The sequence below is a fragment of the Euleptes europaea genome, chromosome 20, assembly GCF_029931775.1.
Source record: "Euleptes europaea isolate rEulEur1 chromosome 20, rEulEur1.hap1, whole genome shotgun sequence".
Classification (NCBI taxonomy): domain Eukaryota; kingdom Metazoa; phylum Chordata; class Lepidosauria; order Squamata; family Sphaerodactylidae; genus Euleptes; species Euleptes europaea.
Genome location: NC_079331.1, coordinates 3,519,128 through 3,621,205, shown reverse-complemented (window position 1 = coordinate 3,621,205; position 102,078 = coordinate 3,519,128). Strand labels below are relative to the sequence as shown.

Here is a 102,078-nt window from a genome sequence, read left to right as displayed (position 1 = left end):
TTCAGTCCCTCAACTGCTCACATTTATTCGGACAAGTCTCAAGGGCAGCTTTATCTCCATGTAGGGTAAGTCTCCCCTCTTCCCCTGTTAAAAATCAGTTGAGGATTCCTCTGCAAATTCAAACGTGAGTTCATTCATTGCATCGATGCGTTCTCTCGCACACATGCGTTTTGGGGCTAACTAAACGTTTCTCAGCTCTTCCACGTTTCCCACGTGCAATCCCCGGAGGACCTTTGACTGATGCAAAATGCGTAAGACTGGTGGCTGATTCATACGTGACTGCAACAGGTTTCGGGGAACCCAAAGATTCCCCCCCCCCTGCGCCGAAGGCTAGTCTGCGGTGAGAGACCTGGAGTAACCCCCCTCTTTCCCCCTTTTGTATGCCTTCGGATCCCTTCTGCCTCGACCACCTTCTCCCTCCCTCCTTCATAACAGGTAAATCTGCTAAGTTACCCAAAGTCACCTGGAAATAAAAGAAAAACAGCCCAGAGTTTTTCCCTCTTCTATTCCCCTCATTTTTGGGATAAAAAGAAGCCCCAAACGGTTGCATAGAGAATCGTCACTTTTTAAATACAAACTAGAGAATCTGCTTTTGGGAGGGGGAGGAGCGTGGAAGGGACCGAGGAGGCGGGGCCTAGCTTGCGGGCCCGGGCCCCGCCCCCTGCAACGCTTTCTCCCCGGCAGCCAATCGTGGCGAGGGGGCGTTCCCACCCATTCAGGATTCCTCGCCTGAGCTTTGAGGGTATGTAACAGCTGCTTTCAATCGCGCCTCTGAAATACTGGACCCCTTTTCTTGGAGGGGGGGCAGGGAGAAAGAGCAAGGGGGCGAAGCCCTCCCCCCACGACAGATTCTGGGGGGCGATCCGGGGGTCGAGCCGCGGGAAGGGGGGCAGGAAGGAACCCCCCCATTAGAGCGGGAAAGGACCCAGGCGGGGGGGGGGGAGAAGCAGCCTCCCCCAGTTGGAGGAAAGGGGGTGGGGGGTAAGGCAGGTAGGGGTCCCCCCCCCGGTGTGGATGTGCTGTTGTTTATTACGCTGGGCTCCGGAGCAGCCCGGAGAAGAGGCGGGCGGTGGGAGGGGCCGCGTCGCGCCAACCCCCCGCCTCTTTGCCTTCTCCCCCCCCCCGTTCCTCCGGCACTTCTTTCCTTTGCTAAACAAAGCTCTTGGACGGGGGGGGGGGATATCGTCGGTGTTGCAAAGCGTCGAGCCGGGAGCGTGTCTGTGTTTGCACCGGGGGGGGGGGGGGTCAGGCTCGGCCGCGCGGCTTCGGAGGCGTCGCTTCTCCCTCCAACTTGTTGGGCGTGAATCGGAGGCGGAGAGCCGGGGCAGCGTCGGGGGGAGGAGGAAGAGGCGGGAAGGACGGGATGACCCTCCTCCCGCGGCCTGGGGGGAGCCAGTGACCGGGGGAGGGGGGAGAGACAGAAAAAAGAAAGAAACCCCCATAGCCGCATTCTCCTCCCCCCCCCACCCGCCTTGAACGCGGAGTGAACACGCGGCGGGCCGGCGTTCCGTTTCCGAGCGTTCCGTTTCCGGGCGTTCCTTTTCCCGCGAACGTTCCATTTCTGAACGTTCGGAGAGGCTCCGCTCGCCTTTGATCTCCTCTCGGCTCGCTCCGTTTCCCGGCTAGATCTGCCTCTCTCTCTCCCCCCCCAATATATATATATATTGCAAACATGGAGTTACGTTTCTAGTCTCCGCCCCACTCCCTTATGCGGTCGGGGGGAGGAGGAAAGGAAGGGGAGGGCCCGAAGGACGCGCCCCCCCCCGCTTGTGCTCCCCCCGCCGGGCTCGGCCTTAGTTTCAATCCTCCCCCCCCCCCCAATTCAGATCCGGGGGTGATGATCGTAAGTGCCGAGGCTGAGCTTCTTCGACCGAGCCGATGCTCGAGGGGAGAGATGTCCGATCGGCACCCAGCAGGGATTCCTCTGCCCCCCCCCGAATGCAATCGACTAGACGGGGGTCGCTTTTTCAATGGGAGGGGTGGAGAGAAGAGGCTGGGAGCGTGGTCTGGAAGAACCAGGGGGCTTGGGGGGCAGGGATTGTGACCGCGCCCCCCTTCCTGCGGACTAGCTTCTTGCAAAGTTTAATTTTATTTATTGGGCGGGCGGCCTCTCCAAACGTGGCTCGGCCCCTACTGCTTGGATCTGGCCAAAGGAATACGCAACGTCCCCCCCCCCGGCCCAAAAAAATAGGGCTATGTTTCCTCCTCCTCTTCCTTATAGGGTTGGGCTTTCCGAGCGCCCCTCCCCTCCGAAGGCGGTCCGCCGCTTCTTTACGTCGGTCAAGAATGTGCCTGTGAATTCCATATGGGGGGGGCGTCTCCTCCTTGCAGCTGATTGGGGCAGCTTGGCCCCGCCTCCTTCAGTTGTGCGGGGTGGGGGGGCGGAAATGCTTCTCCGGTCCGCCACGCGCGGAAAGGGGTTGGCCCTACCCGCAGGGAGGTGGTTGTTGTTATGCACCGTCCCGGAAGTGAATCGGTGCCGCTGGCTGCAGGGAGGAGCTGGGTCGTCTTCCGACCGGTTTGGAAAGAGGGGAGGCGAATTCGGGGAAGGTCGGGCTGGGGGAATTGACCCTCCATGTGCAAAGAGAGTGTATCTGAGAATTCCGGGTGAACACATGAAGCTGCCTTCTGCATGCCAAGCAGATGCTCTACCACTGAGCCTCAGCCCCTCCCCTTACATGAAGCTGCCTTCTACTGAATCAGACCCTTGGTCCATCGAAGACAGTATTACTCAGACCAGCAGCAGTGCTGGGGCTGCTCCCCCATGAAGCATCTGGGTTCTGATCTCTCTGGATCCATTTCTTGTGTTCTTATACAGCAGAGTGGTGTAGTGGTTAAGAGTGTCACATGAACCCATGAAGCTGCCTTCTACTGAATCAGAACCTCGGTCCATCAAAATCAGTATTGTCCACTCAGACCGGCAGCGGCTCTCCAGGGTCTCAGGCAGAGGTCTTTCACATCACCTACTTGCCCAGTCCCTTTAACTGGAGATGCCAGGGATTGAACCTGGGACCTTCTGCATGCCAAGCACATGCTCTACACACTGAGCCACAGCCCCTCCCGGGCTGTGTCAAGCTAGTATGTGAGAGACCCGGGTTCAAATGCCCTCTTGCGCCATGGAAGTTTACTTGGCGACCCTGGGCCAGTCACGCTATCTCAGCCTAACCGGCCTGAGGTAGCAGTTGCATGAAAATCTGGCCGGTCCCTAGTTCAAATTCCCCACCCTGCTAGGTGACCTTAGGCCAGGCACACACTCTCAGCCTCACGTACACCGCAGGATTGTTGTAAGGATAAAATGGCAAAGGGGAGGCCACAAACACTGCTCTGGTCTCCTTCAACACACGAAGCTGCCTTATATTGAATTAATAATGGGTTGGCCCATCAAGATCAGTATTGTGGCTCAGTGGTGGAGCCTCTGCTTGGCATGCAGAAGGTCCCAAGTTCAATCCCCGGCATCTCCAGTTAAAGGGACCAGGCAAGGAGGTGATGGGAAAGACCCCTGCCCAAGACCCTGGAGAGCCGCTGCTGGTCTGAGTAGACAATACTGACTTTGCTGGACCTTCAAGGGTCTGGTTCAGTATAAGGCAGCTTCATGTGTTCATGTATTGACTGGCAGCAGCTCTCCAGGGTCTCAGGCAGATGTCTTTCACATCACCTACCACCTGATTCTTTTAACTGGAGATGCCCGGGATTGAACCTGGGGCCTTCTGCATGCCAAGCAGAGGCTCTACTACTGGGCCACAGCCGTTTGGAGGGAGGGTGGGATAAAACTGTCCTTTTCCTTTGCGGACTCTTGTCACGCTAAGGCCTGGCAATTTCGGAAGCTCCTGTGCTTTAATTTTGTATCCCCGTAAGTGCTCAAGTTTACTTAGAAGGGCTGAGAGGATATATTATGTAGACTGAAGGGGTTCCACCTGAATGGTGCTTACAGTATATTTGGGAATCAGTGCGCCGTCGTATTGGGGTTTTTAGAGTTTTATTGTTTGGTTTTATTAATGGTTATATGTAGTGAATGTTTTTATGTTTTTAAATGATGTTACCTGTCCTAAGCCAGTTTGCTGGGGAGGGCGGGTTATAAGTCTGAAAAATGAAATAAAAATAAATATTGGGCTGGGCATGTCTAGCAGCTAGTGGAGGGATCTCTTCCCTTTACTGTCAGGCACATCCGTGTTTTTTCTTGCATTGGTACCGGCCCATAATGAAGAGGTCCATTCGCAGACTGAAGTGAAGGAGTGGGGAGGCCGTGGGTCGGTGGAAGAGCACCTGCTTGGCATACGGAAGGTCCCAGGATCAATCCTTGGCATCTCCAGTTTCAAAGGATCTGGCAGTAGGTGATGTGAAAGAGACCTTAGAGAGGAGGCAATATTGGGCCCAGGGTCTGATTCAGTATAAGGCAGCTTCGTGTGTGTTCGTGTGAGCTGTTTAGTGGCACGTACTGGTTCCACCTTTGAGTCTGTCTCACATGCAAACACAGCCCTCCGGTTCCTGAGGTACGTCTTCTCCCACTCATGACACCAGGAATCTGATACTCCCATCTGCAAAATTTCTGATTGGGAAATCATTGGTTCCAGGCAGCTGCGTTCAGAATTCCTGCCCTCTGGGCACCATTTCTGGCCAGGTTGGTCTGCCATGGAACCCTTGCTCCTAGTAGGCATTCTGAAGTATGTTTGCAGGGCGGGGCACATGCCTTCCCCCCCCAGGTCTCACCTCTCCTCAATGGAGTAATAATTCTCACCTTACTTAGCATCTGTATGGCGCTTTGCATACCAAGCGCTTCCCCTATATAATCTCAGCATATATCATCTATGTATGTTTTTATCATGGCACCAGCTCTGTTTGGTATGCCAGTATGAATATTCCCATATTGTGTGTATGTGTGTGTGTGTGAGGGGGTGACATCTATTGGGCCTGTGGCTAGGGTTGCCAACCTTCAGGTACTAGCTGGAGGTCTCCTGCTATTACAACCGATCTCCAGCAGATAGAGATCAGTTCCCCTGGATAAAATGGCCACTTTGGCCATTGGACTCTAGGGCATTGAAGTCCCTCCCCAAACCCTGCCATCCTCAGGCTCCACCCCCAAAATCTCCCACTGGTGGCGAAGAGAGACCTGGCAACCCTACATGTGGCAGAATGGAGATTTGAACTGGTATTGTCCTGGATGTGTCGATATATGATTTTATTATGTTGGTTTTAATTTGTTATCCATCTTTGCGTAAGCAGAAAAATGCGGGATATAAATTTTGTTAAGTAAAACGTGTAACATTTGTAGCTTTCGTGTTTCCTCTGAGAATGCGTTTGCAGGTGTGTTTCTTAGCTTTGCAACATCCCTGGTTTCAGTGCTTAAACGTGCTGACATTAAATTCGCAGCACACGGGTGTCAGTGAATCAAGGACCCTTGTCTGAGTAAAAGGCAAAGTTGTTGTGAGAACTTTGTTGTTTCAGAGTGGAAGTTTCCTAGTTTGTCCAGAGGCAAACGTTAAGCAAACCCAGCCCCCTGCACAGAAACTGTGATTGTGTGGCCAGCAGAATTGGCATTTGAGCTTCTGTTCACTGCAGTGTCTTACTATAAAAAGCCATTCCATAATTTATCTGCCTGTTTTTTTAATAGAACACTTTTTATCAGGAGAAAACTTTGTGTTTTTCTGGGACACGCTGCATTCCCTTTCAGTGGTCAAGTTTAACTGGGCGAAATGTACCAGTCTGGTTGGCACCCTGCTGGTGCTGGAACAGCCGCTTGGTTATCTGGTGCAGTTAAGATTTATTGCACGCAGGTTAAGATTTATTTCGTCTCCGTGTCCAAATCCACTCTGGAGGCTCTGCTTGGAAAGAAGAGTCTTCTTCCTGTGCAGGGGGAAACTGACTAAGGTAATGGAAAGCGAGCAGCCACGTTTCTTCTTTGTCAGAGGCTGGAGTCGAAGCAGGATCTGTGCTTTGACGTAGACTTTGGAGGTGCAAGTGTCTGAGAGGAAGCGATTGCAATTTGAAAACTTGAGCTGTCGGCGGAAAGAAGGCGACCTTTTGCTGTCCCGTAACCAGCAGGAAAAATTAAACCCTTTTTTCTAAGGCGATGCGGGAAAGGTGAGCGCTCTCTTGCAAAACCATCGATTTGGGGGGGGTTAATTTTTTTTTTTGTGCATCGTTTTTGTGGTTTTGGAAACCTGTTGGCCCCCCTCCCTTTGCATAATGACGTCGGCACGTATGGCCTCGGTTCACTTTACACCCAACTTCCGGGAGAGAGGAGACGTGGGGAGGGGGGAGGCTGGAAGCGCGATCTGCAATTGCAGCGTTAAACTACAGGAGGTTAGTTAAGCCCCCCCCCCTCGCTCCGGCCGCCTCTCGTGGTGCATTGCACGTTGCGCTTGGGTGCATTACTCAGGTGCAACGCGCAGGGTCGCACGGGACCCGCCACCCATTCTGCATAGGAGGAGAAGCGCCTTTAATTTTTTTAAATTATTATTTATTTATTTTGCACGGTCGATGTAAACATTGCACAAAAGGGCTCCCCGGAGAGGGGGCGGGGCCTCTCTGGGCTGGAGGTGGGCGGGAGAGGAGTTCTTGGTGGGCGCGGCCGGCGCTTGAGCGGCAGCGGCTAGCTTCCAAACGCTGGCCGGTTCCTGCGTCCCTCCAGCCAATGGGAGCAGGGCGAGGGCGGGGCCTGGCGCGACTACACGGACCTTTTTTTTTTTTTTACCTTGAGGTTTTCTCGTCCCCTCCCTCCTACCCTCCTTCGCATCTCCTTCCTGGGAGCCGCGGGCCAATCAGCGCGGCGGGAGGGGGCCAGCGCCGCGCGCCGATTGGCCGGGGCGGTGACGGGCGGAGGGGGCGCCCAATGGGCGCGCGGGAGGCCTCCCCGGGGCAGGGGAGGGGGGCGGGATTTCCCAGGGAACAGAGAAGCGGGCAGTGCTCGGCGGCGGCGGCGGCCGTCCTGAGGCGGTTTAAGTCTCCTTTTCCCCCCCATCCCCCTCTGAGACCGCCTTCGGGCGAGGGGACGCCAGCCGGGGCCCCCTCACGCGACGACAGGCCGGCGGAGGGGGCGAAAGGGCGGCGGCCGACGGGAGGCCCGGGCCCTTCTTTCCCTCAGAGGGGAGGGGAGAAGGCGGCGGGACCCGCCGACACCATCGGAGCCGGCGGCGGCGGCGACCCGAGGTGAGGGGGGAAGGCGAGCGATTGAGAGAGGCTGAGGGGGAAAGTGAGCGCGCGCGCGCGCTGACAGAACTGGGGGGGCGCGCGCGCAGGAGGGGGCGGGGTCTCCTCCCGCCAGTCGGTCCGCTCTGAGGAGAGGGGGGGGGGAGAAGGCGGCCGCTTCCCGCGCTGCCAATCGCGGCCGCTCGCGCGCCAGGCCCCGCCCCCTTCCCGCCGGCTCTCCTCTCCCCCCTCCCGCTCCACGGCGCGTTCTGGCTCCGCCCCCTTCCCTTGGAAGAGGCGGAGGCGGGGCGAGTAGAATCCCCTCGCGCGCTCTCGGTGGGCGGGGCGTGCCGTGGCCCCGCCCACCCCCACTGGCTCGTCCCCTTCTCTCCTCCCGAGCTTTTCGTACGGTAACGCTGGCTCCGCCCCCCTTCGGCTTGCCTTGCGTGGAGGCGGAGGCTCCTCCCCTTTGGGGGCGGGGGAAAGGATGCTGGAGGGGGGGTTTCTGGTCTTTCCTCGCTCTTTCCCCCCCTGCACTTTATTGTACGTGCAGGCAGGTCTCTTTTCTCTCCCCACCCCAGCTTTTATATCCCCCACCTAACTATGCCTTTTATGTTCTTCTCCCTCCTAAATCCTGCCTTTCCCCCCCTCTTTATTTTTTGACTGCTTTTTACGCTCATCCTTTCCTTCCCCCCATAACCCCCACAATATATTACGTTCCTCCCTTCCTCCCCCATAGACCCTCCATGTATTACGTTCATCCCGCCCCCCCTTAAAGCCCCCCATATATTGCATTCCTCCCTTCCTCCCCCCATAACCCCCACATATTGCATTCATCCCTTCCTCCCCCCATAACCCCCATACATTGCATTCCTCCCTCCGCCATAACCCCGCATATATTGCATTCCTCCCTCCCCCCCATAACCCCCCATATATTGCATTCCTCCCTTCCTCCCCCCATAACCCCCCATATATTGCATTCCTCCCTTCCTCCCCCATAAGCCCCCATATATTGCGTTCATCCCTTCCTCCCCCATAAAGCCCCTATATATTACGTTCACCCCTTCCTCCCCCATAAAACCCCTATATATTACATTCATCCCTTCCTCCTCCATAACCCCCTATATGTTGCATTCATCCCTTCCTCCCCCATAAAGCCCCCCATATATTACATTCCTCCTTCCCTCCCTCCCCCATAACCCCCATATATTACGTACATCCCTTCCTCCCCCCATAACCCCCATATATTGCATTCATCCCTTCCCCATAACCCCCACATATTACATTCATCCCTTCCTCCCCCATAACCCCCCATATATTGCATCCATTCCTTCCTCCCCCCCATAACGCCCCCATATATTTCATTGTAAGACAGCGATCCCAGCTCCCCCCGCAGCCGTTAGTACACGCTTGTAGCGTGATTCTATGCACGTGGTTTACACAGGGGAAAGTTGATGTTGCTCTTTTAAAGTAAGCCTGCAAGCCCTTGTTGAACTTCTGGGGGGGATTCAGAACTTGGTGGGGGGAGCATGCAGAAGGGCTGGTTTGCAGCCTCGAGCAGGCTTAAGATGCGAAGCCCGGTCCTCCCTGCTCCATTTTGGGTTGAGGGGGGGGGGGAATTACCGGATCAGCCTGCTAGGGGTGCGGTGTCCCATTTAAGTGCGCAGAAGAGAGAATCCTCTCCGTCTGTGGGGCACCGGCTTCTAGTCACAGCCTCTCTTAGTCCCACTAGTCGATGTACTGCTGTTCCCCTGATCGTTTTTTTCCCAAGGACAATTTTCCGTCTCTCTCTCTCTGCCCCCCCAGGGCGCTTCATTTTCTCACTCTCATTATCCCTCCCCGTGATCCCTTTTAGCCTGTTCTCCTTCAAGCGTTCATACACCTACTGCTCCTTCATTTCAAAGGTTGGAAGGCGGTGGAAGCTTGAGTGGCTGCAAGACTATATATATATTTTGCCAGAGTGGCCACAGAGCGCCTGGTTGGTCGGAAAGCCGGACTGGCCCAGGGACGTCCTCCTTTTTTTGTGTGTGCCACGTGCCTGAGACGAGACAGACATCTGGGGAAGCCGTGGCTGCCTCGGCACTGTGCCTGGCGACAGTAAAAAAAACAGAAAACCCTGGAGAGGTCATCCGAGGGGATGAAACCGGTCGATGGTTGCCGGTCACAGGAGAGACCTTGTCGGCCCCTTGCAGAATCTCTGCTTGCGCTTCAGCCGATTGCTTCTCGCCCTCTCTTAAACACCTTCCCCTTGTGCTGGTCCATGCCTTCTGTCCTCAGATGCCCCGCCTGAGTAAAGAGGGGCAAAAATCAGGAGGGATGCTCCGCCAGCCAGCGCGGTGTGCAGAAATGAGCTTCACCGTACCCCTGCTAAATTCCCTCCCCTCCTCGCCCACCGTCCAACGATTGAGTGCAACAGTTCTTCAGATGGGCTGTTAAATGCAATTATGACATTTGGAAAGCTGGTGGGTATTCTCCCTGGTTTCCTTTTTCTGTCTTAGGAGGGCAGAGTTTTAATCCATCCTATAGGCAGAAAGAGACGAGTTTAGTCTGAGTGAGTGCCTTTTGTTACTGACCGGACTGTTTTCTCTGAATAAATGTGCAAACTAGTCAGATTTCTCTCCCCCGCCCAGCCCCTTTTCTCCATTGCTTGTAAAACTTGCCCTAAATATTTTGAATGCTCCTAACTGCATTTATATGAAACGTGTATTAGGTGACACCTAGAAAAAATATTTAGGTGTTGAGTTGTTCGCTATTGTGGCTGCAAACAAATCTTGCGATCCACAAAGCAAAAAAGTACATTTTAGAGGTTATAGGAAGCCCTTCAAGGTTCTTTTTTAATTTCATTCATGCTGCATCTATACATAAAACTCAAGTGCCTGAAGTCAGTGAGATTTACTTCCTTGCATGCATCTTTAGGATTGCAAACTTTGAGAGGCATGCTGGGCAAAACATTCTCGAATTACACCTTAAGAGAAATTTTATGTGTCTGCCTACTGTGAAGAAGTGTTATGCATCGTACAACTGATTTCCCACATTTGTGATGTTCTCGTTGTTATTGTTACCCCCTTTTCTGTACTTTGAGGGAGCTGACGCACAATCAATGAAGTACAGTAGCAGTAAAATCCACTCTTATGAATTGTAAAATGTTACAGATAGAATTTATTAGGGAGCAGTTTCTGTTAAATTAACACTGGCCTGTATGGCATTTGCTGTTATAGCATATGTGTAGTGGTTTGGAACGGTGGACTCTGATCTGGAGAACCGGGTTTTATTCCCCACTCGTCCACATGAGCAGCGGACTCTAATCTGGTGAGCCTGGTTGTTCTCCCCACTCCTGCATGTGAAGCCAGCTGGGAGACCTTGGGCTAGTCACAGCTCTCTTAGAGCTCTCTCAGCCCCACATACCTCACAGGGTGGCTGCTGTGGGGAGAGGGAAGGGAAGGTGATTTTAAGCCGGTTTGATTCTTCCTTAAGTGGTAGAGAAAGTGGGCATATAAAAACCAACTCTTCTTCAGGTTGTCATTCTGTTGATAGCAAATACAGCTTATAGTCATAGGAAACAGGGAATTAAATTCTGACGGCAATATATTACTGTACCTGAATGGTCAATTCCATGCCTTTAAAATGTGGTGGGCTTATGAAATCACGGTTTGTTGCTTTGAACAAGTTTGTCTTTTTTAGCATGGTGCATTAGTACAAAGTAGCTTCTGCTTTGCCATTGCTTCGTCATTGGTCCTTAGCTAGGTAAGTTTTCCAGAAATGTTAAAGCCGCAGAGAAAACGAACACCATCTTTATTTCCCCTGCGCTTTTTCCCATTGTAAAAACTGGAAATCTTAGTGGAAATAGCAAATATTGAAACATTGGCCTTCTCATATAAACCTAAACTTAACTTTGCTGTGTTAGGGAGCACACAGTGGCTCACTCATAACATGGCACCTAAAATTGTATTCATTGGTGCATTCATATCATTTTATGAATGCCTCAGTTTGCTTCAAACAAAATTGCCGCTATACCCAGAACTGGGGAGAGAGTGTTCCTAGGCACATACATGCATATTAGTTTTTGCCATTTGAGACTCCACTAACCTCAGCAACATGTCCCTATCTGGTGATGCAATCCTCCCTGCTGCTGGATGTCTGGGTCAGGGAGGAGAGAGGTGAAAAGATTAACCCTAGGGGGCCAGGTCAAGAGGATCCTAGATCCCAGCGTGTTGATTTCTAGTGGGTCCAGCAGACTAGATCAAAGTCACCGGAGGAAGGCAAGCATCAGTTCATAAAGAAAGAAGGCCCTGTAGGATATTTTTCAACATCTTCAGTTTTTCTTTAGGCAAATGTGGGGGGGGGGATCCTGGGGGATGGGGTGTCCCTAGTTTTTCCATTGTATTCCCCTCTAGGCCTTTATATCTCTGTTGGTCCTCTGAACCAACATACAGTTGTAAATAGAATTTGTAATTGTTTATCCTGTAGAAAGTTGTATGTTCTGTAGTGATTCTGATGGTATTTGCGTGGGGAAGGGCTCAACAAGGGAATCTCCTCCACTCAGAAAGCCTTATCCTGTTCAAGTGTGGCTCCAGGCCTCTTTGCATCTGGGCCTGATTTGAAACGGGGGTGGGGGTGGGGGCTTGCATCTGCTCCCCACTGCTCCGCTGCCTTCTCTGCTAATCTTTTCTCCCCCCCCCCCTTCCATAACAACAAAAATCTTATCTTTGGGTGGTGGAGGTGGAGAGGGGAAGTGTAATTAGCAGTTGGGGGAGCCTCATTAAGCACACGGCAGGCCAGATCATTCGCGCAGTTCCAATTTCCATCTTTCCTTGTTATCGCTTCCTGCCGAGGTTGGTGGGAATCCTTGTTTTTTCTCGATTTCCCTGTTCAGTTTGGAAGACTTGAGAAAAATTTCACTTCCCATCAACCCTGGCAGGAAACGATGGCAGGAGGCATAGTGTTTGCAAGTTTAATGAGCACCCCCTCACTCACACATGGTTGCCAATTATTCCTTGTCATAAAGGTAAGGTTTGTTGCTTGGAAGATAAACGTTCACCCACGGGTACAGGTGCGTCTGTGTGTAGTGTATGAGCATCCCTTAACGAATATGAGAAGTTTGCATAAAAAACAGAAGAATAAAAACAAGGAAAAAACCACTGAAGCTTCCTGGCCTGAGGGATTAGAAAGGTGATCAGTAGCAATTCTGATCTCAGTTTTAAAGAGTTCTCTTCTGCTAGATGGCACACAAATGGGGGCAAAACATGCTGCTGTTTTTTGCAGAATAAGAAGGGCTGTGATCATTGAGAGTTATCTGGGTCTTTGTGTGTTAAGTGCCGTCAAGTCGCTTCCAACTCATGGCGACCCTATGAATCCGAGTCCTCCAAAATGTCCTATCCTTGACAGCCTTGCTCAGATCTTGCAAATTGAGGGCTGTGGCTTCCTTTATTGAGTCAGTCCATCTCTTGTTGGGTTTTCCTCTTTTCCTGCTGCCCTCAACTTTTCCTATCATGATTGTCTTTTCCAGTGACTAAGAAATAGAGCACATGGTAAATCTTTGTGGCTCTTTAGATCAACCTCTCTCTCTGGAACTGACTGGGGGCACTCACCGGCTGAAGCACTGCACATGTTCAATATAAACAAGTAAGAATTTCACCGATGTCCACTTGTGCTTCTGGAAGATTAGGAGTGCAATCCTACGCAAGTTTACTCAGAAGTAAACCACCCTGAGTTCAGTGGGGGTTACTCGCCAAGTAAGTGCGCATATGACTACAGCCTGGGCTGCAGACCTCTGCACATTTACCTGTGAGTAAGCCCCGTGGCGCAGAGTGGTAAGCTGCAGTATTGCAGTCCAAGCTCTGTTCATGACCTGAGTTTGATCTTGTCGGAAGTCGGTTTCAGGTTGCCGGCTCAAGGTTGACTCAGTCTTCCATCCTTCCGAGGTCGGTAAAATGAGTACCCAACTTGCTGGGGGTAAAGTGTAGATTACTGGGGAAGGCACTGGCAAACCACCCCGTAAACATGGTCTGCCTAGGAAACGTTGGGATGTGACATCACCCCATGGGTCAGGAATGACACGGTGCTTGCACAGGGGGCTACCTTTACCTTTAAGCCCAACTAAACTCAGTAGACTTTGGTTCTCAGCAACTATGTATAGGATTATACTGTCAGGGAAGTGGCGGGGGGATGGTTATTGCTGCTCCTGCATAAATTCTAGGCTTTAGATCCTCCTTCCACTCTGTGCCTCCTGCTGCTACAAAAAGGCAGAGTTGTGAAGGTCTCTCTCCCTCTTTTTCCCCAGACCCAGTGTGCACAGAGGCTTGAAATAGCCGCTGCACGCCCAGCCCTTTCACAGAAAGGGGCCTTAAACATGCACAGTTGGACTCACAGAATGAACAACTTCCCTGCTCTGCTGGTGTCTTGGCGAGCAGCTGTGTGGAAGGCGATGTGCATCTCTTGCATTCTGCGTGTCTGCGGATTCAGTCCTCAGGAAAGAGATTCCTGGTTGTCATTGGCAACCTGCCACCCATTTTGGTGGAATCTTGATTATTTATTATTATTGAGAAAAATTTATATGCACTGCCTCTCACTAGAAACCTGCTTCAGGGGGCATACAATGTAAAACAATTAAAAAAAATAAAAGTAACATAAAAGAGTTACCACTGTAAACAGCAAAATACAACATTAAACACCCTGAAATGATATCCACAAGACAGTCTTTAGGCTGGAAGCCAACCATACGGCTACAAGTAGTTGGAATCCCTCCATTAAAGACTTGCACAAAAAGAAAGAAATATCTGGGTCTGGCCCCTGAAGGACAGTAAAGTAGACACCAAGCAAGCCTCAGCAGAGTGGGTATTCCAGAGGCAAGGGGGGCGCCACTAAAAAAGCCCTGCATGCAGGGGATACAAAAGGAAGGCCGGGCCAGGGAAGAAGATCTTAAACAATGGGATGGGCAGTATGGAAGGAGGCAGTCCTTTGTGCGCCCTGTCCTCAAACTGTTAAAAGACTTAACTGTAAGAATCAGCACCTTGAGCTGTGTCCTGGAAACAGATGGGCAGCCGGTGCAGATGTTCCAGCACAGGGGTAGTACGATCCTGGCCACCGCAGTTTGGGCCCATCAGAGGTTCCAAGCGGTATTCAAAGGCGGACTTGGGCAAGCAGTTTACACCTTCACTGTTTCCCCCATTCGACCCTCACAACAAGCCTGTGAGGAGGAGGAGGAGAAGAAGAAGAGTTGGTTTTTATATGCCGACTTCCTCTACCACTTAAGGGAAAATCAAACTGGCTTACAATTGCCTTCCCTTCCCCTCCCCACAACAGGCAACCTTGACTTGCCCAAGGTCACCCAGCTGGCTTCGTGTGTAGGAGCGGGGAAACAAATCCAGTTCACCAGATTAGCGACTGCTGCTCATGTGGCAGAGTGGGGAATCAAACCCAGTTCTCCAGATCAGAGCCCGCCACTCCAAACCACCACTCTTAACCACTACACCACGCTGAGGTGTAGGTTAGGTTGAGAAAGTATGACTGGCCCATGGTCACCCTGCAAACTTCCGTGGCCGAGCGGAGGATTCCAGCCTGGGTCTCCCAGACCCTAGTCTGATTCTCTAATCGCTGTATCACGCTGGCTTTCTGTAGCAGTACAAGGGAGTGCATTGCACTAACATAACTTGGATGTGATCAGAACACGTGGCCGGATTATGTGTCTTGAGGCAGCACGGCTGTAGCAGGCAAATCGGCCAAAATTGATCAAAGGGGCCGTGGAGGGAAACCTGAGCGGTATCCAGCAGTATCTCTTATTATATCTCTTGAACGCCTGGCGGTTTTGCCTTTGACTGGTCTGTGGCAACCCTTTCGTTCCACAGTGGCCTGTCTCTGGGCTAGTCTGAAAACATCAGGAACTTTTGCTTCCTGTTACTTTAAAAAATTTTTAAAAAAATTGGATCACAAAGCATTCCTTATGGGCCCCTTAGAATATGTTCAGCTTTGGAATGAAGAGGATCGTGTTGAAACTGGCACTTGAAACAGCCTGGCTTCCAGGACTTATGAATAGTTTTCTGTCTCGATTGCTGTTGTGATTTGATCCGGCCTTTGGAAAGCGTTTGTGACTCTTAAAGCCAGTGCAGAAAATGCACAGCTCTGGAATACGTGTTGCTTTACTTTGTCAGACTGGGATGTGTTCTTAGGCTATGCTTTCCCCCTCTTCTATTTCTTTCCAATTCCTGTGCGCTGTTCTTTCTGAACGCTGATCTGAAATCCAGTAGGAAAAAATAGACAAGAGTGGATTCCCTCTCCCTTCCCACACACACATCCCCTGGGGACTCAGATGCCATCAGGAATGGAAAAATCTGCTCTTGGATAGCGTGAAATTTGATTTGTGTGGCGTCCTAATCTTGGATACGCCAGATTCTTCCTTGTGTCCCTTCTCCTCACAAAGGGTTGTGATGAGTTGTGTTGACAGTGGCATGGACCACGTTGTTCTGTTTCGTAATTTTGCGCCTTGTCTCTGGTCCTCACATTTTACGCTGGAAGTATGTAGTAAGGGGAGGGGCTGTGGCTCAGTGGTAGTGCATCTGCTTGGCATGCAGAAGGTCCCAGGTTCAATCCCTGGTATCTCCAGTAAAAGTGACTGGGCAAGTAGTTGATGTGAAAGACCTCTGCCTGAGACCCTGGAGAGCCGCTGCCGGTCAGAGTAGACAATACTGACTTTGATGGACCGAGGGTCTGGTTCAGTATAAGGCAGCTTCATGTGTTCATGTGAGTCCCTGTATGCTGAATCTACTTCTGTCCTTTTGGAACGTCCTCTGGTGTAGGATGTGTGTGTTAAGTGCCGTCAAGTCGTTTCCGACTCATGGCGACCCTATGAATGAAAGTCCTCCAAAATGTCCTATCTCTGACAGCCTTGCTCAGATCTTGCAAATTGAAGGCTGTGGCTTCCTTTATTGAGTCAATCCATCTCTTGTTGGGTCTTCCTCTTTTCCTGCTGCCCTCAACTTTTCCTATCATGACGGTCTTTTCCAGTGACTCTTGTAGTCTCATGACGTGACCAAAATACGACAGCCTCAGTTTAGTCATTTTAAGAAAAAGAGCTGGGGTCCAGTTGCCAGATCAAATCTTACTTCAGCTATGAACTTGCTAGGAGGCTTTGCGGAACCGCCTTTCTCTTTCTCTCCGCCCACCCCCAACTTTGTGCCATGTTTTGCATAACAGTATCTATATTGGCCTACCTTAGAGGACTGTTGAATGTATTGAAAGTACTGTTAAATTGCTGTGCCTTAAGAAACTGTGCAGTCCTAAGGAGAGTTACTCCAATCTACCAGAGTAACTCTGCATAGGATTGCAGCACAAGTAATGCTAGTCTAGCCACGTGTGTGTTTCTCCATAGATCTTCTGCAGGAAGTAACGGAAGACTGATTCTAGACTGGGAGGTTCTTAAACGTCTCTAGCCTAACTGTAATTGTTAATTTTGGGCGTGCAGAGATTGTATTTAAAGTGGGAGAAACCGGCCCCGGTATTCCATTGTGCTGAGAAGGCTAGACGTGGGTTTAGAATAGAAAGTCGGGTCATCTTTGTGATCTGGTTACATGGCTGTTATTTAGAGAGGAGCCATAAAAACACACTTGAAAGTTTTTTTGGGGGGGTGGCTGCCAACGTGGGGAATGAGGAGGCTACTTCTTTGGTTTGAACGCAAGATCAGCCCCAAAGCTCTGACGTCTATCATTCCCCTGTATGCATCACTGGGGGACAGTTTAAGCTTGTAAAGATACTGCTGACAGCGCTTCACATGCTTCAGGTTCTTCATTTACGTTGCGATCAGTCATCACGATATAAAAGACTGCGCCAGTACATTACAAAATATAAATTCCATTTTCAGGGTCCTCTGTTCATTTATAAAACCCAGATTGAACAAAAAGCGTCTTCCTTGCTGGTTTATAACTCAGCAGTCGGATCGGGGTCGTCAGTATAATGAAACAGCAACTGCAAAGGGGTAAAGTCACAAATTTCAACTCCCAGCTGATTGCCAGAACAATCCTAAGCAGACTTACCCCCTTCAAAGTCCATTGACTTTTAACAGAAATGTGTAACTCTGCTTAGGACTGCACAAAGGCCCAGATGTACCCCAAATATCCAACGGTGCTGGCTCCAGGATTCTGCCCCCCCAAAAAAACAGGTGTCCCCAGGGGGGGCATCTTTAATATCCCTGCATTCCACCGCCTCTGATTTTTCTTCAGTGCCCTATGGAAAGTGTAAATGGTCACACCGTCAAGGTTACACCCCTTCGCCATTCTAGGTGTATCTGAAGAAGGGAGCAGTGTCTCACGAAAGTTCATACCCTGCCAGGAATCTTGTTAGACTTTAAGGTGCTACCGGACTCTTTTTCGCCCTTTTGCCAGTTACCAGGCCTAATCACAACTGCCTAGAGGCAGCATTGCTTATTCGTTGGTCACACAGAGGCACTCCTGCCTCTCTCTTCCCCTTGCCTTTTAAGAGTGCCTGGCTATAAGTCAACCTAGAGAATTTTACCAGAGAGAAACTGTGCCTTTTAGTAATGAGACAGAGCAATGCACCCAATACATGTGCTGTATGAGAATCTTTCTTCACTAGCATAATGAGAGATCGTGTAGTTGACATCTCAAGTACTTCCGTATACACGCAATGTGTGTGTGAGTTAAGTGCAGTCAAGTTGCTTCCGACTCATGGCGACCCTATGAATCAGTGTCCTTCAGAATGTCTTATTTTTGACAGCCTTGCTCAGATCTTCAAATTGAGTGCTGTGGCTTCCTTTATTGAGTCAGTCCATCTCTTGCTGGGTCTTCCTCTTTTCCTGCTGCCCTCAACTTTTACTAGCATGACTGTCTTTTCCAGTGACTCGCAATACTAGAATGCATTTGAGACACCTGTGTAGGTGAAATGGTCATAGGTACCTGCTGCTGCATGCAGAAATTGTTACCTGGAACATGTTCTTTGGTGACTGTGCTTTGGTAATAGCTTCACTGGCCACCAAGATCAAGTTAATTCATGCCATTGTATTCCCTATTACTATGTATGGGTGTTAAAGGTGGACATTGAAGAAAGCTGATAGGAAGAAAGTAGATCCCTTTGAAATGTGGTGTTGGAGGAGAGTGTTATGGATACCATGGACTGCAAAAAAAAAAACAAATCAGTGGGTTATAGATCAAATCAAGCCTGAACTGACCCTAGAAAAAGCTAAAATGGCTAAACTGAGGCTATCGTATTTTGGTCACATTATGAGAAGACCAGAGTCCCTGGAAAAGACAATCATGCTAGGAAAAGCTGAGGGCAGCAGGAAAAGAGGAAGACCCAACAAGAGATGGATTGACTCGATAAAGGAAGTCACAGCCCCCAATTTGCAAGATCTGAGCAAGGCTGTCAAAGATGGGACATTTTGGAGGACTTTCATTCATAGGGTCGCCATGAGTCAGAAGCGACTTGACGGCACTTAACACACACACACAATAGCTTCACCAAAGACTTTGCAGGAACGAACGATCATGATAAATTCATGCTAAAGCTCAAACACGTTGGGTTGGTCTGCCTGTAAATCTTATTCTGAGCCCCCTTTAAACTGTTTCCTGGGGAGTTCAAGTGGGATAACTGGAGTCTTGATTTGTTATCTGATGCCTTAACCGTAGGCTCGCCACTTTGACCGCTGAGATAAGAGGGTCGTGATTGATCGCCTGTGCCTGTCCGTTGCTTTTTCCAGCAGGTTTTGTAGGGCTTTCCTGAGCATGAGTTCAGAATGAAGCGGCGATTGGATGAACAGGAGTCACCGGTCTATGCGTCGCAGCAGAGACGTATCGCCAGCAACCCGGAGCCTTTCCAACACCAGCATCGCGTGCTCGCTCCAGCGCCTCCTGTATATGAGTCTGTTTCGGAGACCATGCAGTCCGCTACTGGAATCCAGTACTCTGTAACTCCCAGCTACCAGGTATTCATTGTCGTCTTCTTATTTATTATTATTACGTTCTCCAGGAAGTGTAATTGACCTGTTTGCTTTGAGGGATAAAAAAAACCCACAACACATTTCCAGGTTCAATCCCTGACAAATCCAGTTAGAGGTACTAGGTGAGTAGGTGATGTGAAAGACCTCTGTCTGAGACCCTGGAGAGTCATGGAGAGGGCCCGTGGCTCAGTGGTAGAGCTTCTGCTTGGCATGCAGAAGGTCCCAGGTTCAATCCCCGGCATCTCCAGTAAAAGGGACCAGGCAAGTCATTGATGGAAAAGACCTCCGCCTGAGACCCTGGAGAGCCGCTGCCAGTCTGAATAGACAATACTGACTTCGATGGACCGAGGGTCTGATTCAGTATAAAGCAGCTTCATGTGTTCATGTATTCCGTTCTGTGAGAATCTGCTTCCTTTTATCACGCTTGAGCTCACCCTTGGATGTCGGTACCTTCTTGGCTAAGCATTTATGAAACCAGCATTCACTTGGGAAAATAGCAGGGAGTATGCCTGAAGTTAAATAACCTGTCAGCCAACTGGGTTCTCAACTGACTGTTGCCTTTGCCTACCCCAAGTTGTTTTGGCAGGTACCGGATTAGTTTTTCTGTTTTGGCGCACAATGCATACGAGAGCTCGTTTGAGCCACGGCTGCCTTGCCGAGCCCTGTCGCTATAGGATTTAGCTTCATCTTTCAGGGAAACCAGCATGGCGTAGTGGTTAAGAACGGTGGTTTGGAGCAGTGGAGTCTGATCTGGAGAACCGGGTTTGATTCCTCACTCCTCCACATGAGCGGTGGAGGCTAATCTGGTGAACTGGATTTGTTTCCCCGCTCCTACACACGAAGCCAGCTGGGTGACCTTGGGCAAGTCACAGCTCTATTAGAGCTCTCAGCCCCACCTATCTCACAGGGTGTCTGTTGTGGGGAGGGGAAGGGAAGGTGATTATAAGCCAGTTTGAGTCTCCCTTCAGTGGTAGAGAAAGTCGGCATATCAAAACCAACTCTTCTTCGGGTCATGACAGATTTGGGGTAAAAAGTCATCTCTTTTTGGGGTAAAAAGTCATCCAGTCCTACACATGAAGCCAGCTGGATGATCTTAGGGATTGAACCTGGGGACCTTCTGCATGCCAAGCAGATGCTCTACCACTGAGCTACAGCCCCTCCCAGATGCACAGGTGTCCATTTTGATAAAAGTATTTCGGTGCAGGCGAGACTTCCGTTTTCTCCAAACCGCTCGGTCATAAAGCTGCCGCAGTTGTTCTGGCTAACACCCCTTGACCGCAGAACAGAGACGTTATGGTGATGTTTTGCTCTCGTTCCCAGGTGTCAACGGTGCCACAGAGCTCTAGCAGTCATGGGCCCGCGCTAGCCACTGTCCACAGCGGGCATCATCACGCTGCCCCAGTCCAGCCCCATGGAAGCCAGGTGGTGCAGGGTCATGCCCATCCAACACCTCCAGCAGCGCCAGTGCAGGGGCAGCAGCAGTTCCAAAGGCTTAAGGTAAGGTCCCCAAGTTTTATTAATTTTTTTGTTGAATAGCAGAGTTGTAAGAGGTCCTCCGGGGTCATCTAGTCCAACCCCCTGCCAATTCAGGAACTACATCTACAATACCTCCTGACAAATCAGTTTCTAGTCAGTGCTTAAAAACCTCCCACAACGAAGAATCCACCACCTCACGCGGGAGACCGTCCCAGTGTCAAGCACACCTCACCATCGAGAAGTTCTTCCTCAGATTTAGACAAAACCTTCTTTGCTGTAGTTTATGTCTTTTAATCCGGGTCCTGTCATTCAATACAACCACAAACATATCTGCCCCATTCTCCACCCGGCATCCTTTTAGGTATTGGAAGGTGGCAATTGTATCACCTCGCATCTTGGACACAGAGATTCCCAGCTCCTTCAACCTCTCCTCGCAGGAGGAGGGGAAAAAAAGGATTGTTGGACTTCAGGAAGAAACTGGGCAAAGATGGAATAAAGAGAATGTCTCTTCCCAGCCGTCGATTGCAATCCAGCTGGCAGTGTTGTGAACTGTATTCCTCACGGGGTGTCTGCTGTGGGGAGGGAAAGGGAAGGAGATAGTAAACTGGTTTGGCCTATTCCTTAAGTGGTAGAGAAAGTCGGCATATAAAAAACCAACTTCTTCTCTTCATCCCTCTGTTGCAAGACTAGATCCCCGCTAATGCTGCAATGTAGTTTAGTTTTTAGAGGACTGTGATCTCCTTTTCTGTATAGCCTGCCAGGTATTGCATTTATGCCACTTGCATATTGTTTTCTTTCGGCTTGTTTCTTTGACCCGTAGCCCCTTTCTGCTACAAGGTCCATTTGTTTCTGCTTAGTGAAAATACCATAGCTGTTGCTGTTGGAACTGGGTATTACCTTGAAGAATGGCCTGAGGTGTGTGTGAGAAAAATTACCAGCCCCAAGCAACTTGAAGCCTCTCATCCCATGAAATCCTTGCTTACTGTGTGTTAATACTTGTACGCTGGATAAGAAGAGGATAGCTCCCCCCACCATTAACCTTTTCCCCATAGTGGAGAAAGAAAGCAAATTGCTCCTTGTGTTTCCATTAACAGCTGTAGCAAACCATCTCTTACACAGAACTACGTTTATGGCACCAAAATGTTTGTTTGAGAAGAGGGGAAATGTTCCCTCTTGAGTGGGTGTGAATCCGGAGAAGCCCTTGAGATCCTCTCGTAAGCGGGGGCTGCTCCGTTCTCTGTGGAACGATTTTGTGATGATATCTAGCAATGAAAACATCCGAGGTTCCCTAAGCACCAGAGTAGCTGAGCTGAGATCGGCTGTAGGAAGACCATGAGGGCCGACGTGGGCATATTTCACGCTCTCCGGAGGACTGATGTTGTGAAATGGGGAGTTATACGAGCGAGGCCTTCTGTAAGATAACATTTCTTTAAATACACATGTGCAGCTTTTCGGCACCAAGGTGCCCTGAAAGCAACCTACAAAAATCCTGGCAAGAACACAGTATCCTCAAGAGCGATATTTTAATGCCACTGTTTATAGAAGCGGGGTTATAGTGTCTCCATGGAGACAGATGCCAATATCCATCATTTCCACGGCTGGCTAAATCGGAGGCAACCCCTATTGCCTGGGCATCTAGGAACTCGAGCAATGAATTGTGCGGTGTTGGTTCTTTAGGAACAGGAAGGAGTTTTTGTGAACGCCTGTCTTTCTATTTTAAGATGCAGTGATGTCATTGCAGTTGCCTTCCCCCCCCTCCCGCCCCCGGATACAAACCGAAATGGCAGCTTGGAAGCGGCTTTCTCAGCGTGCCGTTCTTTTGGCACAGGATCACGCCTGGAACGTTCCCCCACCCCCCGCTTTAGACTTAGAAATGAACAAAAGTTTCCATCTGTGAACACAGGAAAAAATCTTGCAGATCTGACTGTCAGGCGAAGAAAGCTATGGCTGAAACGGAAAATTCAAAAGCCGTTCCCCCCCCCCCACCTCAGCTGCAACAGACCATAAATTACCTTGTCTTGATGGCAAGGGGCACGATCCAGTACGTTGTCCATGCGCACAGCAACTTGCTTGCTGAAGTTGTGTGTTTGTGGGTTAAGTTCAGTTTTCATTGCTACCTGCAGGCCATTCAGAAGCAAAACAAAAAACAACCTTTTATCAAACTAATGACCTACCTAAAATCTCAGCATACACCATTCATCTTTAAATAACTAATGGTTTAAGGGTTAGAATCCAAGTAGATTATACAGAAAACATTAACTTGGCCCGGATTTTAATTACAGAGAACAAAAACTTAGCCACAAATACAGTAGTTCTTCGGTTTTGCGATGTGGAGACACACTCCCTTTGTGGCTATTCAGCCCTGCTGGAGAGAGCCGCACGGGTATGAGCCAGCATGGTGTCAGCGTGGTTAAGAGCGGTGGTTTGGTGGACTCAGATTTGGAGAACCGGGTTTGATTCCCTGCTCCTTCGCATGAGCGGCAAAGGCTAATCTGGTGAACTGGATTTGTTTCCCCGCTCCTACACACGAAGCCGGCAGGGTGACCTTGGGCAAGTTACAGCTCTGTTAGAGCTCTCTCAGCCCCACCTATCTCACAGGATATCTGTTGTGGGGAGGGGAAGGGAAGGTGATTGTAATCCAGTTTGAGTCTCCCTTCAGTGGTAGAGAAAGTCGGCATATAAAAACCAACTCTTCTTCTATGAGAGCACTTTGCTCAGACAAAACACTCAGCGTGTGTTTTTAAAAACATAATGTTTGCTTACTACGTTTTCTTCCTGCTTTTCTGCCCTCAGTTGGCCCCCGAGGCGGCTCTCAGAGATTGTAATATTAATGCTGATGAAGCATTAATACAAAATGTTCCCCACAGGGAGGTGATTCTCAGGCAAACTCGATTCAGATACTGCAGTGGGGTTCCTCTGACGGCTTCGTTGTTGGCTACCGGTGTATGTGTGAGAGGGTCCCCTCGGCAGGGATTGAGGCACAATGTTTAGGAAACACCAGTCTAGTTAAAGAGAGAAAATTAAGGTCCTTCGCTCTTCCCCTCCATATTTCTCTGCAGCTGCTCCAGTAACCCAAGCGAGCTGCTGTGTTGCCTAACCGCGCTTCTCCCTTTTTTTCCCTCTCCCATAATACTAGAACATAGGGTCATCTGCTAAAGCTGGAGGGTGAGAGATTCAAAACAGATAAAAGGGAGTATTTTTTCACACAATGCATAGTTAAATTGTGGAACTCCCTGCCCCAGGATGTGGTGATGGCTGCCAGCTTGGAGGGCTTTAAGAGGGGAGTGGACATATTCATGGAGGAGAGGGGAATTCATGGCTATTAGTTAGAATAGATGCAAGTCATGCTGCATACCTATTCTCTCTAGTATCAGAGGAGCATGCCTATTATTTTGGGTGCTGTGGAACCCAGGCAGGATGGTGCTGCTGCACTTGTCTTGTTTGTGGCTTCCTAGAGGCCCCTGGCTGGCCACTGTGTGAACAGACTGCTGGACTTTATGGGCCTGGGTCTGATCCAGCAGGGCCTTTCTTATGTTCTTATGTAAGAGGATCTGTATACGCACTTTAAGATTGCCATTAGGGGGTAACAGATTGATCTTTTTTTTTTTTTTGACAACTGGTACAACCCGCTTGCTCATTCACCGTGCCAACCTCGTTCCCAAGCATGCATTTGAGCGCAAGAGCGGGCCTAAAAAATATGGCAGGAAAGAGAGGTGTGTCTTAACTCACTTCTTTTGGCTCCAGGTGGAGGATGCCCTCTCCTACCTTGACCAGGTGAAACTGCAGTTTGGTAGCCAGCCTCAAGTCTACAACGACTTCTTGGATATCATGAAGGAGTTCAAATCTCAAAGGTAACAACCTGTCATCTGCTTTCCATGGGTGGGGTTTGATAGCAACATTGTTTTCAAGGTTTCTGCTGACACCACGCGCAGTCTGGAATCGCTCCTGACATTTTTGTTGCCGTCTTCCAACCCAGACCACCCAGGACAAATTTGGCTGCTTGTAAGCTGTTTGCAGGCTGGTTGATCATTGGAGTTTGGAAGAGCTTCTTGACTGTGCCCTGAAACCCTCTGGGATGGTTTTTTGGTTTTTTTGCTTGCTTCTCCTGTGATCGATCCCCTTTTTACCCTAAATTCTGCCTGTTCCTTGGTGTTTTTCTTTGCTTTCTGGACCTGAGAGCCAGCATGGTGTAGTGGTTAAGAGTGGTGGTTTGGAGCAGTGGACTCTGATCTGGAGGACCAGGTTTGATTCCCTCACTCCTCCACATGAGCGGCAGAGGCTAATCTGGTGAACTGGATTGGTTTCCCTCTCCTACACATGAAGCCAGCTGGGTGACCTTGTGCTAGTCACACTCTCTCAGCCTCACCTCCCTCACAGGGTGTCTGTTGTGGGGAGGGGAAGGGAAGGTGATTGTAAGCCAGTTTGAATCTCCCTTAAGAAGTAGAGAAAGTTGGCATATAAAAGCCAACTCTTCTCCTTCATCTCTTCTTCCTCCTCCTCCTTTCAAAGGATCAGGTGAAGGTCGATCTATTTTTAAAGCATGGTGGAGGAGTTAAGAAAGCGAGCCAGTTCGCCTTCTCCCTTTCTGTCTGCCTTGTTCTATGAGAGGACCAGATCACCAGCTGTTGGTGACTAGGTCACGTTCTTGGTCTGGTCAATTTCACCTTCGTTCAAACTGGGCATATAAAAACCAACTCTTCTTCTTCTTAACTCACCTTTTTGAACCTTGGTCTGTTTCCCCCACTCAGGTCTAGCAGCATGAACCACCTAAGCAAGCCCCCCCCCCCTTGGGCCCTTCCCCACTAAAGTCCAAGAATCCAGCTGTATACTTGGGAAGATTTCTGCAAATCGTGCTTTCGTTGTCAGAGCTGTCCCATTCTTACAAGGCATTGGAAGGCAGAAAAAAGGAACAAGCGCTTATTGGGGGCCAGAGCGGGAAGGGCAGCAACGAAGAATATTGAGAAAGCCCCACCATGAGAACCAGATACACATATTTTGTAAAACTGATTCCTGAGCTGAGAGCCAGCGTAGTGTAGAGGTTAGGAGCGGCGATCTCCAATCTGGAGAACCGGGTTCGATTCCCTGCTCCTCCGCATGGAGCCTGCTGGGGGACCTTGGACTAGTCACAGCGTTGTTAGAGCTCTCTCAGCCCCACCTACCTCACAGGATATCTGTTGTGGGGAGGGGAAGGGAAAAGTGTTTGTAAGCCGGTTTGGTTCTGCCTTAAGTGGTAGAGAAAGTCGGCACATAAAAACCAACTTCTTCTCCTCCTCCTCTTCCTCCTCCTCCTCTCCGCCCCACTGGCCCTCACAGGGTGTCTGTTGTGGGGAGGGGAAGGGAAGGTGATTGCAAGCTGCCTTGAGATTCCTTAAAGGTAGAGAGAAAGCGGGGTATAAAAACCAACTCTTCTTCTTGTTGTGGATTTTGTGCTTTGTATGACAGTTAAGGAAACAATTTTGAGGCTTTTATTTTGCCCCAGTGACCTGTTATAGAATGATGCTGGGACCTGTTTTTCGCTGGGGGAACCATAGGTGAGACGTTTGTGCGATACGCTTCCAAAGGAGTGCCGTGACGCACACGTGGAGCGATAGCAGCCGGCGCGTGAATGACACCTGATCGTCCCCTCCATTCTCTTTCCCCGCTGCGCAGCATCGACACTCCAGGCGTGATCAGCCGTGTGTCTCAGCTGTTCAAGGGCCACCCAGACCTGATCATGGGCTTCAACACCTTCCTGCCTCCCGGCTACAAGATCGAAGTGCAGACCAACGACATGGTGAATGTGACCACCCCAGGGCAGGTTCACCAGATCCCCACTCACGGCCTCCAGCCCCAGCCGCCGCCTCAGCCACCGCATCCCTCCCAGCCTTCAGCGCAGTCGGCCCCGACTCCCGCCCAGCCGACCCCGCAGCCTCCCCCTGCCAAGATCAGTAAGGTCAGTATGAGAGACGGGCCCTTTTGCGAAGAGGTGGGAAAGCATATGACTCAGACTTTTTCTAGGCGGCCCTTTCAGCAAGTAGGACCTGGATGCCCTTCAGGGAGACAGATGCCCGTTCATGCGTGGTGCGCAGTCCCACCAGCAAGTTTTCCTGCGAAAGCCCTGTAGAGAGAAACGGGGTCATGTAGGAGCATGAACCCATGTGAATTTTTATCCTCATCCATCAGAGGGGCTTCTTCTGCAGCCTGTTGGCCAGCGTGGCGTAGTGGTTGAGAGCGGCGGACTCTAATCTGGAGAACCGGGTTTGATTGTAGTCATGATTCTAGTCATGTTGCATACCTATTCTCTCCGTGATCAGAGGAGCATGCCGAATATATTAGGTGCTGTGGAAGACAGGCAGGATGGTGCTGCTGCAGTCATCTTGTTTGGGGGCTTCCAAGAGGCTCCTGGTTGGCCCCTGTGTGAACAGACTGCTGGACTTGAGGGGCCTTGGTTTGATCCAGGATGGCTTTTCTTATGTTCTTATTCCCCGCTCCTCCACATGAGTGGCGGACTCTAATCTGGTGAATTGGGTTTGATTCCCCACTCCTCCACATGAAGCCTGCTGGGTGACCTTGGGCCAGTCACAGCTCTCTCTGAACTGTCTCAGCCTCACCTGCCTCACAAGGTGTCTGTTGTGGGGAAGGGAAGTCGATTACAAGCCACTTTGAGACTCCTTAAAGGTAGAGAAAAAGCAGGATATAAAAACCAACCCTTCTTCTTTTTGCTTTTTGACATATTGAAATAGGTGGGGTGGGGGTGCTTTGAACACATGTAGCTGCCTCATACCGAATCAGACCCCTGGTCCATCAAAGTCAGTATTGTCTTCTCAGACCGGCAGCGGCTCTCCAGGGTCTCAGGCAGGGGTCTTTCACATCACCTACTTGCCTAGCCCCTTTAACTGGAGATGCCGGGGATTGAACCTGGGACCTTCTGCATGCCAAGCAGACGCTCTACCACTGAGCCACAGCCCCTCCCTCTTTTCTTGTGGCCCACCCCTCTCACCCGGTGTCCCTCCTTCCTCTTTCCCAGCCGTCCCAGCTGCAAGCTCATACGCCAACCAGCCAGCAGACTCCTCCGCTTCCCTACGCCTCGCCTCGCTCCCCACCGGTGCAGCCCCACACGCCTGTGACAATCTCCATCGGGACCACGCCGTCCCTCCAGAATAACCAGCCCGTTGAGTTCAATCACGCCATCAACTACGTCAACAAGATCAAGAATCGGTTCCAAGGGCAGCCGGACATTTACAAGGCTTTCCTGGAGATCCTCCACACTTACCAGGTCGGTGAGCCGCTGTGCCGTCCTGAAAAATGTTTCAGCTCCTCTCATGTGTTTAGTGGGACTCTGATGTGGAGGGGAATGGTGTCTTGGAAGGCGTCAAGAGTGAGGGGTGATGGAAAGGGGAAAGGAAACAGCAAATAGTAAATAAACAGCTGGTTCCATGTCAGACCAGAGAGCCAGCATGGCTTAGTAAATAAGAGTGTTGGTTTGGAGCGATGGACTGTGATCTGGAAAACCGGGTTTGATTCCCCTGCTCCTCCACAGGAGCCACGGGGGCTAATCTGGTGAACAGGATTTGTCTCCCCACTCCTACACATGGAGCTAGCTGGGTGACCTTGGGCTAGTCACAGGTCTCTTAGAGGTCTCTCGGCCCACCCTACCTCACAGGGTGTCTGTGGTGGGGAGGGGAAGGGAAGGCGATTGTAAGCCGGTTTGAGTCTCCCTTAAGTGGTAGAGAAATTCATCATATAGAAACCAACTCTTCTTCTTCTCATGAGTGAAATCTTTATCTTCTCTCTGTGGGAAAAAGTTTGGAATAGATGTGTGAAAATGGGAAGGGACATCTAGCAGGGTGACTTCCTCAGGGGCCCGGTCCTTTGAGAGAATCCTTCAAGGGGCAGGAACAGAAATTTTCCAGTGTATTTATGTCTTGCCTCTGGCCTGGAACTCGTCAGATCTTGGAAGCTATGCAGGGTTGTCCCTGGTTAGTACGTGGATGGGAGACCGCCAGCGATGTCCAAGGTTGCTACACAGACACGGGCCATGGCAAAACACCTCTGTTCATCTCTTGCGTTAAAAATCCTGCGGGTCGCCATAAGTCAGCTCTGACTTGACGGCAAAAAAAATATCTCTCTCTCTCCCCCTCTATCTTTCTGTTTCTATCTTTCTGTCTACCCATCTGTCTAATCTACCGAATCTATCCTATCTGTCTAATCTATTTTATCTAATCTATCTATTTGATCTATCTATCCCTTTGATACTTGTCCACCCGAGTACTCGCTATAGCTTTTCTTGCAAGAGCAAGGGAAAAAACGGAAACCGAGCCAGGATGCCAGTTAAGAGCTCTGGTGTGCTTTTGTCTTCTCCCCCCGCTTGGACTTCCTCTCCTTTCTCGTGGCAGAAAGAGCAGCGGAATGCCAAGGAAGCAGGCGGCAACTACACGCCGGCTCTGACCGAGCAGGAGGTGTATGCCCAGGTGGCCCGCCTATTCAAGAACCAGGAGGATCTGCTTTCGGAATTTGGGCAGTTCTTGCCGGACGCAAACAGCTCCGTGGTGAGTTATACTCCTCGTGCGTGACGAGGGCCCCTCTGGCGGGCTGCTCCCTCGCCCCGGCATCATCCCTGGTGGTGCAAGTTAATTTGTATAACATCGCAATAGGGGGTTGTTTATTTGTTTAGGATATTTCTATGCCGCCTCTTCAGAGTCCCACTCGAGGCTGCTGACCGTTAAAGGGTTGTGATCTCAACATCATTCCTTTCTCTATGTTTTAAGCCTGCCTCTTCGGCATATATCAGATTTCTTTAGTCCTGTTTGAGATGCCAGAATCTGTTAACGCATTTGCGTGTGCTTCTTTTTTTAAAAAAAATAAGTTGCTGAGCAAAACCACTGCAGAGAAAGTGGAGTCTGTGAGGAATGACCACGGGGGCACGGTGAAGAAGCCCCAACTCAACAGCAAGCAGCAGAGACCTAACCAGAACGGCTGCCAGATCCGGCGGCATGCCACCCCTGGAACGACCCCTCCAGTAAAGGTGAGAACCCAGCGTCCTTGGTGGGCCAGTATGGGGAGGGGGGCACTTTCTTTTGGAAGGGGTTGTGACCACAGTGGCAGCGTGTGTGTTCAGAGTACAGCCGAGGAAGATTTCCAGCAACACTCGGAAGCTCTCACAAGGGGCTGAGAAGGGAAAGAACTTGGGTGAGCTCCTAGCCCTTTTCTTTTTTTAAAAAGCTTGGATAGGACACACACAAGAGCCCCGTGGCACAGAGTGGTAAGCTGCAGTACTGCAGTCCAAGCTCTGCTCACGACCTGAGTTTGAGCCCGACGGAAGTCGGTTTCAGATAGCTGGCTCAAGGTTGACTCAGCCTTCCATCCTTCTGAGGTCGGTAAAATGAGGACCCAGCTTGCTGGGGGTAAAGGAAAGATGACTCGGTTAAGGCACTGGCAAACCACCCCGTAAACAAAGTCTGCCTAGTAAACGTCGGGATGTGATGTCACCCCATGGGTCAGGAATGACCCAGTGCTTGCACAGGGGACCTTAACCTTTTACTTTAGGACACACACAAATAAATGTATTAGGGAAGGTGGTCTGGGACTCCCCTTAACTCACGCTCTGGCCACAATCCCTCCCATCAGAAGAAGCGTTAACTATGCAGCTTCGTAGGAAGACCGAAGAGGTTGGTGGCAGGAAACGCTGATGCTAAATAACCTCTTTCGAATCAGACGGTTTCAAATTTCCACCTGTACTGAGCAGCGTTTCTAAAAGGAATGCAGCGTACAACCCATCTCCACTAAACAAGTTATGTTACGCGTTGTGTGTCTTTTCTAGGCGATGATGTAAGCAAGGGAAAGGATCGGGTGTTTTTTCTAACAATTTGGCCTTATCTGCATATACCTTCAGAAGGGCTTAAAAATCCAAGCGGATATCAGGGGGGTAGATATTGGCAGTAACAGTCTCTTGCCGCTTTGTTTTGAAACACTCTCTTTCCGTTTGCTGTCTTTTCTTCGTTCAGAAAAAACCAAAGCTGCTTAATTTGAAGGACCAGTCCTTGGCAGACGCCAGCAAGCATGGTGTGGGGACCGAGTCTTTGTTCTTCGACAAGGTGAGGGTGACAGATTCAAAACAGATAAAAGGAAGTGTTTCTTCACACAAATCATAGTTAAATGGCGGAACTCCCTGCCCCAGGATGTGGCGATGGCTGCCAACTTGGAAGGCTTTAAGAGGGGAGTGGACTTGTTCATGGAGGAGAGGGCTATTCATGGCTACTAGTTAAAATGGATGCTAGTCATGAGGCATACCTATTCTCTCCATGATCAGAGGAGCATGCCAATTATCTTAGGTGCTATGGAACATAGGCAGGATGGTGCTGCTGCAGCCATCTTGTTTGTGGGCTTCCTGGAGGCCCCTGGTTGGCATATAAAAACCAACTCCTCCTTCTTCTTCTACCACTGGTCCATCACTGGCTCTCTGATGTTTATACAGTGCAAGAAAGGTGGTAGAATTCCATTTTCCCCCCTTGCTTCCTCTCTAACCACCTTTTCTTCCCCGACTTGTTTTCGCGTAGGTGCGCAAGGCTCTCCGCAGCACAGAAGCGTACGAGAATTTTCTCCGTTGTCTGGTCATTTTTAATCAGGAGGTGATATCCCGAGCCGAGCTGGTACAGCTGGTTTCTCCGTTTTTGGGGTAAGCGGGGGGAATAAATGAACAGATCCATTTACGAGCTCGAGAGGCGGTAGCATTATTCTTTACTCGGGCTCTCTCTCCCCCCTTTTCAGGAAGTTCCCAGAGCTGTTCACTTGGTTTAAGAACTTCCTGGGCTACAAAGAATCTGCACACCTGGAGCCCTTTCCGAAGGAACGGGCGACGGAAGGGATAGCTATGGAGATAGACTACGCCTCTTGCAAGAGGCTGGGCTCCAGCTACCGAGCCTTGCCAAAAAGCTACCAACAGCCCAAGTGTACCGGTCGGACTCCGTTGTGTAAGGAGGTAAGGCCCCCTTCAGTGTCAGAGCAATTGGAGTGAGGGTCATGGGGGCCCTCCAGAGGACCGGCGCTCTTGGAGCGCAGGTAGGCAGGAGGAAAGCTTGAAGAAAACTGACGGCCCTCTGGGTATCTGTCTGACGGGTGGATAAGTATCCTGTCTAACAGTGAAGCCTAATTTCTATCACGTAGAGTTTGAGCAGGCTCGGCCCCACCTACCTCACAAGGCAACTGTTGTGGGGAGATGAAGGGATTGTGATTGTAAGTCGCTTTGAGACTTAGAATCGTAGAATTGGAAGGGACCACCAGGGTCATCGTGTCCAACCCCCTGCACAATGCAGGAAATTCACAAGTACCTCTCCCCCCCACACCCCCAGTGACCCCTACTCCATGCCCAGAAGATGCCCGAGATGCCCTCCCTCTCATCATCTGCCTAAGGTAATAGAATCAGCATTGCTGACAGATGGCTGGCCATCCAGCCTCTTCCTAAAAACCTCCAGGGAAGGAGAGCTCACCACCTCCCGAGGAAGCCTGTTCCACTGAGGAACCGCTCTAACTGTTAGAAAATTCTTCCTAATGTCTAGACGGAAACTCTTTTTATTTAATTTCAACCCGTTGGTTCTGGTCCGACCTTCTGGGGCAACAGAAAACAACTCGGTACCATCCTCCATATGACAGCCCTTCAAGTACTTGAAGATGGTTATCATACCCCCTCTCAGTCTTCTCCTCCTAAAGTAGAGAAAAGTGGGGTATAAAAACTGACTTTTTCTTTTTCCAAAAAACTACTCTCATAGAAGATAGAGAAATGATCATCTGTTTAGATTTTTTTTTAAGATTACAAATTACATGCTGAAACAACGGCTGATTGTTTATAAATGCTGCTCTCCTCTCCGCCAAAGGTTCTGAATGACACCTGGGTCTCCTTCCCTTCATGGTCTGAGGATTCCACCTTTGTGAGCTCCAAGAAGACCCAGTACGAAGAGCACATCTACCGATGTGAGGACGAACGATTCGAGGTATCTGAAGGACGAGCGCCGCTTGGGATACTCTGGGTTGATGGAACTGGCGGCTGCTTTTAGTTGTAACTTGTAAGCTTTTAGTTGTAACTTGTAAGCCCCAGATAACACGGGCTTTCTGTTTCAGCTGGACGTCGTTTTGGAGACCAACCTGGCGACCATCAGAGTCCTCGAGACGATACAGAAGAAACTCTCCCGCTTATCGGCGGAGGAGCAGGCCAAATTCCGGCTGGACAATACATTGGGGGGCTCTTCGGAGGTTATTCACCGCAAGGCGTTGCAGAGGATATATGCCGATAAGGCAGCCGATATTATCGACGGGCTTAGGAAGAATCCAGCTGTTGCAGTCCCTATCGTGTTGAAAAGGTAACCTATAGGCATTTGGGAGGATGCCTTCTTCCTTCCCCCTTGGGGATCCCCTCCCCCCCAGCAGTTCTTCAGATAACCTGTGGTAGGACTGTGGCTTTCCTGCTTGCTTCTTTCAAAGCTGTGCCCTCACGGCCGCAGTCCTCCAAAGCCCCCGTTTTGTCTGCCTTTATTTCTTAAGGTTAAAAATGAAAGAGGAGGAATGGCGAGAAGCCCAGAGGGGTTTCAACAAAGTGTGGCGGGAACAGAACGAAAAGTACTACCTGAAATCCCTCGACCACCAAGGGATCAACTTCAAGCAGAACGACACCAAGGTCTTAAGATCGAAGAGCCTGCTCAGCGAGATCGAAAGTATTTACGACGAGGTGGGTTTGGCGGGGGAGGGGGGACCTCTCTTTCTGATTTGGTATTTCCAACTTTATTTCATCCTATACAGCGCAAAGTTCTCATTAAGCTCAGATGTGGATCTGAGAGAAAACGTGCACGAGGGGTAGCTTTGTACGATGCTAAGTGCCCAGTAGTTTTTATTTTACGGTCATTTGACTAAAATAAATAGAACACATCTAATCAAAAGTAACATAAATTTGTAATAAAAACAATATCAGTCAGACAAAGAGTCCACAAAATAAAATATATCAATAAAATCCCACATCTAAAGAGGCAAATAAGCTAGCTTCTAAAATATTTACCTATCAAATTTTACCTATTTGTAAATTGCATCCTTTCGGGCCTTATATATAGCAACACAAAATTTGGGCACACATCTTGAAGTTTGTGGGTTACTATCTTCCAGTAGTCGTTGGATACAAGTTTTATCAGGTAGCCCTATATTATTTCTTAAAATTTCTTGGATAGTCTTAGATCTTAACTCATGATAGAGAGGGCAGAATAAAAAGACATGTTCGCGGGTCACAATTTCTTCACTGCTGCACAGGCAGACTATCTCGGAAAGAGAGTTTTTTTTTAATATCTGCCTTCTAGGACGGTCGATGGCAAAGCTCCACATCTGGCTAACGTGAAAGCCTTTCTAAATTTGTTCACCTCCAGTGTCATCAGATATGGGGCTGCTGTCATCAGGTGTCTGAACTTCTGTGTGGCTATGAAACCAGGCAACCTTGCGAGGTCATGCCGTCGCTGAGTGCCTAGTTAAGTGCCATCAAGGCTCTTATGGCAACCCTGTAGAATCATAGAGTTGGAAGGGGCCAGACAGGCCATCTAGTCCCAACTCCCTGCTTAAAGCATCAATGATTCAGTGTCCAAAATGTCCTATCTTTGACAGCCTTGCTGAGGTCTTGCAAACTGAGGGCTGTGGCTTCCTTTATTGAGTCCATCCATCTCATGTTGGGTCTTCCTCTTTTCCTGCTGCCTTCAACTTTTCCTAGCATGATTGTCTTTTCCAGTGACTCACGTCTTCTCATCATGTGACCAAATTTTGACAGCCCCCGTTAAGTCATTTTAACTTCTAGCGTGTTCTGGCTTGATTCGAGCTGGAACGTGCGATACAAAGTTATGCAAACATTTGCACACCTCTCATGTGCAGAACGTTGGCGCTCGCAGCGTGCCGCTTTCTGTGTTCGCAGAGTCTTCTCCCCGCCCCCAACAGGGAGAAGGAAAATTTGGGAGAGAGCCAGCATGTGGTTTGGAGCGGTGGACTCTGATCTGGAGAGCCGGGTTTGATTCCCCACTCCTCCACATGAGCGGCGGAGGCTAATCTGGTGAACTAGAATTGCTTTCCCCACTCCTCCACATGAAGCCAGCTGGGTGACCTTGGGCCAGTCACAGTTCTCTTAGAGCTCTCTCAGCTCCACCTACCTCACAGGGTGTCTGTTGTGGGGAGGGGAAAGGAAGTGATTGTAAGCCAGTTTGATTCTTCCATAAGAGATAGAGAAAGTCGGCATATAAAAAACAACTCTTCTTCTCATGCTGTCAACCCTTTTGATTGCAGAGGCAGGAGCAGACGTCTGAAGACAACACCGGCCCTCACCTGTCACTGGCCTACGAGGACAAGCAGATCCTGGACGATGCCGCCTCTCTGATCATCCACCACGTCAAGCGGCAGACGGGCATCCAGAAGGAGGACAAGTACAAGATTAAGCAGATCATGTACCACTTCATCCCTGACCTGCTCTTTGCTCAGCGGGGCGAGCTGTCCGATGTGGAGGAGGAGGAAGAGGAGGAGATGGACGTGGACGAGGGCTCCGGGGCCGTGAAGAAGCACAACGGCGTCGGGGGCAGCCCCCCCAAGGCCAAGTTGCTCTTCAGTAGCATGGCCGCCCAGAAGCTGCGCGGGATGGATGACGTCTACAACCTCTTCTGCGTCAACAACAACTGGTACATCTTCCTGCGGCTCCACCAGATCCTGTGCTTGCGGCTGCTGCGGATATACTCCCAGGCCGAGCGGCAGATCGAAGAGGAGAACCGGGAAAGGGAGTGGGAGCGGGAAGTGCTGGGAGTCAAGCGAGACAAGAGCGACAGCCCGGCCATCCACTTGCGGTTGAAGGAACCCAGTAAGTGCACGTTCGGCCTGGCGGGGGGGGGGGGACAATGGGGCAGTGGGGGTGTAGGGGTTAGAGTATCTTAGGATCTGGGAGACCCAGGTTTGAATCCCCACTCTTCCATGGGAGCTGGCTGGGCGACTCGGGCCGGTCACACACTCTCAGCCTAGCCTACCTCATAGGGTTGTTGTGAAGCGAAAAGGTTGTTGTGAGAGCGCCTCCTATCGGATATAATGACTAACTTTTCTGCAAGCATGACTAGGTTTGCTTGGCTGGCAATTAAAATCAGGCAGAGTTTGCTTAAGAACCTACAGTAGCCAAGGAAATAGAGAATGAATACTGTTTGATCCTACAGATTGAATGCATGTTTAGCTATTTATTTTTCTTTCTAGTTTTAGCCTCTGTAATTTTAGGATATTATCAAGCATTCTAATTTTATCCACATTTAGTATTTGTTCGGATATTAATTCGTCACGCACCTTGATAATCTTGCCATTTTTAACCATTTAACCATTTTAATAGCAAATCTATTTTGTATTTGTTTTTATTCTATACTATCCAACTGTGCCAATTTGCTTTATTTGATGGTCTATGACTGCAAATAAATTATTGAAATTGAGGAGAAGGAAAACTTTGGGTCTCCGGTAGGAAGAAAGGCGGAGCATAATGGAAGTAAATAAGTAAAGTAAATAAAGAGAAGGTTGAGGGGAGACATGATAGCCATGTTTAAATATTTGAAGGGATGTCATGTTGATGAGGGAACTAGCTTGTTCTCTGTTGCTCCGGAGACTAGGACATGGAGTAGTGGATTTAAGCTAAGAGAAAAGCGATTCCATCTAAACATTAGGAAGAACTTTCTGACAGTGAGGGCTGTTCAATGGTGGAATGCACTGCCTCAGAGGGTGGTGGAGTCCCCGTCTTTGGAGGTCTTTAAGCAGAGGCTGGATGGCTATCTGTCGGGAGTGCTTTGATTGTGGGATCCTGAATGGCGGGGGGGAGGTAGTTGTTAATTTCCTGCATTGTTCAGGGGGTTGGACTAGATGACCCTAGTGGTCCCTTCCAACTCTATGATTCTGTGTGTAATAGTGTGCGAACAGCTGTGGAAGTGGTGATGCTTCTCCTTAAACCTCAACCACTGAAATGTGTATATTCCCTGTTTCCAAATACTTGTGTGTTGGACAGAACACAGAAGATTTGCAGGGTGACACAAGGGCCCGTGGTTTGAAATGGGTGAGTCACGGTCTCTCAAACATCCGTTCCTCACCTGGCTTGTACTTCCTTATCCTGTGCGGACAGGAAACATTTGGACTTTTGGCCAGAGATTTCCAGGTCTGTGGCTCTCTGGTGTTAAGAGTTGCAAAACTGCAGAGGGAATTCCTAGGCTGCATGGCACCTAGTAACTGAATACAGCCAGGACGAATAGCGACAGAGAGAAAGGGCTCAGCTAGCTTCTCTGCATGGAACCTGTGCAGTAGAGATGCAGTTAACAGGTCAGCCGTAGGTGACATTTCCTTTCCACAAATTGTACCGATCAGCATTCAGTAAAAGCTCAGAACAACTCAGCAATTGACATCCCTCAAAACAACAATGGTTTTCTTCTGCCAGCTCACCCTCCCAACATCTCATTTCTGACCTTATTTATTTTATAACCTGCCTCCTTCCCAGATTGATGCGACTTCCTCCTTCCTTTGTGAAGACTCCACAGCCGTTAAAGTTGTATCATCTACATATATATTGTAACTTGCATGTATTTATTCATCATTTACCATGGATGCCTATTCCAGCTTATGTTTACCATCTTCATTACTTTGTATTTTATCCTTTTGCATTATTATTTTCTGTGTGATTTGTTGGTCTTGGCTTCTTACTGCTGGGGGGAGAGAAAGTTCTCTAAGATGAAAAAGTTCTCACATTCGACGTTGCATTTCATGGCCCGCTTTTTCGTTCCTCGTCCTAGTGGATATCGATGTGGAAGACTACTACCCTGCTTTCCTGGAGATGGTGCGGAACCTGCTGGACGGTAACATGGACTCTTCTCAGTATGAGGATTCTCTTCGGGAGATGTTCACCATCCATGCCTACATTGCCTTCACCATGGACAAGCTGATTCAAAGCATTGTTCGACAGGTGAGCAAACCATTGTGCATTTGGGGGGGTACGGGGAGCCCCGGAGACAGCTGCTCGTGAACGCACTTGGACACGTGAAGCTGCCTTGTACTGAATCAGACCATTGTGGAGAGCCAGTGGGGTGTAGTGGTTAAGAATGGTGGTTTGGAGCGGTGGAGTCTGATCTGGAGGATCAGGTTTGATTCCCCACTCCTCCACATGAGCGGTGGACGCTAATCTGGTGAACCGAGTTGGTTTTCCCATTCCTTCACCTGAAGCCAGCTGGGTGACCTTGGGCTAGTCACAGCTCTTTTAGAGCTCTCTCAGCCTCACCTACCTCACAAGGTGTCTGTTGTGGGGAGGGGAATGGAAGGGGATTGTAAGCCGGTTTGAGTCTCCTTTAAGTGGTAGAGAAAGTCGGCATAAAAAACCCAACTCTTCTTCTTGTGGGGAGGGGGAAGGGAAGAAGATTGTAAGCTGATTTGATTCTCCCTTAAGTGGTAGAGAAAGTCCATCGGTGTTAGTATCAGAGGTGGGATTTGCCACCTGTAATCATTTCTCGCTTCGACTGGGCTGGACTGAAGCGGGTTTTGCACTCAGTCTTTTGGATTTAAAAACCACCCTAATGCCTGTCCCTCTTCCCCGCCCATCGACAGCTTCAGCACATAGTGAGCGACGAGATCTGCGTGCAGGTGACGGAGCTCTACCTGTCGGAGAACGCCAACGGAGCCACGGGGGGCCTTTTGTCCTCGCAGTCCTCTCGTTCCCTGGTGGAGATGGCCTACCAGCGCAAAGCTGAGCACCTCATGCAAGACGAGAACTGTTTCAAGGTAATGGGCCGTGTGCTCTGGTGGAGCTAAAGAGGGCATTCCCCGCGGGCTTGGAGGGGAGAAATGACGTAGGGCGTCCCGTAGAAAGGGAGAATGTTGTCGTCTCTCGATTCTGCCCAGGTACACCAACGTTTTTCCCTGACCCGAGCCAGAAGGCTTCCAAGCGTTATGTTCGAGGGCCAGGTTTGGGCTGCATACTGCATAACTGGCACGGGGTACACCATCTGGGGTTGCTTGAACGGCTTGTTTCTGTTGTGCAGCTGATGTTCATCCAGAGCAGAGGCCAGGTTCAGCTAACCATCGAGCTGCTGGACACAGAAGAAGAGAACTCAGATGACCCCGTCGAAGCCGAGGTAAGGATAGCTTCCTCTGTCAGCCTGTTCGGTAGAGAGGTTTTTAAATGTTCAGATATCGAACCTGTGTGCTTCAGCGAAGATGTTTCAGGCATAGCAGAAAGAGGTCTGGGTAGTAATCCTAAAAGACATGTGTCTCCTGGTCTCAATTCAGCGTGGTGTAGCGGTTAAGAGTGGTGGTTTGGAGCGGTGGACTCTGATCTGAAGAACCGGGTTTGATTCCCCGCTCCTCCACGTGAGCGACGGAGGCTGAACTGGTGAACTAGGTTGGTTTCCCCACTCCTACACACAAAGCCAGCTGGGGGACCTTGGGCTAGTCACAGCTCTCTTAGAGCTGTCTCGGCCCCACCTACCTCACAGGGTGTCTGTTGTGGGGAAGGGAAGGCGATTGTAAGCCGGTTTGATTCTTCCTTAAGTGGTAGAGAAAGTTAGCATATAAAAACCAACTCTTCTTCTCCTCTATTTATTTGTGTGTACCATTTCAGCGTTGGACTGACTACGTCGATCGGTATGTCAATTCCGATTCTACCTCGCCTGAACTGCGGGAACAACTGGCCCAGAAACCAGTATTTCTGCCCAGGTGAGCGAACGAGCTAAGACGGCACCTTTCCTCTTTGCCAAAACTGCTGATTGTCGGATCGAGGCCTACCTTTCCTTCTGGAGGTGACGAACGTGTTTGTTCTCGCGGCAGCACCGCCATGGGAACTGGAGGCACAAGGTGCGGCAGTCCCATGATACTGTAGCTTAAAGGCCTAAAGAGTTCCCAGCTGACGCCTGCTGTCATGTAATTTGAGGTGTCCACAGAAAGGGGAAAGATCACAGGTTTCTGGGGGCCAACAGCAGCATGTGGTTGAGCACTTCTGTGCTCATGTGAAGCCAGTCAAATGAACACATGAAGCTTCCTTATAGTGAATCAGACCCTTGGTCCATCAAAGTCTCCAGGGACTCAGGCGGAGGTCTCTCCCATCACCTGCTTCCCTGGTCCCTTTAACTGGAGATGCAAGGGATTGAACCTGGGACCTTCTGCATCCCAAGCAGGTGCTCTACCACTGAGCCACAGCCCCTCCCCTATAGAAAGTAGACTTTGCTACTGTCACACGTGAACACATGAAGCTGCCTTATACTGAATCAGACCCTTGGTCCATCAAAGTCAGTATTGTCTACTCAGACTGGCAGCGGCTCTCCAGGGTCTCAGGCAGAGGTCTTTCACATCGCCTACTTGCCTAGTCCCTTTAACTGGAGATGCCGGAGATCGAACCTGGGACCTTCTGCATGCCAAGCAGATGCTCTACCACTGAGCCACCACCCCTCCTCAATTCTTTTCAACCCAGTAACTCTGGGCTGGTCTAGTGTTTTTGTTGCCCTGACCTGGAGTGCCCAGACTGGGCCTATCTCATCAGGTCTCAGAAGCTAAGCAGGGTCGGTCCTGGTTAGTCCTTGGATCAGGAGACCACCGAGGAAGTCGAGGGCAATGGCAAACAACCTCTCGCCTTGGGAATCCTCCAGGGTTGCCATAAGTCGGCTGTGACTTGACGGCACTTTCCACCACCGCATGGAATAAATCCCACCACCTAGCCAGGAATTACCATGACCTGGGTGGCCCGGGCTTGGCTGATCTCATCAGATCTCGAAAGCTAAGCAGGGGTGGGCTCGATTAATGCTTGGATGGGAGACCACCAAGGAAGTCCAGGGTCGCTACTCAGAAGCAGGCAATGGCAAAACCTTGCCTTGAAAACCCTACAGGGCCACCGCACATCAGCTGCGACTTGACGGCACTGTACACACACACAGCCTTGTTAAACCACTGGCAACCAAAATGGGAAGGCTTTTGCCCAGAACTGATCTGCACCTGAAGATTACCACCTCTGTCACCGCGTCTGTCCCAGTTTGTTTGTGGAAGGAACAGAGACCTCAACAGAGGTTGAGGGGGGGACATGATTGCTCTCTTGACGTATTTGAAGGGCTGTCACTTAAGAGGAGGGCAGGGAGCCGTTCCTGTTGGCAGCAGAGGGCAGGACTCGCAACAATGGGTTTAAATTGCGGGCGGAAAGGTACCGGCTGGATATTAGGAGGGGAAAGTTTTACAGTAAGAGTTGCTCGACAGTGGAATCAGCTTCCTAAGGAGGTGGTGTGCTCCCCCTCACAGGCAGTCTTTAAGCAGAGGCTGGACAAGCACTTGTCAGGGGTGCTCTAGGCTGATCCTGCATTGGGTAGGGGGTTGGAATAGATGGCCTGGATGACCCCTTCCAACTCTATGATTCTATGACCCCTTCCACCCAGGGTTTAGCACAAGCAGGAGGGGGGAAGAGACGCCTGGTCAAGCCAGCATTGGCCCTTTTCATCACACACACACTCCGTATGGAGCAAGCATTCAGTTAGCCAGTCCCTTTGACCCCGTCTAGCCCTTTTGTTGGCCTGACCGGACCTGGATAGCCCAGACGGCCAGCTTTCGGAAACTAAGCAGGGTCAGCTCTGGTTAGTACTTGGCTGGGAGACCACCAAGGAAGCTCAGGGCCGCTGCGCAGAGGCAGGTGTTAAATTAGTTAGTCCCTGCAGGCCTTCGTTTCACCCTCCACTTTGGGGCTGGGCTTCTGGAACGAGCAAAGGAGAGGGATGGATACTGGTGGGCCAGTTAACGTGCAGAGGGACCCCTTTGCGCTTTGCCATCAGTCAGTGCAAGCCACGTGGGCAGGGGCGGAGGAGAAGGCGCTAATCCTAGCAGGGGTTCTCTGCTTTCCAGGAACCTGAGGCGGATCCGCAAGTGCCAGCGAGGCCGGGAGCAGCAGGAGAAGGAAGGGAACAGTAAGAAGCCCTTGGACAATGTGGAGAGCTTAGACAAGCTGGAGTGTAAATTTAAGCTCAACTCCTATAAGATGGTGTATGTGATCAAATCGGAGGATTACATGTACCGGAGGACCGCCCTGCTGCGCGCTCATCAGGTAGGACCGAGCGGTGGGGACGGGAAGAGCCCGCCGGCCTCTCGCCACCCCCCGAGAAAAAAACTGCGCCCAGCCAGTATGTTTGTGCCGGCTGGGAAGGAGGAGAGGATCTCCACTCCCCTGGAGTTCTTTCCTTTCCTTTATCCCTTAGAAGCTCCTTGATCCATTGATCTTGAGCAGCGTAATTTTAGATCTAATGTTTGAGGGATATAAGGACTGAAATAAATCTTGCCACTGACAATGCAGCCTTGGGATCCCTGTCACTTAATAAAAAAGCCACTATGTCAGACACAGAGGCATTAGATTTATATGTTAAAAGGGGAGAGATACAACGTGATCTAAGTTCCTCATAAAAGCAGCATCCCAAAAGGGCACGAGCTAATGAATCAATAGAGCCAGAAAAGCAAGGACAGGTCCTGTCTGGGTATGGTATATCCAAAAATCTGCCTTTCATGACCATAGAGGGGTTTGCATTCAGTCTAGCTAAACAGAAGCCTCTAGAAAGATGAGGAGTTGTCAAATAATAAGTATAAGCGGGGAAACCACGTGGTTGGGGTCTTCCAAAAAACAGATGAACAAACACGGCGGGCACGAAAATCAAGCTCTTCCCCTGGAGTTGCACTTTCTATTGCTGCGGCCCAGTCACGGAGAACACCCCATGTTAATCAGGGCAAGAATGGAGGCTGTTCAAACTCCCTGCTATCGGTGTAGGCAGCAAAAGGCGGAGAAAAATCTGGGTGGAAGAGACAAGTCAAGATCAAGAGCCCCGTGGCAAAGAGTGGTAAGCTGCAGTACTGCAGTCCAAGCTCTGCTCACAACCTGAGTTCGATCCCGACGGAAGTCGGTTTCAGGTAGCCGGCTCAAGTTCGACTCAGCCTTCCCTCCTTCCGAGGTCGGTCAAATGAGGACCTAGCTTGCTGGGGGTAAAGGGAAGACAACTGGGGAAGGCACTGGCAAACCATCTCGCAAACATAGTCTGCCTAGTAATCATCGGGATGTGACATCACCCCATGGGTCAGGAATAACCTGGTGCTTGCACGAGGGACTTTTACCATGTTGCAGATTGTTTTGCTTAATTACTATTACACAGCTGGTATCGCTGTTAGAGAATAAAGGGCAGCCAAAACACTATTTCAAAATACTTTTATCTTAAAAAAGCATTTCCCCTGAATGAGAGAGACTGGCTCGTATGATAGTTTCAGAGGCTAGCCTTGTTAAGTCTGCAGTGGAAGAGCTAGGCTGGAGTCCAGGCGCTCTTTAAGAGACCCGTGAGATTTGTGGGGGTATAAGCTTTCGAGAGTCAAATCTCTCTTCGTCACATACTCATGTAAGATGGTTTCAGAGGGCAGTTGTACTGATCTGCAGTAGAAGAGCTAGATTTCAGTCCAGTAGCACCTTAGAGAGATCAACAAGATTTTGGGGGATATAAGCTTTCAAGAGCAGGGAGCTTTGACTCTCGAAAGCTTATACCCCCCAGATCTTGGCAGCTAAGATGCTAGTAGACATGGATCTGGCTCGTAAGAGGTTTTTCCCCCCTCAACTGTTCCCTGAAATTCCTTCTCCGCCACTGGAAAAAATTGAAAAGGCACACCCCCCCCCAAGAGGGAGACTGAAAGCACCGCAAAACACACAAACACCTACCAGCCACAGCAAACTCACACGCAAGAATTTACTCTCCAGTTTTCTAATATTATTCTCCCCTGTCCACCCACTCCCCCTGCTTTCACAGTTCCCTCCACCCTGGAAGAGAGGTGAGCTGCTTCCTGGTTCCTCGAGGGGTGCTCCGTCGATCCAAGCACACACAGTCCAAGCAATACATAGCCATCTTCAGCCTGCCCTGGCCCCGTAAAACGCATCCCCTTTGCATGCCTCAGTCTGTGCCGTCCGGTGCCAGATGTGAACGGATCATCCCAAGCGTTACGGTGCAAATTGAGCTTTTGCTCTACCTCAGATGTGGCGCTCTGCAGTTCGGCTGGGTCCCGCGTTTCTCTGCACGCGTGCTTAGTTCTGTTCTCCTTTTATAATGCTGCTGACCATAGCCTCCGTCTGCCCTTTCTCTCCCCCCCTCCCCGCCCTTTCCCCTCCACAGTCCCACGAAAGGGTGAGCAAGAGACTGCACCAGAGGTTCCAGGCCTGGGTGGACGCGTGGACCAAGGAGCACGTGACCCGGGAAATGGCCGCCGAAACCAGCAAGTGGCTGATGGGCGAAGGGCTGGAAGGCCTGGTCCCATGCACCACCACCTGCGACGCGGAAGACCTGCACTTTGTCAGCATCAACAAGTACCGCGTCAAATACGGCACAACATTCAAGACGCCCTAAAAACTCCCCCGGGGGTGGGCAGAGGAGGAGAGGAAAGTTAAGTTTGGCGACGGCGGGGCGGGAGTGGGGGAGACACGCGTTCTGTCCGCACGTGTGTGTGCCAAGGAAAAAGCAAGGACGATGCCTCCCCCCCCGTTCTCCCTCTCCCTCCCGAACCTTTGCGTATCTTCATAACGGCCACTTCTCGACTAGTGCATAGCTGGTACACCCTGTTGCCCTGGCGGGTGGCGGGGGTTGGCTTTCCAAACGTCTTTCACCTTGAGAAGCTGGAACTGTTTGCCAAGGAGCCAAAACTTCCGCTTGCACAATGACTGGGGGTGGGGTGGGGAGGGGGTCTGAATCGCCGTAGAGGAAATTCCGCCTCGCTTGTTCACACCAGCAGCAATCCTCCCGACGGCACGTCCGCCGGGGACGGCAGGTGCTACACAGAGCCCTAGAAGAGGGTTCAACCACACCTCCCCAAAAAAAGAAATAACAAAGGCTTCGGTGGCCAAAGCACCCTTGCTCGGGATCCCAGGAACTGCCCCACGGGACATGCCCATGCTGCCACAGACCTTTCCGGAATCCTCCGTCGGGTCTCCGGGCTCTGCAGTCCGGCCATTGGAAACATCGGCTCACGGATAGACACACCCACAACCCCCTTCCGATATGGCTCTTCTCTCGTCCTCGCTGTTTCCTTCCTCGTGACCCGGACTCTTTGACTTCTATAAACCAATTAAGATTGGTCTGTCCTTTCTAGTGCCAGTGGAGATATTGTTTTATTTGGGGTTGGGGTTTTTGTTTGTTTGTTTTTTTACTTTTTTTTTTGTACCTGCTTGTTTGTTTTATTAGTCTCTCTTAGTGCCACGCACCGCCTGTTCACACACCCACGAACACGCAAACAGTTATTTACACACACACACCTGTGCTTTCACGTTAGCAGCGGCCGATTTTAAAAATGGTTTTCCTCCACCATCCCTTTTTTGTAAATAAATGTACATATTTGTCAATTTTTTTGGTTTTTTTTTTTTAATTAAAGAAAGTCTGCTCAAACGCGCTAGTTATCACCACGGACTAGCTTCTCGCGTGTACCTTAGTAACCAGTCGGCTTCGGGTTTTAGCACCTACGGACGAGATCGACGACATTTTATTACACTTTCTACCAAAGGGAGTTATCATTGTAGTGCTTTGTGTGGAAAATTTGTGTGTTTTTCTTTTCCTCTCTCTCTCCTTTTGTACAAAAAAAAATACAAAAAATTAATAACAACACATCTTGGGTTCTTACTAGAGAAAGACACGCGGCTTGCCAGTTCCCTCGCTGTGTTCTGAGAGGTGTGTTGAAATTTATGGACGGTTGGGGTTGGGGCGGGGACGCCCGATCCATCTACGTTCTCATTTTCAAACGTAAGGCGAGGAGACCTCCCCAAGCGTGTGTGCGTGTAAGAAAGCGCGTCTGTGCCGTGATTTAACATGACTGTATTTTCAAGCAGCCTGTTCAATATATAAATATATGTTATACGATTCTGATTTCCTTTTGGGGGGGTCGGGTGGGGGGTTTGGGGTGGCTTCTTTTACCCGCCTTGTCTTCCAGCTCAGAAAAACAAAAATCTGCACTTTTGGGAAGTGTCGAGGAGCTTCCCAGCTGGGTTTCGCTGTGCCCCCCCCCCCCCACGCCCCACATACGTGTGTGACTTCTCAGTATCGGAGAAAATAAGTACCAAACCAGTATTTGACAGAGCTGCTTTATATATAGGAGTGTGTACGTGCCAGGAGGTGGGTGAGATACAGAGCAGAAAAATAAAGAAAGTGGAGGGTTTTGTTTTGGGTTGGGGTTTTTTTTTTTTTTTTTGTGAATTCAGTAGTGAAATATGCCAGCGTGAATATCTATTTTTTTAAAAAAAGAAGGCTCGGCGACAGCAAATAGCTAAGAAAAATAATTGAGCGAGACAGAGTTCCTTTCAAAGGAATCTGCGATTTTTGTAAAGTGGCAACCGACTCATTGTCTCTTCCTCGTCCAAAAGGAAGCATCGTTGACTCGGACAAAGCAAAGAGGCCTGAGAGAGAAAGAGAAATGGGACGCCTTTCTGGGGTTTCTTTTTGCTGTCGTTCCCCCACCACCACCACACACACACACAAACCCTGACTCGTTAATTTAAATCTATCCCAGGGTTTTCCAGGCAGGTAGATTTGCCCCTCTTCAACCCAGAACAGCATTATCGTGGTCCAAGACTGTGAGATAGATGGGAGGAAAAGGTCCCTGAGGGAGGAATCCAAGCAAAAATGTGTGGGACGGCCCCGTATCCGGAGACAGGGTATTCGCAGAGGACAGGTGAAAACAGCGAGCAGGAGCCCATCTGGGGGGAGCTCTTAACGGTATGCCAGCAATAAGCTTAACTCTCCCACACCTCCTTCCCCTCATCTTGTTCAAGAGGGGTTGGGAAGGGAAGGGAAACGTCACTTTGTCCTCTTTCGTTTTGCCGGGTTTTCGTGCACTCCCCATAGGCATCCTCTTGGACACGTCTCTCTCCCCACCCCCAAATACGTTAAAAAATTGGTTCGGAGTCTGTGCCGGCTCAGAAACCGGGCAACGGCGATCAGTAGTGCTTTCTGCACCAGGCAGGAAAGGCAGGGTGGTATTCCTGCAACCCAAAGGATCCAGGAATAAGGGAAATCGTGCCCAGCTGGTAAAGCAAATGAGGCCGCCGTCTCCTCTTCTTTCCTAACAACGTTTTCTCTCCTTTTCTCCTTTCCCTTCCCTCCCCTTCTCCTCCATCCCGATGTCTGACATCGGAGCTCCAAGCTTAAATCCTGGCCTGTACAATAGCAAAAGATTCCCCACCCCTCCCCTTTATTATTTTAAATTGCTTTTTTTTTGTATTCTGTACTGTGATCCTTTTTGCCACCTTATTCATGTGATGATTTCTATACAGATGTTGTAAACTTGACTGTAGTGCAGTATTTCCATTAAAATATCAGGGCTACTCGGTGTCCGCATCTGGTCGTCCTTCCTGATCACGCTCGGTCCCGGCGCCGTCTCCGGGGGTGAGTTTTGTTCAAGGCCCTTTGAGGAGGAACCTTTGTCGTGAGCGAGTACCCCTCTAGGGAAGAAGGCCACAACAAACGCAACAACCAACCACCGGGCTTGGGAGCTGTTTGGCCCAGAATTTCTGTTGGCCAATTGCGGTATGCTTTTTATTAACACGCTTGCTTCAGATGGCAATAGCTTATTTTGCTATTTTCGGATATTTTTAGAAAATGGGAGGAGGAAAAAGAAGATGACCCATTTGGGCGCTGAAGTGGAATAAGAATATAGGTGAGGGTATTGGCCACTTGAGGTCTCAATACCTCCTCCCGGCTTCGAGTCTTCAGCAGAATACCTCCCTGTGAGTGGATGTGAAACTCTTCTTGCAACGTCTAGGACAAGAAACCCAAGTATCTTTTTTTTAATTTAAAAAAAATGAGAATATACAGGTGTTTATTTATATAGAAACCATGTAGCTGGAGATGTCCGACAGCCTAGATTGGATTGGGGAGGGGAAGTCAACAAATTTCTATCCTATTGATCTTTCTGGAAATTACGCACTGCAAAGTATGTTTTGTGTTGTTTCTTTTCATTTGGTCTGAATTTCTTTCTTAACCTCTAGTTCTTTATCTTGGTTGAGTTTCCCCAGCATACCCCGCCCTTGCCAGGGCCGCATACAGTCAAGGTGTCATTTCTACCCATAGAAAAATTGAAAGTTTTAGGATGTTGGAACGTGGCAGGCTTCCTGGGCCGCCTTGTCAGAATGCAAGTTATTTTTTTAAAAAGCCATTTTTCTGGGGCCAGTGTCAGCCATTGAATTGGGTCGAGAAATGTTCATTAGCTTTGGGTGTTGTCAAATCAGTAGCCTACAATGGTCCCAAGGCGCATGATGCTGCCTTATACAGTGGGTTTTTTTGCCCCTCTAGCAGGGTATCATCTACTCTGACAGGCAGTGATTTCCCAGAGAATGAACTTTTCCCGACGCCCAACCTTCTTGAAGTGGAGATGCCAGGGGTTGTGTTGTGCTGAGCGTCATCTGCCGCGGGCAGTTTGTCCAACTGGAGGGATGTCATATAAGTAAGCCTAAAGAGCCAGCATGGTGTAGTGGTTAAGAGCAGTGGTTTGGAGTGGAGGACTCTTGATCTGGAGAACCGGGTTTGATTCCCCGCTCCTCCACATGAGCAGCGGAGGCTAATCTGGTGAACTGGAATTGCTTTCCCGCTCCTACACACAAAGCCAGCTGGGCAACCTTGGGCTAGTCACAGCTCTCTTAGAGCTCTCTCAGCCCCACCTACCTCTGTTGTGTCTGTTGTGGGGAGGGGAGGAGAAGGTGATTGTAAGCCGGTTTGAGTCTTCCTTAAGTGGTAGAGAAAGTCGGCATATAAAAACCAAGTCTTCTTCTTCTAAATAAATATGGGAGGCTATGGAAATGGCCATCTCTCGTCACTCTGGGGTATCTGGGGTCAGCAGCTTCTTCTGAACATGGAGATTTCATCAATGCCTGTTTCCTTGAATCGGTCTGATTACTCAGATTTTTTAAAACGCTATCTAAGCTAGTTCCCTGGCCTGGATGACTCAGGCTAGCCTGGCCTGGTCAGATCTCAGAAGCTACACAAGGTCGGCCCTGGCTAGTGCTTGGGCGGGAGAAGTCCAGGGTTGCTGCACAGAAGCAGGCAACAGGCAAACCACCTCCAGTCATCGCTTGCCTTGAAAACCCTACGGGGTTGCCGCAAGATGGCTGCGACTTGACAGCACTTTCCACCACCACCATCCAAGCCGTGACCAATTTGAATTCTCTCTTCTGCACGGTGGAAACTATGGCACTCTGGTGGAAAGTTGAGCGATATGAAGTTTGCCGGATTCCAGATGGTCAGCAGAGGGCGCCTGAAAACTGGAGAAGGAAAAGGCGTGGAAGCGGGGCTTCTCCGTCTCAGCAACTGTGGGCTCTTAAAACAGTGCTCCAGTCTCTTTTGTGGACGTTTTGCAGTCGCAGGCCCCTGCACATTTAAGCAAGTTGAGAGCCAGCGTGGTGTAGTGGTTAAGAGCGGCGGTTTGGAAAGGTGGACTCTTATCTGGAGAACCGGGTTCGATTCCCCACTCCTCCACATGGGCGGCAGAGGCTAACCTGGTGAACTGGGTTTGTTTCCCTGCTCCTACACACAAAGCCAGCTGGGGGACCTTGGGCTAGTCACAGCTCTCTTAGAGCTCTCAGCCCCACCTATCTCACAGGGTGTCTTGTGGGGAGGGGAAGGGAAGGTGATTGTAAGCCGGTTTGATCCTTAAGCGGTAAAGAAAGTCGGCATATAAAAACTGACTTCTTCAAGTTCCTCCCCTGCTATATATACAACTCCTTTTGATGGTTAGAGAATCACCTCTTGGGTGTGCTTCTACGAACTGGAGAACCCTGAGGGAAACATCATCGGTAGTCGCCATTTCCCCGTTTTGTGTTTCCCGCATCCCAAAATGCAAATCTGGTCGTAACTGCCTTCACAGATGTTGACCTGACTTACCCAACAGCGGACGCAGATGGATATGCAGGTTCCCACGTCTGCGAGAATTGTGCGCATGGCGTTTGCCCCGGGTTATGTAAATGCACAATTTCCTTTTTGGTCCCTGTAAAGTTTTAATTGTAGCCTTCGACTGAGATAATCTCTTGAGAGATTCCGCTTTCCAGAACGCCTGCAGGGCGGATGCTTGCTTTTTACGCCCTCGAAAGCACACGGGAAAGAGGTTTGTGGCTCATGGCAGAGCATGTTTTCCTGTGCACAGAAGGTTCTCGGTCTAATTCCTGGCATTTCCAGTTAAAGGGTCTGCGTTGGCAGGGGTTCAGAAAGACCTTTCTCCACCTGAGACCATGGAGAGCTGCTCCAGCTCAGTACGCAAGGGAAGAATGATCTGGGGAGGGGCTGTGGCTCAGTGGGTAGAGCATCTACTTGGCATGCAGAAGGTCCCAGGCTCAATCCCCAGCATCTCCAGTTAAAGGAACCAGGCAAGTAGGTGATGTGAAAGACCATCTGCCTGAGACCCTGGAGAGCCGCTGCCGGTCTGAGCAGACAATACTGACTTTGATGGACCCAGGGTCTGATTCAGTATAAGGCAGCTTCATGTGTTCATGTGTGGCTCGGTCTAAAGCAGTTTGGTATGTTTCCATAAATGGCTACGTATGGCAGCGTACCCAGTAGATTTATGAATATGCCGTGCTAGTTATGCCAGGGAGGTATTCCTTTTTTTCCCTTCCACCCCTCACGCATCCAGCATGCGATGCTGGCTACAGCTTACCCTCCGTATGCCAACGAAGTGTGCATAAAACATGCAAATTAGCTGTCAGTTTGTGGCTCGTGACACATGTCTAAGTATTACCCTCGGCTCAACAAGCGCCTCTTCCTCCAATTGCCAGGCTTACGGCATCATTTGGGTGCCGTTCAGCGGAGGAGGGGGACTCGTCGGATTCCAAGCCAGTGCATGCCAGAGAATCTGCCAGCCGTCTCCCTTTTCTCTGGGCGTGAATCCGAGCGCATCTGTTGAGGAATGGGGTCATTACGGTTGATGCCTGTTCGTAGCAGGCGCATGGACAGGGAAGAAGGGGATTGTGGTGGACGCTTTAGGCTTCGTCCTGTTGGGAAAGCAACGACTGCTCGTGTGCTTGAGAAAGAGGCCGAGATTCTCTCTTTTGCTGTTAGACTTTCGTATGCGCGCTAACGTCTTGCATTTTCCAAAGCCCGGCTCCTGCGCATTTTCAGCCGTGGCTCTTTCCTCCTTTTCAGCCGTGGTTCTTTCCTCCTTTTTTTCAGCGCATGAGACAATAGCAACCTGGCTAAGTGCCCCCCGCTCAATTAGGTCAGCATCCTAATGGCAGGCCTCGGGCGAAAAGATCATAATTGCTCGGTCCGAAGTATTCATAAAATTAACATACTCTGAACAGATCCCAACTCAATTTAACAGGCCGCTGGGCCCGTTATGAACGTTGAGCGCGGGGCATTGTTTGACATTAGTTGGGAAGAGCTTCTCTTTCATAAGGGATTGAGGTCAAAAGTGGACACTTTGCCCTAAAAAAATTTTTTTAAAGGCAAACGGTTTAGGGAGGCCGTACAGCAATTTGTATACAAATGTATGGGATTTGGAAGCATTAGACAAACTTTCATTCTGAGGCACAGATTTCGGCTTCGGCAGGTGTTCTCGTCCAGGCGATCAATGTCTTTAGCTGTAGAGAAGAAATCTGTTCCGGTTCTGTGACTTTTTAAATTGTCGTCTCTGCAGAACCCTTCAGCCAACAAAAAAGTTTTTACACCGTGACGTGAGGTGCCAGTGTTTTGACACTATGGTTGTCGATCGCAGGCGGTACCTATGAATGCTCAAATCGAGCACTCGAATTTGTTCTACACCATATTGTGAATATTTCACACGAGTGACTCCATCATCCCGTAACAAGGGGATTAGACAAACTTCCGTAGAGAATATGTCTCAACCAATGGCTATTAGAAGTGACCGCTAAATGGAACCTCCATTCACAGGGGCAGTTTACCCCTGAATGCCAGATTCTAGGGAATTGTTGGCATCAGAGGGCAGGTGCCTTGCTTTCGGGCTTCTTGCAACTCCTGCTGGCCAGTGTTGGCAACACAATGCTGGGTTAGATGAACGCTTGGCTTTAAAAAAAATAGGTATGTATAGGCTTCTGAACAACATCTTCTCCCATTTGTGGCAAAACATGGTTGGCCAGATTTGAGAGGGGTACCGAGGGGGGGGGGAGACGGAGCTATACTATGATGGGGATTCTTCCTACTGTGCCCCTTCAAAGAAGAAGAAGAGTTGGTAGAGACTTTCTCTACCACTTAAGGAAGAATCAAACCGGCTTACAATCCCTTCCCCTTCCCACAACAGACACCCTGTGAGGTAGGTGGGGCTGAGAGTGTGTGACTAGCCCAAGGTTACCCAGCTGCCTTCATGTGGAGGAGTGGGGAAACAAATCCAGTTTCCCAGATTAGCCTCCGCCGCTCTTGTGGAGGAGTGGGGAATCAAGCCCAGTACTCCAGATCAGAGTCCACCACTCCAAACCACCACTCTTAACCACCACGCCATGCTGGCTCCCTGGGCATGAGTTGACTGCAGGGTACCCACTACTGATCCAGCCACTGAACTGTGTTTGGGTAGCAACTATCATCGGGATGAACACCCCGAGAATCCAGCCCACCAGAGGTTTTTTCTGTTGACCCTCTGCCCTTATCTTACCAGGCTCCACCCATGGGCATTTCAGGTGTAGTGAAGCATAAAAGACATGGCTGGGAATGGGTACCAAGACTGATGGGTAACCAAGCAACGGGGAGCAGATGGAAGGGAGGAACGGTATTGGGTTTATTCGATTAGGGGAGAGGCTGTGGCTCAGTGGTAGAACATCTGCTCGGCATGCAGAAGGTCCCAGGTTCAGTCCCCGGCATCTCCAGTGAAAAGGGACCAGGCAGTAGGTGATGCAAAAGACCCCTGCCTGAGACCCTGGAGAGCAGCTGCCAGTCAGAGTAGACAATACCGACCTTGATGGACCAAGGGTCTGATTCAGTATAAAGCAGCTTCATGTGTTCAAGTGTGTTCATGCGGTAGTGAGCAGATTGCTTTGGTCTTTGCACTTTGTGGGCATTGCTGCACTCTTCCACGAGAAACATAAAAGAAAGAATCAGAGAATAGAATCAGGGTTGGAAGGGACCACCAGGGTCATCTAGTCCAACCCCCTACACAATGCAAGAAATTTTTTTAAGCCAGCTTAAAAAAAAAATAGTTGGGAATGATATCCAATCCATTTATTTACCGATCAAACCATATAAATTTGTAACTACAAAGCAAACAGGAGGGGAGGGGGAGTAGACAGTTCTAACAGGGTTTATGGAATCAAAGCAAAAAATACGAGATGACCAACAAGGATTCAAGAGGGAACGTGTGGTCTTGCCGGCTGTTCTCAAGGGAGCCCCCGCAGATATTTTACCATGCAGGATTCCCCCCACCACCCACATCTGCCAGTTAATCCTTCTCTTCGCTCCCCGACGGTGAAATGGTAGAGGCATCTTTCACTCTCGTATGTAAATCCTTGTGCATACGACGTCGTTGGCGCCGAACGTCTAAAATGAAAACGAGAACGGGGACATTCTTGACAGCTCACATGCGGCACCCCCTTATTGTTCCAGTAGGGCAGGGGTCCCCAAACCTTTTGAGACTACAGGCATGTTTGGAATTCCAACATGGCACGGTGGGCGCAGCGGGAAAATGGCCGCCGCAGGAGGCGGAGCCAGCCACAAAATGATGGCCACAACTTAACTTCAGTAACCCAGTGTAGATCCCTGTGCTGGGATGGCAGCTGCTGCCAAAGCAACATTTAAAAACATCTGCATAGTCAATCAGACACCTTGCTGGGCAAAAGCCTACCTGGTCCCACCCATTTCCTATAAATACTTAGTGGGCACCAGAAAACATGTTGATTTATGGCTCTCGTGGGTAGCATGTTGGGGACCCCTGCAATATGGAAAAGTGGCCTGACCCTGCAATTTGCAGCAGAAAGTCCGGAGGTTGGGTGCCGAGTCTCTGCATGAGTCTGTGGTCCGGCCTTGCCTCCTTTCCACAGTCACAGAAAAAGAGGACTGCCCTGTGAGTAATCAGCTGCTATTCGGACCTCATCTTTCGCATATATTTCTTGTTGCTTTTAGCTCTGTTTGTTTAGGATTGACAAATTCTATCTTTAAGTGCTCTGAACAGCTGTGGGAAGACCCGACACCTGGACAGAGAAGGTAATAGACCTTGCACACGTCTTGGCTCTGCATGAAACGTTTTAAGTGAATAATGATTTCCCCGGGGCTAAATTTCTTGCTGGGTTGGTTTCTGGCCTAAACACTTGTCCTAGTGCTGAGAAATTGGTATTTTTGTTAAAAGACACCGATGGCATTGTTTTTTATAGGACTTCCCTGTATGCTCTTCCGGCAAAGAAAATAAGGTCCGATATGGTTGCTAAGAGAGCTGAACCTTTGGGTTGAATTTAATGGTTGCTAGGTCCCATCGGCTGATTGGGACACCACCACAATTTTTACTTAGTATTTCTCTGAATGCATCGAGTTTAGCATAGTTTTATTATGTATATTTTAGCGTAATTTTATTATATTATCCGTCCACAATTTTTTTAACCTTATATTTCCTTTATTATGTATGTGGTATCCTTGACTTGATTGTAATGGTCTATGGCTAAATGCAAATAAAACCATTCATTCATACTAAAAATAATAATAATAATGAATGAATGATTGTTTTAAAACAAGTGTTTTACATAAATATACATATCCCCCAAAAAGAAGGGAAGGGAAGCAATGCCCATTCATGCCCCAGAATTTTATTAACGTTCTATTTCCTTTATTATGTATGTGGTATCCTTGACATGATTGTAAAGGTCTATGGCTAAATGCAAATAAAACCATTCATTCATACTAGAAAAAGAAAGAATAATAATGAATGAATGATTGTTTTAAAACAAGTGTTTTGAATAAATATACATATCCCCAAAAAAAGAAGGGAAGGGAAGCAATGCCCATCCGTGCCCCAGGAGATTGTAGTGGCCCCTCCACGTTAGGATGAAATTATATGGCTGAGAAAATCCTAATAAGCAAGGGATTAAAGGTTCCCTCGAAAGCAGGTCTTGAAAGGAAAAGACCGAGCATCTTGAGATCAAAGCCATGCGGGAGCTTCCAGACCAAACGCTGAACTTCCTCACCTGCCGTGTTCAATTTCACAATTCAGCAACAACGTTTAAAGAAATGTTCACTCATTCATCTGTCCCCCCACAGGGCCTGGGTTTTAATCAGTTGTGGTGCGATATGTGTGTGTGTGTGTATACACACACACACTCACACACCTCCTTGCTTTCAAAGCCCCTCCAAGTTCTGATCTTCGACCAGAGTGATAATTGGTTCAGAGATCTCCCCCTCCCCATGGTGTGATCCATGAACTGTACAAAATTTGGTTTGAGGCTGTTAACAAGGGGGGGGGGAGAGACCTTTGCTTTCATGAAGAAAGGAAGGAGAAATCCCTTCCTCCACTTTAAAGCAATTGTGGTATAACATACGGAGGGGTTGGGGTGGGGGGTAGAGCTGCCATTTTGAAAGACTTCTCTGGGGCACAGTAATCTGTTGCAATTTGAAATCGGATGATGATGATGAAGAAGAAGAAATCGGATGATGATGAAGAAGCTCTCTTAGAGCTCTCTCAGCCCCACCTACCTCACAGGGTGTCTGTTGTGGGGAGGGGGAAGGTGATTGTAAGCTGGTTTGATTCTTCCTTAAGTGGTAGAGAAAGTCGACATATAAAAACCAACTCTTCTTCTTTTTCTTCTTCTCCCCCTCCTCCCAGGAGATCTCCAGGCCCCACCTGGAGGTTGGCTTTGGAGGGTGGAATCTATGGCATTATACCCTGCTGAGGTCTTTCTCTTCCTCAAACCCCACCCTCCAGAGGCTCCGCCTCCCAGATCTCCAGGAATTTTCCCACCTGGAGTTGGCAACCCTATCTATGCAGGCACTTGAATGAGCCACACGAATGGATGGATGAACTTGTGGGTAGAAACCCTGCGTATTTTCAGAACGCAGCTGCTGTTACGCAGTGTTTGTGACCTCCGACGTCAACTTGGGCCGGCCTCTCTGGAAGCATCATGCATTTTGTTTGAGAAGCTTTAAATGTTTTATCCTCCTTGGCAAACCTTTTGCATTAATAGCGTAACAGAGGGGAAACAGCGTAGCGAGACCCCGGCTCAAAGCTCTTACCAGAATCAGTTCGTCGCCAGCCAACTCCCTCATCCAATACGTTTTGGGCCCTTCTCCCTCCAGGAGCGTTTGCTTGCAATAGATCTTGTTTTCGTTCTCCCAAGTAGCTAAACTCTGCAGGCCAAAAAAAAAAAATCCCCCGTCCCCAAGAAAACACAATTTAGCAGTGTTGTCTTGTCTATCCTTCCACAAACAGGCAGCAATAAACAGCGCAGAGGTTACTTTGTTCCGGCCTGTGGTCTAGACCATAAACTCTCCTTCTGATTCCAGAGAGCATAATTGCCGGAGCGGAGGAGCAATACGAGGCTGCTAATGAGGAGGAAAATAAACTTGGCATCCCACAGATGTAAAGTCAACGCTACAAGTATTTTCCTAGTATTGGGGCGTCTGCATTCAGAAAGGGTCTATTTAAATAGGGCTGCCAACCTCCAGGCGGTTACTCCAAATCTAACACAGATCAACCATGCAAAGTATAGCTAAACAGACTGTATTATACAATAAAATTGACAGGCTCGTACAAAAAGTCCTATTTCTTAAGCATAAAGACACAAAGTCACAATATTCCAAGGTTTCCAAAACTCACTATCCTAAAGACAGACGAAAAGTCCAACAGGTACCAATTCAATTTATTTGATGGTCTATGACTGCAAATAAATGATTGATTGATTGAGGTACCAATTAAAGGTTTTTTTCTTCTTTCAAGCATGGATTCCAGGTAAGTATTACTCAGTCCCAAAGCAGGGGATCAAAAGTGGAAGAGGAAGACGGCCGTTTCGGTTCTTCGTGAGTTCCACTTCACCAAACCTTATATACCCCGTCCCTTATTTCATATTAAAGAATCCATCTCCAAGAATCCTTCATAAGGTTCCTTCCCAGGATACCAACAATTTTATTTCTTAACAGTCTTCCAACAGGTTCCTTCTCAGGATACCATCAAAATAGGGCTGCCAACCTCCAGGCGGTGGCTGGAGATCTCCCTCTGTTATAACTTATCTCCGGGCGACAGAGATCAGTTCGGAAATGAGCTTCCCACCCCTACCCCTGAATAAGAGAGGATTCAGATTAGAGCTGTCCAGATCAGCAAAGGGTTTTAACAGACTGATTTCCCCCTGGAATAATAATAAAAAAAACCTAAGAAGTTGTGATCTCTCTGCAATCGTTTCCCAAGCCCGCAAAGCCTTTAAATAGGACATAAGAAACATCTGACCCATATTTTGTTGCCCTGTCAAGATTGCCGGGTCTCTTAATTTTTATAAGAGATCCGTGTCTTGTTATTTGCCACTATGGCAACGTTAATCTGCTCCAGCTGTCCTCTGGGAGCTGTAGAAAAACACAGATGTGACATGTTACCTGGCCCAAGGGATTGATTCTATTTTTTCCCACCACAGCTAATAGAAAAGTGTCCGTACAGAAGACGAGAGCTTCGCAGAGGGGTCATCCTTGTACATGGTAGGGGTCTCTCTGTATTTGGGAGAGTGACTCCCTAGATATGCAGAAAAATATGACTTCGTAAGTTAACCCAATGAAAAGGGGGGTCGTCAAAAATAGGTCTGATGAGGCCTCAATATGCCCCAGTCGCACAGAATATTGAGAGCAACTGGACATCAGTTAAAGGACTAAAGAGGATGAGGATAAATTGTCTTTCTCAAGCCCTTGAGAGCTTGAAGAATCCTGGGGGAAATTTTTGTGGGGGGGGGGAGATTTCCAATTCTCCCCCCCCCCCACTCTTGGTAAGCCCCTACCTTGATCTTTTCCATTCTCTTCAGACTATGAAATGTCTCAAACTTTTCAAAACTTCTGGGAGATTTCGTGTTGGGGGCAAACCCCTAAAATTCTAACTGGACAACTGTAACAAGTTGAGGACTGAAAAAGGGGGAATGAATCCCACGTTGGGATTGAAAAAGTGGGAATGTTTAAACATCGTCTTATTCAAAACTTCGATTGCTTGACACAGAGTCTCTCTCACTCTCTCTTTCTCTCTCTTTAATGCGGTTTTTTAAAAAAGGATCCTAAATTCTGCTCATCTGTAGAACAGCATCAACTGGAAATGTATTGAGAGCTGTGCAGATTTGTAAGCATTGTTCTGTTCCAGAAATGCGTACCAATTGATGATCTTTGTGGACAGTGAACTTCAGGCAAGCGTACGCCAATGGCATATGGACTCTGACCGAATCCTCTACTGACTTGGTGGCTGGCGCTATGCTTGCAGGGGAATAAGTCATTGTGAGCTCCGGTTTTTAGGAACAACCTGGGTATATTTTGCTCTTTGGAGTTCTACAGAGCTAGGTTATTCTGCTTTCCTCCCGTGTTCTGTACAGAACAGAAACGTCCCTTTAGAAAGCAGACTTTGACCAAGGCTATACTCATCCTATTGGATTTTGAACGAGAGATTAAAAACTGATAAAAGGAAGTACTTCTTCACACAACGCACGGTTAAATTGTGGAACTCCCTGCCCCAGGATGTGGTGATGGCTGCCAACTTGGAAAGCTTGAAGAGGGGAGTGGACATCTTCATGGAGGAGAGGGGTATTCATGGCTACTAGTCAAAATGGATACTAGTCATGATGCATACCTGTTCTCTCCAGGATCAGAGGAGCAGGCCTATACTATTAGGTGCTGAGGAACACAGGCAGGATGGTGCTGCTGCAGTTGTCTTGTTTGTGGGCTTCCTAGAGGCCCCTGGTTGGGCCACTGTGTGAACAGACTGCTGGACTTGATGGACCTTGGTCTGATCCAGCAGGACCTTTCTTAAGTTCTTATGAGTGGGAATTGTCAGTGAAAGAACGGCATCAGCTAGCACAGACGTGAATTATGGAGGACCGGTTCTTACCCGGCATTTCCGGCCGTCCACCGTCTCTTCCTCGAAGCTCTCCCCTACTTTGAAGTTGATCTCAGTGGTACGGACGGTGGTGGAGGTTTTGATGTAGAACTGGTCCCCGTCTTGGCGGATCTCCACGTGGGGCTTGGAGGCGGCAGCCACAGCCACTTTCCGGAGCATGGCGTTGACACCTGGGCAAAGACAGGGAGGAATCGTGAAGTCCCTGCACCTGGTGGCTCGGTGGAAGAGCCTCTGCTTTGCATGCAGAAGGTTCCAGGTTCAAACCCAGCATCTCCAGTAAAAAACAGTAGTAGGTGGTGTGAAAGACCTTGACCTGAGACCCTGGAGAGCCACTGCCAGTCTGAGTAGACAATACTGACTTTCATGGACCAATTGATTCAGTATGCCAGCGTTGTGTATGGTGCTTGGGGCTGTGGCTCAGTGGTAGAGCCTCTCCCATAATACTAGAATGCGGGGTCATCTGCTGAAGCTGGAGGGTGAGAGGTTTAAAACTGATAAAAGGAAGTATTTCCTCAATCAACACATAGTTAAATTGTGGAACTCCCTGTCCCAGGATGTGGTGACGGCTGCCAACTTAGAAGTCTTTAAGAGGGGAGTGGACATGTTCATGGAGGAGAGGGCTATCCATGGCTACTAGTCAAAATGGATACTAGTCATGATGCACACCTATTCTCTCCAGGATCAGAGGAGCAGGCCTGTTCTACGAGGTGCTGTGGAGCACAGGCAGGATAATGCTACTCCAGTCATCTTGCTTGTGGGCTTCCTGGAGGCCCCTGGTTGGCCACTGTGTGAACAGACTGCTGGACTTGATGGGCCTGGGTCTGATCTAGCAGGGCCTTTCTAATGTTTGCCCCAAATATTTTGGAACAGGGAGGAAATCGCGGGCGCTGTGGGCTGAAAAGTCAAGGTGTTAAGGACCTACTGTGGCTACCTGGTGTTGACAGCTGAGGATAGCTAGGCTGCTTCAGCTTTCTGGATATATCGATTTTCTTGGGGTTTTTTTCTGATTTCCTCTAAGACTGGGAATAGCAAACTGATGCTTTTGAGCCGGCCACAGCTGAGATAGCAGCAGGTGCTCTGATCAATTGCAGGGGGGGGGGTGTCGGAGCAGGTGGGGGGCGCTCAGCCATTCACTAAATGGCTCGCTAAGCAATTCATCCCCCCCCCCCTCCAAGTGCTTAGGTTTTCTTCCTTAGAAGAGTTGCCTTTCTAGCTAGCGCTGAACAGTCCTGAGGCCATGGGGGTAGCATTTCTTCTGGGGAGGGGGCAAAGTAGGGAAGGGGGGAGCAGAAAACGTTAGGGTTTTTTCTTCTTCTTCCAGATTTGGAATATGAGCTAGAGAAGGGAACAAGGTGGGCTTTCAAACAGCAGCTCCAGTCCAAGGAAGCAGGGATGAAAGAGAGCAGATAGCCGGATTCAAATTTTGTCATTCTCAATTTCTCATTGCCCTTCTCAAAAAAACCCACTTACTTTAAATGGGGTCCGCCCCTTTTTATACCACCCACCCCATTTATAAGATGACCCTATTATAAAAATAAGATGATCTCTTTCCCCCACCCCTATCTCACGGTGCTCCATCCAGGAAAGGCAGGAGACAAATAGCGTTAACAATTATTATTTTAACATCGTTACCATTTACTATTAATGCTTCTACGCCTGCATGCTTGGCAAGAAGAATCCCATTGCACTGAATTGTGAGTAAAGTGAGTAAAGGCTCCAGCTTGTGTGGCCACGATCCTGGGCACGCTCGCGCGCCTTTACTCACGAGTAACCCCCTTACCAGTCACACACCCCCACACACACACACACCAAGTAAACGAGCTGTTTGCAATGCTGGCGCCTACCTGGCTGTTAGCATCTCCCCCCCCCCCCTTGAGTCCCTGTGGCACTTACTCCTGAGTAGACCCGCCGCCCACCCTTTGCAAAGCAAAAAAAGGTGCATTGCAATGCTGAGATCCAGGTGGTCCTCCCTCCTCCTCCTCCTCCTCCTTACCCAGGACTTTCAAAAGCTCGTCGAAATTCTCACTGCTCTTCATCTTCCAGGTGCCGGCGAAGTTGGGCATGGCGAACCGAGCAGGGCAGCGAGGGAACCGGCAGCCAGGCAGCGCTCTCCGCTTCTGAGCAGGCACCTTGTGAGTTGGGCAACCTCTCTCCTCCTCTCCCCCCCCTCCAGCCTCACATCTATCCATCCATCTGCTTCTCTCCCCCCCCCCCCAATCCACCCATCCATCACTCACCCACTGCTTTCCTTCTTCCTGTCCCGCTAGCCCTCAACCCCATCCATCATCCCCTTGCCCGGCCATGCAGCTGACCAGCCACCGCCTGGGGTTTTCCCCATCAGGAGATTCTTTCTTTCTTTCTTTCTTTCTTTCTTTCTTTCTTTCTTTCTTTCTTTCTTTCTTTCTTTCTTTCTTTCTTTCTTTCTTTCTTTCTTTCTTTCCTTCCTTCCTTCCTTCTTTCTTTCTTTCTTTCTTTCTTTCTTTCTTTCCTTCTTTCCTTCTTTCCTTCTTTCCTTCCTTCTTTCCTTCCTTCCTTCTTTCCTTCTTTCCTTCTTTCCTTCTTTCCTTCCTTCCTTCTTCCCTTCCTCTGTTGTGCCCTAAATTACTCTCAATCCTGTTCTCAGTCATGTCTCCTTCTTGCCTGTTCTGCCATTTTCCTTCCTTCCTTCCTTCCTTCCTTCCTTCCTTCCTTCCTTCCTTCCTTCCTTCCTTCCTTCCTTCCTTCCTTCCTTCCTTCCTTCCTTCCTTCCTTCCCCCCTGTTCTTAGACCGAGGCCTTGAATTGGGTTTTCCCCATCAGGAGATTCCCCCCTCCCTTCATCATCCCCCCCACCAACAATTCTAGCTCTCCCTAGAGCTGGCTGGAAAGAGACCCCTAATCTGGTGGGAATTATCATCAACCTGGCATTGTGGAACCAGAGGGTGGGGGGACCTCATTCACTCCCCCCACCCAGCCAGATTTCCCATTGTGGGTCCTGAAATGCAGGCTGGAAGCTAGCCTCCAGAAAGGGGGAGGAACGGAGGGAATGCCCATCTCTGGCTACGCTGGAATGGAACTTCCGTGTTCAGGAGCAGTGTGGCTGAATGCTGGGGAGGGGATATGGTGACAGGGCAGGGGGTACACATGAACACATGAAGCTGCCTTACACTGTACTGTACCCTTGGTCCACCAAAGTCAGTATTGTCTACTCAGGCCGGCAGCAGCTCTCCAGGGTCTCAGGCAGAGGTCTTTCACATCACCTATCTGCCTAGTCCCTTTAAGTGGAGATGCCGGGGATTGAACCTGGGACCTTCTGCATGCCAAGCAGAGGCTCTGCCCTCCCCATTACATTAACAGGGTAGGGTGTACCACTTTTATGTTCTGCTTGAAGACTTCCTAGGTGGATCCAGGTAGCTGTTCAGGGAAACAGAAGGCTTAAAGCCAGCTTGGTGTAGTGGTTAAGAGCGGTGGTTTGGAGCGGTGGACTCTGATCTGGAGAACCGGGTTTGATTCCCCTCTCCTCCACATGAATGGTGGAGGCTAATCTGGTGAACTGGATTTGTTTCCCCACTCCTCCACATGAAGCCAGCTAGGTGACCTTGGGCAAGTCACAGCTCTCTCAGCCTCACCTACCTCCCAGGGTGTCTGTTGTGGGGAGGGGAAGGGGAAGTGATAGCCGGTTTGAGTCTCCCTTAAGTGGTAGAGAAAGTTGGCATATTAAAACCAACTCTTCTTCTTAAAGATCTGATTCGGTTCTTGCAAATGCAACAGCGATAGAGCCCCCCTCCACACACACACACATTGCTTCCTTGGTCAGCTGTCAGAATCGGAGTTCTGTCTTCTCTCTGCTGGTTACATTTCTCTTTTTAAAGAAAGGCTGCTAAACGGTGGTTGGCTGCCAACCGAAGAGGAGGTGCGATTTCCCTTTCCTGATGCGATCCCTGAATTTGCCACCCTTAAGGGCCCCCTACCCCCGCATTTTGGGGAGATCAGTGGGCTGCACTGGAAGACAGGGAGGCAAGAACGTTCTGTTAACGCATTGTTAAATGGTGGAACTCCCTGCCCCAGGATGTGGGGCAGGGAGAGTGGTGGCTTAAGAGTGGTGGTTAAGACCGGTGGTTTGGAGCAATCGTCTGGAGAACTGGGTTTGATTCCCCCCTCCACATGAGCTGCGGAGGCTAATCTGGTGAACTGGATTTGTTTCCCCACTCCTACACACGAAGCCATCTGGGTGACCTTGGGCTAGTCACACCTCTCTTTGAGCTGTTTCAGACTCACCTACCTCACAGGGGAGGTTGTGGGGAGGGGAAGGGAAGGAGATTGTAAGCCAGTCTGATTCTTCCTTAAGTGGTAGAGAAAGTCGGCATATAAAAACCAACTCTTCTTCCTCCTCCTCCTCCTCCTCCTCCTCCTCCTCCTTCTTCTTCTTCTTCTTCTTCTTCTTCGACAGAAGCACATGACAGTAAATGGAATCGACGACAGCAATGATACACAACCATCAGCAGCATAAAAATAGTTTTTAGTCTCCCCCACTCCCCCAATTAAACACCACCGACTGAACAAGAAACTGTTTGAGCGTCTGGAAGAGTGAAAGGCCAGGCGGGAAAATCTCGACTCAGCAGTAGTTACTGCTGTGCCCACTATTTGTATGAATGAGTCTAGATGGAAGGGAGGGCGTGAAAGTGCCCCTCTTCCTTGGAAGTGCTGACATGCGGGATCCTTTGTCTCCAGGCCAGCGCTTCAACCCATCTTTCAGGATCACAGAGGCCATTGTTCCATTTTCAGGCCTCCGTCTAAAGAATCACACCCCTTTCTTTCTTTCTTTCTTTCTTTCTTTCTTTCTTTCTTTCTTTCTTTCTTTCTTTCTTTCTTTCTTTCTTTCTTTCTTTCTTTCTTTCTTTCTTTCTTTCTTCCTTCCTTCCTTCCTTCCTTCCTTCCTTCCTTCCTTCCTTCCTTCCTTCCTTCCTTCCTTCTTTCCCCCCTGTTCTTAGACCAAGGCCTTGAACAATAAGACCATAAGACTCAAACAAGACCCTTCGACTCTTCTCTGCAGCCTCCCAAAAAACGAACAACAAAATAGGTACGCTGAGGGTCAGAGTCCTCTAAGAGGAACTGAACCGTTTGCACCAAAGTCTCTCGAGAAGATGCGGACCATTTGTTAAAACATGGTATAATCCATTTTAGCCTCAGTTGGTATATGTAAGGACAGTGCAAAAGGATACGTACCAAGGAGTCCTCGGTGGAACAGGCTTCCTTGGGAGGTGGTAAGCTCTCCTTCCCTGAAGGTTTTTAAGTAGAGGCTAGATGGCCATCTGTCAGCAATGCTGATTCTGTGACCTTAGGCAGATCATGAGAGGGAGGGCATCTTGGCCATCTTCTGGGCATGGAGTAGGGGTCACTGGGGATGTGTGTGGGGGAGGTAGTTGTGAATTTCCTGCCTTGTGCAGGGGGTTGGACTAGATGACCCTGGTGGTCCCTTCCAACTCTATGATTCTATGATTTCCACCAACCTTCACCCAAGCAGGTGGGGCATCTTCACTACCCATCCCAAACTACCAGTGCCTATTTAAGCAAGCCCCTTCTAGCAATTAACGATAATCCACTCTGCTTGGCTCAGAGCTGGGCTGTTCATTAGTTATCAGTTGTATGACTGAAGAGAGCAGGGACACAGCCGGTCTGAAAAAGGGATCTTTAGCATACGGCCCAGCAAAACCATTGAAAAGGGGCAATTAAGTCTTGAACACATGAAGATCCTACATAACTTTGGCCTAACTAGAGAATCCAGGTAGGAAGGAAGATTGCCCTTAGATAGCAGGCCCAGGGCAATTAGATTCGGGCTGTCGATGCAATCCAGGCCTCACGTCCGGCGACGGCTCTCCGAAATGGAGCGCCGAGCGGTTCCGCTGTCCAGAACGCTCCCTCTTCATCATTTCTTCACCTGAACCCCCACCCCACCCGTCCCCAAAGGCAGGACTCCCCCCCCCCTACAGATGGATCTCATCCATCTTCCCAAAAGTGTCCGGGAAGACAAAGGGAAAGGAACCCCGTGTACAGATGGCACGGCGACCGCCACTCCATCATCCGTCCCGATCGGTGGCCTGTAATGAGGCCAAAACGATCCCCATGTGTTTATTGACTGACCGCGGCGGAGCCGCAGAAGACTGGGAAGAATACATCAGAGCGAGGGAAGGTGCTTGCCAGGGCCCGGGGAGAAGGGGGTGGGTGGGTTGGCGCAACGGAGACAAAGATGGGTCTGGAGGAGAATTTAATAAATGATCTGTGACACAAATAAATTATACATCTGGAAGGCAGCACGTCGGTTGTAAATTTAGCTGCCGGATTAAATTGACAGCGGGTCTCCCGGCCCGGACAATGGCTGGGCCCTGAGCCGATGGGTGAGGAAGAGAAGGGCGTATCTGCCGGCTTGCCTTGAATTGTCTATTAAGGGCTCATTAAAAAGGCACCGGGTCATTAGGTTCTGAATTTGGCAACAGCAGGATCGGCCTCCTTCGTGCCCCAAAGTGGCGAGAGGACCCCCCCCCCCAATCTCAGAACACACCTGTCATTAAAATAAATATATGGCATAGTATGTGCATATATTTTGTGGATGAGGAACCATGCTTGCTTGGAACGGTGGAAAAGCTCGTCCGTTTCAAACGGCGCTGCCCGTCGATGGCAAAGCTCAATCTTCATTCTTTTTCCCCCCGTTTGTTCTCACAGTCCCAAACGTTGGCACCCCGTTGCCTCCGCCAGTGAGGAAGTCCCTGGCCCCAATATTCTCCTAACCAAACCCCTTTCTCCAAAGAGCCACCTGCTCCAAGCCGTCGGGGGAATAGAAGCGACACCGTAGATGGTTAAAGTCAATTTACTGCCGTTAATGCTGCGTTTTGAGATTTGCCGTAATTGGCTGGAAGATGTCGAGAGTGCCGAGTTGTTTTTTGTTGCCCCAGAGGGTCGGACCAGAACCAACGGGTTGAAATTAAATCAAAAGAGTTTCCATCCAGACATTAGGAAGAATCTTCTAACAGTTAGAGCGGTTCCTCAGTGGGACAGGCTTCCTCGGGAGGTGGTCAGTGCTCCTTCCCTGGAGGTTTTTAAGCAGGCTAGATGGCCATCTGTCAGCAATGCTGATACTATGACCTTGGCAGATAATGAGAGGGAGGGCATCTTGGCCATGTTCTAGGCATGTAGGAGGGGTCACAGGGAGTTTGGGGGGGAGGCGGTTGTGAATTTCCTGCATTGTGCAGGGGGTTGGACTAGATGACCCTGGTGGTCCCTTCCAACTCTATGATTCTATGTTTGGTGGATGGATAGAGGAAGGGAGTGTAAAAACCCGCTGTGCTTTCCCATTTTCCAAGATTCAGCTCTGGTCTTGCCAATTAATTATATATCCTAAACCATGTTCACGGCTAATTGTGGGAAAGGAATATGTTTTGCCTCTGCAGTATTTTTTTTTTTTTGTCTACCTGCTTCTGGTATGCGTGTACATTTTTGAAAAATCAGATGCATATGAAGTCATGCATAGTGGTTCAGAGCGGTGGTTTGGAGGGGTGGAGTCTGATCTGGAGAACCGGGTTTGATTCCCCGCTCCTCCACAGGAGCGGCGGAGGCTAATGTGGTGAACTGGATTGGTTTCCCCACTCCTACGCACGAAGTCAGCTGGGTGACCTTGGGCTAGTCACAGCTCTCTTAGAGCTCAGCCCCACCTACCTCACAAGGTGTCTGTTGTGGGAAGGGGAAGGGAAGGTGATTGTAAGCCGGTTTGAGTCTTCCTTAAGTGGTAGAGAAAGTCGGCATATAACAACTAACTTCTTCTTCTTCTTCTTCTCCTCCTTCCTTCCTTCTTCCTTCCTTCCTTCCTTCCTTCCTTCCTTCCTTCCTTCCTTCCTTCCTTCTTTCTTTCTTTCTTTCTTTCTTTCTTTCTTTCTTTCTTTCTTTCTTTCTTTCTTTCTTTCTTTCTTTCTTTCTTTCTTTCTTCCTCTTCCTCTTCCTCTTCCTCTTCCTCTTCCTCTTCCTCTTCCTCTTCCTCTTCCTCTTCCTCTCCTCCCTCTCCTCCCCCCTCTTCTTCTTCTTCTTCCTCCTCTTCCTCTTCTTCTTCTTCTTCTTCTTCTCTTTCTTTCTTTCTTTCTTTCTTTCTTTCTTTCTTTCTTTCTTTCTTTCTTTCTTTCTTTCTTTCTTCCTCTTCCTCTTCCTCTTCCTCTTCCTCTTCCTCTCCTCCCTCTCCTCCCCCCTCTTCTTCTTCTTCTTCTTCTTCTTCTTCTTCTTCTCCCTCTTCTCCCTCTCCTCCTCCTCCTCCTCTGTGGCCAGCAGTTCCTCTGGAAGGCCAACAACAAGGCAGAGTTGTATGAGAATCTTATAATGAGATGGTTTTCTACTTGTGAGCTGACTTGGGAGACCTTCAGCTGGAAGCGTTCTGAATAAATCAATGCAAAAGCACTCGACAATATTAGAGCAAACTGTCCACCGGTACAGGTAAGCCCAGTCCGCGTGCAACCCGAGGGTGGACACTAAACCGGGAACCTTCCATCGAAAGCAGATCTCGTGCCAAAAGCCCTTCCTGCCTGAACACCCGAAATGCGATTTGTCAGTGAAAAGTTAGCTGATCTCCCCTTTCTAATTAGAAACCGCATCGCCCAATTATCTCAATTATTGGACATTAGGAAAGATCTGAAGCGCCCCCAGAGGGAGAAGGGAATGTGGCGTTTAAAGAAAAAGCTCTTAAAGATTTGCTAAAAGCAGATCTGAATTCAATGTATGTAAATAACCCTTCCCCCCCACTGCCCCCCGCCAAAATCTGTGCTAAAAATTGTCTTTGATTTCCGCTCTGGTGGTTTGGTCCTCCTCAGTGACCTCGGCGCGATTTTCTGGTTTTAATTTGAATGGTTGTGATAATCTGGGTTGCAAGCGTTTTAAGTTTGGGGTGGGGTTTGTTTGTTTTTTGCTGCAATTGCAACCTTTGCTTTTCTCAGGTCTTTTCCCATGCTGATGGATTGTTCTAAGGCAGCAAGAAGGACCCAACAGCTGTATATAATGGACAGTAACAGAAAACAAGGGTTGTTTTTCTTTGCTTATTTTTGTCAGATAGTCTTTTTCCTTCCCTTTTGCCAGGGGATGTTGCCAAGTGTCATTTTGTGTGAGAAGAAGGAGAAGAAAGAGAAGGAGAAAGAGAAGGAGGAGGAGAAGAAAGAGAAGAAGAAAGAGAAGTAGAATAAGAAGAGTTGTTTTTTATATGCTGATTTTCTCTACCACTTAAGGGAGACTCAAACCGGCTCACAATCACCTTCCCTTCTCCTCCCCACAACAGACACCCTGTGAGGTGGGTGGGGCTGAGAGAGCTGTAAGAGAGCTGTGACTAGCCCAAGCTGGTCACCCAGCTGGCTTCGTGTTCCTACCTCGCCAGGTTGTTGTGGGGATAAAACTGGGGTGAGGAGTATCGCATACACTGCCCCGGGGTCTTTGGAAGAAGGGTGAGGTAGAAAAAAAAACACGGTAGAACATTTTGATAAGGTCCCTCCAAACAAGAGTCAAAATGAGTTAGAATATCTGTGGTCTGGAGATCAGTTGTAATTCCCAGAGATCTCCAGCCACCCTCTGGAGGATACCAATAAACAACAGCACGTGGCTCTGAGATTACAAATAACTCAAATACAATGATATAAGATACTGCAATTTCATTCATGTAATGCTCATCAATAAATCAAACATATCAATAAATCAAATATATTACATACATAAACAGAAAGCAAAGAGTCCCAATAGGAATTAATGTTCATTCCAAGTCCCAAAGGAATTGATGTTCATTCCTGAATGAAAACATTCATTTTTTGCATCTTCCCCTGGAGAGGATTTTCGTCTTGGGGAACTCCTTACTAAGAACTTTTTTTGTTGTATATATTGGAACGGTCGGGTTTGACCTAGAACAGTTTGTTTCCATTCAGGAATGAACATTAATTCCTTTGGGACTTGGAATGAACATTAATTCCTATCGGGACTCTTTGCTTTCTGTTTATGTATGTAATATGTTTGATTTATTGATGAGCATTACATGAATGAAGACTGCAGTACCTTATATCATTGTATTTGTTTATTTGTAATCTCAGAGCCACGTGCTGTTGTTTATTGGTAACTACGTTATTTTCAGCATAGGTTTGTTGTTACTTGAGACCCTCTGGAGGATGGCTACCCAACTGGGTCTACCAGGAGAAAGGGGACCTTATGAAATCCTCCCATGGCTCTTCGACGAGACGCGGGCATGGGAAAAGAGGCAGGGCCACCCACCCACCCCCAAACAAGAAGAGGTCCTTCAGTCTCCGCGGGATAATTCCCCCATCCTTCCCATCTGAATGGCCCTTGCGAGAAAGCTGCACCGCATTCATGCGCTCCGCTCGGCTTGGCCGGGGCTGCTGGAGAGACTCTTTGGAGGGCACTTAATGAAATCCTTGTTAATGTTCGTTTCTGGAGACAGCCGGCCCTTTATGGCCAAGGATCACAATGAATGACCGCAAGCCAAGCAGCTGGCGTATGTGCGGGTGGGTGGGTGGCTGAATAAAAAGAAGTAACCCACCGAGAGAGAAGTCAGATTTGGGGGCCACAACCTCTTCCATTTTGCCAGAGATTTAGGCTGCGTGGAGGGGGAAATTGGGGTGCTGCGTTTTATTTTTATTAAGTCCCCCAAGGACTTAACAAAGAATGTAGGTGGGGAAACATCAAACTGTGATTCCTTGGGGTTGGGCGGTAGGGTTGCCAACTCCGGGTTGGGAAATCTGATCGGCCATGATGGGATGCAGGAGCCTGGTAGACACGTGGTTATGATCCAGCACTAGGGTGGAGCCTGAGGAAGGCAGGGTTTGGGGAGGGGAGGGACTTCAATGCCATAGAGTCCAATGGCCAAAGGGGCCATTTTCTCCAGGGGAACTGATCTCTATTGGCTGGAGATCAGTTGTAATAGCAGGAGATCTCCTGCTACGACCTGGAGGTTGGCAACTCTATCCAGCACGGCACCTCTTATGTTCTTATTTCCTCCCCCCCCCAAATTTTTTATTTACAAAGATATTTGTAGCCTTGCCAGATAATTCCTTATTTATTTTGTCAAATAACAAAATGTGCTTTGCCAATTTAAACCAATGCAAAAATAAGCAAAAATACGCAATCGCACTGGAAATAGTGCGCATGATGCAGCCAAATGAACCGAAACCAGCCAGGCTACTGAAAGTTGTTCCTTTTTCCCTTGGGAGAAAACGGCACAAACTCCCTCAAAGTGGGCCGGAGGGTACCTAAAGTTCACTGCTGATTTCTCAGCTTTTAACGCCGAAAGCAGGTCGGTTTGGTTTTGGGCTCTCGGCTGTTCAGAATCCCCCGGTGGTCCTAAAGATATAAAAACCAGACTTTGCACGCCTGTTTTTTTTGCAACGCATCAGCATCTGTTCTGAGAAGGCAGGGCAAAACTGGGTCACGGGCGTTCGCAACTTTCCCTCACCTACTGCAATGGAGGGTTTGGTCTCTCTCGGACTACACCAGTGGTTCCCAAACTTTTAGGGCCGTCCCCCCTTGGTTCCACAAACTCAGTGCCCCCCACCCTATCCTATAAAAGGCATGATTCAAAACAGGGGTTTGCGTGATGGACTAAAGAAGGTGATAACAATACAATTTCAAAACAGGAACCATTAATTGCACATCTATTCAAAATCCAATTAAAACTTTTTAGCTGAAATTTATTCAACAGAATTGACGAACTAGATCCAGCGGTACCCGCTCTTCAAAGTCTGGAAAAAAATCTGATAAGTTTTCACTAAATTTGCCCGCTTGGTGCCATAGCTTGATCGATTGTAAATTAGTGAACAACACCGTTGAAGGGGCCCACCTCTAGAATATATATTCTAATAATATTTATTTGTTTGCCTTTCTGTGTGCCTTTGGGTTTAACCTCCAGGTACTAGCTGGAGATCTCCTGCTATTACAACTGATCTTCAGCCGATGGAGATCAATTCACCTGGCCGCTTTGGCCATTGGACTCTATGGCATTGTAGCCCCTCCCCAAACCCCGCCCTCCTCAGGCTCCGTCCCAAAAACCTCCCGCCGGTGGCAAAGAAGGTCCTGGCAACCCTAGCCTTTTGAACACTGAAAGTGCTTTATTTTTTAATATAAATTTTTATTAATTTTTATAACATAAAACATAAAACAAATAACAAACAAAACAAATAAAAATAATATAAAAAGAAAATAACAAAAGAAAATACAAAAGAGTATCTGTATATACTTATTAATACATTCGTAGTTACAATGTTATAAAGACCAAAAAGATACCCCTTCTTTATAACTGGGAAGTATCATTACTGTTTCACACTGAGGTTCTTGAGCGGCAAGGGAAAGGCGCTCTGTGCGCGATCAGAGATACCCTGTTCGCCGCTTGAGCTTCACTGAATCCAGGCCGAGCTGATACGAAGTCTGGTTTGAGCAAACGGCCTGCAAGATGATGCCGCATCATAAAAGATGTAAGAACCCTCCTTGGGTCTCACTCAGCACATCTCAGAGAAGAAGAATGGAGCGTTTTCTCCGAGGGTCTACATTTTCAATGGCAAAAGGCAGGCGTTAGGAAAAGGGGAATTAGCAGCCGTCATCTGTCCGGTTGCCAGGATGCCGGTGGGACCGTCAGAGCCTGCGAGTAACATTTATTTAAACTGTAGGTAGGTAGTTGTATATATGTGGAGAGCTGGAGTGGCAGAGGGGATAGAGTGTCCAACTAGGATCCTGGGTGTCATGGGTTTGAATCCCCACTTCCACCATGGAAGCCTGGGCCCGTGGCATACTCTCCGCATGACCTACCTCACAGGGCTGTTGGGAGAAAATGGAGGGAGAAAGAACGGTCTTTTCAGCCAATTTAAGCTGGGGAGAAGGTTGCAAAGGCGTACGAAGAGCCCTGCTGGACCAGACCAGTGGTCCATCTAGTCCAGCATCCTGTCTCGCACAGGGGCCAACCAGTTCCCCTGGAGGTCCAACAGCAGGGCATAGAGGCCAAGACCTTCCCCTGATGTTGCCTCCTGGCACTGTATCCAGAGGTTGACTGCCTCTGATTGTGGCAGTATCCATCCATCCATCCATCCACCTATCCATCCACCCATCCATTCACCCATCCACCCATCCATCATCTATCCATCCATCCATCCCTCCATCCACCTATCCATCCATTCACCCATCCATTCACCCATCCACCTATCCATCATCTATCCATCCCTCCATCCCTCCATCCACCTATCCATCCATCCACCTATCCATCCACCCATCCATTCACCCATCCACCCATCCATCATCTATCCATCCATCCATCCATCCATCATCCATCCATCCATCCATCCATCCATCCATCCATCCATCCATCCATCTTCTAATCGTCTTAGTTTTTAACCTGCCCTTCCCTTCAAAGACCTCACGGTGGCGTGTGCCTCATATATCTTCACAACAATCTTGTGAGGTAGGTTGGATGGAGAGGGAAGTGACTGGCCTAAGGGCACCCAGCAGGTTCCTGTTGGCATTTGAACCCAGGCCTATCGCTGCCCGAAATGCACACGTGAACTTAGTGGGAGGCAAAAGGAACAGACAGGCTGTGATATGGGGAGGAGAAGATAATAAAAGAAGTTCAATCATATGCATCTGAAATCCCATGAGATTTTACAGTCGAAGACATGCAAATATCAATAATATTTGGGAGTAAATTCCGTTGAGGTATTCAAATGTCTAGCTTGTGGTTAGAGTTGCATTAGCCAGTGGGCATACGGAAGCAGAGGATAAAGACTTTTATTTGGACTAAGTGGAGAAAGGGGCCATGGAATTAAATCCAGATTGAGTAATAGGGCATTGGGAACAAGAGCGCTAAGAGTTTAGTTTGTTATCAAATGATCTGGAGGGAATCAGCCCAAGGAAATCTGGATTAAGTGGAGTAAAGACGCGGCGGATACGAAATTTTAATCCGGATGATCCGCTTCGCTGCAGACCTTGGGTCCCAGTTCTCTGGGGGAAACGTTGGTTTATACTTTTCAATAAGGACATTTAAAATAAAATAAAGAAAACGAGTGTCATAAAGAACCGGAAACTAGAGAACTTCGACCCAGATGCAATAATGCAGAGTAAAGCACGACATGATATTTCGTCTGAGCAAAGACAACTAGGGTAAGGAATCGGAAACTGGAAAAATATAATTTACATTCAATTATCTGGAGCGGAGAAGAAGAATCCACCGTAGGCAGAGGATTTAACAGAAAAAAGGGGTTAAAGAACCGGTCCGGATTTAAGAATTGAAGGGGAACGTTAATCGGGATCGAAGAGCCTAGGAAGGTGGAAAGAACCACTCATGAGCCAAAGGCCATTTATGCATGGGAGGTTATGCCATAGATTTGCCGCTCTCTTGATGCACATTTTCCACATCCGAATTATCAGAACTCTGAATTGGGTGTGTGTGTGTGTGCTTATTTCTGTCCATTTATGCAGGGGAGGTTTTGCCTTGGATTTGCCACTCTTCAGATGCACTTCCCCCCCCCCCCATCCAAATTCTCAAAACTCAAAAATAAACCCCCATGCAGTTTTGAGAATTCAGATGGGGGAAATGCACATCTCCGGCCCCCACCCCCATCCATATTCTCAAAATATGGGAGGTTTTGCTTTGGGTTTGCTGCTCTGTAGATGCACATTTCCCCCATCTGAATTCTCAAAACTCAAAAATAAGCCCCCATGCAGAGTTTTGAGAATTCAGATGGGGGAAATGCGCACCAATAGAGCAGCAAATCCAAAGCAAAAACTCTGCATGGGGGGCTTATTTTTGAGTTTTGACAATTTGGATGGGGGGGGGGGGAGTGCATCTGAAGAGTGGCAAATCCAAGGCAGCAAAACCTCCCATATTTTGAGAATATGGATGGGGGGGAGATGTGCATTTCCCCCATCTGAATTCTCAAAACTCTGCATGGGGGCTTATTTTTGATTTTGAGTATTTGGATGGGGGGGGGGGAAAGTGCATCTAAAGAGTGGCAAAACCTCCCGTGCATAAATGGCCTAAAAAATGCATGTTCTAAAGACAACGGGAGGCGAGGAAAAAGCAGCAAAATTATCCTCTTCCCTTCCCAAAACCGTTCCCTTTCCCCCCCTTTGCTTGAGAGTGGCTGCAACTCCTCTCCGCGCCACTAGGCGGCACCAAAGAACGGGGGATCCCCCCCGGAGGGCGCTTTAGCTTTGCGTCACGGCGCTCGGCCGTTTCGTCATCAACAGGCGCCGTCGCTTTTGGGGACGGGGAGGAGAGCGGCGGCGGCTGGGAGCAGGTAGGGAGTCGGGGGCCAGGCTGGGAGAAGGGCGTGGGGCTGGGGGGCGAAACGGCCTCCAGGGAGGGGTCGGGCCTGGCCGGGCCTGCTAGGCCGCGTCTCCATAGCAACAGCATGGGTGTCCTGGTTTGGGAAGCTGGGGTTGCCAGCCTCCAGGCGGGTCCTGGAGATCTCCCCGGATGGCAGCAGATCTCCAGGCGCTCAGAGATCAGTCTCCCTGGAGGAAATGGCTGCTTTGGAGGGAACTGTCATTTGCAATGAGCCCCTTGCTCTCCTCCCTAGGTTGCCACCCCCAAAACCTCCAGGAATTTCCCGTCCCAGAGTTGGCAACCCCATTCTTCTCCTCCTTTCCGGGGGTGAGGCTGTTACTCTTGTTGTCATCATCATTATTAAACTGAGGGTGTGTGTGGGGGGGGAGGTAGTGGTGAATTTCCTGCATTGGGCAGGGGGGTGGACTAGATGACCTTAGTGGTCCCTTCCAACTCTATGATTAAACTGTTGTTATTAGGTTAGGAAGCTCCTCTCGGAGGAAAACCCCCACCGAATTAGTGAGGTCGCCAAATTCTGTGCCGCAATCTATAAACTTCGTCAAAGTCTTTTACGATAAAATCCAAAGAAATTACAGAAAACGAAGGAGAGGAAGAAGAAGAAAAAATTATTTTGGGGGGGTTAATATGTGTCAAAATGTTTATTTTTTTACCTAACTGTAAATTTTAAATTATGTATACTCTTTCAATTTAATATGACATAACTTTTAAACAGCAGGAAAAGAGGAAGACCCAACAAGAGATGGACGGACTCAATAAAGGAAGCCACAGGCTTCAATTTGCAAGATCTGAGCAAGGCTGTCGAAGATAGGACATTTTGGAGGACTTTCATTCATAGGGTCGCCATGAGTCGGAAGCGACTTGACGGCACTTAACCCACACACACAACTTTTAAACAATATCAATGTACCCATGGTAACATTGCTGTTATGTTCTTAATCTTTATTGGCGCAATGCTGCAATAAATGTACTGTTATTATTAAGCGCGTGGGCAGGTGAAGCATGCAAAGGAGAGAGAAGCTGGACCTGCCAAAATCCCCTCTTCTGAACTGACATTTGAGGAGGGTTGGGGGGGTGAAGGTAGAGTTGCCAAGTCTGCTTTGGGAATTCCTGGAGATTTTGGGGTTGTCCCTTGGAAAGGTGGGGTTTGTGGAGGGGAAGTTGCGCCGCAGGGATGCGATAAAATCTGCCCTCTAAAGCTGCCATTTTCTCCTGGGGGGACTTGATCTCTATAGTCCGGAGATCGGTTGTAATGTATTTTGCAAGGCTCCATACCTATTTGTCTTTTGGTATCTCAGCTGCAGAGTGGGAAGCTGAACAGAACTGTGAGTGTTTCTAAGCGATCTGGTTTCTAATCCAAACCTCTCCTTTCTCCCCAGAGCTTTTCTGTACCTGTCCAGTCTCTATGAAGAAATGACTACGCAGGTAAGAACCCCAGAGCCGTGATTTAATTTTCACAATTTATTTTTAGTGCTCGATCATAGGGATTTGTGCACGTTATCCCTCCCTGCTTTCAGAATTTTTATTACACGGATCACGCATGTTTGTTTTCTTCGTTTGTTTCAGTAGGAGACACATTTCCGTCTTTACCGTCCTCCCTTTCCCTGACCTCTTAGGATGAAATTCTATTTGTGCGTCACCTAAGGGATCTTCCTTGCCAAATTTCAAGCAGGTAGAAGAAGACAATTAAAGTTCTCATGCAGTGAGCAAAGGAGTGCATTTGGCAAGCCAAGGAAGCTTTATCTATGGGCACAGATAATACAGGCTAAAGAAATTCCCATCTGTAAATCCTCCAACTCATGTGTAAAGGGAAAGGTACCGGAAATCAGCACAGTGCTGGAGTTGGGGGTGGCGGCAGCGTTTGTATCAGGGAATGTAGACACCCCCAATACCACTATTACTGATCTCTCTTGCCTCACCTGGGTTGTCCCCGTTGGGCTCTCTGCCTGTCTCCTGCATTACCGATCTGCTGATTGGTAAAGGTCTCTGTCAGTTACATATCTTCTGGGAACCTCCCCCCCCTCCAGTGTTCTTGATCTGATTTTTCTTGCACTGGATTAGCAACCAAGTTTTTCTAAATGTTACCAGCCGTCACTAACGTTTCAAATTTGGCTTAACTGTTAAGGAGTGGAGCCGTTGGAGATCCTGTTTTGATCACTTAACACCTGAATACACATCCCTTAATTTATAACAATTGATCCTTCTTTTTCCCCCTTTTCAGTACAGTATTCTCTTCAAGCAAGAACAAGGTGAGGCGATCTTCCTGTTCTCTTTGGAAATCTCTGGTTCCCTCCATTGTAGATGTGAAGAGATGCCTTTGTAAAGCAGGCCAAACGTATTTTCCAGTGAAATCCAAATTGGGAGCGGAGGGCAATGTCTCTTTTCAAAAACTAAAATACTTTTAGCCTTTTCTCCTGAAAAATGGAACCCAAAGCTGGGGGTGGGCCTTGGTGAGATTTTAACTGCAAAAAAAATCTTAAAATATTCTAGCAGTCTGATCCCAGGCAGAGAGAGGTGTCCTGAAGTCCAGTGGGAAGCCACATAGGGTATCTGATTCTGAACAGGAATCAGGACGCAAAAGAATTAGTATTGGGTGGGCTAGGGTTGCTGCTTGTATTGGGAAACACACCGCTCTTTTCCAGGGGTGCCCCTGGGGGTGAACTCCACTGTAGCCCCAGAGACTTGGGAAATTCCCCTTTTAGAGGTCAGCCAAGGTGGCACCCAGGCTAGCAGGCACAGAGCTCTGTTCCTTTTTAAAAAAAAAATAAATAAGATTTTAATTATGTAGCTTAACTCTATGGACAAGATAAGATAGGATAGTTAAATGCATTCCATTTCTGGGAGCCTCTTGCGGTTCCCTCGCCAACGTCTGCCTCCCTTCCCAGCCCACGACGACGCGATCTGGTCGGTCGCCTGGGGCAAGAACAGAAACGACGGCTCTGAGACGGTGATCTCCGGCTCCTTGGACGACCTGGTGAAAGTCTGGAAATGGTGAGTTCCACAAAAATAAAGAGGTTGGAGAAAATCCTAGGGACGTGGGGACTGGGAACCTCTTTTCTCAGCAGCCTTTGGCTGAGCATTAATTCACCCCGGCTTGTGTGAGCGTAGGGTCCAACTCAACTGGGATGTGTGTGCAAAGACTGCACTTTTAATCAACTGTATACCCCAGCTTTACGCAGGGCCTTCTCCTCAGCCAGATTTAATGTATTACCACCAGCTTTATTAACTGGTCGTTATCTGGGTGTTCCCCTTTCTGATAGATTTTGCCCTTGCTCAAACAAAGAGGTTGAAACTATCCAACATGGTTTTTTCCAGTGCCCCTTCTATCAAACGTTACGGTTAAAATTCTTAAATTCTGTCTTAACTCAGATTGAGGGATTTCCTAATTATCTAATGGTTCCCGCTCTTCTTAACAATCAGGACCCTAATATTATAGAAACCGTGGCTAACTTTCTTGTTGGTATGATTGCAATCCGTTCTGTCTTACAATAGCTTTCTGTGTTTTATTGTATTCTGCCAAATGTTGTTATGCCAATAAAAGTATCTGAACTGAACTAACTGCACCTTTAGAAACATAAGTATGCACTACAAAGATGGGAGGGAGTTGAAGGAATGAAAACCAAGATGAACTGAGCAGGGGGGAAGAAATGAATGCGAAGGTTTTGGCGGTGGCTGTGTCATGCGGGAAGGTGACTCCGCATATTTATTTGTTTTAAAATCTGCTTTCCTTTTATTCCCACAAAGGAACAGCGAAAAGCTGGACCTCAAGTGGACTTTGGAAGGTCATCAGCTGGGGGTGGTCTCGGTGGATATCAGCCACACGGGAACCGTCGCGGCTTCGAGCTCTCTGGACGCCCACATTCGCATTTGGGACTTGGAGACGGGCAAGCAGATAAAGTCGATCGATGCCGGACCTGGTAAGGGCCTTCCGTTCAGCTGTTTGAAATCTGTTTGTTTGGGGGCTGCAAGATTTAATCAACAAATAAATAAACTGAAGGGTTTTGTTTTCTGGGGAGGGGGGAATGTGGCAGGTAAGAGGGCCAAGTTTATGCACTTACTAGTGGCCTATTTCTTTGTCTTCTTTTTCCACAGTTGATGCCTGGTCGCTGGCCTTTTCTCCCGATTCCCAGTATGTTGCCACAGGAAGTCATATAGGGAAAGTCAACATTTTTGGAGTGGAGACTGGGAAAAAAGAATACTCCTTGGACACCAGAGGCAAATTCATCCTTAGCATTGCATATGTAAGAATCCCATTTGGGTGCTTGCTGTGTAACATGTTGTGAATGCACAACTGTCCTTCTCTGGACATCTCAGATAAAGAGCCTTCCTCCCTTCCAGGGAGAGATGATTGGACCCTAGATCTCCATTCTGGGAGGAAAAAAATAGGCAAGCCGGTGTGGTGTAGTGGTTAGAGTGTTGGACTAGGATTTGGGAGACTCTAGGTTCAAATCCCCACTCCTCCATGGAAGTTTGCTGGCTCACTTTGGGCCAGTCACACACTCTCAGTCTAACCTACCTCACAGGGTTGTTGTATGGATAAGATGAGGAAGAGGAGAATGACGTAAGCCATGTTGGGTTCCTACCGAGGAAGAGCCGTGTATGCCCTTAAACACATGGAGCTATCTTATACCAGAATAAGACTAGTATTGTCTACTCGGACCGGCAGAGGCTTTCCCCCTCTGTTTCCTAGAATGAAATCCGTTGGTGCAGGCAAAGTCCAGGGTAGGTTGACGTTGTTGGGGTTCTCTGCATGGACTTGGTATGTTGTTATACCAGTGGGTGGTATAGAAACCATTTATTATAACTCCGATCCTTGTGTTGTTTGCAGAGCCCAGATGGAAAATATTTAGCCAGTGGCGCAATCGATGGCATTATCAATATTTTTGACATTGCAACCGGGAAACTTCTGCACACGCTGGAAGGTCAGGCTCAAAGTGCTTTCTGTTTTCCCTTTCCTCTCTCCCCCTGCCCTTTTGCCACAGCGGTGCTTCTGATCCCCTCTATTTTTGACCCAGGTTTCTGCCGTTCTGTTCCTTGCCTACCTCTGCGTGAACAGAAAATTGAGAAGCAGGGGCATCACAAACCAACCACATTCAAAGGTCACAAACAAACCAGTTTGTGACTGAGCCTCAGATCTTTTAGCAGGATTCCCTCCCTCCTCTCCTTCCTGGTCTAGGAAGTCTGTGATCCGACCCGTTTTTTACAGTGTCTGTTGGCGAGTCTGAACCAAGTGGCATCTGTTTCTTTCCTGGTTACTGAGAACAAGACAAATCCCAATTCGTTCAGGGACCTAAATTTGTCCTTCTGAGAAATGAGGCCTCTTTCCCAGAATGTAATTTTGCAGCTTCATCCTGTGTGTGACTACACACATGTAAGTCCAGCTGAGTTCACTGTAAGCAACTCACAGAAATTCAGCATTTATGTTCGGGTCCTCTTTTGTCAGTTACAGTATTTGACCTGGGAAGGAAATCCCCTTTCGTTCATTGACTGCTCAACAGCTGTTTGTGGGACGCTCAATCTGCCCCTTTCCCTCTGCGGTCTCTGATCATATTTTCCCTGCCTACCCCAGCAGGAGTGAAAATCGGGCAGCCAGCTTTGAAGAGATGCAAGATCTCACCAGGCAAATGTGATGGATGAAGCGATCATAGATAAACACGGCTTTTCTCTTGTCTTTCAGGCCACGCAATGCCTATTCGTTCCCTGACGTTCTCCCCAGACTCCCAGCTGCTTGTCACGGCCTCGGATGACGGCTACATCAAAATTTACGACGTGTGGGTACCAATCACATCACCCCTCTCTCCTCAATGACAACCCCCCCTATATAATTCATAAAATGAGTTCAAGAGAGAGTTGAACTCGGATCCCGAAAAATTAGATCTTCGTTATCGGCTCTGTTCTCCTGTCAAGGGCAGCCACTGGTCGTCCATTGCTTCATGGGAAAATATACCTCGAGAAACAGAGCTTTGCGAAACGGGCTTGCTTTTGGTGCATGCCCGTGACTGGTGACAGGCACGCTGCCTTTGAGCGGCAAGGGAGATCTTGATCCAGGAATTGCTGGCCTTCGAACATGAGCGCTTGATCTGAGGAGGTCCGAGGGTTCATGCCCAGTTGTTCCGGGATGCCCCGCCATTCTGCCAGGGTGTCAGGCCTGGCTGGTTGAACCATGAATGAGTGGAAGGGGGGTGCTCTAGAACATCCATGGCCCTCCCTTGCGGCTGTGGTTCATAGAGAGTTAGTAACAATGGCTAAGCTGTCTTTGCATAGCGGTGCCACTGAGGAGCTCCGAGTGGTCCCTGGGCAACGACTGCATGAGAAGTCTTTCTGAACTAGACCCTGTTTCTGAATTCCGCAGGCAGCACGCCAACTTGGCAGGGACGCTGAGCGGTCATGGATCCTGGGTGTTAAACGTCGCGTTTTGTCCGGACGACACCCATTTCGTTTCCAGGTAGGTAGCTCTCTGGCCTTCTTTGGTTTCCATTGGGCCAGGGAAGGTGGTGGTTGACAAATTTGGGTTCACAGAACACGTGTGCTAGTGTGACGGTGGCTATGACTTCACCAGCTTGTTCCTGCTGATTTTGCATGTTCAAGCACTCTACCACTGTCAGTGAACTCTGCTGAAAAATTACTTTAATCTTTGTCAGTTAATTGCAGAAAAATTAGATTAATTGCTTTCTAATTAGAAGTTAAGATTCAAGATTGGCCTTCTCATCTTGCTATATCAGATGTCATTCATATGCACTTGCTGATTGGCTCATTTGCACTTGTGTCGATTATCTTATATTTAGTTCAGAACCAATCACTTTTCTAGGCAGTAATCACATGATTATGATAGAAGAGTTTTCAAGGAAGATAAGGTTGATATTTTTCTATAAATCTGCACTACCGTGATAAGAAAATCAAATGTCTCTGGATAGAAGTCTCAGAAGGAGACAAAGAGGAGATTTCTCGAATGAAGGATAACTTTGTGTGTAAAGGATAACTTGCCTTCCTGTTAGCGAGACGTATGTTGCCTTAAGAGATTCTGCGACTAATAGCGTCGGCCCGTGTTTTCCAGCTCGTCTGATAAAACCGTGAAAGTTTGGGATGTGCCTACAAGGACCTGCGTCCACACCTTCTATGACCACCAGGACCAGGTATGTGAAGAACTTTGTGATGTGGTCTCTTTTGATAGCGCGGGTGACTTCGTTTGCCAAGGGAACACGACAGGCTTGAAACGCACAGTGGATTTCTGTGTGTGTGTGTGTTGTTGTTGTTTTTTAACCAATTATTCCCTCTTCATGCTGTTTCCGGAGGGTGAGGGTCCCATTTCCCCCAGGAGTGGCGTAGAAGTCATATTCCTCAAACGGCAATCCCATCTGTCTGCGGAAATGTCTGGTGGTTCCCAGCGATGCATTTTGCAGCAGATGACTTTTGGGATCTGAGTGTTTTCTCTCTCCTCTCTCGTGTTTTCAGTAGAAACTTCCCCGTGTGCTTGCACAGGCAAATTGTGTGCTTGCCGTTGGGGAGAACAATGAACCTCCAATCGTATTATGAATCAGCTAGTGATTGGAAACCACTGGTTTATAAATCATGTGGTTTCAGAGGGCACATCTACCGGGTTAGTACAAGTTCCTTGCAGCAAGTGAAGGTGCCTGAAGTTAAACTTAAAAAGCTGCTCTCTGTAGCCAACTCCCTTTTCTTGGAATGGTTCTGAGTTCTAGCGTGTAGTGGTTAAGAGCAGTGGTTTGGAGCGGTGGACTCTGATCTGGAGGACCGGATTTGATTCCCCACTCCTCCACACGAGCAGCAGAGGCTAATCTGATGAACCGGATTTGTTTCCCCGCTCCTGCACATGAAGGCAGCTGTGTGACCTTGGGCTAGTCACAGCTCTCTTAGAGCTCTCTCAGCCCCACCTACCTTACAGGGTGCCTGTTGTGGGGAGGGAAAGGGAAGGAGATTGTAAATCAGTTTGATTCTTCCTTAAGTGGTAGAGAAAGTTGGCATATAGAAACCAACTCTTCTTTCTCTTGAAATCCTGGACCCCCTCAGCTGCTCTTGGTGCTTAAAAATGTGCTCATGCCTCCTGGAAAGTTGGCTGTTGGAAATGTGTTTGAGCCTCAGTTCCTTTTAATATTTTTGACCCAAAGATTGCTTTAACTAGACTCACTCGATGTTGCAAACTTTTGTGTGCATGTTTAGGGTTGCTTGGGGAGTAGGGAGTGTGTTATTTTGGAAGCATGCCATAAGTGTGTACATAAATGGAACATACAGGTGTTTACCTTAAAAGGTTTCTTGGAAAGGATCTGGACAGGATGATTCCCGCTGTTAGGAGGTTTATGCAAATCAACAGAGCCTTTATCTTTCCTGGCCAGAGGGAGGTTGGACGCAGATCAGCAGGAAATAGTTCTAATTTTCTCATGACAAAGAGGAGGAAATCAGCCTGGCTTTTTTCCTCCACCGACCAGGGTATCAAGAGCAAAATGCCGGCGTATCAAGTTGCGTTTTAAATGTGTGTTCTAAGCAGCAGAATTAGCAGCCAGTGTTCTTTAGCAAAGCCTGCGTGTTGTGAACCGTTCAACCCTTGTGCGTCTTTGCCGCTGATCTTTGTTTTTCCTGAATTTCGCAGGTCTGGGGCGTGCAGTATAACGGAAACGGCTCCAAAATTGTATCGGTGGGCGACGACCAGGAAATCCACATTTATGACTGTCCAATTTAAGCTCCCCCCCAACCTGGTTGGACTTTGAAGGCGGCAGGTGGAAGTTTATAAAGAAGCGTTGCTAGACTGTTGCTGTGTCCGTTTGGGGAATTATTTCTCCAACGTCAAGCGAAACCTCCCTGTCCTGAAACTACGACAAAAAATAGCGTAAATCAACTTTTTCCTAAGTTTATATTTTTGCTGTTTTGTCTTTTTTTTAAAGAAAAAAATAACCGCCAGTAGAGTATCGTGATCAGTTCTCGAACGGCGACTAGGAAATACAAACTGGCTGTAAACCAGGGTTCACCAATTCTTCTGTATGTGTCCTGGGTTGAAAGTTCTGTACTGGTTGGCTTCTCTTTCAGGGCATTGTTCCATGTGGTGGGGGTCTTACCTTTCAGGGCCCGAAAGGGCTTGGGGAGGGGGAAGCTGCAGGACGAGTCATCTCCTGTACCGTCCAGCCTGACGTGGAGATCCTCTTCTCAAGCCTGGCTCTCTTGTCACGGCCTGGAGAGGAAGGAAGCTGCGGCCTACGGATGGGGATTTTTCAGTGGTGGCCCCTTAACTTTAGAAGACATCAGCTCTAAGGATTGATATCAGGGGCTAGGCTGGAAGAGTTTCTTTTACCCGGTCTGTGTGTGTCTGTAAGGGTCTATGGTTTTAAGCTGGTTTTATGGTCTGCTTTTTCCACCAAGGACTGTTGTATCAATAAAGATATATATTTTTGACTGTTTTTATCACCTTGTTTGTTTTTATAACTAGCATACAAGCTCGGGTTATTGGTGGTAATTTTATTCTGGAGGGGACGCATGTATGATTTCTAAAAGGGGTCAAAGGCGAACACTGGAGGTGGACACAACACATTTCTAAGGGGAATCACAGTCAAATGATGTTACTGGGAAGAAGTTCTACAAACTTTCTAATTAGTACGAAGCCATCACAGACAGTCACTTCTGTCTAATTAGCGGAGGGGCTAGTGGAAAACTGGTGAATGACCTCCAGTAATTCCAGCACTAATTGGCAACTTGGCCGAATGACCTCAAGTAACCCCACTGACCTCAAGTAACCCCTGCTAATTGGGGTTACTATAGGTCATCCGGAAATTTTTTGCCAAATGACCTCAAGTAACCCCAATGACCTCAAGTAACCCCTGCTAATTGGGGTTACTATAGGTCATTTGGAAAAGTTTTGCCAAACGACCTCAAGTAACCCCAATGACCTCAAGTAACCCCTGCTAATTGGGGTTACTATAGGTCATTCGGAAAAGTTTTGCCAAACGACCTCAAGTAACCCCAATGACCTCAAGTAACCCCTGCTAATTGGGGTTACTATAGGTCATCCGGAAAAATTTTGCCAAATGACCTCAAGTAACCCCAATGACCTCAAGTAACCCCTGCTAATTGGGGTTACTAGAGGTCATTTGGGAAAGTTTTGCCAAACGACCTCAAGTAACCCCATTGACCTCAAGTAACCCCTGCTAATTGGGGTTACTATAGGTCATTCGGAAAAGTTTTGCCAAACGACCTCAAGTAACCCCAATGACCTCAAGTAACCCCTGCTAATTGGGGTTACTATAGGTCATCCGGAAATTTTTTGCCAAATGACCTCAAGTAACCCCAATGACCTCAAGTAACCCCTGCTAATTGGGGTTACTAGAGGTCATTTGGGAAAGTTTTGCCAAACGACCTCAAGTAACCCCAATGACCTCAAGTAACCCCTGCTAATTGGGGTTACTATAGGTCATTCAGAAAAGTTTTGCCAAACGACCTCAAGTAACCCCTGCTAATTGGGGTTACTATAGGTCATTCAGAAAAGTTTTGCCAAACGACCTCAAGTAACCCCTGCTAATTGGGGTTACTATAGGTCATTGGGGTTACTTGCGGTCATCCAGCAAAGCTGCCAATTTGTGCCGGGGTTACTTGCAGTCATTGGGAATGCAGTGTTTAAAGTTGGCAATTCATAGCAGCCTTATTCGATTAATAGCTGGGTTGAAATGGAACATTTGGTTGCTGGAGAATCATAAAATTTATTTTCTCACAGCCACGTTGGATCAAATGAAGTTATGAAGTGTAAAAACTGTCCTATAAGGTACTGTGGTTTCACACAAACACTGCACAGCTCCTTGGTGTTACTGTCCTTTATATATATGTATATATATATATATATATATATATATATATATATATATATATATATATATATATATATATATATATATATATATATATTTATATATATGTATATATATTTATATATATGTATTTATATATATGTATATATATAATAGCTGCCTTTCAAACATCCGTCCTGTCCCTCGCTTAAGGCTGCCTCCCCCCAAATTCCTTGCTGCATCCCTTTTTGGGACACAGTAAGTTGTGTAGAAGCATCCTTATGCTGCCTCCTTTCCGCTGAAGTTCCCAAACCGAATTTCTTTGGTGTCTGGGATACAACGGACAAAGTTCTCGGAAAAGACAAAATGGAATCTCACTCCTCTGAGCAACGAACGGAGAGGTGGCAGTCCACCGACCCACCAGATGTCAGTCATAATGTTGCTGACGCCCTCAGATCCTCTAAAGCTTCCTCACTGGCAGTGAATCCCTGACCTACTGGAACTGCTATATAATATCTGCAAATAACCACCAGAATCTAATCGGTTATTGTCAGGCATTGTTAGAAAGCAGAGGTCTGAAACTGCTAAGGTCCCACAATCTGTGAAGTTTTATATCGTGCTCCACGGAAGCAGTTAGGTCTCATTCAAAAAGATTTTTGTTGGATTTTGGATCAAAATCAACAGCTGCTAGGTATTGGTTAAGCACTAACAGAACCTACAAAATCACGGCTTTTAACAACACCCTACAATAAATCTTTTTAAAATAATATGGTATTTATCAATATCTAACAGTAGATTCGGTTAAGTTTTTAACAAGATCTAAAAATAGCCAACCAAACCTGTTAACTTGAGAGGAATTGTTACAAGGTAACAGGAGTTCACTGGTTATTGATAGGTCCTGCAAAACACATGAAGCTGCCTTCTACTGAACCAGACCCTGGGTCCATCAAAGTATTGTCTACTCAGACCGGCAGCGGCTCTCCAGGGTCTCAGGCAGGGGTCTTTCACTTCACCTATTTGGCAAGTGCCTTCAACTGGAGATGCCCGGGATTGAACCGGGGACTTTCTGCATGCCAAGCAGATGCTCTACCACTGAGCTATGGCCCTTCCCCAAGCAACAAAATCTATTCATTTTTAATGGCAGCACCGTAGATCTTATCAGTACCTAACAATAATCGACAGAACCTGTTAGTTAAAAATTGACTAACTCTTCCCGCTGGTTACGTCTAGGTATTGTTGAAAACTCTATCTTCCTTTGTAGCGGCACTGAGCCAAAACAAACTTGTGACTTTCAACAATACCTAACAGAGTGCTGGATATTTTAAAAGCCAGACTCTGCCAGTTGTGGTTAAGTCTTTAAAAACTGACAGTCTCCAGTCAAATCTAACTACCACCACCACATGGAAGCTGCCTTCTACTGAATCAGACCCTGGGTCCATCAAAGCCAGTATCGTCTACTCAGACTGGCAGTGGCTCTCCAGGGTCCCAGGCAGGGGTCTTTCACATCACCTACCTGCCTGGTCCCTCTAACTGGAGCTGCTGGGGACTGAACCTGGGACCTTCTGCATGCCAAGCAGAGACTAGCCACTGAACCACATCCCCTCTTAGTCTGTACCTCTCCCCAGAGCGCTCACACCACACACGAATGGTCCTCAAGCTTTATTTCAAGGAATAAAATTCCAGGAATAACAACAACTTCAAGTGAAATGCTGTATATCAAAGCTGCCAGGTATGCATAAATAGTGGGCTTGACGCCTCTCAGGAGCAGCTGGATGTGTCATAAAACACCCAATCTTAAATTAAAACACACACCCACACCGGTCCTTTAACATGGAACAAGGTAACGTGGACGCGCTTCCTTTAAAAAAGAATGCACGGCGACTCGTGACATGACGCGGGCAGCTTCCGAGAGGTTGCCGAACTCACAAATCCCCTGGACATCTTCAGCGCCTAAGACGTGTGGCACTGCACGCCTGCCCTGGGCCCCTCCTCGTCCTCTTCGTACACTTCCCCATGCCTGCGGTGGGACTGCTCCCTCGGGTCGAACTCGACCAGGTCGACCTGGTCCATGTCGTCCGTGATCATGACGTCCTCCCGGGGAGGGAGAAGGACTTCTAGCAGAGGCAGCCGCTCTGGGGGAAGCCAGTTTTTCTCCGGGAAGACAACCTGCAAGGGAAGACCACCGACTTAAGATCTGCATGAGGCTTTTACGCCCAGCATTGTTTCCCGTAAAGCTTTACATACACATGAAGCTGCCTTACACTGAATCAGACCCTTGCTCCATTAAGTCAGTATTGTCTACTCAGACTGGCAGCAGCTCTCCAGGGTCTCAGGCAGGGGTCTTTCACTTCACCTACTTGCCTAGTCCTTTTAACTGGAGATGCCAAGGATTGAACCTGGGACCTTCTGCGTGCCAAGCAGATGCTTTACCACTGAGCCACAGCCCCTCCCCTAAGAAGAAAAGTTGGTTTTCATATGCCGACTTTCTCTAACACTTAAGGGAGACTCAAACAGGCTTACAATCACCTTCCCATCCCCACAACTGACATCCTGTGAGGTAGGTGGGGCTGAGAGAGCTCTAACAGAGCTGTGACTTGCCTAAGGTCACCCAGCTGGCTTCGTGCATAGGAGCAGGGAAAGAAATCCAGTTCATCAGATTAGCCTCCACCGCTCATGTGGAGGAGCGCAAGGGAAGGGGCTGAACAAGTCCTTTTCGCACACGCGCACCTGCTTGTGTGGGCGTGGATGGCCACGCGCAGGTGGAAATGGGGGCCAGGAAAAGCCAGCGGTGGGCAGTAGCCATCTGCCCAGGAATGCCACGTGCCCACTGCAAGCCAGCGGGAGAAACGGCAGAGGAAAGAAACGAATGACATTTCTCACACACCCGAGCAGGAACCCAGGCTTGACATCCGACGCCGAGCGATCTCGAGAAGCTCAGTGGGAATACCTAAAGCGTCAATGCGGCAACATCGCTTCCAGGTTTTTGCCCGAAACGTAACGGCGGCATGTAGCTGGGTGTAATTTTCACCCTCGCCCCACTCATAAAGTTCCCTGGTGAAGTCAGTCCCTTGACATTTTTACTTACCAAGAATTGTATAATCAGAGAACCTTTTTCCAGTGGATTCTTGTAAATAGGCATTCCTTCGTTCTGGACGCATTTGAGGTCTCCGTGTTTTATCACCTCACCTGTTTGAAGTAGAGTTCCATATTTAAAAAACACTTTTTTGAAAAAAGAAAAAAAGAATGACCTTTCTAAAAGCCCGTTTCTGAGGGCGGGGAGTGGGGAGATATAACTTGTGGTTTTGTCAAGGTACCTTTCAAACTACAGATGAACACATGAAGCTGCCTTATACTGAATCAGACCCCTGGTCCATCAAAGTCAGTACTCTCTACTCAGACCAGCAGCGGCTCTCCTGGGTCTCAGGCAGAGGTCTTTCACATCGCCTACTTGCCCAGTCCCTTTAACTGGAGATGCTGGGGATTGAACCTGGGATCTTCTGCATGCCAAGCAGAGGCTCTGCCACTGAGCCACAGCCCCTCCCCACAAACTAGCCACAAAACCTCACCTGGTCTGGAAGTTATCACAAGGACTCTCTCGTCCAGTGTTTCAACTGTCTTTTTGAAACCGCACAAGGCCTCTGTGAGCTGAATGCTCATTTTTATAATCAAGTCATGGCCTCTTCTCTGAAACATGGGGTGGTCCTTCTGGTCAAGCACGATGATGACATCTCCGGGCTCCAGGTCGGGCTCTTGGTCGCCCTCTCCATGAATCACCATTTTCTGACCATCTTTCATTCCTAGGGGACACAAAACAAAACAAAAAAACCCCCAAGCTTAGTACCAGCGTACTATTTGTCAAACCGACGCCAGACAAAAGCAATCAAAACCTGTCTTGTAAATTGAAAATTCAGGGGGGGTTGTTTCAGAACTGTAAAACTGATTTATTTGCAACATTTGTACCACAAAACTTTCAAGCCAAGAGATATTCAGAGATGTTCAGAGGTGGTTTGCCATCGCCTGCCTCTGCACAGCAACCCTGGACTTTCTTATTGGTCTCCCATCCAAGTACTAACCAGGGCTGATCCTGCTTATATTCTGAGATCTGACAAGATCAGGCCAGCCTGGGCCATCTAGGTCAGGCCTCTTTTGGGTCACCAGCTGCCTAATCTCATAAATTTATTTGCAAAATTTGTACCCATCAGGGCCCCCAAGGCGGCTAACAGTTCAAGCAGGCATTATGAAAACACATCATAAAAAACAACTGAAGCCAAAAACTAAAATGTGCGTAGGTAAAAGCGCAGAGAAACCATAATTAAATGATAGGGCAGGAAGGAGAGCCGACCGAGGGAATGGAATGTCAGACGGAACTAAAGCATCTTCACTCGCTTGTGGAAGACAGTGACAGAAAGGAATAGACAAATATCCCTGGAGAGAGCTTCAGTTTTGGTGCCACAACCAAGAAGGCCCTCTCTGATGTGGTGATATGAAAATAGTTACGTAGCAGTCTGGAAGACTACTGTTCGACTCCAGAGCCTAGGTTCTTGCAGCAAGACTTTGCTAATGAACACAGCGTTGGTCAGGGAGAGTTCAGAGAGGCAGACGGAAGCAGGACAAACAGCAGAAAATGGCCACATACGAAACACACCAAAGGGTGGGTGGGAGAGAGATCTGCTCCACTGAGTGTTGGTTGGCAAGCCTGCAGCAGACGCTGTAAGCCTTCTCAACTCAGCTGACCTTCTTGCGGGGCCAAAAGCACCAGAACCCCAATCTCATCAAAACTTTGGATTCCCCTGGGAGATTCGTCTGTCCCCCTCTATCGGTGTCTTTTGCCAGCAGGTGAAGACTTTTGTTTTGTTTTGCCCGGCAACCTCCCGCAATGGCTACTGGCCCTCCTCCTTCTAGCGTTGCTCGAATATTCTTAAAGTTATAATTTCAACAGCATTTTAAACTGTTTTAATATTCAATTGTTTAAATATTTCAGTGTTGTTTACTTTCGCCGCCTCGAGGACCCTGATCGGGTGGGAAAGGCGGCCTGAATAAATAAAACGAGTTAAGCGCCTCTTACCTTTTTCGATGTGGATCTCTAAGATCTTCTTCTCCCGCACCACCTTGTTGCCGTGGCAGGTGGTGCACCTGTCCCTGGGGTTGATGCGCTCGCCCTGGCCTTTGCAGTCGGGGCAGACCGTCTGGATCTGCTGCACCATGCCCGGCCCGATCTGCTGCACGATCACCTGCACCCCACGCCCTTTGCAGGTGGGGCACTTCTCCACAGCCCCTTTCTTCCCACCATAGCCTAGAAACGAGGTGGGGTGGGGGAAAGAGATAAATAAATATTAATTCATAACGTTTGCCCGTGCCGGATGGTTGCGTGCCAAACCGGACAACAGAATCTCAGCATCAATGCTGAAGTGAGGCTCTCTGCCAAAACATGCCTTAACGGAGCACATCGTGAGCAGCGCCCGTTGATACTGTTAACCCCCTCAGCGTGGTGTAGTGGTTAAGAGCGGTGGTTTGGAGCAGTGGACTCTGATCTGGAGAACCGGGTTTGATTCCCCACTCCTCCACATGAGCAGCGGAGGCTAATCTGGTGAACTGGATTTGTTTCCCTACTCCTGCACATGAAGCCAGCTGGGTGACCTTGGGCTAGTCACAGCTCTCTTAGAGCTCTCTCAGCCTCACCTACCTCACAAGGTGTCTGTTGTGGGAGGGGAAGGGAAGGTGATTGTAAGCTGGTTTGATTCTTCCTTAAGTGGTAGAGAAAGTCGGCACAGAAAAACCAACTCTTCTTCTCCCCCCACCCCCAAATATTGTGTAGCAATGAATTCCATCTACTCTGTTTTGTGAAGTACTTTCCATTTGCCCAATTTGTGGGGTGGCACCAGGCTTTAATAGTATGAGAGATGGGGGGGGGGGGGGGGAAATGCCTCTACCTTTTTCCACATCATCAGCGATTAAAAATTAAAAAAACACCACTTGTTCTTTGAATTACCGTTTTGTTTTACAACACAGCTAGCTAGAACAAGAAATAAGACAAAACAAAAAAGTAATAAAAAACAACCACCACGAGGGCACAGGAAGAAGGAATTTACATGTTTTTTCAGGTCTTGTATTGGTTTACGCAGGCTGGGTTTCGTGCGTGGGTTACATTGTTCAACACCTACGCAAAGTTTCTACACCAGCGATCAAAATATAATGGCCCAAATCCAACCACGGCACCTTCCTTTGTTATCCTTTTTCTAAGCTGCCTACAAGAGCCAAAGCACTAGGGACAGCAAGTGCCTTAAGAGATCGTCAAATGAGACATTCAGCATTTTCCCTAGTGTAGCGTTCAGGGCACTTACGTCTAAATGAACCAACTTCCACGTACAAACTCTGGAGCATGTTTCTTTGACGCATTTATACCCTAGTTTTCCCAGCCAGACTGGTTCCCGAAGCAGCTTACAATTAGAAATCAGTCACCAATGTTAAATGACAGATGAAGAAGAAGAGTTGGTTTTTATATGCCGACTTTCTCTGCCCCTTCAGGGAGAATCAAACCAGCTTACAATCACCTTCCCTCCCCTTCCCCACAACAGACACCCTGTGAGGTAGGTGGGGCTGAGAGAGCGCAAGAGAGCCGTGACTAGCCCAAGGTCACCCAGCTGGCTTTATGTGGAAAAGCGGGGAAACCAACCCAGTTCACCAGATTAGCCGCTGCCGCACATGTGGAGGAGTGGGGAATCAAACCCGGTTCTCCAGATCAGACTCCACCACTCCAAACCACTACACCATGAGTTGCAAAGTTCCACTCATGCCCAGGTCACAGAGGTATTTACCTTTACACTTGTCGCAGATCACGTTCTTCTGAAGCGCCAGCTTCCGGGTGGTCCCGTTATACAAGTCTTCGAGGCTCACGCTCAACTGGTGCACAACGTTCTTGCCTTAATAAAGGAAAGAGTTCAGGCGCTTAACAGAAAAGCCTGCTAGTTACAAGGTTCTCGTTCAAAGCCTTTTAGCAGCCCCCGCCCCCCCACGCTCGCATACCCAACACGCCATCCTCAACCTTGAGAAAGGACACACCGTGTGTGCCCGGTCAGGAAGAATTTCTTCCTTTGCAACAGGGGTATTTTTAGCAGTACAACTGCTCGCCCTCCTGCACTCAGCTGCCAATCCAGCTTTTCAAAGTTGTATTTTTTTTAAAAAAAGATTCCAACTTCACCCAAACAAAACTTTGCAAGCTGGAAAAGGGCCCGTTTGCCTGCCTCCCCTGTTCACCTTACTGATCCTTTCCTCTGTGGCCAGAAATCAGACACAAATGCTAAATAATACACATTCAATCCAGTTTGCAATTAGTTTACAGTGTGAAATGGCAAAATCCACCCGCAAATGATCGCTAAAGTGCATTTGTGGGAAGGGGCCGTGGCTACTGGACTCAAACCCCGCTGCTCTACTGCGGACAGACACAGCTGCTCTCTGAAACGATTATGAGGTTTTGTTTTGCAAGTTTATTTAAAAAAAATAATCTAATCCAGGTGTCCTCAATGTGGTGCCTGTGGGCATCATGGCACCTTCCAAATGTCTTAGAAAGCGGGGGGTGCCAGGAAGGGTTTTTGTCCACCAAGGCTTCAGATTGGCCGTTAAAAGATTTGATTGGCGGTGCAGATGTCTGAAGACATTGCTCTGGCTGGCAGCTACCACCACACCACAAGACTGAAGGGAAGCCGCGGCGGCCGTTCTTGCGCATTTTTGTGGCTGCCTCCGCCTCCCGCGCCGGCCACTTGGGAAGCCGCGCTCCCTGCCCGGTGTCGGAATTCCAAAGGTGCCCACAGGCTCAAAAAGGTTGGGGACCCCTGTTCCAATCAATTCCGTGCCGCTGGACTCTATGCCTTATAAGTGATCGAGCCGGGCAAACGATGGTTAACTCCATCAATATAATTGCTCTCATAATATTATGGTTTGCTTAGCAATTGCTACGTGAACCCCACCAGTGGGCCAAAGCTTATACGAAGGCATGGAACAGGGGTCGCTCAGAAGGCCTTCGCTAGCACTGCATTTTGACAGCACCAGGAAGCCGAAGCCTTCGGTTTAGCCGAAGCCTTCAGTTAGTTGGAAAATACACTTTGCACATGCGTTAGGGTTTTCAAAACACTAAACTTTAAAAAGCCCCGTAACTTTTTAAAAAGCTTTCATACCTCGTCTCTCTCTATTCATTCGGCCTCCACCACCAAAGAACATGTCAAAGATGTCCATGGGTGAAGAGAAATTGCCGCCACTTAAGCCTCCTTCTTTAATAGCTTGCTCCCCACCCTGGTCATAGAGGTCCCTTTTCTTGGGGTCTGACAGAACTTCATAAGCCTGGGATATGAGCTTAAACTACGAAAAGAAAGAGACCCTCTAAATATCGCTGACCGCTGAACGACGGACAGTAAAGTTTCATTCAAACAACTGAGCACAGTTCCCCCACGTCGCTTAAGAATTTTGCAAGGGGCTTTGGCGGTACCGGAGCAAAAGTTGTATTCTTCCCATTTTTAGAATCTGTTTCATCCCTTGTTGAGCACTGCCTACTCCCTCCCAGGAATAGCGTGGCAGATCTCAGCGTGTGTAAAGGACTAGGGCGCAGGGGTGGTGGTGGTGGAAGATGCTTCCCAGAGGTGATCCAACCACCCAGGGCTTTCATTCCCAGGGCTTTCATTCCCACCCCAGGTGGTAACAGTGCCATCTATACACTGGAAAAAACTCATTTTTGCTTTTGCGTAACAGCTATGGAACCTCCCAGGATATCTACAAAGAATCACATGCAGATGATCAGGGGAGGGGCTGTGGCTCAGTGGTAGAGCATCTGCTTGGCATGTAGAAGGTCCCAGGTTCAATCCCCAGCATCTCCAGTTAAAGGGACTAGGAAGGTAGGTGATGGGAGAGACCACCGCCTGAGACCCTGGAGAGCTGCTGCCAGTCAGAGTAGACAATACTGACTTTGGTGGACCAAGGGTCTGATTCAGTATAAGGCAGCTCCGTGTGTTCATGATAGTGTATAATCCTTTCCCCCTTCAAATTTACATTGCTTTTATAGCAAGCTGTCGCCCTTGGTGGCCAACGATGGAAAAGCCCTGTATATCTGACCCACCGGCTTTTCTGCTACCCCTTGGAGTAGAGGGGCAGCATTTAGGTATTACCCCCCCCCCGGCGCGCTTTTCTCCCCAAGAAGGACCTGCCTTGTTCCCCTCCCCATTTTACGCTCACAGCAACCACTCTGGTGAGGTAGGTTAGGCAGAGAACGGTCAGTGGTCACCCAGCGATCTCCCCCGGGAGAGTGCTAATTTGAACCCGTGTCTCTGAGATCCTTATCTGACACTAAACACCATACCGCACTAGCAGTAATAAAGAAATTGGGGGGGGGGTACAAAAGTGTAGGCTATTTTGAGCCCCCCCCCCCTCCCAAATGGGCTTCCTAGAGGCACCTGGTTGGCCACTGTGTAAACAAACTACTGGACTTGATGGGCCTGGGTCTGATCCAGCAGGGCCTTTCTTATGCTCTTATGTTCTTAATGCAGTTAGGGCTAGTCAATCTGATGGGATCCCCCCAAGGTTTATGCTACACCCCATTTTAAACTGCATTAATATGCTGCAGGCATATCTGTAAATTCTTTAAAAAGTACATTGGTTGTACTTCTCTGGCACCTATGCCAGATCTCTCGGGGCCTGCGTGCCCATCTACAGCGGCCCAAGGCAACTGAATTCACGGTCACCCCAGCCTCCTAATGTCACCCATCCTCTTGACTGCAAATAGGCCTACTCTGAGGAGGCCCTCCAATAGAGAGGCACCAGATTCTGCCTACCGCTGCAGGCAGCAGAACGAGACAGAAAAGCTGTGCAGAGAGACAGCAGAAGGAGGATTTTCTTCCTCACCCACCACAGCGCTGCAGGCTGGCCTGGAGCATACAATCGGTAACCCCAACAACAGAAACTGAGTTGGTCCATCGGGAGGTCTGCCTTTAGCTTGCGTGGTTGGGTCTTCCCCTGTACTGGCCTGACTTGTGATAGGGCCGTGCTAGGGTTGTCGATCTCCAGGTGGGTCCTGGAGAATTGCAACGAATCCCCAGACAACGGAGATCAGTTCTTCCTGAGAAAACAGCCCGATGAGAACCCTCCCCAGGCTGCAACTCCAAACCTCCAGGAATTTCCCAACCCGGAGTTGGCAACCCTAGGCCATAGAGGTATTCTTGCTCAACACTTAGCCTTTTTGGCCATTTCATAAATCAGCACAACGGGGCGACTTTCTGGGGGTCCAAGGTTTTTACGGCGTCTTCACCACACGCAACTGGCAACCCAGCCCCTCCATCCCATCAGCCCGCCTCGTCCTCAGGACAGCAGCCTGCCCGTGGCCCATTACCCGCTCGCCCTCGCTGGGGTTCTTGTCAGGATGGTACTTCAGTGCCAGCTTGCGGTAGGCGCGTTTGATCTCCTCTGAGGTGGCGTTGGGCTTCACCCCAAGGATGTCGTAGTAACCTGTCTCCTTCACCATGGTGGCCTGAGCAGGGCAAAAGAGGAAGAAAGCTTGTTTGGGAGATTTTTCGCCATCATTGTCCTCTTCCCAACCTTAAAATCTTCTCTTTCTGGGACAATATTCGCCAGACGGGTGTTAGCTCACACACTAAAAACTATAGCCGCCAAGTTTAGCTGATCAGCCATAACCCGGCTGCCTAAAAAGCAACCCCCATTTTTTTTAATGTGCACTAATTGTATTAAGTGCTTATAAAAAACTGCAGTTCCAATTAAGATGAGGCGTTCCCTGTGCTCTGGCACATAGGAGGGAGTGACTCTCAGCTCAATTCCGGAAGGGTAGCAGGGTTTACCTGCTGCCACCAAAGTAATAAAAACAAATGGACAGCATGGGTTACATTCTGCCCTGACCTGGATGGCCCCAGGCTAGCCTGGTCGCATCAGATCTCGGAAACTAAGCAGGGCCAGCCCTGGTTAGTACTTGGATGGGAGAGCACCAAGGAAGCCCAGGGTTGTTACCCAGAGGCAGGCAATGGCCAACCACCTCAGTTCATCTCTTGCCCTGACCTGGATGGCCCAGGATGACCCGATCTCATCAGATCTCAGAAGCAAAGCAGGGTGGGCCCTGGTTAGCCCTTGGATGGGAGACCTCCAAGGAAGTCCAGGGTTGCTATACAGATTAAGGCCATGGCGACCCACCTGTGTTTGTCTCTTGCCTTGCAAACCCCATGGGGTCGCCATAAGTCAGCTGTGACTTGACTGCACCAAAATAATAATAATAGTAATAATATTAACAATAGAACCATAGAATCATAGAGTTGGCAGGGACCACCAGGGTCATCTAGTCCAACCGCCTGCTCAATGCAGGAAATTCACAACTACCTCCCCCCCCCACTCCCAGTGACCCCCTACTCCATGCCCAGAAGATGGCCCTCCCTCTCATCATCTGCTTAAGGTGAGTAATAATAATGATATTATCCTCCCGCTCCCCCCCAGGAGTCTTGTCAATCAACATCATTATTACTCATCAATACGGCCCTTGTTAATACTCATCAATACGACCATCGCTAATACTCATCAATACGACCCTTATTATTACTCAATACGGCCCTCGTTAATACTCATCAATGCAACCCTCGCTAATACTCATCAATACGACCCTCATTAATACTCATCAAGACCCTCACTAATACTCATCGAAACAACCCTCACTAATACTCATCAATACGACCCTCATTAATACAACCCTTGTTAATACTCACCAATACAACCCTTAATACTCACCAATACAACCCTCATTAATACTCACCAATACGACCCTCGCTAATACTCACCAATACGACCCTCGCAAATACTCACCAATACGACCCTCATTAATACTCACCAATACGACCCTCGCAAATACTCACCAATACGACCCTCATTAATACTCACCAATACGACCCTCGCTAATACTCACCAATACGACCCTCGCTAATACTCATCCATACGACTCTTATTATTACTCAGTATGGCCCTTGTTAATACTCATCCATACGACCCTCATTAATACTCATCCATACGACCCTTATTATTACTCAATATGGCCCTTGCTAATAGTCATCGATGAAACCCTTATTAATACTCATCAATAAGACCCTCGTTAATACTCATCAATAAGACCCTCGTTAATACTCATCAATACGACCCTCGCTAATACTCATCCATAAGACCCTCATTAATACTACCCTTCCCCCATCACTGGTACCCCCCTTAGGCCCAATTCCCCTCCCCCCCCCCGCCGAGTAGTAAAGGCAGAGAGTCTATTTACTGCTCCTTATCCGCCCAGCAGTTGCCCTGCGAGGGTATTGGGCGACCCTCCCGCAGCAGGAAGGAAGCCAGGAAGGGGGGGCCAAAGTACCCCTCGCGGCCTGCCAGGGGGCAGCAGAGGGCCGCTCCGCAACCGCCTCCTCCGGGACTCGGAACCGGCCGTTTGCCGCGCGCGGCCGGCGGCTCCGGCGCTTTTATATCGGCCGCCGGCGAAGCTTCTGGAAGGCGGCCGCCCTGACGTCACCGAAGGCTCTGGAAACCTCTGGCGGGGCCCGGGCGCGGGTCGGGACGCCGGCCCCTGACGCGCCGCCCGCTCGGCCAATCGGCTCTAAGCCGGCCCGTCCGCTCGGCCAATCAAGGCCCCGCGGCGCCCTCAAGGGGTTGGACGGTGCGGGGGGGGGGGGAAAGCCCGCCCTTTCTTTGGTTTGAGGGGCGGGGCGGAGCAACGGCCGGCTCGGCTCCGCGGGGCGGCGAGTCCCCGCCCGGCTTCCGTCCCCGAGTCCCGACCCGAGTTATCAGTCTCCGTTGCAGGACAGCCTCTAAACGTTCATCCCGCCTGCGCGCAAACTAGACGCCCCCCATTATTTTTATTCATGATGATGATTATTATTTTGCAAATAATAATAATAATAATAATTATGCAGATAATTATTATTATGCAAATAATAGTAACTATTATTATTATGCAAATAATAGTAACTATTATTATGCAAATAATAACAACTCTTATTATTATGCAAATAACTATTATTATTTGCATATAATAATAACTATTATTATTATTATAATAAACTATTATTATTATGACCTATTATTATTTTGCAAATAATAATAATTATTATTATTTTGCAAAACAAGGCGCCCAGAGCCCAGCTTGGTTTAGAAAAGGGCGGGATACACACGGAATAAAATAAAATAAATACATATAATCATTTACGGAGATCTTGCTCGTTTTTACCAAACAGAACAAAAATGGCATTTATTATTAATTATTACTTTTCTTTAAATTATTATTACTTTTTAATATTTCCTACTTATTACTTTTCTTAAAATTATTAATTATTATTTTTCTTAATAATTCCTAATTATTACTTTTCTTAAAATTATTATTACTTTTCCTTATAATTTGTATTACTTTTCTTAATAATTCCTAATTATTACTTCTTAAAGGAAGCAGGTATCCTGACTTTTCATCCCTGCTCTGAAAAATGTTGCTAAAATTATTGATGCTGCCTGAGATATGCAATAGAGGCCGCGATCCTGGACAGGAAGGCCACAGATCATTTGCTAACTCCATCCCAAATAGGGTTGCCAACCTCCAGGTCCTAGCTTGAGATCTCCTGCTATTACAACCGATCTCCAGCCGATAAGAGATCAGTTCCCCTGGAGGAAAGGGCCCCTCTGACAATTGGACTCTATGGCATTGAAGTTCCTCCCCAAAAACCTCCCACAGGTGGCAAAGAGGGACCTGGCAACCCTAACTCCATCCCAAAGTAGGGTTGCCAACACTTGTTTGGGGAGATCTGGGGAAGTGGGGCCGCGGGGAGGTTGGGGTTTGAGAAGGGGAGGCACCTCAGAGGGGTATAATGCCCCAGAGACCACCCTCCAAAGCATCCATTTTCTGCAGGGGAACTGATCTCTTATCGGCTGGAGATAGGGCTGCCAACGCCCAGTTGGTGGCTGGAGATCTCCCGCTATTGCAACTGACCTCCAGCTGATAGAGATCAGTTCCCCTGCAGAAAATGGATGCTTTGGCAATTGGACTCTATGATATTATAGGCCACCAAAGTCCCTCCCCTTCCCAAACTCTGCCCTCCTCAGACTCCACCCCAAAAATCTCCAGGTGTTTCCCAAGCCAGAGCTGGCAACCCTAGCTGGAGATCAGCTGCTATTCCGGGAGATCTTCAGGCCCCACCTGGGGTATGGTTGCCAACCTCCAGGTATTAGCTGGAGATCAGCTGCGATTCCGGGAGATCTTCAAACCCCACCTGGGGTAGGGTTGCCAACCTCCAGGTATTAGCTGGAGATCCCCTGCTATTACAACAGATCTCCTAATGGAGACCTGAATAGACACTGTTGGTGGTCCCTAAGGAAATGTTACCTACTAAGGTGTTTTGAAATTATACTTTTTGGATACATGTAGCTGACGAAGCCATATGCGAAACGTGATTGATTATGATCTAGACAACACGTCCTGTCATCCTGTATTGTGGCTTTGCAAATGTTGCTTAATTTCCAGCATACTGAAATATAGTCTGAAAAGACATACAACTGATCCCCATAAAGGAAATATTCTTCCTATATAACTACTGGATTTATTGGACTTACATCCGAATGGACTTGAGAGGTTTCCAAGTCCTTGACATGCTGGATTGAGATATATTACTTACCTGTATCTTGTTGTATTATATTGTATATATTTATTGTCACTTTTGCACTTTACTCACTTATAAAATTAAGCATTTCTTATATTGTTTCTGTGCTGTTTTGGTTCTCCAACCTCCAGGTATTAGCTGGAGATCCCCTGCTATTACAACAGATCTCCAGCCGATAGAGGTCAGTTCCCCTGGAGAGAATGGCCGCTTTGCCAATTGGACTCTATGGCATTGAAGTCCCTCCCCAAACCCCGCCCTCTTCAGGCTCCACCCCAAATCCTCCCACCGGTGGCGAAGAGGGATCTGGCAACCCTGACCTGGAAGCTGGCAACCCTAAGCACCCATGCTGGCCTTCCCCTTGGGAGACTGTCCACCCACCTAATTCGAATCTGGATCTGACACGGGTCGTTTTGAAATCAGAATGATCTGGGAGCTTAGCACACGCGGGATGGGAGTCGGATTTGGGCACGCAAAGCCCTTTCCTGGTAAGAAGGGAAACCCGCACGGAATAAAAGGAGGTTCTCTCACCGTGTGGTCCTCGGCTGGTTTCTCAGCCGCTGTCTCTCCTTCGGTCGGCGTGTCTTCCGCGGAGACCCCGCTCGACTTTTGCTCCTCTGAAGACTGTTTGTCGCTCTTCTGTTCCTCTGGGGAGGACTCCATTTCTGGGTACTCGGTTTAGATGTACTGAGAAAAAGAAAAGGGGGGGGGGGAGGAAGAAAGGACCCATCTGAGGACCCATCTCCCCAAACCCTGCCCTCCACCTGGCTCCACCAGGAGATCTCCCACTATTACAACCGATCTCCAGCTGATAGAGATCAGTTCACCTGGAGAAAACGGCCACCTTGGCCATTGGACTCTATGGCACTGAAGTCCCTCCCCTCCCCAAACCCCGCCCTCCTCAGGCTCTGCCCCCCAAAACCTCCCGCCGGTGGTGAAAAGGGACCTGGCAACCCTACTCCACCCTCCAAACCTCCAGGATTTTCCCCCAACCCGGAGTTGGCAACCCTACCGGCAGGCCGCGTCTTGTGTCGCCAATGGCCAAAGCCACTGGTTTACCTGGACTTTTTGGGAAGGAGAGAAGCACCACCGACCTTGTAGTCACAGAGAAATGCTAACAGGCACCTCTGCCCCCAAAAATGTAACCCGGGAGATGGAACAGCGGCAGGTGGACAACAAGAGCGGTTGCCGAGTGATAACAACCACCCAATTTTTCTGCAGGCCAACTGCCAAAGGGATCTATTGGAATGTTCCACTTTTTCCCCATCGACAGTTGCTTAGAGACAATATAGTCTTCTATTTTCCTTATTCACATGAACACATGAAGCTGCCTTCTACTGAATCAGACCCTTTGGTCCATCCAAGTCAGTATTGCCTACTCAGACCGGCAGCGGCTCTCCAGGGTCTCAGGCAGAGGTCTTTCCCATCACCTATTTGGCAAGTGCCTTCAACTGGAGATGCCCGGGATTGAACCGGGGACCTTCTGCATGCTAAGCAGAGGCTCTACCACTGAGCCGTGGTCTCTTATACTGAATCAGGTTCAGTATTGTCTACTCAGGCCGGCAGCGGCTCTCCAGGTTCTCGGGCGGAGGTCTTTCACATCACCTACCTACCTAGGCCCTTTACCTGGAGATGCCGGGGATTGAACCCGGGACCTTCTGCACGCTAAGCAGAGGCTCTACCACTGAGCCGTGGTCTCTTATACTGAATCAGGTTCAGTATTGTCTACTCAGGCCGGCAGCGGCTCTCCAGGGTCTCGGGCGGAGGTCTTTCACATCACCTACCTGCCTAGTCCCTTTAACTGGAGATGCCGGGGACTGAACCCGGGACCTTCTGCATGCCAAGCAGAGGCTCTGCCACTGAGCCACGGCCCCTCCCTCACATACGTACCGGTTTGCTTCATCAAACTATTCCTCCATGGCTGAATGTGTGTGTGTGTGTGTGTGTGTGTGTGTGTGTGTGTGTGTGAATCTCTCCCCCACCTTCTCAACTCCATCCGAGCTCCACCTTGGCTACCCAACTGTGAACCTTGTATCCCCCCAATTGTATAGGAGGGGATGCTCCAGAGCTTATCTGGTGGTGACCCTGAGGTTCTAGAAAGAGCCACCGTTGGCAGTAGGGGCTGATTCCTCCTTCTCTGCCTTCTGTAAGCAACGCAAAGCTCTAGCTCAGCGGTAGAGCATCTGCTTGGCATGCAGAAATCCCCAGGTTCAATCCCCGGCATCTCCAGTTGAAAGGACCAGGTAGCAGGTGATGAGAAAGAACCTGGAGAGCCACAGACAGCCGAAATAGGCCATACCAGCCGTCGGACAGCATAGAGCCTGTTCAAAAGAATCATAGAATCATAGAGCTGGAAGGGACCACCAGGGTCATCTAGTCCAACCCCTTGCACAATGCAGGAAATCCACAACTACCTCTCCCCCCACGCCCCCAGTGACCTTGCCCAGAAGATGGACTCTCAGTAAAGTCGGCACATATTTACGTAGCCAACACAACCCAAGCTAAACCAGCTACTACGTACAACCAACATAGAGGGTTAAGTCAGCTGTGACTTGACCGGCACACACACACAAATGAGGTCTAGAAATCAAAAAGAAAAGAAAAGAAATGCCACCCTAGTTTGTGGAAACCATAGATTATCACAAAGAAACCACCAATGATCTCGGAACGCAGTGGGCATGTTTCAAAGAAACTGAAGCCAAGTTGGTCCGTCGATCCATTGCTCTGTCTGTTTCCTACGAAGCAAACTTTATCCCAAAAAATTGGA

General features: G+C 48.8%; 4 protein-coding genes and 1 non-coding gene across 5 annotated transcripts; 2 read left to right on the top strand and 3 right to left on the bottom strand.

The window, feature by feature from the left end:
- The first annotated feature begins 18,829 nt into the window (after positions 1-18,829).
- Positions 18,830-43,920, top strand: SIN3A (SIN3 transcription regulator family member A). Its single transcript, XM_056865779.1, has 20 exons — positions 18,830-19,054; positions 20,390-20,566; positions 24,290-24,396; positions 26,195-26,477; positions 27,552-27,800; positions 28,921-29,073; positions 29,391-29,549; positions 30,529-30,618; positions 31,081-31,199; positions 31,292-31,502; positions 32,395-32,511; positions 32,639-32,877; positions 33,059-33,242; positions 34,823-35,384; positions 37,330-37,499; positions 38,135-38,308; positions 38,569-38,661; positions 39,147-39,241; positions 41,402-41,600; positions 43,690-43,920. The coding sequence occupies exons 1-20, from the start codon at positions 18,866-18,868 to the stop codon at positions 43,918-43,920; spliced, it is 3,801 nt and encodes a 1,266-aa protein (XP_056721757.1). The 5' UTR covers positions 18,830-18,865.
- On the bottom strand, positions 39,654-39,725 carry TRNAP-GGG (transfer RNA proline (anticodon GGG)). Its single transcript has one exon. It is a non-coding gene; the product is annotated as a tRNA-Pro (tRNA).
- A 9,054-nt stretch (positions 43,921-52,974) lies between the features above and the next one.
- CRABP1 (cellular retinoic acid binding protein 1) lies at positions 52,975-60,603 on the bottom strand. Its single transcript, XM_056866035.1, has 4 exons — positions 60,534-60,603; positions 58,532-58,710; positions 55,702-55,815; positions 52,975-53,025 (listed from the first exon to the last, which is right to left on the bottom strand). Exons 1-4 carry the CDS (start codon positions 60,601-60,603, stop codon positions 52,975-52,977), a joined length of 414 nt encoding a protein of 137 aa, XP_056722013.1.
- A 13,183-nt stretch (positions 60,604-73,786) lies between these two features.
- On the top strand, positions 73,787-82,566 carry SKIC8 (SKI8 subunit of superkiller complex). The gene is made up of 11 exons (XM_056865790.1): positions 73,787-73,820; positions 75,247-75,292; positions 76,089-76,116; positions 76,753-76,858; positions 77,612-77,784; positions 77,960-78,108; positions 78,696-78,789; positions 79,545-79,638; positions 80,220-80,312; positions 80,922-81,000; positions 82,473-82,566. The coding sequence occupies exons 2-11, from the start codon at positions 75,281-75,283 to the stop codon at positions 82,560-82,562; spliced, it is 918 nt and encodes a 305-aa protein (XP_056721768.1). The 5' UTR covers positions 73,787-73,820; positions 75,247-75,280; the 3' UTR covers positions 82,563-82,566.
- Positions 82,567-86,601: 4,035 nt separating this feature from the next.
- On the bottom strand, positions 86,602-95,158 carry DNAJA4 (DnaJ heat shock protein family (Hsp40) member A4). The gene is made up of 7 exons (XM_056865791.1): positions 95,021-95,158; positions 92,823-93,003; positions 91,467-91,571; positions 89,717-89,944; positions 88,218-88,448; positions 87,737-87,837; positions 86,602-86,817 (listed from the first exon to the last, which is right to left on the bottom strand). Exons 1-7 carry the CDS (start codon positions 95,150-95,152, stop codon positions 86,602-86,604), a joined length of 1,194 nt encoding a protein of 397 aa, XP_056721769.1. The 5' UTR covers positions 95,153-95,158.
- Between the last annotated feature and the right edge of the window lie 6,920 nt (positions 95,159-102,078).

Bases quoted from the DNA above. Each gene is read 5' to 3' on its own strand.
- SIN3A (XM_056865779.1), top strand. From the start codon at position 18,866: ATGAAGCGGCGATTGGATGAACAGGAGTCACCGGTCTATGCGTCGCAG. The intron at 27,801-28,920 runs GTCGGTGAGCCG...TTCTCGTGGCAG, and splicing joins AGATCCTCCACACTTACCAG to AAAGAGCAGCGGAATGCCAA. The intron at 31,503-32,394 runs GTAAGGCCCCCT...TCTCCGCCAAAG, and splicing joins GGACTCCGTTGTGTAAGGAG to GTTCTGAATGACACCTGGGT.
- CRABP1 (XM_056866035.1), bottom strand. From the start codon at position 60,603: ATGCCCAACTTCGCCGGCACCTGGAAGATGAAGAGCAGTGAGAATTTC. The intron at 55,816-58,531 runs GTAAGAACCGGT...TTTGGCCTGCAG, and splicing joins TGGACGGCCGGAAATGCCGG to AGTTTAGCTACTTGGGAGAA. The intron at 53,026-55,701 runs GTAAGAGCTTTG...TTTTCATTTTAG, and splicing joins CTGGCGACGAACTGATTCTG to ACGTTCGGCGCCAACGACGT.
- SKIC8 (XM_056865790.1), top strand. The intron at 76,117-76,752 runs GTGAGGCGATCT...CTCCCTTCCCAG, and splicing joins TCTCTTCAAGCAAGAACAAG to CCCACGACGACGCGATCTGG. The intron at 77,785-77,959 runs GTAAGGGCCTTC...CTTTTTCCACAG, and splicing joins GTCGATCGATGCCGGACCTG to TTGATGCCTGGTCGCTGGCC.
- DNAJA4 (XM_056865791.1), bottom strand. From the start codon at position 95,152: ATGGTGAAGGAGACAGGTTACTACGACATCCTTGGGGTGAAGCCCAAC. The intron at 91,572-92,822 runs GTATGAAAGCTT...TCCTTTATTAAG, and splicing joins AATGAATAGAGAGAGACGAG to GCAAGAACGTTGTGCACCAG. The intron at 88,449-89,716 runs GTAAGAGGCGCT...TGTGTCCCCTAG, and splicing joins AGAGATCCACATCGAAAAAG to GAATGAAAGATGGTCAGAAA.